Source organism: Apodemus sylvaticus, chromosome 22, assembly GCF_947179515.1.
Source record: "Apodemus sylvaticus chromosome 22, mApoSyl1.1, whole genome shotgun sequence".
In the NCBI taxonomy this organism is placed as follows: Eukaryota; Metazoa; Chordata; class Mammalia; order Rodentia; family Muridae; genus Apodemus; species Apodemus sylvaticus.
This window is the reverse complement of record NC_067493.1, coordinates 46,509,486-46,653,664: the sequence shown is the minus strand read 5'-3', so window position 1 is coordinate 46,653,664 and position 144,179 is coordinate 46,509,486. Positions and strand designations below refer to the sequence as shown.

Sequence of the window (144,179 nt, the reverse complement as noted above, 5' to 3'; positions counted from 1 at the left end):
ATGCTAATTATATTTCTTAAATTTTCTGCTTATGCAGAAAAAAAAATGAAATTGTTTACTTTTGAAAGCCCTATTTTCTTAATTAAGACTGTTATAGATCCCATCAGCACGAGCGGGGAAGAACCTTTACAAAGTACTACAGCACTATCTATAGATTTGTTCCCACTATGGCTTTTGGGGGAGTTTGCTTTTAAAAACACAAATATGAAATAATGTCTTTATAAAACTTTTCAACAGCTTCTTACTAGACAGGACCGTTTTGCTGTCTCACCACACCTGACACCTAGAGGAAGCTAAATAAAGTGTTTATTGATGAATAAAACACACATTTAAGAGACTTCTAGAAACCTAGTGGTACAGGTTGGTAGTAACACCTACTCAGGAGCTGAGGCAGAAGGATTATAAGTTTAAGGCACGCATGGACAACTGAGAGTGAAATCTATTGGGCTGGACGTGTAGCTCAGCAGCTGGAGTTCTTCAGAAAGCCCTGAAAGTCAATGTTGACCTATGAACTTCTTTCGCTTCTGGAGGGCAAAGTAATTCATGGAAGCAGGAATTACCATCTAGTCTCACATCCTGGCCACTTCCAAGTCCAAAGCCTCTAGATGTTCTAGCACTAGCCAAGGCTTAAACACTGTATTTTTAGTATCTTTGCAAAAGTGAACCCTTTCCGTGCCCCCTCCACTCCCCCCAAATCTTACTCTGAATGGCAAGATGGGAAGACTGACACTGACTACTTACTATTGAGTCATGCGGTGGGGAGGAGTGATTACAGGAAATGAGGAAATGCCAGCCCCATGTAATCAGGTCAAACTTCAAGATCAACTGGTCTGTGAGGTCTGAGGGGTGTGGGGATGGGGAACCTCCCATAGTCCTTTACTATTCAGTATCTTATCAACTGTCCTCAGAGTGTTAAAGGGTCTTGACCTCAAAACACTCTGCTTAATATATCTACACTCATTTTTAAAAAGTATTTTGCTCTTTCAAAAGAGAGTCACATTTATTTTATGTATATGGGTGTTTTTTGCCTGTATATATGTGAATCTCATGTGTTTCTATTGTCTGTCTGCAAAGGCCAAGAGGTGTTGGATCCCCTAGGACTGGATGTCAGAGCCCCTCCAACTGGAGTTGTTTTCCTGAGCCACCATGTGGCTGTTGGGAAATGAACCCACGTGGGTCTTCTCCAAGAGCAGCCAGTGCTCCTAACTGGGACTCCCTGCTCTTCTTTTTTCTTTAAGATTTATTTTTATTTTGTGTATGTGTGTGTTGTGTGCAGGCGACTGAAGAGGCCAGAGGTGAGGGATCTTCTTGGAGCTTAAGTTACAGGCAGTTATGAGGTACCTGAGCTGGGTGCTAGGATTTAACTTGGGTCTTTTCGAGGGTAGTACCTACTTGTAACTTCAGTCCTTGCTTTTCTTAACATACAAGTTAACAAAGAATTTAGGACGTGATCTTTAGGAACAACCAACATTATGTCTAGTATTCGCTGAACCTAGGTGCCCAGACCTTTTTTTCTCTCCAGGTGGCTCTGCTCTCTCACGTCCGTCACTGTGAAACAAGTTTACAGAGGGAGGTAAAGGCCAAGGGAGGGAGAACAACCATGCTCAACACTGGCCTTGCTCCTTTCTCTGGTTTTTGTTTCCCTTAATGTAAGTTTAGCTTTTAAAATCTTTACAGGACAGGACAGATACGTGGAGGCCTGAGGTTGACATCAGAGGTTGTCCTCAACCATTCCCCACCTTATTTACTGAGAGCGAGTCCCATGCTGAGCCCAGAGCTCACCTCAACTAGTGCAGCCAGCCAACCTGGTGTAGGGACTCTTGTTTCTAACCTGCTGGCCTAACACGATTAGAGAGGCCACACGAATATTCCCGTTTCATGTGGGTGCCGGTCACTTAATCCTCCTGTCCTTATCCTTGCATAGCAAGTGCTTTATTCACAGCAGCTCTCTGGTCCAGATTGGCAATTATAATCACATAAAAACCTATGTGCTTAGAGATTAAGAACACTAATTTCCTCGTTCAGAAATCCTGAGTTCAAATCCCTGCACCCACATGGTGGATCAGAAAGCCTGCTTGAAGTGTGGAGATGTGTGTGTGTGTGTGTGTGTGTGTGTGTAAATAAAACATAAAGAACTAAATCTCAACTTCTGTGAAGAAAAAACTAATATCTCATTAAATTGCTTAACTGCAAATTGCTTAAGCAGGATAATAATTACTGTTTAAACTATACTTAGAATTTTAATGTGATCTGCATGACAGAACACATATTTACACTCTGGAAGAGGCAGGAAATCTGAGTTCCAGGCCAACGGGGCAAAATAGCAAATCTTATTTTGGAGAACAAATTTTCTTGTATTTTTACTTGTGTTTCTCTGTGTATGCTCACATATATGCCCTGTCTGAATTTATATACACTATGTACATGCAAGGTATCTACCCACAAAGGCCAGAAGACTCTATGGAATTGAAGTTTATCTGGTATTCTGCAAAAGCTGTAGTCATTCTGCCATCTCTCTAGCTCCCCACACTACAATTTTTAAAACCAAATAGCATCCTGGGACAGATTTCTAGGAACTTTTAGAAATGCAGAAACTACCCAGCTCCATTTCAGATTTAAATAATTAACCTGACCATAAAGTTAGGTTTTGCTCTAAACAAAACCAACCAAAGCTTTTGTTTTCATACTTAAAAACAGGACTGGAGAGATGCATAACTGGCTCAGAGGTTAAGAATACTATCTCCTCTTTCACAGGACCCAGGTTCAATCCCTAGTACATAGAGGCTCACGACCATCCGTTATTCAAGTCTCAAGGGATCCAATGTATTCTTCTGGCTTTTGCATGCACCTATACCCAGACAAAGCACCCATAATGCAAAGGCAGAGGCACCTGTGAGTTCACAGGCCAGCCTCATCAACATAGAGTTCCAGGACAGCCAGGCCTATGCAGATATCCCTAGTCTGGAAAAAACAATAAACAACAAAAACATGACAGCCCCCCCCCCCCCAAACTAGTGGTCAACTAATTGCTTAGATTACAGAGATGAGATGTTTAAGTGATTACTTTAAAAAAAGGGAAATAAAAGTTTTGCTGTGAATGACACTAAGCTCAAAATACCATCTGGTTTTATACCTACATTCCCCCTACCTCCCGCAAAATCCAAACACCTGCTAATCTGCCATAGTCACACACATATGCAATTCTAGTATATAGGAGGCGGGGGCAGGCAGAGGATCTTGAGTTCAAACCTGGCCTGGGCTATACAGTAACGACCTATCCCACAACAAAGGCCAAAGCTTAAGATCCCTTGTCCAGCCTCGCTTACTCTCATGGCTCTCATGGCTGGTGAGCTCCTAAGATTAGATGGCTGTTAAATATACAAAGTTAGGCTGCTCAACTTTTACAGCTTCCTAAATTAAAAAAAAAACAAAACCAAGGTGGGGGGGGGGGGTAGAACCTAACCAAGCCTGATGGTCACAACGATCCAATTTAGATGTACTAAGATCTAAACAACGTTCCTTAGAATCTCTGCAAAGACAGGGATGGCGGTATGTGCCTGTATTTCAGCACCTGGAGCTCAAGGTCTGACTTGGATCATGAACTCATGACTAGCCTGCGCTATAGGAAACTATCTCAAAGAAATTCAATTCACTTTAACTGCCTGATTCTGTAGAGGTGAATTTTCTGTCCCACGTGAGGCAAAGAGAGACAATGCTGGTTTTCTTAAACGAATTGGGTTATTGCCTCCCAAGTGCTGGAACAAAGGGTGTATGCCACCTTACACAAGGCTAAATTTTATTATTTAATCTTATTACTATTCTTTAAATAGTCAGGTTAAAGAATTATTCTTCTTAGCTGGGCGGTGGTGGTGCATGCCTGTAATCCCAACACCCTGGGAGGCAGAGGCAGGCAGATTTCTGAGTTCAAGGCCAGCCTGGTCTACAGAGTGAGTTCCAGGACAGCACAGCCAGGGCTACACAGAGAAACCCTGTATCGAAAAACTAAATCCAAAAAAACAAAAAAACAAACAAACAAAAAAAAGAATTATTTTTCTTTATTACTAAATAAATCTTGAAAATGCTGTCCCTATTACTGAGCTATTAGTTTTCATTTTAGGAAACAAAATATTTCTTACAGAGGGTTTAAAGAAATGTTTTGTTAGGATTGTGTCATTTTTATCACTTGCATAATAACCTTAAAGAAGTGTTCATTCTGGGGAATGCTTCAGGACAGGAGCATATTCACACTCTGTGCTATCAGCCCTGTTACTGAAAACAATGATGGAACCAGTGCCCTTGAATAGATTAGCCCCCAGGATAGCTGTTAAAGCCACGGCCAAATTCTAAAGTCAGAGCTTTTTTGCTATTATAGCTAAATTCACATTTATAAAATTAAGAGATTAATACAGAAAATTTAAAGCCACTGATGTTCCTGTACTGTAAGATTAAGTACAGTTTTACTGGCCGGACAGTGGTGGCGCACGCCTGTAATCTCAGCACTCGTGAGGCAAAGGCAGGCGGATTTCTGAGTTCCAGGACAGCCTGGTCTACAGAGTGAGTTCCAGGGCAGCCAGTGCTATACAGAGAAACCCTGTCTCGAAAAACCAAAAAAAGTACAGCTTTACTGCTTTTTGCTTCCATCCATCAGAAATATTTCCTGATATTAAAAGTAATATAGAAATGATGACAGCAGTCATCGTACTTTCTGCCCAGTCAGTTTTACATGGCTCCATGTGCTCTAGAGAATTCAAAGGTTTACTTAAGTCATCTGTAATGTCCACAAACTTTCCTTACAAAAGCTATTAGCTCATAATTAAAATTTAATTTTCTTTTTAAAAAAATTTACTTTTACTTTTATACATATGTGTGTCTGGATACCAAAGCACTATATATTGTGTGTAACATCTTACAATAAGTAAACCCATAAAAATCCAAGTAAGTCATTGTTAGGGAATAGTGGGGAAAAAAAAGATAAGAACAATTGCTAATAAAGAAAACTTTCTCTGAATGGATGAAAGTCTGGAATTAACAATGGTTACAGAACTCTGTGAACAGGCTAAAACTTTGTATGTGGAAGAGAAGGTCGTATGGTATGTCAACCATATGACCTGAGCCACCAACAAATTGAAATGTGACTTATGTATATACCATACATATGTTTATCATGTATATACTTTAGAAACTACAGTGATTAATTTTCCTTAACTAGAGAAGGTGAACAGGACATATGTAGAGTGGCTGGAGGCTATTAACCAAACATTTGTATGGTTGTCAAAATATCCACTCATTTAACTGCCTATTCCTGAACACAGAGCAGAGCAAGATTTTATGATAAGGATGTTTATTAGCTGCATCTACCCCACACTTGAGATTTCATGTTTTGGTCAGCATCACATAGGACAGAAAGAAAGGAGCACAAGAGGCTTAAAACATATCTACATAAAAACTAGGTATCTCTGTTCTACACCTCTTAGAAAGATCAAAATCCAAGAAGCAAGTACGTGAGCACAAGGCCAAAGCACTGGCCACACTGCCACAATGAACGTGCAGACGGGGCCAACTAGCAGGGTTAGCACTGCGCACGGAGGACAGACATCGGACTTAAATGGAGGAAAGGACTATCAACTATATTCAAATTTTAAAGTTCATCTTATTATTGTTTTAATAGTCAACTTAAAATTTGAGTATTTAACTTGCCTTTTAAAAAAAAAATTAAAAATGCCTTTAATTCCCAGCACTCAGGAGGCAGGTGAATCTCTGAGTTCGAGGCCATGTCTATCATGTTCGAGGCCATTTTTGGAGACACCCTGCCTCCAAAAATAAATGAAACAAACCAAAACCACATGGTGGCTCACAACCCTCCATAATGAGATCTGACGCCCTCTTCTGGGGTGTCTGAAGACAGCTACAGTGGACTCACATGTAATAATACATCTTTAAAAGAATGAGAGAGAGAGAGAGAGAGAGAGAGAGAGAGAGAGAGAGAGAGAGAGAGAGAGAGAGAGAGAGAGATGTGGCTAGAGATGGCTCAGTGGTTAAGAGCATTGGTTGCTCTTCTAGAACCAGGGTTCAATTCCCAGCACCTACACGGCAGCACATGCCTGTAACTAAAGTTTCAGTGGTCCAACTTCCTCACACAGACACAAACACGCAGACCAAGCACATGAAAAATGAACAAACAAAATTAAGGGTGGTGGCGGCGGTGAGGGGGGGGGAGGAAAGGGAAGGGATACAGCATGGAAAGGCAGAAGGGAGAAGGCACAAAATTAAGGCACAAAACTAAGAGATCCACATGTTACAAAATTTTAATTTTAAATATATGAAAAAAAGCCGGGGGATGGTGGCGCACGCCTGTAATCCCAGCACTCTGGGAGGCAGAGACAGGCGGATTTCTGAGTTCCAGGCCAGCCTGGTCTACAGAGTGAGTTCCAGGACAGCCAGGGCTATACAGAGAAACCCTGTCTCGGAAAAACCAAAAAAAAAATCCATATATATATAGAAGATCAGATATATATATATATATATATATATATATATATATATATATATATATATATATATATATATATATATATATATATATGGACTGATCTGATCTTCAGGAAGACCAAAGTTCAAATCCCAGCACCCACATGTCAGCTTACTACAGTTCCAAGGACTCCAATGCCCTCTTTTTTGGATTCCGAAGGCACCAGGCACATGCACAGTACAGACAATCCGGAGTAGACCATATTACCCATATGCATAAAATTGAAAAACAAAACAAAATATTTAAACACAGAAAGCTAAATATAATCCTGAACCTTGAGAAAAGAACTTTCAGTATATAACCTAGGAATAAATAAGAATGAACTCAACTCACCAGCGATTTCCACTATATCCCCAGGAACTATGTCTTTAGCTTTAATTCGCTGCACACTCTTTCTGTCCTGTCGATAGACTTTGCCCATTTCAGGCTCATATTCCTTAAGAGCTTCTATTGCATTTTCAGCATTTCTTTCCTGTATAAAGAAAAGCCAAGTATGGTAAACCAGCCTGCCTGGTTTAAATATTTCTAGATTAGAAATTAAAACTTACAATCTTAATATTAAAAAGCATATTAATGCTGGGCAGTGGTGGCACACGCCTGTAATCCCAGCACTTTCTAGGAGGCAGAGGCAGGCCGATTTCTGAGTTTGAGGCCAGCCTGGTCTACAGAGTGAGTTCCAGGACAGCCAGGGCTATACAGAGAAACCCTGTCTTGAAAAAACCAAATCCAAAAAACAAAAAAACAAAACAAACAAACAAAAAAAACCCCAACCAACCAACCAACCAAAAGCATATTAATGACACCTGCACTAAACAATTGGCATTCTGGTGTTTAAAAAAAACCTTTTGTTTGTTTATTTTATATATGAGTGCTCTGTCTTCACAGATACCGTAAGAGGGAATTAGATCCCAGTACAGATGTTTGTGAGCCACCCACATGGGTGCTGGGAATAGAACTCAGGATCTCTGAAGAGCAGCCAGGGCTCTTAACCCCGGAGCTAACTCTAAGCCCCAACAATTGCAATACAAACATCTACAAACTTATTTATACAGTAAAAAGCTACCCTAACAAGGTGATACATACCTTAAATTTAACCCGGTATAGGAGGCAGAGACAATCGGTTCTCTGTGAGTTGTAGGCCCGCCTGCTAGAATTACCTAGTGAGACCCTGTCTCAAAAATATGATGTGGCAATGTATACCAATAATGCTTGTAGTTTGGAAACTCAGGCAGGAGAAGTTTGAGTTGGAGGGCACCCTGGGCTACATTATGAGCTACTTCCTCAAAACAAAACACAATGCATTAGAATTTGAGGCAGTGTGGTCTACAGAGTGAGTTTCAGGACAGCCAAGAATACACAGAGAAACCCTATATTGACGAACCAAAAAAACCAAACAAAACAAAACCCCAAAAACCTTAAAAACGGAGTTTGATTACATAGGTATGCCTGATCACCATCCTGCCCCAAAATTTGGTACACTGGGAGGAAAAGGGATGGGAGTGTTATAACAGAGGCCAGCACGCCGCTCCTTCTGCCTGCCTCCTGAGAGCGGAGCTACAGACAAGTCGTCCACTCCAGGACTGTTTGTCAAGTATGCTCGATGGCAGTCCTAGTGGTCCAGCATCCCCTGTAATCCATACACCGAGAAGGCTGACCGGAATGGTCTTTCTTGAGTTGACAGTTAACCTGGGCTAAAATGCTATTACCAAAAATATATAAATAGTTTTTAAAAATCAACCACACTAAAAACCTGAAGGGTGGGGAACCAACCAATTTGAAAATGAATTTGAAACATTAGTCTAGGTGTCTTGTCAAACTCTAAGCAAAAGGCAAAACATATTGACATTTTTGAGGTAGATCCCTATAGATAATTTTGAAGGATGCAGTTCTACAGTAAATAAGCTTTCAGCCTGTGTGCAGGCCAAGCCTATGAAATGGAAAGAAACTGAAAACAATCTAGGTTCTAATAATTCTTATCGCCTCCACCCTACTCCACAATCTAAAGAAAATAAGACATTGCCATGAGGTTTGTCTTCATCATGAAATAGAAAGGCAGATTATCTTCCTCACAGTCTTTGGTTTTCTGAAGCTTTCCATTATCAACTTTCCTTTTTGAAAATGGGGTCCATTTTGTTGCCCAGCCTCAAAAGATCCTGCCTCAAACTCTTCAGTGCTATACAAGGGAAGCTCTACCACGCCCAGCTTCTCATCCACATTCATTTCTGCTTTCTTTTTTGTTCAACTCCTTACTTCTCCAACCTTCCTAGCACCCCTTTTTTTGAGACAGCATTGCTCAGTGTAGCTCTCTGGCTGTCCTGGAACTTGTTCTGTAGACCAGACTGGCCTTGAACGCACAGAGATCACCAGCTTCCCAAGTACTGGGTAGGAGAGATAGCTTGGAGGTTAAGAGCACTGACCGCTCTTCCAGAGGTCCCGAGTTCAATTCCCAGCAACCAATGGCTCCCAACAATCTATAATGGGACCCAATGCCCTCTTCTGGTGTGTCTGAAAATGGCTACAGTATACTCACATACATGAAATAAAAAAAAAAAAAAAAAAAAAAAGCTAATGTTTATGACCAGATCACTATAGTGTAACACTTAACACTGCTGCAGAACTGTTTGCTTACCTGCCATACGCCCACAATTGCATTGGCTACCAATATAAGCAGAATTACAAAAGGTTCTACAAAGGCTGTAATCGTTTCTTCACCTTCTTCGAACCAAGCCAAAACCTAAAAGAAAAATTGTACATGTAAAGACTTGCTTATATGCTTTCAGACTTACCTACTTTCATAATAAAAGGAGTTCACATTATGGAAGTTATTATAGAAAAAAAAAATCCCTTGTCCTTACATCTTAATAATTACACAAAATGTAGTAACAGAAAACAACTGGTTTATATCCTTTTCTTACCTGAATTAAGATTACTTAACTTCTTTTTTTTTTTTTCTTTATGGCACTCCAGAGCATAAATAGTGGGAGTTTTTGTTTGTTTTGGTAGGAAGAAGAAATCTCATTCACTTCATAGGTAACAATTTCAAATACATAAAACTTAAAAATCCTGATTTTATTACAGTAAAGGGTAACAGGTAAACACCTACACCCACACTGATTTAGCTGATATTCACATTAGGCCTGAAGAGATGGCTCAGGATCAGAACACTGGTTGCTTATCCAGAGGACCAGGTTCCATCCACAGCACAACACGGTGGCTCAAGTAGCAAAGAGTGGCGGGGAGGGGTCTTAAAGCCTCTTCTGGCCTCCAGAGCTCTGACACGTGATATACAAATATACATGTAGGCAAAACACACATACACACCAACTAATAAAAGACTTTCTTAAAAATTTACATCAATTCATAGACATACAAAGCCTGAATTAAAAGACAAAAAATAGTCAGGCGTGATGGCACATGCCTTTAATCCCAGCACTTGAGAGGCAGAGGCCAGAGGCCAGCCTAGTCTATAAGTCTACAAATTGAAAAACCCCATCTCAAAAAGACAAAAAACAATCAAACATTTGGAGAAAAAAAACCTGACTATTCACTCAAATGCAGAACCTAATTCCTAATTTCTCAGTGGCAGTGAAGGTCATATCAGAATAACAAGGTTGTTCTGAGACTAGGAATATATTTTTTAAAGCAATTTACCACAGCACCTAGTACTGCAATATAGCACTTCAGAAATTACAAAAATTCCCCTCCAAATAAAAAAAATAACCTGGACTGGGGAGGTGGCATATTATGTAAAAGTGCCTGCTGTCTAGCCTGATAGTCTAAATTCAAGCACATGGTAACAGGAAAACTATTCCAAAAAGGTATGTGTATGCTACACACATACACACACACCTTTAAAAACCAATCCCCACCTGATCTAATGTACGCTAGGAGGCAAGAACAGGCTGACTGACAGCTGGAGGAAACACCCTTCCTCCCACTCCAACCAACCCTAATAGCCAAGACACTATGACGATGATAAAGAGAACATGCCGAGTTAATTATAATTAAGAACATCTAAGGCAGTGGTTCTCCACCTTCCTAATGCTGTGACCCTTTATCATAAGATTATTTTCACTGCTGTAATTTTGCTTGTTATGAATTGTAATGTGTTTTCTGATGGTCTTAGATGACCCCTGTAAAAGGGTCATTCAACACCCCCAAAGGGGTCATGACACAGGTGGGAATCGCTGATCGGAGTTAAAAGTTAACCAAGAGGGCAAGTGAGAGGAGTGGTAAATGAAGCACTTGCTATGCAAGTCAACAGAAGGATTTGGTGACTGAGTTCTGAAAGTTGTCCTCTGACCTGCATACAACAATGTCCATGTCACATATGCACACAAGCTCCCTACTTTCCAGGGCCAAGCCCTGACAAATGTCAATGGCAAATTTTATCAGAAACCTGCCAACCTGAATCTGGGAGGTGGGCTTTGCTCTGCATGGGGGGGGGGGGTGAGATGAGAGGCTATACTGCTTAAATGAACACATTTCACAATAAAGAACTTTTCTTTAAAAGATTACCTAGGAGCTAGCAAGATGGCTGATCAGGTAAAGACACTCTAGAAGCTTCACAAGCTGAATTCAGTCCTGGAACCCACATAAAAGTGGGAGGACAGAACCAAACTCATACGTTATGTGTGACCTCTGTATACCCCGCCCCCAAACCTATTTAATTCTACATCTCAGGAAACAGTTGCCAGTGGATCCAAGTTCGAAGCCAGCCTGGCTTTATTATGTTCCAGAACATAATAAAGAGACCCTGTCTCCAAACAAACAAATATAATGTTTATGTGTAAACATATTTTATATGAATGTATGTGTGTGTATATATATATATGTATATATCCCCATGTTATTAGTAAAATTAATAAAGTTAAAATAATGAGGCCACATAGCATTTATTCTCAATTAGATTTTTAAAAAACAAAACGAAACAAAAAAAAAACAACCCACAAATAGCAAATTACCAAAAGGTAATTAAAACTCTAAAGAGAAATCACATTGAACCAGCAAAGAATCATAGTAAAGAAAAACCAAAGAAAAAGTATCCAGGCTCTGACACATGTCAATCACCACTGAAGCAGGGCAGGAAGCAACCAGAATGAATGTGAGAAACACTACCGCAAGCTTTCAACAGGGCATTCCCAGTATTAAGGCCAGGATCTTTGCCAAAATGAAAACTTCTCTAGGAAGTTATAAATTCTGATAGATGCAGGATCACAGCTGCTGATACAGCCTTGCAAACATTTGCCAAGGAGAACATATCAGAATAAGAAATTTAATTAGCTCTTAAAGAAGAAAAATTGCTCAACTTCATGAGTGACTACGGCCTTTTCCAAAAGGTCAGTGAGGCATTAGTGACTCTAAGATAAGCCTCGCACCTTGTTAAAGTGGGTATGAATTTTCTTTTTGGCAGTCAATCCTGGGACAACTTAGGGCACCATCCTTTACCAGCTGGAGCGAAGGAAAGGTGAGAAGTGTCAGGATTACTAGAGTAACAAACAGAAGGCTTTAGCAGTCAAGAGATATACACTGTTCTCATGATTAATACAAGAATCCTAATTTAACTGGTACACTAAATTTGCCTTCCATGTGTCCTGTTGAATAGAAAGCACAGACAGGTTACCCATGCTTGAAGGTTCTAGAGATATACTAATTGTTGTTGGGTGAGAAACTAGCGGCCTGATCTGCTAAGAATGGCAAGCCTATTTAAAGTTCAAGGACCATCCATTCAGAGCTGGCAAGACAGTGCAGTGTCTTGAGACCTTGCCTAACATATGCCAAGCCCTGGGGTCAGTCTCCAGTAAAAGAGGAGACAGGGATTTTCACAGCAGTTTCTGGAATACTTTATTAAAACAAAACCAAAACTGAGGTTGAAGAGATGGCTCAGGGCTAAGAGCCCCTCTGCTGTTCTTCCAGGACTCCAGCTCAGCTTATAATCGCCAATAACTCCAGCATCAGGGGATCAGGAATCCTCTTCCTGCCTCCAGAGAGGGCCCACACACGTGACATATAGTCACCTAAACACAGACATATATGCACATAATCTAAAAAGTTTAAGTCTATTGTAAAATAACCCAGAAACTCAAGTCCCATACCCCAAATTAAAGATCAATCACATTTAACTGACAAAAACAAATCTATGCTCAGTGTTTTTTGGGGTCTCATGGTTAGCTCTATTGATAGATGATGAACCCTATCAGGTTATAAAGATGGGAAAGTCCTGACAATGACTAATGGGGAGAAGGTGTGAGGCAAACTGGACAGATACTCCCTGAGGGTTTGGTCAGGTTAGTTATAATTATGGGTTTCCCTAAGTTAAAACAGATTTACACAAAAGGGGAATTATGTCTTAAAAATGTCTTTTAGACTAGGTTGGGCATGAGCGATTCTCTGTAATGCCTTTGTTTACAGCTGCATGCCTAGGGGCTCAGAGGATGCTCTGGTGTGCAGACAATGCTCAGTCAGTAACACTGGACATGTGGGGAGACAAGGGAACAAGAGCTCACAGAGCAAAGTACAAAGCCCAGGTGAGAGACTGTGAGTAAAGGAGGTAACCATCACTCCACCAACTGAAAGAAAAGGAGCAAAGTGTAGTGGGAGGCAAAGGCAGTGTTTCTTCTTCCCTCTAAACGCTGTTACAGTACCAGCGCCTTCTCCGTGGAGTAAGTTCAAAGGCTCAAGCTTGCCAGCCCTAGTGCAGGCACCACTCACTACATTTTAAGCTGAAGCGGTGTAGGGCAGAGATCTTTCTACTGACATTCATTTATAGATCAATCTCTGGATTAGTGTATAACTCAGTGGTAGAGTACATTCCTGAAAGATGTAAGGGTCTTGGCTTCTATCCAAACCCCACAAGAAATGGCACTGATGCACTACTAATGCCCACACATTTTAAAAGGTTGTTTCTGTGTGTATGTGCGTGTGCCTGAGAATATGTATATGCACATCATGTGTGCTGGTATCCACAGAATCCAAAAAGGTTTCACACCACCTCAGAATGGAGTGACAGATGGCTTGAGGCACCTGATGAAGGTTCTGGGAACTAAATCCAAGTCTTCTACAGTGCAGCAAGGCCTCTCTCTTACCCACTAGGCCATCTCTCCAGACCCCTATCTATCCTGTTTTTGCTGGACAGGCTGACCTCCAACTTGAATCAGTCTTCCTACATTAGTTTTCTCAAGATTGATATTACAAGTATATGTCACCACATTTAACCTGATACTACTAACTTCTAATAGGATTAATCAATAAAGCAAATTTTGTTCTAAGACAAAAAAGGCCATGTTCTGCTATATACCTGGGAGAGAGGGTCATCACAGTACGACAGGATTGTGGAGTATATCCCTAAAGTAGGGAAAGTGAGGAAAAACATTAATTCTTCATCTTCAAACCACCCTTTAAATTGTATTTTCAGAAAATTTAAAAAAATTTCAATCACCATAAATGCACTATTGGGCCTGGCGGTGGTGGCGCACGCCTGTAATTAGGCAGGCGGATTTCTGAGTTTGAGGCCAGCCTGGTCTACAGAGTGAGTTCCAGGACAGCCAAGGCTATACAGAGAAACCCTGTCTCGAAAAAGCAAATAAATAAATAAATAAATAAATAAATAAATAAATAAATAAAATAAATAAGGACTATCAAACGCTTCCTGAAGATCATTGAAACCAGAAAAGTAAAACTAGATAGCATATTTTATCAGTATCTCAAAGTCCTGAAAAAAATTCATTCCTATATGTAAGATAATGAAGATACATATGACATAGTAGTGGCTGGCAAGAGGGGCTCTTGAGTTCAAGGCCAGCGCAGTCTATACAGTCCTGTTCTCCAGGATAGCCAGAACTACAAAGACAGACCCTATCTAAAATATAACAAAAAAAGTATTTTAGAATCAATCTAAGTGTAAAATAGGAATTGGGGCAATGATTAAAGAACCCTATGCAGATTTTCAACATTGGTACCACTATAGTCTAGATGGCTCATCTAATGCCAACACTGCCGTACTGATACCTCTCTTTTGGATCGTTACTCAAGGGTATCTATCTGGTGAGGTCACAGGACCAGCATGAAGAGCCTGCACTCCTACCCCACAGCCCACTCCTTATCACAGCCCCTCTGCTTTACTTTCTCAAACGTACCATCAAGGCAGCAGACCCCATGTCCCTGTTGTCCCCAGTGTGTATGCCACCTGTTCAACTGGGGGAGGGAGGAGTGGGCAGGCATTCCAGTTAGGCGACCACATGCAGACTAAAGTTACTAACATGAGGGAATGGAAACCCAAACAAAACAGAAATAGTGAATGGTGTCAAACTAACCCATGTGCAAAGGGAGGTGTGCTTTTTGCAGAGTACTACAGGCTAACCTCAACCTCATTGTATACCCAAGGATGGCCTTGAACTCCTAACCACCTACTTAGCTACCAAATACTAATTACAATTACAGGCATGCACTACCATATTTGAATTGACCCTTTTAAAAGAAACAATTTTTGGTGGACACTAAAAACTAAACTGTCCCCATGGGCCAACAAGGGTAAAACATTAATTCGGTTGGGTTTTTTTTTTTTTTTGGCCAGAGCAAAACATTAACTGTAGTTAACAGTTTACTAATCTGATATTTTAAATAAATCATTAATATCTTTCTAACCTGAGGAGAATCTGATGATTTATGAGAACTGCCTATTCACTTTTACAAAAGAACCTGAGTATTCAACTATAATTTTCCTGTTATGCCAGTTAAGAATATACTAACTACCACAAATAAGTCAGTACTCTTATTTGGAAGCTATAAAAGTAAATAAGCTGAAGTTGGTGGCACAAGGCTGTAATACTGGCGTCTAAGAGGCTAAGGCAAGAGATCAAGTAAGGCTCGGCTGTACATAAGAGAGTTTGAGACTAGCTGAAGGTAGAGTAAAATGCTGGTGGTGTAGGCCTTTAATCCCAGCACTTGGGAAGCAGAGGCTGTCAGTCAGGTCTACATAGTGAGTTCAAGGACAACCAAGACTACACTGGGAAACCTTATCTCAAAAACAAAACAAAAGGGAATGAAAGAGGGCTGGGCAGGTAGCATTTACAATACGTTTAAGGCCCTGGGTTTAGGCCCCAGGTATTGACATAAAGGCCAGCAAGCCACGGCAGCCTGGCCGTAATCTCAGCATGCAGGAGGCAGAGGCGAGCTGGCTACCTAAACCAGCTGAATCAGTGAGCTCTGGGTTTGATCCAGCAATCCTGCCTCAGTATATAAGGTGAGGAGAATTATGAAGCAAGGCACCTGATGTCAACTCTGGCCTCTGCACACACACAGTCACACACATACCAGAACAAGTATACCCACACACTGCACATGCATACAAAGGAACAACAGAAATAAGAAAACACAGAAAGAACAGACGAGTATCCATAGTTCTGTCAACCCTCTGTGAGGAACATCAACAAAATCCATCTTCTAGAGCACAATTTTTCTTTTTTCCATTTTTGTAGCTTTTAAGAACAGTCTTCTTCTAGCCCAGGCTGTATTGATGCCTCAGTTTCCTGAACTTTTTCTTTTAAAATAAAGCAACTTTGGAGTTGAAAGGTTTTAATACAGGCTTAAACATGGACACTAAAGGTCAGAGTTGGTACAGGCTTTAGAGCAGCCTCGGAAGAGTATCTTAATCTATCCACAATTTTGATCAAATAAACCAAAGCAAATGAAGTGAATTCTATAAAAAGCACTTCCTAAACACTTATTCTTTAGTCATTTAACAACTCGTATCATAAAAATGTAACAATTCATTTCCTGAAAAAGAATTCCAAGTAGTTATTGAAAATAAACTTGTATTTCAACTACCAACATAGCATAACAATGTTAGCATCACAAAAAATGTTAAGCACTTGAAATTTGAAAACTACAATAAATTCCTAATTACTCCAAAGTAAAATTTATCTATAATCATTAATTCTGCTTGATTAAAAAAAAAAAAAAACAAAAAACGTCCACTCACAATTTGAAACCCTCTGAAATCCAATAGCAAGTAACTTGGCACATTTCTAAGACTGCTTCAAATAATAATATGAAAGGAACCAATATGAATGCATTTTGCCTACAGCTTGTATATATCATCTAGTTTCTAATTCAGAGTCTTGATGGCCCTAGTGAATGCCAGCATTTAACTACCAAAGCAGAGAGACTTCTAGAGTTATGTAGCCTGCATAATGCAAACCTTAACAATCCCCAAATATATAATTTATGTTAGCACATGGCGACACACTCAAACTATAATCAACTCCATTTATCTTGTTTATGAATGAAACAATCACTTATTGGACAAAATTTTAAAAAATTAATCACAAAAAGATATAGGAAGTGTAGAGTATATAACTCAGTAGTGCGCTGAATGGTTTGCTATGGGAGTCTAAATTTTATTCAGTGAAAACCAGTTAAGATTCTTAAGAACTGAACTAGTAATGGCCACACAACACTTAGATAACACTACAAACTAAAGTTTCAGGACAAAATTCATGTACACAATTGCTCCTAAAGGTCACCTTTGCTGCCAATATTTATTTTAAAAATAGCTAAAAATTAATCTTTCCTTTACCTGAACTCAGTAAGTTCTCTAAACAATCCTCTATGCTAATGTTTTCATACAGGCCATGATCACAGAGCCCCTGGGTCAGACTTATGTGTGAATACATAATTGAAACCACAGTTATCAGTTCTGTGAAACCTACCTAAAACAAGCACTGTATGATTTTCACTTCCTATCACAGTGTAAGAATACAATGTTCTAAAAACAAAAATTGATGATTAAGAACATCTGCATACTACTATCACCATTTTAAAGAAACTACAAGTCCACTGCCCAGGGGAAAAAAAATGCTGTAGTAAAATGTTAATAACCTAGAAATACCCTTGCCACATCTATTAGTTTTTCTTAGGCTGGTCTCTGCACTTCACTAGTTTCTTAGCAACCACACTGGCTCAAGCACAGACAGAACAAGAAAAAAACAAAAAAACAAAAAACCCGCCTCTACCTTCATTCCCCCTTTAATATTTAGAACCAAGAATACTGAACTTTGTCCCCTCAGTCTAGGAATCACTCAAGACAGGGGTCCAGGTTAGATGCCACCCTAAAGGTCAGTGACCAAATTTGGTCAACAGTGGTGCCATCACTGCCGTCATCATTCTTGTCACTGTCAGGAACAACTGTCACCTTGCCACTACCAGGAAGGCAAAGCAACTGGAATATTCCTTTTGTACGCTCTATTTACAAAGTGCCCAACATCATCTTAGTGTGATCTTACAACATGATAACAAATGGAAGAACCCCAACAGAAAGGCCTTGCAACGAGAAACTTTCTGATACTAAAAACTGGTAGGGAACAAGAATTTCAAAGATCCTGCACAGTCAGGGGCCATTTCTCAACTGCACTGTAAAAGCATCTATTACCTAAACAAAATAGCTTCTATCAATTTTTCCTCTAATTCTTGGGTTATTTTGTTTTGTTTTAAGCACGGAAACTCAATGGCCATTATTTATTTTCTGGTGTTCCAACGAAATACTTTCAACTTTTAGGGGTAGACAAAATAACTTTTTAAATACTTACGAAAGATATACATGCTGCCAGCAATAAAATTCTAACTAGTAAGTCTTCAAACTGCTCAATCACAAGTTCCAGCAAGGTTTTTCCTATTACAAAAGAAGAAGAAAAAAAAAAACCATTTGTTTCAATTGTCCACATCAGTCGGCACACACATCTTCTCTCCAAAATAACATGTTAAATATTATTTACCTTCTTCAGCCGGTAATTCTAGAATGCGGAAAATTCGCCAGGCAACGTGTCAGGAGGAAAATAGGAAGAAAAACGAAGACATTTTATTAGCGCTTTTATAAAAACTGCTAAATTCACCACCATCGCTGTCTGAAAGGCAGATAGAGGTATATGAATGTTCAACGATCTCTCTTCACTTTGATACCCCGAGAAAATTATGCAGCCCTGGTAATCGAAGGCCTCGGAACTGCTCGGAAGCTCTCTCGGGCCTCCAGGACCATGCAGTCATTTCAGCTGGGTCATCACTTCTGCCAGATGTGCAACTTTGGGGAGTACAAGAAACGGTCCGAAGGTTTCTCAACAACACCGACGCCTCATAAATCCGCGGGGGACTCAGCCCAGCAGCAGGAGCCTCCTCCCTCCCTCCCTCCTCCCACCCCGGCTTGCTCTGCGCCGGGAAGGTCACCGGCTCGAGACCCCTAGAGGTCGGCGACAGCCCGGACCCGCGCGCGGACCGCCCGACCTCTCGCAGCCGTCGGGCGCCGAGCCGAGCCAAGCCCCACGAGGTGGAGCCGGGTCAGCCATCTTCCTTGGCGCTCGGGCCCGCGCCGCGCTGCGCTGCGCCGCTGCAGCCCCGGCGCCCCGCACCTACCGTTGGAGCCCCATCTCTCCTTGAGCTTCTTGACCTGCTCCAAGCTCAGCCCGGTGCTCTCGTTGACGCCGAAGTGGCCCAGCACCTCCTCCACGGTCTTTGTGTGAGCGTTCTCCATGGCTGCGGGGGCTCCGGCCGGCCTCGCCTCGCGTCCCCGCGGCCTCCTCGCCTCCGCCTCGCACTCGGGCCGCGGGCTCGTGCCACCGCGGGCGCCCGGGCGCGGACAGCTGTCCCCTCCTTTTTCTCCTCCTCCTCCTCCGCGGCGGCGGCGGCCGCTTCCGCCTGACCGGGCGCTGAATCACCCGAGCCCCCTCCCCCAGAAACCGCCGCACGCGGCCGGGCCTCGCAGAGCCCGCCCGAGGGGCTGCGAGCCTCCGGCCCCGCCGCGAGTGTGCGTCGTCTCCGCTGCCAGCCGGCCGCAGGCAGCGCAGGCCCCGGCGCTGCGCCGAGGAGACCCGGCGCGGCGGACGAGGGGCGCCCGGTCGAGCCCTCGGCGCGGAGGACAGCGAGGCAGGCGACGGGAGAGGAGCTGCGCGGCGTGCCTGCCCGAGCCCCTCAGCTCTGCACCCCCGACAGCGGCGGAGGAAACTGCGGCGGAGGAGACGGGAGGTGGCGTCGGGGACGGCTCCGCGGAGGCTGCTCTAATAGCATTTATCCGCCGCTGCCTCCCCTCTCGCCGCCGCCGCGGCATGTGGACGCCGCTCATTGGCCGAGAGAGCCCAGCGCGGCGCGGGCGGCGCGGCCCCGCCCCCTCCCCCCGGCGCCCTCCCGCGCGCGCGCTGCGCGCCCACGCCGCTGGCAGGCCCCGCCTCCTCCCGCGCGCCTCCCCCAGTAACCCGGATCGAGGCCGCGCGCGTGTGTGTGCGCGCGCAGGCCGCCTCCGCGTCCGCGCTGTGCTCGCTGCGGGGTCCGGGCGGGCGGAGGGCGAACCAGATCTTTCGCGGCCACGGCTTTCCTGTTTCGTCCGCGCGCGGGGATAGAGCGCGGAGCTCACGAGTGGGCGCTCTGTGCTGGTTGCCCTGCCACTGAGGGGGCACTGCCTGGGACCCCGGGGTGGCAGGGAGGCGCCGGAACGCGGGGGCCCGAGGCGCGCTCGGACTGGTGTCCTTGGCTCGCCTCCCCGCCCTGGGCAGCGCGAGCCGTGCTCTGCATCCTAATGTCTCCTTCAGAGCCCCCTTCAGCAACCAAGGGGAGGAATTCCGCAGTTCCCTTCCCACACAGCCAAAAGCGCTCATCTGTCGCCTCGGGAACACCGCATCCTACACCCCCAGCAGAAAGCCTCATCTCCATCGCACGCCAACACCAGCCCTTCCTTCCCCTGCGGGTTCTGTGCCCTGACAGGGAATCCCACTCTTGGGGGAGGAAGGAGGAAGTTTTATTTCGTTTTTAGTAGCTCACACAGCCTTTGACACACGTCTGCATAGAAGTCACAGGTTATGCTGTAGCTGCTACGCCTATGCTAGGTAGCTTGGCTTTGGCTTCAAAATGAAGGCTGCTATATAGATTTCCACTCCCCCCAATGGGAGAGAAGGAGCCTTCAATCCCAAATCTATTCTTAAACCACAGATCATCTGTTGTGTCTGCCCAGAGCCTAGCGTGCAATGTAATTTTGCCAATATAAAGAAGCCATACGGAGCCAAGTGTGGTGCCGCCTGTAATCCCAGCACGCAGAGGTGGAAGCAGCAGGATCAAGAGTTCAAGGTCATGTTCAGACACTTCCAGCCTTCGATGTTGGACCTTGTCTAAAACATAAAAAATAAATGTAAAAAGCAGAAGGTGGGAAGCCATACTCAACAGGGAGGAGGACTTTTACATTGAATTCACGAATCTCTTCACAAAAAAAAGTGGCTTCATGGAGGGAATAGATTGCAAAATAAAGCATTTCGTCGACTTGAATGTTTAGCAACGCGCCCCCCCCCCCACATTGAGGCGGAGCCTCAAGACTTAAGATAGATTGATTCCTTCAGCAGATGCAAATCACCGCGCTTTACCCGACTGAAAAAAAAATCGAGTACGTCATTTCATTTAATTATTTCCAAGGAGTGGAGGCTGGCATGCACTTCTGATTGATACTTGGATTAGAACCAACAGAACCCTACACGAAACAAACAAACAAAAATTCTAGTGTATAGCAATGTGGAAACTGGTTAGGTCACAGGCTCTTCAGGAGGATCAGGTGACTGCCTGCGAGGTGGGGGTGTGGGGTGGAGAGCTGGGGGGCCTTCCTCTAGTTGTATTCCAGTTCTGCCTGCCTTCCTACTTTCCACACCAGCAGCAAGGGGTAGGGAGCAGGAAGGTCATGACCCCTCCCAGTCTGTCTGAGATGCTCACTGGGATTTCCGGATTTTTGTTTGCTTTTTTTTTCTATTGTAGCCCCCTCTTCCAGGGGCTGCAGATGCACCATACAACAGGAGTTTTGTTCTTCCCTCAGGCCATCTTCCTCACCAAGAGCAATCCCTCCGAAAGATGCTTTTTTTCCCCCAGAGCTGAGGACCGAACCCAGGGCCTTGCAAGTGCACTGAGCTGAACCCCCAAACCCCTCAAAGATGCTTTTATTATCGAAGTCGCTCCCCTCCCCAGTGTGCCCAGTATGGCATTATTCAAGGTCTCCAGTCCCCTAGCACTGCACATTTTGTCTAGCGGCACCCGCCTGCCTCCTAGCGTCTTGTAGGGTTAGACCTGAGACCCCTGAGAAGAACAAAGCTTGTCTGTCGTGTCCACACTCAGCACAAAGCCCAGTTCTCAGCATGTGCCCATCACCTATTGAGTACCTACAGTTCTCAGTGCATGGGAGAATGAGCGTCCCACCCTCCTCAGCCCATTGGTAACCTGCAACAGGGCCGTGCCAGCACAAAGGCCTCAGCAAAGTCTGCGCAGCTCCAGCGTATTGATTTTTCCATTCATGAATAAACTGGATTTATTTTGGCCTCTGGACCACTCACCTCCGAGAATGGCTGTGACATTTAGGTTTAAACCAAAAAGAAGGCAAAACTGCCTTCAGGGCTCCCAGAAATGACAGCGCCTGTAGCCTGATAGGCACCGCTGCCGTCTCCATTGCCCTTCTAGAATGTTCTCTGCCAATCGTTTGTACTGAAGGCTGGAATGCTCTCTCCTCAGCCTGTTGTTATCTCTGAGACCTCTTCACTTAGACATTGCCAAAACTGATCATGAACCTGGTTACTTTTATTTAGAAATAAAGTTGGGAGAAACAAATTAAAGGGTTTGTCTCACTTTAAAAAAAGAAGAAGAAAAGAAGAAGAAGAAGAAGAAGAAGAAGAAGAAGAAGAAGAAGAAGAAGAAGAAGAAGAAGAAGAAGAAGAAGAAATAAGCATGGTGTAGTCATGCACACCTGTAACCTCAAGGAGACAGAGGCAGGTGAGGGTTAGGTTTAGACTAACCTGGTCTACATAGTGAATTCCAGGCCAGCTTAGTGAGAACCTGCCTTTAAAAAAAAAAAAAGTACAACCCGGGGCCCTGTTTTTTGTGCAGTGCTGCACTCGGCTCCTTGTTTGCAAGGCTTTAATAAGAAAGTTTACTGTCTTCCAGCAAGGCTCACAGCCACACACTTAATCACTTGAGGACAGGAAGAGAAGAGAAAGACACAGCAGCGTGCAGTGCAGAAAGATGAAGTGTGATCAAAGACCTTCAGAGGCTCAGATAGAAGAGGACATCAGCTAGCAGAAAGCAGGTTGGCTTAAAAAGCTATTCGGATAGAAAAGCTAGGAGGTAACTTGCAAAAGAGGCCTTGGCCAGGTCTCAGGCCTCTGCAGGCCTCCTGGGAGGTGGTTGGGCCACAAGACGCAGCCTGCTCCATATTCAGACAGCTCACATGATTAAAGCAGCCCCATTTTGGCAGAGTCCACCTTCTCCTAGCTACATCCGTTCTTACTTAGCTCTCCGAAGCCACCTTGAACAAGCTTAAGTTCCTCTTCATGTGATCCCTTTGAGTATTTCCAGATCTTTATCTCACTAACGCGTCCTTTCCTAACTAAAAGAGTGGCTGGGCACTGAGCTGTTCTCCTATGGCCTGAGTCTCAGGCCCTCACCTCTCTGGACATGCCCAATACTGAGCATACCCTTCTGAGCTTGACCCACCCTGTCCTTCCACTTACACAGTACGAGCAGTGAACTCAAACCAAGTCCTTTGCCTGCAAATCATAGTCCTGTTAAAGCTATTTATGGTATACTTAGCTTGTTGATTTTTCTGTCCCAGGCACTGAGCCCTGCCTATAATTGAATGTTTTTGTGTTTATTATGACCGTTTTAAGTCTTATCTTCAAGCAGTCTTTTAAAAAAGATGTTTTTAAATGAGAATGAATGTTCTGTTCATATCTATGCCTAGGTACCACTGTGAAGGCCAGAAGGCGGCATCAGATCCCTTAGAACTGCAGTTAGAGATGATTGTGAGCAGCCATGTGGGTGCTGAGACTAGAACCTGGGTTCTCTGGGAGAGCAGCCAGTGTTCTTAACCACTGAAGCATCCCTCCAGCCCCCAGATTTATTTAGTTTGAATTCTGTGTTTGCATTGTGTATCTGTGTGGGGGTATGTGCACATGAGTGCAGGTACCTAAGGAGGCCAGGAGAGGGCGCTAGGTCCCCCTGAGCGGAGTTAAGCTTGTGAGCCAATCAACATGGAGGCTGGAAGAACTAAAGTCCTCTGCAAGACATTCTCTCTCTCTCCTCTCTCTCTATATCTCAAAAAAATTTTTTTTAGACTTGTGCTTGCTCTGGCAGCACATATACCAAAACTGAAAGGACACAGAGAAGATTAGCATGGCCCCTGTGCAAGGATGATATGCAAAATTTATGAAGAGTTCCACTTTTAAAATGATAGTTTCACGTTATATTTTACTTTGTTATGTTTGGCTGCTATTTCTTAGAAGCCTGTTCTTTTCCGATAAGAGACAGAAAGAGAGTGGATCCGGAGGGCAGGGGAGATGGAGGAGGCAACTGGAAGAGGCAAAGGGAGAGAAAACTATAATTGAGATATATTGTCTGAAAAAAGAATCATTCTCAATAAAAGAAAAAATGAAAAAAGATGTATTTTATGTGTGTGAGCATCTTGCCTTTTATATGTGTTTTTAGGGTTTTACTGCTATAAAGAGACACCATGACCAAAGCAACTCTTATAAAGGACAACATTTCATTGGTGCTGGCTTACAGGTTCAGTGATTATCATCATGGTGGGGAAATATGGCAGCGTGCAGGTAGACATGTGCTGGAGAAGGAGCTGAGAGCTCTACATCTTGTGTCACAGTGGAGGTGGCTTGAGCTAGAGACCTCAAGGCCCACCCCCTCTTCCTCCAGCAAGGCCACGCCCTAAGGACCAAGCATTCAAATGCGTGAGTCTATGGGGCCATACCTATTCAAACCACCACACCACATACATGCATTGTATGCATGCCTAGTGCCACAGAGGGCAAAACATGCACTCAGTGACGTCTCCAATGCCAACCCCAAACTGTGTTTTAGCGATACATCTCAGATTTGATTTACACACAATTTAACAAGCAGAATGACTATGTCACTATTCAACAGGTCTTTTTGCTACTCATTCCATATTAAAAATAACTAATAAGGGGCTGGAAAGATGGCTCAGTGGTTAAGAATACTAAGTGCTCTTCCAGGGCTCCCACATTCAACCCCCAGTACCCACAGGGCAGCTCACAACTGTCCATAACTCCAGATCCAGGGGATCTAACATCCTCAAACCAATGCTTCTGTCTTAGTTTGGATTTCCACTATTGTGAAGGGACACCATGACCAAGGCAACTCTTCTAAGGACAACATTTAATTGGGGCTGGCTCACAGGTTCAGAGGGTCAGCCCATTATCATCATGACAGGAAGCATGGCGGCATGCAGGTAGACTTGGCGCTGCAGAAGAAGCTGAGAGTTCTCTACATTTTGATCTGAAGACAGCCAGGAAGAAACTAGGAGGAGGAGGAGGCTCTCTAAGCTGTACCCACACAGTGACACACAGACTCCAACCAGGCCACACCTCCTAATAGTGCCACTTCCAATAGTCAAACCACCACAGCATATAACAGTTAATTTTAAAAAAAGCTAATCATCTGAATGAGATTCTTTAGTTGCCATAAATCATCTTGACCAGAGTTTCCAAAGTCAAGGAAGTAAGGACCTTTAGGGGTGTTCCTGCCTACTTACCCCCGACAGTCTGTCACAGTGTTGGAGCATCCACAGTCCTTCCCTTAGTTGATGAAACTTGAAGGTCATGTACTATGAGAAATACCCATTTAAGCACCAGGACCAAACTTGGCATTGTGAAATGCTTATATTGAGAGGCCAGAAGGAGCCAAGACCTCTGACAGGATCCCATCTGCCACCTCTTGCTTGCTCGGGATTGCGTGCTTGTTGGGTGATATGGCGGCCGGGAGGCCACGGTAGTGAAATGCTGGCTGCTGCAAATCCGAGGTCCTTCTGCCCTGGGCTCCCGAGGGCTAGGTTTTACAGTGCGCACCGCCATTCTCGGCTCTCCCTCCATGAGAATTTAATGGGAGAGCTATGCGCAGGAGTCCTGGTCCACACGGGCTCCAAACCGCCGTTCTGTCAGGCTTTGTATGGAGACGTGTTCATTTGAGCATGACACGTGCCACTGAACACACATTGGCCCTTTGTGACCACCATTGTGTCTACATGCCACAAAATTAACATCTGAGACACCTGAATGATTTAACAGAACATCTTTTCTAGAATCCCCCGATTAGTGTCCTTTTCATGGATGTGTTCGAGACTCCAACTCATAGCTGATGCTTATGAATTGAGACTTCCTGGAGTCCAGACTGACAATGGCTGACCCGTTACCCAGGCAAAGTCACCTCCACCTCCCGGCTGCCCCAGGTGATGGCAGATGTGGTTCCTAGGGACTCCAGTCTGTAACTCACTAGTTTAGCCAAGCGATTTATTTATTTAATTATTTGTTTTTGAGACAGGATCTCCCAAGGTAGCCCTAGCTATCCTGGAACTCACTGTGTAGACTGGGCTAGCCTCGGCTCACACCAACACACCAACTCAGCCTCATTTTCAGCACCTCTCTCCCTCTGAGTCTGAACCAAGACCCAGGACCAGTCATCCTTCACTATCTTCAGCCCTTTTGACACCGCTTTAACTCCACCCACATACACATGACACACACATTCCCACGTCTAGACTGACAAGCTCAGCTACCAGCCTGCATCTCCACCCATCCAAGCCACCGGCCCCTGGGTGAGGGTGACAAGGGTGAGTGAGAGGTCATGACCTTGAATAATACAGAATATCCAGGGCCAAGAAGTCCAGCCTCCTCGGGACGGAAGGACTACTAAATGGGCGAACTCACATGTTAGTGATAATACGGCCCCACCATCACCTCTCTCTGACAATAAATTATAAGGCCCAGGGGAGCGGGGGTCTGCAGGTAATGATAACAAGTGACCAGATAAACGTGCGATGACCATTGTCTCTGAGACCCTTCACCCCTCCCCCGTTGCTGTCCTCAACATCCAGCCCAGCGTCCGGTGGGCCTCAGGCTGCCGCTCTGGGGGAAGTGGGGTGGGTGGACCAAAGCACTGCCCATCTTCGGGAAGAAAGGAAAAAAGAAAAGAGAGAGAAAGTCACGGAGCAGGGCAAAGCCAAGTATTATGGGATGGTTTCAAAGCTGTAGCTCCCAACGGGGTAATGCACTTTAAATATAGCAACAATTCCTGCCTCCACTGGCTTGCTCTTTGATTTTTGTGGAAACATTTTCTAAAGTTTCTCTCCTCTGTCCTCCCTGCTTGCCCCACCCCCGCATCCTGCCTGCCCCCCACCCAGTCCAGTGCCCTCCTCATTACCCCAAGGTGTTTAGACCTTAAATGGCTAAATTCTTTAAGTGCAATGAGGACTCAATCTACTAGCCTAACAGAAAATAGGGAACACATTCTCGCTAGTGAATGTCTCTCTGAGGTAGACTGGAGGCTCGGGGGCCCTGCTCATGCCAAGGCCCTGCTCCCCAGAAGGGGTAGCAATAGAGTACAGGTAGAGTTTCAGGCTGGCAGGAACCCAAGGACAGATAGAGCAAGCAACAGATAGGGTTGCCGTGGACAATTTCCTAGAACAGGATCTTTGTTCCCAAGGTTGGCCAGCTGGTTCCCTTGATGTCCCACGATAGCGGAAAGGGTGATTGGTGGACGAGCCCTGAGCACGTTTAGGTGTCTATTGTCATCCCGTTCTAGTCACCCGATAGCTCTCCACAAATCCCAGGGGGCTGGCCACCGGCCCGAGTCACCTTGTGATTCCTCATTTTGGCGAGGGGAACGGGAAGGAGGGGAACACTGTGTATCCTGAGAGAAGTGTGTCTGACAAGCCCGATCCGTTCCATCTGGGTGCCTGCATCAGGAGCTCCATCTGGCTCCAGCAGTCTGAGCTGAAGGACGGCAGATCCCAGCAAACCACCAGCTCCAACCCTCTCTGGCCTCTTGTCTCCCTTGGAGAGGAAGACCCCTGCAGACTCCTCCCCGCCCACCCCAAACCCTGCCCTGCCTTCTTTTCTGCCTAGGTCTGGGTATCTACTTTGGGATCTGGGATTTTCTGGAGACTTTCTGCAGAGCGGCAGGCCTCTAGAGAAAGGGTAGGGTAATTTGTGGTTTTGATTTATGATGTTGCGAATCCAACTCAGAGCGTTGTAGGTACATCGCCAACTGAGCTGCCTCAAAAGCCCACTTCCTGCTCATGACCTTCCTGTAGGACCCAGACCAGGGCCTGATTTGTAGACAGAACCCCCGTGTAGACGTCCTCTCCTGTGCCTCACATGTTGGAGCCCCGAGATAGACAACTGTCCCCTCTCCTCGGCTGCTTTCCACCACAGGTGAAGGTAGACCCTCTCCCCCACTGACCTTCCCCATAAGGGCTTCTCCGGTGGGCCTAGGGAGCCCTGGTGGGGGGCTGCACAGAGCCTCTGGTTGGCCTGGGATGTTTGCAAACACTGGACGTTTCTCTCCCATGACTCATCAGAGGAGAGCAGAGTCCTCCTTCTTCCTGGAAGGCAGCAAATGCAAGGCCAACCCCCACCCCAAAAGTAATCAAGCCCTCACGCGGAGCTTTCTCTTCAGATCTCAGATATACCCCAAAGATCAGCCCTGGCAACTTGTGGGAGGGGATGTTTCCAGGCCAAAGAACATCCTGGAAGAGGCTTCTCTGACCCAATGCAAGCAGGGGCGGGAGGCACAGACCAGCATTCACAAACAGGTCCCCACAGGAGGACTGTCCAGAAAAATGCTTGCCCCCCTTTCTTGTCCCTATTTTATTTATATATTTCTTTATTTTTGGTTTTTGTTGTTGTTGTTGTTGTTGTTGTTTTGGAAATAAGAGCTCATGTACCCCAGGCTAGTGCTAGGTAGCTTAGGATGACCTTTAACCTTCTGCTTCTGTCTGTGGGATTGCAAGCATGCACCACCATTCTCAGCTCCTACGGAGCTGGGAAAGCAGACCAAGGGGCTTGTGAGTGCAGGGGAAGCAATCACCAACTGAACTGCGTCCCCGCCCTGTCTCATCCTTTTAAGGTACTGGCTTCATAATATAAAACCTGTGCTAGAAACTCTTAATACAAAACCTGAGCTAGAAACCTTTGGAACATTCCAGCAAGGATCTCAATGGGACATAACATAATTATAGAAAACAATCGAATACACACACGGAATCAGGCTAATTAAGACCAACGGGGAAAAGAAACTGGGAAGATAGACATCCTTGACAAACTCTCCATGCCTGAAGTGTGCTCAGGGGTCGAGTGTCATGCCCTTCCATCCTTAGGACCAGGTGTCAGGTGTCACCGTCACTTGTAGCCCTCCCTCCCTCCCCCCAGAATCTGATAATCAGTTATCAGGTTGTCATTTGTTGAAGTCACACACTTAAACAAACCAGAGCCAGGTATGGCACACACGTACGGTCACAGCGTTCAAGAAGACGAGGCAGGATGACTTTAGTGTCTGAGGCCAGCCTAAGCTACTCACTGAGTTCTGAGCCATCCTGGGCTACAGAGTAAGACCCTGTTTTGAAACAGAGAGGAGGGCTGGTGCTGGAGAGACGGGTGGCTCAGTGGTTAAGAGCACTTCCGGCTCTTGTAGAGGAACGGGGCTCCACACAGTGACTTACACCCAAGGTTAACTTCGGTTCCAGGAGATCTCATTCCCTCTTCCGGTCTCTGCTGCCACCAAGGGAGTGTGTGGTACACAGATATACATTCAAGCAAATAAATCATACGTATAAAATAAAAATAAGTGGGTTTTTTTAAAGGGGGAAATATTTCTCTATTTTTCTCTATTCGATTCTTCCAAGGCTGTCACATTGTTGGGGACACACGATGACTATTTGTATGGAATTTGTGCAGATCAATTCCTCATATCATAAAATATACTAAATCTCTACTAAATCTCGTGGAGGAAAGAGAGCTAAGCATTAGGGGAAGCAATCAGGAGACACACCAACAGCACGCTCCACGGTGATAAATTCGAAGTACTTTTGATACAAAAACATTTTAAATCTGTCTAAAACTAAGGGAGGGATTCTACCCAGAAGTTCTGGGAAGAAATTAGCGATTCCCGAAAGCCATTTTCTCGACAGAAGCCAATGACTCTGTGGTGTGTGAAAGGGTTCAGACGCGGATCTCCCCTGCAGCAAACAGCAGTTTAATTTCTTAACCCCAGGTCTTGTCCCTCTTCCCAGAGCTAGCCAAGGGAGAGGGGGCCCCTTAGAGTCCTGCAGAAATGCGGCCTCTTCCATGGGTGGGGCAGGGACAGCTGTTGCAGTCACAGCTAGGGGCTGCGGGTGGGGGTGGGGTGGGGGCGAGGAGGGGTGAGTGACACCCCCAGCGATCTGCAGGAGGCCGACAGTCTGCCCTGGACCTGAGCTGGCATTTGGCCAGGGCAATGGGATTAACTTCCCAAGCGCTGGCCAAAAAGGGCCCTGGGATATTTTTATTCGTTTTCCATTACAACTGCACAGCAACGCAAACAAAGCTCCAAACGAGGTGAGCCGCCACGGAGCCCTTGGCCTTTGCGGGGTGGCATCTCAGTGCCACACATCTTACTGACCTTGGCTCACCCGAGGTTTCATGCAGAGAGTTTGATTACCTCCCACTGCAGGGACAATGGGAAGGAGGCACGGTGAATGCCCCGCTAGTTCCCTGTGTGAGTAAAGGGAAGTACTTCAAGGTGTGAGCCAGGAGCCCATTGTGCCCAGGAACAATACCTTAATGAGAAACTGGTAGAAATCCAAGAAAGGAGAGGCCCTACCTCCTCCAGACCCCAGATCAGGGGGCCTAGGTGCTAGGGGTCAGAAGAAAGACAGCTTCGGACAGCCAGATGCCAATCAGAGAGCGATTGGGAAGGAGGGGAAGCGCGGAGAAGCAGAGCACGAGCCTGCTCAGGAGAGCCCCGAGGGCCCCATCCACAGAGGGGGCTGGGTCTGCTGAGCTGCCGTTCTTCAGCTGGGTGATTGAGCACCGACCACTCACTTTTGGAAACCAGAGAGACAAAGTAAGAGAAGTGCGGTCATTGTGTATTGCCGCTTTGGGCAAAGCGGCTAAAACCGTATTCACACTTACTTCCTGGTCTATCAGAGAGGATAGTGAGATAGCTCGGCAGATTAAAATCATAGACAGACAGACAGACAGACAGACAGACAGAAAGACAGCAAAAGCATTAAGCCAGATGAGGCAGCTCGTGTCTGTAATCCCAGCACCCTAACATGAGGTGGGAGATCTGGGAGCTGGAGTGTGCAATCTTCAAGCCGAAATAATAAGAGACCCCAGAAAACAGCGTGGAAAGAGAACAGACTACTGAATCTGCGCGCGCGCGCACGCGAGCGCGCGCGCACACACACACACACATCCCTCACATAATTGAAAATAAGAATGAAATAAAAAACATAATCGATTTTTTAAATGTCTCCTTCTCTCGTACATCCTGACTGCAGCCTCCCCTCTCTCCACTCCTCTCAGTCCCACCCACTCCCTCCTCCCCTCGATTCACTGCTGCTCCATTTCCCTTCAGAAAGGAGACGTCTTCCCAGGGATGTCCTGCATACAGCATGACAAGATGCAGTAAGACTAGGCACAAACCTGATATGGTGGCACATACCTTTTTTATTTTTATTTTTTATTTTTATTTTTTTTGGATTTTTTTTTTCGAGACAGGGTTTCTCTGTATAGCCCTGGCTGTCCTGGAACTCACTCTGTAGACCAGGCTGGCCTTGAACTCAGAGATCCGCCTGCCTCTGCCTCCCAGAGTGCTGGGATTACAGGCGTACGCCGCCACCGCCCAGCTGGCACATACCTTTAACTCCAACTCACAGGAGGCAAAGACAGGCAGATCTCTGACTTTGAGGCTAGCCTGGTCTACACAGTGAGTTTGAGGACAGCCTGAGCTACATAGAAAGACCTGGTCTCAAAAATCCATCCATCCATCCATCCATCCATCATCTATACATACATACATACATACATACATACATACATACATACATACATACATAAAAAAAACAGATGACAGACTTGGGGTATGACTCTGGGTTCTATCCTCAGTACCCTACCCCTAAAACATGGGTAACCTTATCAGCTTCACATTTTCCTGGGGGTCATGGAGGGAATCTCCTGGTGTTTATTATTTAAGCATCCGCTGCTATGGCTGCTCCCTCTGCGCTATAGTGAACGGTGCTGTAACGTACGGACAGTTCTCCGGACAGCTTGCAATGCTCTTGGGCTCTGTGCCCAGGCACACAGTAACAGGACTGTTAGCTCAGATGTTCCGTGTGTGTGTGTGTGTGTGTGTGTGTGTGTGTGTGTGTGTGTGTGTATGTGTGTGTATGTGTGTATGTTCCATGTATGTGTATGTATGTCTAATGTTCATTATTACTGGGTTTGAACTTTGTTTCTCACACATTAGGTGACTGCTCTACCACTCCACTATAGCCCAAGCCTTTTTTAATGTTTTGAGATAGGGGCTCACAAAGTTGCCCAGGCTAACCTTGAACTCGAGATCCTGTCTCAGTCTCCAAGCAGCTGAGATTACAGGCCTGAGCCACCGGGCTGATATTTCTTGATTTCCAATACTGTACTCCACCCTTTGCTACAAGCCTTGCCCCTAACCTTTGCCCCCACCACTTGGGTGAGCCTATCCTTCCTGCAATTCAACTCTTGACTCCTTAGGGTGCCCTGGGCCTGGCGGCCCCACCCAGTCCATCCCTTAGTTAGGACTCCCAGGACGGTTCATGATAGAGCCCCGCTCAGGCTCAGCGTGGAGTGTCTGCCGCTTGAACCCTCTCCAGTCCTGCGCTGGCTCTTGTCAATTCCCTAAAACGGGAGGTGCTGCCACCCTCCCCTTATTTCCCTCCTCTTTCCCCTCAGGAGGGAGATTTGACTGTCAGGAGGAGCTAGCGACCTCATTCTGTCATTCTGTTCTTGGGGCCACTGAAGGGAGGAAGCTGGCTCTGCTGGGAGCAGGTGCTCACAATCTACATCTTTCTTGGGAGCGTCCTCAAGTCTGTCAGTGGCTCAGTCCTCCAGGGTCACACGTGTTCCAAGTCACAGGAAAGGGTATATGAAAGACATCTTCCCTTTTTGCATGTCACATCAGACCAGAAAGCTGGAGACCCTTTGTTTTCTGGTGTCCCTATCAGACAGGCCAGACGGCTCGTTCATTGCTAGTCCTGGGCTGGGGTTTCCAGACTCATCTTCCTGCCAGGGTCAGTCAGGCCAAGGCCTATAGCTTCTCCAGCCCCTACCACGATCGTCGCCTTAATTCAGGGCTATTCTGGGGTCCCCTGGTGCTTACTGGAATGGCAGTAGGCATGGAAGGAGCCACGGGAGACCATCAGCCATTATTCCTCGTCCTGAGGAACTTTACCTGTGGTCCCAGTGACAAGAGAGAAAGACGTAGGAGGAGACAGGGAAGTTTTAGAAACCTCAGTCTTCCTTTCATTCCCCGGTTGGTTGACCCCGCTGGTAGTTGACTCCCTGTCAACATACTGACCTGTCCTGAATCAGCCTTGGGAAAATGAGGTGTCACCACAGAAGAGAGCTAGAACAAACCCATTTTCCTCCCTGGCTCCCAAGCTTAAAAGAAAACATTATTCCGTTGGAGAGTTTGGCGCACTCCATCATCTTAAAGCTGTGTCACATAGCTCAGGATGGCCTGGACCTTCAGGTTGCTGCAGTGTTGGGGCTGGGGGTGGGGAAGGTCAAGCTAAGCTCTGGGCATGCCAGGCAAGCAATCTGGCCTTCTGAGCTGCATCCTCAGGCCTAGTTGGAGACTGTGGGAATAAAGAAAGGTAACAGGATGTGTCCACGGTACAGTTCTCACACACTGACTAGGTTTCCTTTTCTTGGTTTATCCTAGTCACACCCTACCAGCTTCATCTCTGCTTAAAATAGCATCTACTCTAGAAGTCCTCACCACCAATGTGGAAACAAATGCTAAAATGACCCTTGTTCACTATGACATGGCTTGAACATGTGTGCGAGGCAGGGTTTCTCTGTGTAGCCCTGGCTGCCCTAGAATTTGCTCTGTAGTTCAGGCTGGCTTTGAACTCCTGAGATCCACCTGCCTCTGCCTCCTGAGTGCTGGGATTGAAAGTGTGTCACCACTGCCAGGCTCCAAGTTTATGTAAGGTTCTCCTTCCTCCCTCCTCCCTTCCAAGACTTCCACAGCCCATGTGAGTCTCAAACTGATGCTCTGCTGTTGCTTTGTGTGTGTGTGTGTCTGTGTGTCTCTGTGTGTGTGTGTGCTCACATGTCTTTTGTAGATGATTAGTGTCTATAAGCACTTTAAGTAGTTTATAATCTGACATCAAGTCAAGGCTTCCCTGTAGAAGAAATTTCACCCGTGTGATACAGCTTCTGGGAGCTTCCAGGTCAGTGGATGGGATTTTCCCAGCCAGTTCCCAAGATTGCATGAACCAATTGTTTGCCATAACTCTTATCTCTTGTCTGCTGTAGGTCATCGATCTACAAGGTACCTTGCCCATCTTAGGCCTTCTTCAGTACCTTGAAGGATCCACTGAAGGCTCCTGACCCTCATATCCACCTTTGGGACAGTGAGGACATCTGGTCCCACCAAGTCCCCTTCACATCCTACATCCTTGGCTGCAGGCTCCATTCTCTGTAGCTGAAGCTCTGTGAGGCCTCTCAGCCACTTTGGGTCAGCCAGAGTTCACTGGTCTGCATCATGCACTGTGTGCGACCACTCACTTGCCCTTCAACCCAGCATTGTCCAGTGCCGCTGAGGTCAGAATTCGGCGTCTAAGCCTTGGTTTCCCTGATGTGTAACGGCTGCTTTGCCAGAGAACGGACTTGGATGCTTGACACTGTTGGTGCTGTGTGAGCATAATGGCGCCGTCATCGTGAGCTGAGTCATGCTCTAATTCCTGCCCCTCCCCAACTGACATTTTTTTCTTGGCACCTAACACCCTCCAGTCCCTTCGTGTTCTAAAGCTGGGACAGGCGAGGACAACAGAAATGGGCTTTTGAACCGGGACTCCACCTAAGGAACTGAGAGGATATGTCTGGTAGCTCATAGATACTGAGGAGGTCATATTGTCCAATCTTGAGGCTAACAATTCTAGGTGTCACAGGCGAGATTGGGTGACTGCATAGGAGCCACACCCACAGGGACACTGCCAGACATGCAGCTGGAGCCTGGGGGGGGGGGGGGTCCTGCATATTCTTCTGGACCCTGGGGGCGTCAGCACGCGCCTCATACAGCTCTGGGCAGCGTCTTCCATACCCACTGTGCACCAGCCAGAGGAAGGGAGATGATGGTGCATGCCCCTCTATTGCCAAGGATGGCAGGCCTCTCTGAAGATCAGGAGAGCCCATCAGAACCTCTGTAGGGAGGCTGGGCAGCCGAGGCCACAGGCTCATGAGAAACTGAGGTCCTTTCTTTGGCCCCAGTGCTCTTTCTCCTCCCCAGAGAGCAATAGGAATTTAAGTTTCCTGGGAAGAGAAAGCCCAGGGCCTGGCCTGCTGGCTCTAGCCTGGGTACTGCCTGGACACAGAGAGAGCCTGCCTCCCTCTTCAACAGCCTGGGGATGGCAGATTAGGTGGAAGGGAAATCTTGCACTCTGACCCTTTTGTCCCTGAGGTGTGGCACTGTGGCAGGAGCCCCAAAGTGAGTCAGGTGTGGCTGGGGTCGGGGTGAGGGAGGGGAAATAGAAGTCGAAGCCATGGCACGCGTCCATATGACGACCAAAGTTCTGCAGGGCACATGGAATGTGAAAGCGGATTCTTTCTCACAGGGCTCCCTAGAGTGACTGGGTGCAGAGTGAGTGGAGGGAGAGCCAGGCTGCGGTGACAAAGCTGCCCTGTGGCAAGTACTCACGGAGAGGCGACTGACTAAGACACGAAAAGGCAAGTTCAGCTTCACCAGAAATCAAGGAAAATGCAAATCACACAGAGGGGGAGAACTTCCACCTACCACAGGGATTGCTTTTAAAGAGGGCAATCTCCTCCTCGTGTCAGTGGGAGTGTGTCACTGTGGCTTTCTGGGAAGGCACTTGGTAATATGTAAAGAGGCTGTTAAAGGGGCCATTCAGTCACCTCACTTCTAGGAAAAGGTTCTGGAAAAAAAAGGTGGTGGTTTAAAGCTAAGATAATCGTACAAGTAGGGGGTGGGAAAGGCATGGGTGGGGGTTAGATAGCCAACAACAGGAGAATTATTCTTCATGATAAACTCACAGAGAATTTGACTTAGATGTCAAATGAGGCCATGAGAGACACAGACCCACAGTACATACGCTCTTCTCTGCCACCCATGAGGTCCTGGGATCTAGTCCCAACACTGGGGAAAGGAAAAACAAAACAAAAAAGTCACTGGTAGGCTAATTAAAAAAGTTTGTGCCATGTTGCCCAGGACCCTAGGGACTGAGGACAAGTTCTTTCACCTCATGGGCCTCGCCATCCTTGCCTGTAGCTTGAGTCACTGCAAGATTTCATGTCACATGTAACATTCTTAAGAGTCCCCAGCCTCGGAGACTAGATCGTGTGAGCAATATTTATCTCAATATTGATAAGGGACAAATCCAAAGTATGCTTTTTTTTTTTTAGAAATTATTTCCAGGGCCTGCAAAGTGGATTAGCAGGAAGAGGTGCTTGCTGCGGGGTTTGCGTTTGATACGCAGGACCCTCATGGTGGAAGGAGAGGTCTCTGCATCGTAGAGGTCATTGTAGTGCTACATATCCATTGTGGTTCTTGGACCCATCTGCCCCAAGATCAATGTAGAATGAAATCAGAGAGAGGTATTTCTGAAGAAATGTTGATGAACAGAACACTAAAGCATTAAGGTAAATATAAGAGAAATATATAGACAATGTGTGTGTCTGAGTCCACTTTCCAATAAGGATGCATATTCAGAGGCTAGACAGTGATCATGGTGGCAATTCTTCCCCCTTTATAGTTTAGTGTATTTGAAACAGAAAAACAAAAATTCTAAAAGACCTGGTGTGGGGACAGTGTACGCTGTGAACTGTGCCCTCCGGCTGTGAACAGTCTCTGTTGGTGTCACATCCACAGAGAGCCCAGTCACCCCTGCATGGCCAGGGTGTTCTGTGAAATATATAGACCAGGGTCAGCTCAGCTCACAGGGTCCGATGGCCTCAGCAGACCTTTCCCTGGGTGGGCGCACTGCCATGGGACCTTATCTCCAGGAGATAGCGGCTGTACAAGCACTTTTCTGCAGGGAGGTGATCCAAGCCGGCTCGTTCTAGGGAGAGGAGGCTCAGGGCACACTCCATTAAGGAATTTCACACCCCCTCCTCCCCGGCCCCTCGGTCTCTATCCCTGAACAGAAATATATTTAGTAACCCTATCTAAACCCCCTCCTTTCCCTTAATTTGATTAAGGAGCTGAGGGAACAAACCCCGGGATGGGTGGGGGCTGGGGGGTCAGGAGCGGGTGGTTGAGCTGGGGAGAGTGATTAGGGGAGCTGAATGCCCATCTCGGGCAGGTGAGGCTTAAGTGTGGACAGCCCCAGTGCCTCCTGGCACTCCATAGAGAGGCACAGAGGACCAAGGGAGGGAACATTTTATCAGGGAATGCTCTTCTCTAGGAGAATGTGAACCAAACCAGAGAGGGTCAAGCTTCAAGGATTAGCTGGGACACCGGCCTTACTAATAAAGGGCACACTAGCTTCTGCCCCAGTCTCTGCCTTCCAGGAGCCTCAGCGTCTCCAGGGCTTCCCAGAGGCTGCACGTTTTGAACTCTTCCTATGAGTTGTAGAGCTTTAATGGCTATCAATTCATCTATCTATCTATCTATCTATCTATCTATCTATCTATCTATCTATCTATCTATCTACCTACCTGCCTATGTGCGGCACTGGGGGCAGGATTCGGGTCTCGTGCGTTGTAGACCGCAACCCTATTCTAAACGTTACGGCAGTGTCTTCTGTGTCTCAAGCTGGCCTCCACCTTGATGTGTAGCAGAGAGTGGCTTTCAACTCCTGCTCTTCCTGCCTTTATCTTTTGAGTGCTGGGCTTATAGTTACAGGCTACTACATCCAGTTTATGGACTGCTGGGTATCAAACCCAGGCCTTTAACATGTTTTATTACATTTTCTTGTGCATATGTCTATGTACATGAATGCGCCACACTACACATATGGAGGCCCGAAGACTATTTTGGTCCTCTCCTTCTCCTATACAAGCCCTGGGGATTGGCCCCAGGCCATCACACTTGGTGGCAAACGCCATCATCCTCTGAGTCAGAGGTTCTCAATGCTCCTAATGCTGCAACCCTTTAATACAGTTCCTCATGTTCTGGTGACCCCCCAACCGCAAAATTATTTTGTTGCTGCTTCATAACCATAATTTTTCAACTGTTATGAATTGTGACATGTCTGATATGCAGGATATTTGATATGTGACACCCGTGAGAGACTCCTTTGACCCCAAGAGGTTTGAGAACCACTGCTCTGAGCCATCTCATTGGCCCCTCTATTGTAGACCTGCAACTTGTCTACAAGGTCCTAGGGGCGGTGGGGTGGGAGGAGGGGTGTGCGGAGCAGGGGTGGATGGCGGTGTCTGGAGGAGCGGGGTCTCTGTTTTATACTATTTCTCCCAAACGTCTGTCCTCAAGGACAGGGCCTTCACCCTGCTTACCCTGGATTCCCACATCCAGAAACAATGCCTGGACCAGAGGCAAGGTTTCCGAGGGCACCAGCAGTGTCGGACAGATTTGGCTAAGCAACCCCAGGACAAGTCAGGGAGGATTAAGTGAGAAGCATTTGTCAAGAGATCTCTAGTTTAACCTGTCCTGTTGCTGGGCTTCAACAAAACAGTTCTGCTGGCAGTGGGGGATCCCTGCAGGGGGTGACAAAGGTGACCAGGACCTTGAGAATGGGCAAAGTCCTGGGAGGGGCTCCAACTCCCCTGGTGCTGCTGGATTTAGAGCCAGTGGCAACTGGTGGTGGTGGTGGGTGGAGAGTCTGACACACTCCCCAGTGTTCCCTTCTACAGAGACTTCTCAAGGTCATAGCCAAAGGTCCTGGGGTTGGCAGGGCAGGTGGGTGGGTGGCAGGGGGCAGGTGGGAAGAGAGCCACCCAGCAGTTGGGGGCCCTGGAGAGGAGGGGTCGAGGTTGTGCTTGAAGTTCAGGGAGCTCGTTAATCTGGTCTCTCAGGAACGAGAACTAAAGCTCTTCCAGGAAGGACCTCAGGCTTCAGCATGCCTCCCGTGATTAATAACTACCTCACTGCCTCACCTAGCTGTCTGCTGCGGCTTTTGGGTGGGGATCCGCTGTTGCCCACAAGGAAGGCTACAAAGGGTAAAGAACATGAACAGGCCCCGAGATCCTGGGCTGAGTCCAGGCCTTCCTGGCCTGCACTCCGGCAACCACAGGCTTTCTCTGCTTCTCCAAAGAGCCCTCGGTGTCTTTAAGTGAGCCGCTTATTAACCAGAGGCCATCAGGGCACAGGGACAGGAGAGCTGGGGCCCGTGGCCAGTGAGTATAATTCAGAAGCAATGTGGGCAAAGCTGACAGCCCAGCTGGGACATTAAACTGTGGTCTTGTGGGTCCTGGGGACAGCCAGAGGAACCAGGGTTCTCCATCAGCACTACATGCCCAAAGAAGGGGACAGGAGTACCCTCAGTGGCTCTGAGGCAGCTGGTGGCACACTTGTTGGCAGGGATAAGGTACTGGACTAAAATTTCCCTTTCAGAGCTACTCATGAGGGAGGCTGTTCCCCGGCTGTAGAAACGCCTCCGCCCTCCTCCTTAGCTAAGAGACTTTTAGAGAGAAGGCCTGAGCACATGTTCTAAGCCCAGGCATCCTCTTGTCATGCTCGGAGCGAGCTGCGACCACCTGATCTGTACAAGTTCTTCAGCCAGCTGGCTCCTTGGGGGTCATGGTGGGGCTGCAGAGCACCCCCCTCCGCCCCCCTCCCGGGTGGAGTGGCCACCGAAGGGGTTTGGGGCATCAGCCAGGCTTCAGCTGCGTCTGGGGTTTCTGGCTGGTGCTGATTGCGTCAAAGGGAATGGGTGGGAAATGCTCCCGTGTGGCTTCTCTCCACAAGGAGGATAGCTGGAGGAACACACACACACACACACACACACACACACACACACACACACACACACACACACACAGATAGACAGAGAGGGGAGCGAGAGAACTTGAGTGGTTGTGCTTAATACCAGTGCCTTAAAAAACGGTGTAAACACTGGCCGGCATTTGGCCTGTGGAGCCCTTGGGGACAGAGGAGAGAAACTGTCCTGACTTACCCTCCACCCTGGGCTCTGCAAACAGAAGACCCAGCCTTCATCTATCACCTTAGAAGCTAAACAACTTCCTCAGACAGCTTTGAGGAGCATAAATCAGGAGCTGTAGCTTCTAAGAAGGCCGTGCACAGCCTCCATTTTTACCATCCTGTCCTCACGAGGGCGATGGGGGTCTGGGGGGTAAGTCACGGTTACAGCACATGCATGTGCACATACAGCTGTTCAACTCCGAGTCTCTGTCCTCAGTCATTGGTGGGTCGGTGCTATGCCTAACCCACAGGTATCGTGGAAGTTAAATGGTGACACTCTGGGCATGATGGGGCACATCTGTAACCCCAGCACTTGGGAAGGACCAGGTTGTTCAAGGTCAACCTGGGCTATGTAGTAAGTTTGAGGCCAGCCTGGGCTACTGGAGACCATGTCTCAAAAACATAAATTTAAAACAAAACTGTAACAGAACAAAGAGAGAATTCACACGGTGTGCTCTGTGCGGTATGTGGTGAGTGTTGTAGCTACATGCCCATCATCTGAGGGCCTGGAGCCATCCCCGGACAAGGAAAAGCAGCAGCTCTCCTCATACCCACCCAGTGAGAAGGCCGTGGGCCAGGACCTCAGCGGCTCACAATGCCCAAGCCTTCTTTCCCTTGCTGACTAGTGCCAGGCCTGCCTACTCCTGCCAAACTCTGTGGCCTCCATCTTATTTGAATTCTCAAAGAGCAGCCCAGTGGATATTCAGGCTTGCCTGGATGGCGGTACAACACTCTGTCAGCCAGTTTGGAGTCTGAGGGAGCCTGAGTTCCCACAGAGAGCTGCTTCCGCGGGCAGGCCAGGGAGCTGGCGTTTGTTAAAGACATATGCACTCGCTTCGGAACGTCTCATAAGCAAGCATGGCTCCACAACAGGCTCAGACATGGTGGCTTTCCTGTTCTAAGGGACACTGTCGCTTCCACTAGGGATGGCACTGTGTCCCACTTGGGGAATGACATCTGGCTGGGGTGAAGCAGGCACAGAAACGGCAGGTACCTGCATGGTGTGGCAATGCCAGGACGACCTGCGGCATGTGGCCCCGGAGCCAGGCAGGATGGGAGAGGCGGCTCTGAGTACAGTGACCTTTGTCCTGTTTGTTCTTGGAGAGGCTGGCCCTGCGAGCACGGCCCTCCTCCATGTCTTCCCGGGGCTCTTGGCTGCTCAAATGTTCTCTGGGCCCGAGGCAGCAACCTCACTTTGGTGGGCGATAAGGGGGGGACCTTTCAGGCAGTTAGGACACTGTGGAGCCTCTGGGGTGACACAGCAGGCACTGGACTAGGTGTTGTGTGTGTTCCTGCCCCCTCCCCTCCCCTCCTGGCTCTTTGCCAGCTGAAGGCTTATCATTAACTAGGCATCTAGGCAACCCTTGCCAACCTGGACGCTTTGTCACGGGGAGGAAGGCTGAGAGGACCCTGCGCCTGCTCGGCACAGCACTCGTCTTCCTCGTCCTGTCCCCTTTAGCCTTGCCCACTGCCAAGCAAGTGGTGAAGGGTCCTGGCAAGGCTGCCCGGGACTCTGGCTCCTGGAGTCGGACACAAACATGGCGATGATGCCCGACTGACGGAGAGGTGGGGTCCTCTGGCCCTGGCCCTGCCTAGTTTTCTGCCCGAGCTTGGGTTTTCCCCACCTCTTCATTTTTTTATTTTTATTTTTTTAACTTATTCACTTTACATCCACTCGCCGCCCCTCCCCCGCCCACCCCTCCCCCAGTCTCCCAGTGGAACCCCACCCCCTTCTTTCTCCTCTGAGTGGGTGGGGTCCTCTTCTTTCTTAATGAAGCCATCAGGCTGCAGACATACTGAGGCTGGTAAACCATTCCTCTCGGGACAAGTCTGAAGGCTTCTCTTTCCTGTCCAAAGCTGAGCCTGGGTTCCCATCCCTCTGGTATCACAGAGCTGGTAGCTGGCACTGCCTCTGCCAGCTCTGTCCTGGCTGGCAAGAGAGCTCCGGAGGGTCAAAGAGTATCTTTCCCTTTCACAAATAATCAAATCCAGCCCATGTGCTGGAGGACTTGGGTGTATTAATAGCAGATGTTTTGTTTTCCTACTCTGGTGCTTGTCCCTGCGTCCGCACAGACGATAGAGTACACACGGCGTTTTCTGCCAGGCACCCTTCCGCCCTCCCCAGGAGAGGCAAGCTGGGGGTGCGTGTTCCTCGGTTTAAAGCCATTGCTGATGTACAAACTCCAAGAAAATAGACTTAAAAGTTTATGTTCGGTCTCTCTTGGCTACTGTTGCTACTCAGCAAAGAAACTCTATATTGTTTAAAGCCTCCAGGCAAACGGGTTGCAAGGCAACCTTCAAACAATAGAAAATACCCCAAATTAAAAATAAAAGCACAAAGACCTGGGAAGCCTGGTAGTGCTTTGGTGAAGTTGCCCTGCTGGAAATGCGAAGGGGAAAGAAGGCTGTCCCACCAGCACGTGGGCCACTGGTCCCTTGTTCTCTGTTTTTCCTATAGTCCAGGCACACGGGGGCCCCCTTCTACCTATGCCTGGACTCTGTCTTTCCAGCCCCCAAACTCAGATGCTCCTCTGCTCTAGAGAAACTTCCTAAGACACAATCTGTGAACGTGTCCTTTGACTCTTGTCATGAAATAATCTCCCATCTCTAAGAAGTCCCTTGGAGGCCTAGGAAGGAAGCTGATCGCAGGGTCGCCGCACACCCAGGATTTGGGGATTTGGGGATTGTAAGGTTGGCCTGGAATTACACAGTGAGATCGATACAGACTAAAACAAGACAAAATACAAAGTTCAAAAAGGAAAAGACCAAGGAAGAAATGCAGGCAGGATGGAGCACAGGGACTAGGACAGGCTGAGGGGCCAGAGTTCACCATGACTCGTCATGTGGCAGGAGGGAGGCTCCACGCTAGGGAGGAATCCTTGTATTGAGGAAGGGGCCTCAAGCCAAGAATGTGCCAGCCTCCTGAAGCTGAAAAAGCAAGATGGATGCCCATCAGAGGCTCTAGAGGGAACACCTTGACTCCTGGATTTCCGGCCTTAGAAATGTAAGGCTACAGTCCTGTTTTAAGTCATCAAGTTGGATGTTGTATAGCAACATCAGGAGACAAATTCAATGTTAAAAGCAGAACCCGAGGCACTCTGTGAAGACAATGAAACCTGCAGTTCATTCTTCAGCAAGTGATCCAGAAGGCAGACCCATGGTGGGAAGGGGTGGAGGGGAGGGGGTGAACCCGGAAGATCACAGCCCAAGAGTCATAGGGTCTAAAAAGGCTACGCCCTCTCTCTCTTCCTCTCCCTCCCTCCACTCACTACTGTCCTCTCACCTGCTGGCAGGGCAGGCTGGGCAATAGAGTGTCTACCTGTCAGCCTTCAGCAGCTGTTGAATCCTCTCCTGTAACTTGTGACCCATCCAACTAGTGACCCAGAAACAGACCAGACTGGAAAGGGAAACCAGAAGTTAGCAAAACAAGCCACCTCTCAGCCCCACCTCCACTCCAGGCTGCTGGCCAGCAGTTGCTGCAGACTCTCCAAGCAGGGAGACTTGCAGGCCATCTCCTTTGTAAGCAGCCTGGCCTTTCCTCAGCCTGCTTTCTGAGTGAATGCCTGCTAAGGACTTACGTAAGAGAGTCCGTAAACCCCACACCTTAACCAAAGCAAGAGGAAAACACTGGCTTTTTGGAGCCCCCTGGTCTCCCGGATGCACACACACTTGAAGACTGTGATTTGCTTTGTCTTCCCTGCGTTGCCAGGAGATGAGAACCATCAGTCCTGTGGTAGCAGCCGGAGCCCTGAATTACGGAGAGGATGAGTAACATGGCCCAAGTCACATGGCAAGTTAGACCAAACCAAAGCCGAAGGCAGCTCTCCCAGCTCTGCAGGGCCTGGGAGCACTCAGGCTCTGCAGGACCCGGGAGCACTCAGGCTCTGCAGGACCCGGGAGCACTCAGGCTCTGCAGGACCTGGGAGCACTCAGGCTCGGTCTTTGATTGTGCAGGGCAGTGGGGTGTGGCTTCTGGGTAGGTGGTCCCAGCAGAAATATAAACCATTTAAACCTGTCATTACAAGTCGTTACTGATGTCTCAGGAGAAAGATTTTTGCAGGCTAAGGAGGGCTCTCTCTCTCTCTCTCTCTCTCTCTCTCTCTCTCTCTCTCTCTCTCTCTCTCTCTCTGTGTGTGTGTGTGTGTGTGTGTGTGTGTGTTTGGAAGGTAGTCAGGGGAGGAGGGATGTTGCTAATCAACCAGGGGGGTCAAGGCAGGTGTGCTCTATACATGCACATAAGGCCACAGAGAGCTTCCCACCAGTATCCTTGCGTCTCCCTTTCTAGCTCCTCTCTCGGCATCTGCCTTTCCTCCTCCACTATTCTGAGAAATCCTGGAGTCTAACTTCAGGAGCAATGCTAATTGACTCCACAGAGTCAATGCCAAGGATTGGGCTGGCCAAGACTGAATAGCTGCTGAGTCTCGGAGACCAGAACAAGCAGCGCCCGCAGCCTGGCCCAGAGGCCGAGCAGCTCAGCTCGTGGGCATCCGTCTTCTGACCTCTGACAGGGGAGGCTCTGTGAGGAAACCCACATCTCCGACTCTCAGGAAAGGATACCCCTTTGTTTCCTGCAAAAGCAAGTGAATGGAATGATTCGGTTTCAAATGACCTGTTGGTCATAAGCATTTACGGGATTTACGTTTGTACTAGTTAGTCACCCAAGGGGGCTGTTGTGCAAACATGTATGCATAGAGTTCTGTTAGGTGCCTCTCCAAGGGTCAGGGTGGTCAAAGTTGCACTGTGGTCCCTGTGTCTCACGGACAGAGGTGGAGACCAGTAACTGGCAAGGACAACACCTGCATGAAGGAAGGATTGATTCTTGCTCTTTAACATCTGAGGTGCCACCAGGCAGTGGTGGCGCACGCCTTTAATCCCAGCACCTGGGAGGCAGAGACAGGCAGATTTCTGAGTTCAAGGCCAGCCTGGTCTACAGAGTGAGTTCCAGGACAGCCAGGGATACACAGAGAAACCCTGTCTCAAACAAAAGAAAACAAAACAAAACAAAGCAAAAAAAAAAAAATAAATAATCCCCCCAGCCCTCCCCCAAAAAACATCTGAGGTGCCCATGGGTGTGGGCTCAGGTTTAGTGACCCACTGTAGAGTGTTATGGGTCTAGCTAAATAGCTACATCCTTGAATACCCTTGAATGCTATGCACATATCCATATATAAAGGAGTGGATATGGGAGGAAAGATGGGGACTGGGGCAAAGGGGCAGGTGGGAAATGTCCCCAGAATCTCTCTATAAGACACCTACTAAGAGTCCAAAAATAATAGAGTTTGTGGTAGACACATCATGGACAACTTGTAGGTGAGGAGGCTTGAGCCTCCAGTTCCTGGGCTGTCTTTCTCACATCCTTGGGTGGATACTGTGGCAAGACGATTGTTGAGTAGCAATTTCCTCCAAGTTAAAAAGTTCATCCTAGAGGGATCCTCTGATAGGGATGCAAACAACTCACAAGTATCAGGAAGTACCCCAAACTAAGCAGATTCTCAAGGCTCCTCCCTCCCTAAGGTTATATAGGCAGCAAAGAAGATTCTCCCATGTGTCAAACTGACAGCTCCTCCATGGCAGGATTTTGTTTTTGTTTCTTGTTTTGTTTTTGTTTTGTTTTTGGCTGCCACTCATGTTGGGGCAAGCTGTTGGTGATACAGCTGTCTTTGAGTCATCCATGGTCCTATAAGTAACCTCTAACAGACTCCTTGGTTCACCAGGCGGAGCTTTGGTGGTATTTCTACTCTGTCCTTGAATTCCTATGGGGTGAGCAGATGTCAGCTCATGTCTCACCAGGAAGATTGTTATAAGTGCCCTTACTGCCCACCTCTGTGGCCACTGAAGAAAACTATACCTTACTTAATGGCCTCTCCTCAGACTACAGAACTCTACCGACAAGTGAAGGAACTGTGTCTCCGACCCCCTCCAGCCACTTGACAGTGTTCACACACCACTGTCCAGAACGGGACAGCAAGGCAGCCTCTGATCTAGCTACTGCAGATGCTACTCACACACTCAGATGTGAAGTCACCCCTGAGTCCTCCATGACTTTCTGGGCTCCCCACAGGATTTTTGATTGCCAAATGGTTATCTAACATCCACTGATAACCAAAAATCTGTGCCCAGACACAAATATTTCTGGCCCTATAATCCAGTTTTTAGACTGGTTTTTTGCAAAGCTTTTCTTCAAGAAGGAGCTGGACAGATGTCTATGAGAACTTGCTGCTCTTTGAGAAGACCTGGGTTTGGTTCCCAGCACCCACACGATGGCTCACAACCATCCTTAACTCGAGCTGCACAGGATCCAACGCTCTCTGACCTCCAGTAGCACATGGCACGCATGTGATGTATATTCATTATGTATATGAGGCAAAAACATAAACATAGGATAAAGTAAATATAAAAATAAGAAAAAAAATAAACCCAGACCAGAATATGTCCTCCTCCTGCTCAGGAGCATTTAGTATCATATCAGTGTGTTAAAAATAGAATGTAAGACAGGTGTGGGGGCTCATGCTTGTAATCCCAGAAGACAGGCATGTGGGCTGTCATGGGTTTGAGGCAGCCTCGGCTCCACAGCAAGGCACAGCACCCCTCCCCTGTGAATACTATTTCCTTCCTCTAGCTTCATCCTTCATAATCTGGACTCTGCTCTGGCCACAGTGGACATTTGCTGGTCCTTACACACAAAGAACTTCTTCCGACCTCCAAGCCTCTGCACTAGAGAGAATACTCTCATGTGAAAGGCTCAAGCTACTGTCCACAATGGCTTTGTGACTTATGTCTAGATTTAAATGATTCATTTTCAGAGAGACTTTGCTTGTGCGTTTCATCTTAAATGAACAGAAGGTGGACTTACAGGACTGAGAGTCACCGGCTCCAGAGATGCACAGGGCTCCTCCCCTGCTAGACAGGACATCAAGCAAGCCAAACACAGACCATGTGTCCCATAAGAACTGATGTATAAAGAGTAAAAATACAACCATTCCATTCCACGTAGCTAATTAAAGCGACAAATAAGGATCAAAGGTAAAGTAGGAATCCCAGGACCTGGGACAGGAGGTGATTGAAGGACCACAGGTTCAAGACCAGCCAGGACAACAAAGCAAGTCAATAAGAACCTACCCCCCCTACACACACACACACACACACACATTTAGGAGAGACACACTCCAGGAATAGAAGTGAGTCTCCCAGTCTGATGAACTGTCTACTAACCACACACGGCACACATCCTAGATAATGGTGAGGATAAGCGGAAGACACCCAAGCTCACAACTTGTGTTGGATGCTGTCCCACGGATTCTAGCCTGAGCAAGAACAATAAGAAAACTAGCTTTGGGGGAGATGTAAGGCACGATACTGCCACCTCCCAGGTTGTCTTTTAATGAAGAGGGGGCAATAACAAATGCTGGCAGCATGGGTTGGTGGCCCAAGACTGCGATCCCAAGGTAGAGACCGGAAGATCCAACAACCAAGGTCAGTTCAAAGCTAACTGGTACAGGGTACTAAACGAGGCCTTGCCTGGAAAAAAAAAATGAAACAAAACAAAACCAGAAACCCATGCCAAAACAACAAAATCCCCAAACAAACAAACCAACAGGAATAAAACACAACACCCACTCGCAACAATGTGGATGTATGGGAATCTACAGACAGCACTTTGCTCGGCAGAGGGTGGCTTTGAAAACAGCTTGTAATTCTTTGAGAAGTTGAACATGGAGGTATTGTTTGACTCTGACAGAACTGAAAACACGGTCACACAGAAACTGAATACTCATAGCAACGTTCTCCATGGTAGTCAAGAAGCAGGAACAACTCAGATGCCTACGAGCTGGTGAAGACACAAACTGTAGTGAATCCACAGGATGGAATGTTCAGTCCGGGAGGCAGGAGACATCCTGCCATGGCCCAGAGCCTGAGTGACATAGACGGAAAGGGTCTGGAGTAACTTTGACCAGCAGGAGTGACTGCTCCTGGGTGTGGGTGCCTTTGGGGATGGTGAAGTGTTCAGACATACTTGGGTGGGTGGCTTGGCAGGTAAGCGTAGTTCCATTTGAACTCATAACTGCTGGAGACCACGTGGTAGAAGAACCGCAGTTGTCCTCGGCCCCACCAGGAGTGCCATGATACTGACTCCATGAGGGTGGGGAGCTCCATTGGCACACGCTTTAATCCCAGCACTCAGGAGGCAGAGGCAGGCAGATATGAGTTCGAGGCCAGCCTGGTCTATAGAGCTAGTTCCAGGACAGCCCTGGCTACACAGAGAAATCCTCTCAAAAGAGAAAAACAAAATATATAGCCCCATTGAATCATATGCTGAAGTTAAGGTAGGAAGACCACGGAAGTATGAAGTCTGAGTCCTCGGAATAATTGCTACTTTGTTTCTGTTAGGCAAGCTTTTCTCTCTTAATGGCAGATGGAACATGAGGCTGTTGTTGCTGGGACAGGAAGGGAAGGAGTGCTCTCCACCAACAGGAAGACAGCTACCTCAACTGACTCACCTGTGCTCAGGAGACAGAGCTGGGGGAAGGGAGCTCTGGACCAGCTAAACAGGCCACGCACTGTGCAGAAAGCAACTAAAACCTTTACTATAGGGGTCACCAGACACTTCTCAGGCCTGATAGCTGCTTTTGAGATGAGGAAGTTCTATGCTGGTTAGTTGCGTTATAAATCTCTCTTGATTTCTGGGCATTTTAGACAACCTATGTGCCTTTTGATTTGTTTTTCCATAACTTAATTACATGTTGGGACACTACAGTAGATAATGATCTTCACAACATTTACTTTTGGCTCACTGGGGCTTGGTTGTAAAGAAAAGTTTACAGATAGAAAAGACACAGAAAGGGCCAGTGGGAGGCCAGCGTACAGTCTCACTGACGGACGCAGATGAACCTAGAGGACCTTGTGAGAGGGAAGGCGGTCAGGAAAAGACACAGGATGCCACCTGCAAGGTGTCCATGGTCAGCATCAGGAAGATGGAAACCATCAGGGTCGGAGCTGGCGGGGAATGGGTGCAAAATCTCAACGGTTTGTTCTTGCAAGATGGCAGGTTTGGAGGGTGGATGTGCAGCCACATGCCCGCAGTAAACACCAAGGAAGCAGATGCGGGGAGGCAGGGAGATGCTGAGCCAGAGTTCAGGCCTGTCATCTCAGCACTTAGGAGGGTGAGTGAGGGCGAGGCCAGCCCGCGCTATTTCGTTTCTGCCACATTTCAAAAGGACTTAAAGTGCAGCACAGAGCTAAAGCCGGAGAAACAACTCTATCTCATTGTCATTATGACTGCTGTGGAAAGAATTCCTAAATGTGATGAACCTGCTCATGTGTTTGTCTTTTTAAATAATTTTTTAAAACTTGTGATGGAGTTATGGAAACGGGCCACTTGGTTTAATTTTGTGATTGTTTTTACTTCCCAATTCCTACCCGATTATGCAATTCTCAGGGTTGCAAATGGAAAAAAAAAAAAGAAAAAGTTCATGTGCCAATCTGTTATTTTCATGGTATTGCACTAAAGAGGAATGAGAAATCTTTCCACTTACATCAAGATTTAAAAACGACATTTATGTGTGCCAGTGCGTTCATGAGGTTCACATGCACGGCATGTGTGCAGGTGCTTCCAGTGCCCAAAGCCATCGGATGCCTTCAATCTGGAGTCCCAGGCAGCAGTGAGCCCTCAGATGTGGGTTCTGGACACTAGCCTCAGATCCTTTGCAGGAGCCATGTCTCCAGCCCCCACATCAAGATCATTTTTTATGGTGTTTTCCTATGTAGTCTGGCTGGCTTTCCAAGGCCCCAGGCAGGACTAGAAGCTGAGGGAAATCTTTCTGCCTCAGCTTCTCAGATTCTGGGATTATAAATGAGTACCATCATGCACAGGTCTACATGATGTTTCCATAAAAAACATTCTCTTCAAGTAAATTTGGATTGGGGGGTAGGGGGGCTTACTACTAGGTAAGATATCTTCTTTCAGCTCCAAGAGTGGATACCTTCTTAGACTTGAGATGTATTATTTGATCTGTTCTTATATATACTTTCCCTTTTCAACAAATCTAAAAGGTCACAGAATCCATCTTGAGTAAAACACAAAATCTTGCCAAGATTAAAAAAGTTGTCACACTGACTCCAAAATGTAACTATTTCCCCCCAAATACTTGATTCAAGATACATGAAAAGGGACAGATGCTCCTATGACTCGGGACAGAGGGAGAACTCTGAGAACAGCTACTTACCATCTTGTGCACATGCCATATGACTTCTGACTTACCATTTCTTCATTTGAACAATGACCATCTACATATTGCTAAATGTCTTAAAAACGTGGTAATATCCATTTTCTATAAACTTTCTCCTAAGCCTAGTGGGTCTTCTTGTGCTAGATTTATACCTATTTAAGAAATTTTTACTTTTAGCTATGTGTATGTTCATATGTCTGTATGTACTTGTGTGTGCACACATACACCTGTACACACAGGTGCCTGCAGAGGCCACAGGAGAGCACAGGATCTCTCAGAGCTGGAGTCAGAGGGTTGTGGGTCATGTGGCATAAGTGCTGGGAAGCAAACTTGGTTCCTCTAAAAAGCACCATGGGCACTTAACCACTGAGCCACCTCTCCGGCCTTAAATGTATAAACTGTTGGGTATATCACAGTTCACAGACACACGATCACAGCACTTCTCAACCTGTGCTTGTGACTCCTCGTGGGGTTGAGCTCCCTTTCACAGGGTTGCCTAAGACCGACAGAAAGCACAGATCTTCACATTGCGGTGGGTAACAGTAGCAAATTACAGTTATGAAGTGGCAAGGGGCGTGGGGATGGAGAGATGGCTCAGTGGTTAAGAGCACTGACTACTCTTCCAGAGGGTCTGAGTTCAATTCCCAGTACCCACATGGTGGCTCACAACCATCTGTAATGGGATCCAATGCCCTCTTCTGGTGTGTCTTAAGAAAGCTACAGTGTACTCATATACATAAAATAAATAATTTTAAGAAAGAAAAAAATGAAAACATTTTTTATGATCCCCACACCACAAGGCTCTGTATTAAATGGCCTCAGTATTAAGAGGGTTGAGAACTGCTGCTCTGTTTGTTTTCTGGTAAATTTTGCGGTTAAGAGCACTGGCTGCCTCTCTGGAATTTGTGTTTCCATGTAGGGTGTAAAGTCCCTATAAAGACTAGGGGTTGACTGGGATGGGGCGAGGCTCATTTGATGGAGTACTTACCTAGCATGCATGCAGCCCTGGTTGCATGCCCAGCCCGACATAAGCCAGGTGTGGAGTGCATGCCTGCAATCTAAGCACTTGTGGGGTAGAGGCAGGAAGAAGAGACCAAGGTCACAGTGAGTTCAAAGCTACAGAGACTACCCCACCTACCTGAAAATAAAAGACTAGAGAGGATCCTTCTTAATTATAAAGCTACCTTACATTTTTTCCTATTAGGTTGGCCAAGAAACTGCTTGTTAGGGAGTTACAGTAACTCCAGGGGAGTTGGCCAGGGGAGGGGCTGGGGAGAAAATGCATTTAGCTTTGCAAGAATAATGACACCGTTAGCTGCCCAGGGCACCTGGCCTCACCGACCAGCATCATACATTACACAATTTAATCTTTCGGTGACTTTTTGTCCATACAAAGACACAATGAAGAGATTTGCTAGAGAAGGCCTCGTACTTCCATCTTACCAATATTTCTTGACAGAGCGGCCCATCTGCCTGTGCAGACCCAGGAACTCAATTCTACTTTTTTTATGTGCTTACAATTCAAGGGGAGGGTGAGATAAGGAAACACTCGAGCACCAAGTAGGAGGGGACTTGGGATGGTTGACCTTGAGTTCATTCCTTGACTGTTCCCTAGGTTATACTAAACTGTATGACGGGCCCCATTCCCAGCTTGTCTACTGTTCTACATGTGTGTGAGTGTGTGTGTGTACGCGCGTGCGCCATGACTGCTCATGATGATCACATGTGGAAACACTTAACAGGATGTGTGGGATAAGGCACAGATTCCACTACCGTCCACTTGAGTGCCCACGGGTACCACAGCTCCACCCACCTCTAGAAACCGACTGGCTCCTAGGAGATCCCTCTACTTTGAGAACTGGGAGTGACAGGACAGTCCGTTCCATGGCATCTCAATTGAAAAGCTCACCTGGTAGCTCCCTTGTCATCTCTTCTCTCCCTTGGGTGTTGGACAGGGTTAGAGCCCCACACACGCTAAGTGAGTGTTACCACTGACAGCTGCAGCCTCGGACTTTTAGTTCTATCATAAAAAATACATTTGGAAGTATAATACCACTAGCTACTTTCATTATTTATTAAAAATAAATTTCATAGAAAGAACACTGGGAGCAGAGCTTGTAGACTGTGCCGACCTCTTACTGTGTAGCCCTGGCTGGCCTGGAACTACATAGATGAGGCCGGCTTCTAACTCTTGAGAGCTGTGATTAAAGGCAAGAACTACCACCCTTGGCTAATTACAAATTCTGTAACCCTATGGTCCTAACCGAGGTACTGTAGCGTTAGCACACCTTGTCTAGGTAAGCTGACTGCAGTGAGGTGCTGTAATACTAAGCTGGGTGAAATGCACACTGGCACCAGCTTTCTGAGTGGCAATTTGGCTTTCTCTCTATAATATAATATAATATAATATAATATAATATAATATAATATAATATAATATAATATAATATAATATATATGATATAGATATAATTTTTATCTTGAGACAGGATGCTCCTTTTAAATTCTTTTTTAATGTGTTTTGCTTTGTTCTGTTTTAAAGATGTGGTTTCTCTGTGTAGCCCTGGCTGTCCTGGAACTTGCTCTGTAGACTATGCTGGCCTCAAACTCAGAGATCTACCTGCTTCTGCTCTCCAAGTGCTGGGATTTAAGATGTATGCCACCATCACCAAGTCTTAAAATATCTGTATCAGTTCTTTGAGAATTATGTACCTGTTTTGATATTACTCCTCCCCCAACCCTATCCCGATCCACCTCCTCTTCTCTACCCAAACAGGGTGCTCTTAAACCTGGGGTTCACTACCTCACCTCTCCATTCCAGGCATGTGTCACCATGCTCAAGATCTGGTAGAACTTTATTAATTTTAAATTTTAATTGATCACTGGGTGTACGAGGTGTAGTGCTGAGCCACGGGTACGGTGACTAGAGGGTAACTCTGTAGACTCCATTACGCCTTCTTACCTTGTTCTTGGTCCCAGTGATCCAACTCAGTTTGCCAGATTTGCATGGCAAACACTTCTTACACACTCGGCCGTGTTACTGGGCCCAGGTTCTTTTCTTTCTTTTTTTTTTTTTTTGGAGACATGGTCTATGTAGTCCTGGCTGTCCTGGAACTTGCTCTGTAGACCAGGCTGGCCTCGAACTCATGGAGATCCACTTGCTTCTGCCTTCTGAGTGCTGGGACTAAGAGCATGCACCATCACACCTTGGCCTACGGCCCAATTTTTTAAAATCACATATTCTTCGCTATCTGAACTTTGTTACACAGAGCATGTATTTTTAAGTTTTATTCACCTCACAGAACTGACTCACCCTTAAAAGTGGTTGTTAATGTGCACATGTGCTGTGCTCATCCGACTGTCAGAGCCGCACAGGCCTCCTCAGGGATCTCATTCCTTTTGGGGGTTGGTTTATTGTTTTTGAGACATGGTCTTGCCACATAGCCCAATGCTGGTCTCAAACTGCTAATCCTTCTGTCTCGGTCTCCCCCGTGCCGGGCTTACAGGTGTACGCCACCATACATGGCTTCTATGTCCTTAAAAATAGAAAACATTTCTGAGAGATGTTCCAGAGTTACTTAGCTGTAAGAAGTTGTATACAGGGAGAAGATCAGAAAGGTTTGAATTATAAGAATCATCTGACATGAATAGGGAGAAAAAAATACAAGAGTTAAAAAAAAAAACAACAACAGAAAAACATCAAACAAAAGCAACAACCACTAAAGGATGTCCCATCTGGGAGGTCTATCTGTCAGTAGAGGGCTTCCTCCACCAGTGTATGAGGACCTGCGTCTGGCCTGTTGCAGTCATGTGACCTCTGGCTTCAACTTGCATGCGCGTGCCCTCGACACATATGGAACTCCCCCCCCCCCATGACCACCCCCAAGTACCCACCCATAATTGTATGGCACATAAAGAAGAAAGATGGAGAGGGTCAGAAAATTTTAAGATTTTTAAAATGAACACACACTAGGTCTGCTTCCTTAAATAAACAAATATGGACCTTGTATCAAAAGATTGAGATAAGACGTACAGGCAGCCTTTGGGGCTGTGGAGAATAGCCCAGTGGTTAAGAGCACGCGTTGCCCTTCCAGAGGACCAGGATCTGGTTCCCAGCGCCCATCATGGCTCACAACAGTCCATGATCCTTTTCTGACCTCTGGAGGTACCGGATGCATACACATAAAATAAATAAGTCCAAAAACGTTTTAGAAACCACTGATTAGGCAGGCCTTGTATATCTGGGTAAAGCCGACTCTCCAACGATCTGAGGACTGCACGGAAGACGCGCACTAAGCGGGTCTAGAGACACATGCTAATCCCTGGGTTCCGGAGCTCGCCCATCACCAGGTGACCACAGAGGTGGCAGAGAGGGCCTTGTTCTCAAGCAGTAAACTCCTGTTGAACACTGATAATACCTACTTGGCCAAGAAAATCTGAAAACAAGGAGAGCTGGAGAAAGGGGCCCTTGAAACAGACAAACCTCATAAGCTGCCCAGCGATGCTGCAAGTCTTAGCTTAAAGGTTTATGGTTTTTTGTTTATTCCATTCCTGGGGATTAAACCCAGAACCTTGGGTGCAAAGACTGTACACTTCGCCCGTAACCCCTGTCAGCCTCAGCCCTGTATATTTTTGGAGAAAGGATGAGAAGGACTGAGGGTGTGACTCAGACTATAAGGCACCTGCCCAGCAGGTGCGAAGCTCCGGGTTTGGTGAGAAAAGCTGTATTTTTGAAAAACAACATTTTCTGAAAACATTTGGCGAATTCACATTTTTCTGACTTCATATAAAATTCTACCCTCCCACTGGGGGCATTCTCATGAAAATTTTCCTTTAAGCACTCCAGATCTCAGGAACATTTTGTAGAACATCTTTATTTTTCTTTTCCGTATCGCTCAAATCACAGTTCAAAAGTTATGCAATAGGAGGAGTCTCTCGAACCAGGAAAAGGAAACTTTACTGCTTATCCTGCACAAATCAACTAGCCTGGGCAGCCACAAGCTCTTATTTGCTTAATTGGGTCAGCGGAGTGACTTTAGCCGCTGCCCGGGTTCAACATCAATACAATAATGGAAATGTACACAGGGCCGTCGCCACACAAGCTTGTTTTTGTAGAGGAGGAAAGGATTGAATGAGAAACGTTTTTAGCGTTCAAGTTAGGAAATGACAAAGTAAGGCTGACGTAACCATCTGTAATAATTAAACACTGCAGAGAGCCCGTCTTCAGATGGGAAGGGTCATCTTTAAAAAGTATCGTAGGTATGAAGTTTGCGTTGACTTTTGATCCAGTCAAGATCATTTACCCTGTGGCTAACGACTGACATCAAGCTTGATTCCAAAGCAAACAACAGGGAATTCTTGAAAACAAGCTATCCTTAAAATATTATAACATGCGTCTTTGTTTCCACATACGGTTTGAGTGTGCACAACATCTTAGTGGGAATTAATGTAGTGTGTGTGCTGGAGACTGATGCTTACAACATCACCACCTCTGTAACACACTAGGAAACCATGCAAAAATAGATACCATCCCCTGATGATATGCTAAGTGCGATAAAAAATAATCAGACTGTAATTCTTATTTGCTTAAAAGTAAATCCACCTTATCAGGGAGGCCATCCATATCACGAATTAGAACCATGATAAGGAGCTGCAGAGATGGCCCAGAGGTTAAGAGCACTGACTGCTCTTGCAGAGGACCTGGGTTTAGTTCCCAGCAACCACATGGTGGCTTACAATTCCCAGTACTAGGAACTCCAACAATCTCATCTGACCACTGTGGGCACCAGACACCCATGTGGGAAACAGACATGCATGCAGGTCAAACACTGAAACATGTAAAATAAAACAGGCAAATCTAAACAAAACTTTTAAAGGCCATGACAATTAAAAATGGAATCGCCTTCAGAATATGCAAGTTAGCATCTGAAAGGCTGTCACTGTGAAGAGAGGAGCAGCCATCTGCCTCCATGGGCTACCTGCAGAGACAGCTGGGAGTTAACTCTGGCATTAGGCTGGTAGTTGGGCCAGTAGGACTTCTAATGCCATCCTGGCCAGGTGATTATAACCTTGGAAGGGGCCATCAAAGCCTCCAAAATCTTCCTTTAGACCTTCTATTGAGCTGCAGTGAACTCTGGCTTCACTGAAACCGGATTTCGAATGCCACAGAGCAAATGCAAAAGGCTTAAGGTTGGCTGTTTTTTATTTCTTAGAAGCTAAAATATTCTAAAATCCAAGTTCAGCTCAATTTAGATTATAAAAAGGTGTTCTGATGAAGAACAAATGTGCTTCCTGACTATATTTTGAAGTCCATGGTTAGAAAGCTAATATAGAGATGGTGGATAAATATAGCCAGTCTTTAAAGGCAGAACATATTGCTAGGGGGAAATGTCCCCCATCCCCGGTCTTACGGCACAGAGTAACAAGAATGTTTTTCCATTCGGTGAATTTGCAGTGTTGGGAAGTATCGCTCAGTAGACCCATGGAGAAGTCCTAAATTGGAAAAGCAGCTGAGCCCAAGGTCATCTCTCTTGTTTCCAAATATATCTTGAAACAAATGTAAGAAGGCCACTTTGCTGAGTGTTATCTGGACATATATAGTTTCAATCAAATTCTTCGAGAAGTGTCAGAATAGAAGCTGAACATTTGTTTGACACGGCTAAGTCTCTGGCAAGTGGTCTTCTTGATGGCTAAGGCTCTCCCTGGCAGGACTGAGATTGTTCCGATGAAAACGCTCCTGACTCTCAAGGGAAAGATATCAAGCACTGTGAGACACCAGCTCCGAGTTCTTTTTTAAACACAGGAAATCATATAAACTTATAAAATATCTTTCCCAACAAAAATATCCCTTTGAGATATTCTGTTCCTCAGCTAAATTCTTTAGAATGATCAAATCTTTTTTCGCACACACAAAAAAAACCCCAACTGTTATATATAATTTTTTAAAAAAAGATTGGATGATACCTCCTTAAAGGCTGGGTCTTCGTACTGGGGTGAAAATACCCTCCTCCCCTAATATAATAAACAGATTAACTGGCTGACTGTCTACACTGCTCCTCCCCACCTCCGCCGTTAACCCCCAGACAATCACATGTTCTTTTCCACATAGAAAACCTCCATTTCATCAACAGCCCGTAGGAGGCTGGGACAGTTGGAGAACCAAGCTCACAGAGACTGGGGTCTGCTCCTGACAGGAGCAGCGGCACGGAGCTTTCGCCATCTGTTTTCCAGCAGCCCCTTCCGCTTCCCCGGTCGGCTCTGACTTTACCACAGGCTAATTCTCTTCTGGGGGTTCCAAACGCCCCGTGGAGCCCCTGCTCCTCTCCAAGTTAGATTCGACACGTGCTTCCAGAGGTGTCACTCTTCACCAGGCAGGCCCAAGATCGCTCAGCCAAAGGCCTTTTCTTCCTTTTGATTTCCGAATTGGTCCCTTAGAGCTCTTAAACCCCAAAACGATTTGCAGTGCCCTTCACACAACATAAAGGAGATAAACTAAATCATAAAATGAGTGTCTGGAAGTCCAGTGAATCTATGCTCTTTGTAATAAATGTTGATATCTTGAAATAGTGTAGTTTTCAGGAAATCTGGGGTAGTTCTGCTCACTAGCTAAACAAGCACTGTAAACGGCTTCTGTTGTGGGCTCCACTGCTCATACCGATACCCAGACAGCATGCTTTCCTCCCGCGGCATGTCACCTCCAGCTGTCCCCACTGTCATTACTGTGACCATCCTTCAGGCCCAGGCAGTCCCCAGCCCTGACTTTTTCATCTTCGGGTCTGCCCTAGATCCCTGGGTTTGGATTTCTCTTTTCCCTTCTTCCCTTCGCCGCCTCACCTCTCCACCCACTCTGATCTCATTACTACCCAGGCTGGTACTGAACTCCTGAACTGGGGTCTCCTTGTCTTGCTTCAGCGCTCAAGCAGGGCAGTAGGACAAACCACTGTCCCACAGCCAGACGCTGGGTTGGTTTGTTTTTGTTGTTGTTGTTGTTGTTTAAGCAGAATGAGCACAGATCTATTTAGTATAAAACTGAGAGTGAGCTCCCCAGAGTGGGAGGGGCTCAGGGCGGAATATTCCAGATCTCTGTTTGGCTGACTTTCCACAACACCAGCATATTTAACACCTGGTGATTAGGTTTGGATGTTTACTGTTGCTTAATGTATTTTAGGTCTGTTCGATCCTGCAGCCTCACTTTTTATTCTCCTGTGCCTTGTCATAGTCTAGCTGAGGGGCCCCTTGAGTCCTTGAGGCCAAAGGCAGTGCCCAAATCATCCTTCTTATTGTATACTGTTTTCTCTATACATTCATACATATGATAAATTTTAACTTAATAGCAGTAACAATAAAATATTAAAAATCAGATACTATGGTAAAAGCTATTTGAAGTTTATGAATCATTATGACAGTTTTCATTTGTAAGCTTTGGAGCACAGCTGACCAAATGCAACTTGAAGCATCAAAACTCCTATCTGTGGGTCAGGAGGGACTGGTGTACAGAACACAGGGGCTGAGCACACACTGGGGTCCTCCCTCTCCCAAGGCCACCCAGCCATGCACTGAGATCGAATACCGTTTCCTGACCATGCCATGCATATCCTTAAGTCAATTTTAAACTTATTTATCATATGTGTGCTCTTATGTGTGTATGTGTTGCTGCATGTTTATATGTGGACTGTGTGTGTGTAGTGCTCCAGGAGAACAGAAAAGGGAAATGGGTTCCTATGATGCTGGAGGCAGTTGTGAGCCTCCATGTGGGTGCTGGGACCCAAGCCAGGTCCTCTGCAAGAACAGCCAGTGCTCCTAACTGCCAAGCATCTCTCCAGGCCCTTAAGTGGTTTTATATCTTCCATTTTTTTCCATAAAATTTTCATCAGATTTCCATAAAATCTTAGCACATCCTTGCAAATATAGATACATCTCACCTCTTTTTAAATCATGCCTCAAACCATTAAAAATATGTAACATTACTTTCCTATGTAGTATTTGAGTCTGAGTGTTTGGAAAATTCCATTTATTGTGTCTGTAACTTTCATTTCCATGAGGGTTTGAAGGGCCGGCTCAGATCACCTGCTCAGCCACCTTGCCTGTCTGCCTATAAGGTTTTTAGAGCAAAAATGAGGTCGTGTAGATTTTATATGTTGGAACTCAGTAAAAAGTCACACACAGAATATTTATATGTAAGTAAATATTCTCCAGTTCAGAAAGAAGCTATCTATGTCTCAGCACTGTTATAAAAAAAAAAAGGCAGGAGATGTTTATATAGTGGTCAAAATAATTTTGATTGAATAAATGTAATAAGCATATCTTACAGTCACGCATATTATGGGTTTTTTGAATTTAAAAAATTATTGGAGTTGCATATGGTTGTGAACCACCAGATGGGCATTGGGAATTGAACCCAGGTCTTTTGCAAGAAAAGCCAATAACCACTGAGTCATCTCTCCAGGCCCCAAATCTAGTCTTTAAAAAGGTGCTCTAAGTTTATAAATGTTACTAAACATATAAACTGAATGCACGCAATAGTTCAGAAACAGACACCAACTTGTTTACAAATAAATACTGTTTACAGTGGACTCCACACCAAGACAGCAATTAAGAGCACAAGTCTTGGATGCAGGCTCTGCCACAGTCATTACCTGGGTCATAGTGTGAAGTCTAAGTGCCCTGCCTCACAGTGACAATCACCTTGCTTCCCCACAGAAGCTTCTGGGACTATGCCTGGCACACAACCGCACCCAGGAACGGTTCAAGCCCTTTTCCTCTTTATCCTCTTTAGCTATTATCTGCTAATTTGTGCTTTGTTTAATGAATGTTTTTAGCTAAGGACATCCTTTGATACCACAGTGCTGTGCCCGAGCCTCTAAAGGGAGGGAGCTGCTGTGCAGCAAGGGCAGCAGCAGGCCGGCTTTGAGCTGGCTGGCAGGGCTCCCTCCGAGGTCTCTCCAACAAAGGACGATGCAGGTGAGTCATTCCCGCACCAGGCCTGCAGTTCTCTGCTGGTTTCTAGACTGCCCATCAAGTGCTACACGAAGCGGCTCCTCAGCTGCTACAGGGTCCGACTGTCACATCCCAACTCGGGTGGAAACTTAAAACCTCACTGGAAGACAAAAGTCTTTCATTTGTCCCCATATTCTGAATCATGAATTTCCATAACAGTAAACCAGCTTAGTGGTGCAAGATTCTCTGGTTCTAGAAAGGAAATTGTGAAATTACCAGTGACCAGGGAAGTACTTCCAGTTTGCCAAAAGAGGGAGCTTGGGAGCAGAAAGCACGTGTTTGTCCAGGCCTCTCAAAAAACTACTTATTTGGACTCTGTGTTTTATTTTTTTATTTCTTTTGCAAGGACTGGGTAAGAATAAACCATATTCTTGCCCAGTGAACCTGCTATGTTTTTTAAAAAGACTGTCTTAAGACAGAAGAGTCAAACATCAAAACACACAGATCACCTGTAATGACCCTTCTCTACCCTCCCAGACAAAACAGTCACCACACGCCTAGCTGCCCGCCAAGGGCTCTAATTAGACTGCCCTCGTTTAGGGGAGAGGGTGGAAGGATTCGGCCCACAGAAGGACGGAGAGGTGATTACACCGGTGACAAAGGTGCAGACCTGTCTCTTTCTGGCTGCTGTAGACTGTCTGAAAGAGTGTGGTACACATGCTCCAGACCAACCGCACCACAACATGGCCCAACTGTGGGCAAGCAAGTTATGGGGAAGGCTAATCATCAGGGTGGGCACCCATTACCTGCTCCCAGAGGCAAACTCCTTCCTGCCAAGCAAGAGTCATGACGCAAGCACCTAGAACTCTTTGTGGAAACAAACCTGTTATTCACCCTCATTAGGCACCATTGCTGGGCGACGACCTGTGTAAGATGAGGTTTCTCTGAGAAACACAGGGATTTTTTAATATAAACTTCGCCTTTGTGAAGACAGCTTTGTCTGTGTTACTCATGATGCATTTTTTTCCAAATTCAAATCCAAAGAATCCTGCCAATTTACATTTTTAGTTTGAGTGCCTCTTATTTTACTCAAATTATTTTAAAAAATGCTTGGTATCATCTTAGCATTAAAAACTTAAGAAACACACTTGGAAAGTGCATAGACCTTAAAATTTTCCAAAAAAATGTATAAATGTCAGGCATGCTAAGAATTCAGCAGAATGACAACCATCGAATAAAAGCAAATGTGACTCAATGGCTTGTTTTAGAATTGCTGCCTGCTGAATTAAAGCCACCCAGCAGCCAGCAGCAGCCTGAGGGAAAGCCAATGGTCTCCAGTCTCCGGGCCCCTTCCCTTCACTCTCTAGTGTTCTGAGGTCTTCCAGCCTGCTCCGCAGCTCTGGAAAACGTGACCTTGAATTCAGCTGATCGTACCAGGAAGTACATCCACGTCTAGATTCTTCTTAAAGGGCATATTTACAGGGTTATTTCCTGAACCAATAGTGAGCGAGAGGGAGTTGCCGCTGACAGTCAAAGTCCTCACAAGAGCTGGCAGAGAAGGAAAGCTGACTGCAGGGCAGACTCGCTCGCAGGCGACATTCTTCTCCTTTATTTGGGCCATCACGTGAAAGACACGATTATTTTCTAAAACGATTAAGTGAGCTCATCAATTAGCCAGTTAGCATATTAACCTTGAAGGAAAATAATGGAGCAAGCTCTTCTTTATAAAGTACAAGCTGTCAAAAACTGTCAGCGTTAGTCAAAGCTTCTTAATGTTCCAATCAAGTCATGGGCGAGTGGAAGGGAAGTCTGCATGAGGCCCATTAAGCCGCGTTACTAAGTGTCCAATGTTACGTAAAAGCTATAAATAACTTGTTCTTTTAGAGGTTTTTTCCAATTTGCTTTTCTCGAAGCGATAACGATGTTCTGCTTCAATTAATGAAGCGATTGTGGAGCTGCCTTTGTGTGTAATCCACACACTCGCTCTGTGCAGAGCAAAGATGGCATGTGATAATCAATCAGAACCGGCAGCGGGCCTGGGGCTGCCCTTCACAATTCCAGAACGTAAGAGGAGAAGGACCAAGTGTGAGTCTGAAGAACAGATTAGCCTCCAGGTATAACTGTCCTCTGGGGAGTCAAGTGCCGTTTCTGGAAAGCCATCTAGTCTTCCAAGTATTTGTTACAGAATTCCCATGCTGGTTAACGGAGCATTATACACTACTAAAAACACACCAAGACTACGGCTGATCTGACACGAGCATAATCTACCTCGGTGTCCAAAAATGATTACTGCATTAACAAGGGTTTCTTTCCATACACGAACACAAGCTTTCTTCTTTTAGCTTTTGATCTATCAAAGAGAGGAAGAACAATGCTGGGAGCTGACACTTGCCCAGATAAGAGGGCAAATAAACCGGGGACCAGACTCAGTTACAGATGCTGGGATACTGCCTTCTCCTTCCTCCCATTCTCTTCTCTCTTCTTTGTGTGTGTGGCTCCATTTGTGTGTGTGAACACGTGCGCATGTGTGTGGCTCTGTGTGTGTGTGTGTGCCTGTGTATGTGGCTCTGTGTGTGTGTGTGTGTATGCACCTGTGTATGTACTTCTGTGTATGTGTGTGTTTTTATGTGTGTGTACACAGTAGTGCGGAGAGCAGAGGTGGACACTGAGATTCTGATTACCAACAAAGAAGCTTTCAAATAAATATTAAGAGTAGATTAAACTTGTGACAAAGAGATCCTGTATATTTTAAACAACACAAATTTTCATTACTTTTTTTAAGGGTAGTTAAAAAGAACTAGGCTACAAAGGGCATGCTAACAATTTAAAACCTGGGTTTTCAACTCTAAAGACATTTTGAAACACAAATTGAAGCTAGAATGAAGTAAAAGGGAACATACAAGTTCAATCCCTTTCTTTAATGAAAACCGAAGAAACCTTTAAGTATGTAGCACACATGAAGCAGAGGCTGGAGCACATTGGATTCTTAATTTCACAAGGAATCCTTCCCAGCCTATGTTGCACCTGTATTTTATGACAGTTTTTATATTTATAATAACAGTCCTCAGGACAATGCAAGCATTGTATTATGAAGTCCACACTTGGTGAAAATGAGTGAGAATCCTGAGATGGACATGAATGTTATAAAATACTTTTTAAAAAAATGGACACAACTATGTTATGTAAGATCAACGGCCTCGACAGGTCGCAGGCTTTATTTGATTTGCAATCCTATGAACATCACAAATGCTTTTCACAACATTAACTGGTTTGTATTTTATAGAAGAGAAAGAAACTGAAGTGAAACTACAGCGACTGCTGACTTCAGACAAACGCTTCTTCAAACAAGAGATCCTAGGTCCTAAAAGAGTCCTCTAGGTCAGAAAGAGACTGAGAAGAACATTACTCCATCGGTTCTTACAGCTTGGGAAGCTACGCGGTTCTTAATGGACACATGCTTACATTACACAGAGCAAGCTTAGCCCTTTCCCATAAAACTCAGGAGACACCACTCGACAGCTAAGCTAAACAAACAACGAAAGCCTCTTCTGCAGTTACAAAGCCCTTTAAAACCTGATCTGCCCTCACTTCATTTCCAAGACAACTTTAGAAGAGACGGCTAGTCTGAAAGCAGAGGATGAATAAGTCACTTCCGAGAAGGAAGCACTTTATGCAGATGCGACTTAAGCCCAGCGGACACAGGGCTCAGAGAACCAGCCGGTCCTCTCCGCCCTCCTGAATTACCTGGCCGATGGAGGCTGGGCTCTGCTGCTTTAGAAAGCACTGTTTTTTGCATTCCATCAGCTGTTCAAGATCACGCCACATCTTTGCTTGCTTCATGTTTGGACCATGACTTTCTCGTACAGCTTTTTGTTTTTCCCGGAGTTTCTATCATTAAACAAAACAAAAGAAAACACAACGCCAAGAATAATAAATTATTGGTTAAAGGGATTTATTTCTGTCATCATGTTGCAGAGGAGTATGGTACATCTTGTACATTTCATGAGTGTTAATAAGGCAAATATGCTCTCTTCTAAAACACACTAAGAATATTTAAAAAGTCAACTAAATTTAAGGTACATGTAGAATAACCTGACATTACAAAGGCCAGAAAAGCTGGGCAGTGGTGGTGCACGCCTTTAATCCTAGCACTTGGTAAGCAGAGGCAGGCGGATTTTTGAGTTCGATGCCAGCCTGGTCTACAGAGTGAGTTCCAGGACAGAGAAACCCTGTCTCGAAAAACAAAAACAAAAACAAAAACAAAACAAGGCCAGAAAAAGAGGCTGAAGGAGAGATGGCTAAGGCTAGAAACATTCGCTGCTCTTGCAGAGGACTCGGGGTTGATTGCCAGCAACCAGACGGTGGCTCAGAGCAAACGTCTGTGACTCCAGTGCAGGGGCTCTGATGCACACTCGGGGTACACCTGCTTCAATGTAGGCCACCATTCACCCACAAAGAACAAACACTGCTTCTCGGCCTTTTGGCTAAGATCAAGTGTAAGAAACAAACACAAATGTCATGAGGAAAACGGGAAGGGAGGGAAAAGGGAGAGGGAAGGAAAGGAAAGGGAGGGGAAGAGAAGGGGAGAGGAAGGGAGGGAGGAAGGGAGAGAAACCCACAGGAAGCGCAGCAGCAGGCTGGCCTCAGGCCATCACTAGTTACAAGCAGGAGCTTGGTTTTCTTAACTGCCAACTGTAGCTAATAATTGGGAACACTAAAAGTATGTGCTTTATCCTATTTTTTCTTTATGTGAAAACAGAATTCGAAATATTTGATAAGCTAAATTGTGTGCTATTATCATTACATATATATGTGTATAGATTTATTTATTATATGTAAGTACACTGTAGCTGTCTTCAGACACCCCAGAAGAGGGCATCAGATCGCATTACAGATGGTTGTGAGCCACCATGTGGTTGTGGGAATCAAACTCAGGAACTCTGGAAGAGCAGTCAGTGCTCTCAACTGCTGAGCCATCTCTCCAGCCCCAAGATTTTTTTAAAAAGGTATTTACCATTTAATAGGTCAAAATATTTATGAGAAAAATTTTTAAAAAAATAAGACTTCTTGCCAGCCTGAGTACAGAGCAAGTACCAGGAAAGCCAGGGATATACAGAGGAACCCTGTCTCCAAAACCAGAAAGCAAAGAGAAGGAAAGAGAAGGAAAGAACAGAGCCACTTATTTTTACTTTGCTTACATGGACGTTCGCCTGCAGGTCTGTCTGTGCACTGCAGACACGTCTGATGCCCGTGGAGGTCAGATGGTCAGAGTCCCCCCCACCCCCAGTCTAGAGTTACAGACAGATGTGGGCAGCCATGTGGGTGCTAGGAGCTGAATCTGGATCCTCTCACCCACTGAGAGCCATCTCTCCAGCCCCCAGAATTATTTTTGTTACTGTCTAGATGAGATGAGTCCACCTGTTAAAACTCATTTACTTATTGACTATAATTATAAATGGGAGTGAAAAATGTTTTTAATGAACTGCAAAAATATATTTTGGTTCTGTAAATGAAGGAAGGCTGACAGAAAAGAGGGGTCAGAACAAAGACAGCAAGAAAGAAGGGCGGGGCGGGGCACGCACATGGAACCACTGTGACAGGAACACCAACAGATGCGGTGTGAGGAGATCTCCAGGAGGGGAGATCAAGCAGGCGCACAGCGGCGCCACACAGCACACACTCATCATCCCTCTTGTAGGACACAGCTCATCTACCGGTCGGCAGGACAAATGAGAATGCCGGCTGGTGCTTGCCCAAATAAGAGAAAGCGCTAGGATGAAGGCGAGATGTGAACCACTGATTAAACGCTGCCCACCCCAGCTATGGGTACTGAGAGCAAAGAGAGCAGGAAGCAGTGAGAGAACACTCGGGGAACTCAGAAATAATGGTAATGTGACCAACCATTTACACAAGGGTTCCAGAAGCACAGGCTTAGTATATGTCAGTTTATGCTGTGAGAAATGTATCTCACCACAAACATTTTTGTGCTCACAAATTAAAAGTATTTGAAAAGACTAAAATGTACTAAGAATTTTAAGAGTTCTGAGCCTGACTTTTTCAGATATGGTAAACCTAAATTATAATTTTTCTTGTATTACTAAAATAATTTCTCTTCCCCAAATGCTAACAATCTACAAGTATTTCTTAAAGAACCAACTGGAGGTGGAGGGGACGGCTCGGTGGGTAAGTACACTTGTTGCCCAAGCCTGGGGGCCTCAGTGGGGATCCCCAATATCCACGTCTGTAACCTCAGTACGGGGAGGGGACAGTTGCAGGAGGCCCCGGGCGCTCACAGGTCAGTGTGAGCCTCTCTCAGGGGACCAGTGGAGAACAGTGGCAGAGGACACTTAGGCCCGGGGCCTCTGCCTGTGCCAGCGCGCACTTGGACACGCAAGCTTACCCAGGGCTGCCTTGGAAATCACACTAGAAGTTCTGCTTAAAAATACTTTATATCTGCCTGCTCCTACAGCGTTCCCTGAGCTCTTGCTTACGAAGGAAGAACATTACAGTGGAGGAGCAGGCGTTCCTTGGTGCTGCAGACGGAAGCCAGGGTTTTGCAGGCTCTTTGAGCGTGTGCACTGTCACTGAGCCTCACCCAGCCCAACAAACAGCTGTAATTGGATTTAGAAATTAAGCTTGTAAAGATGTTTAAGGTTTTTTTTTTCCCCCCCCGAGACAGAATTTCTCTGTGTAGCCCAGGCTGTCCTGGAACTCAGACCAGGCTGGCCTTGGCTGATATTTAAGGTTTTGTAAGTGTTCCTAGATACATCAACATCCATCCAGATATTTTTAATTAAAAGATTATATACATATATGACATAACCCATAATGAATTCAGATAAATATACATTCATATCTTTATTATAGCAAATATTTATATATTGATTATATTAATTACTATATCAATATAGTAATATAACGTGATATTTATGTATAAATTATTTTATATATTATGTAAATATATTTATAGTATATATTATAGTGCAGTGTGAGCTGTTAAATATACATATATTTATATACTATATAACATTATATGTATAAATATATAATAAATATATTTATATAAAATATAATAATATATTTAGAAAATATATAATGAATAAATATATTACTATATATCTATCTATATGTGTTATAGGTGATTTGCCCATGTATGTCTGTACCACAGACATGTATGCCTGGTTTACACAGACAACAGAAGGGGACATGGAATTCCTTAGAACTGGACTTATAGACAATTGTGAGCTACCATGTGGGTGCTGGGAATTGAACACAGGTCCTTTGGAAGAGCAGCTAGTGCTATATTTCTCCAGCCCCATTTCTAAACAAGAGAAAAGGGGGGAATAGATTCTTATTATTAATATAATGTGGAATCTTTAGATGAAAGCCTACTGGCAAACATTCTAAAAATCTAAACAATCTATTGTTAATGTATTCTACAAATGAAGGTTTATATTAACTAATTCAAATACATTTATTTCTAACATGAAAATTCCATTTGTCCCTTTTTGAATGCAACTGTGTCACCCTATAAAGTAGCAGTTCTCAAACTGTGGATTGTGACCCCTCTGGGGGGGGGGTCACCTAAAAACCACCAGAAAACACAGATATTTGTATTACAATTCATAATAGTAGCAAAATTACAGTTGTGAAGTAGCAACAAAAAATAATTTCATGGCTGGGGGTTACTACAACATGAGGGGCTGTATTAAAGGGTCATGACATTAGAAAAGTTGAGAACCACTGCTATAAAGAAATCAGGTATAGAATTTACAAGTTCTCTCTCTCTCTCTCTCTCTCTCTCTCTCTCTCTCTCTCTCCCTCTCTCTCTCCCTCTCTCTCCCTCCCTCCCTCCCTCTCCCTCCCTTCCTCTCTCTCTCCATCCCTCCTTTCCTACCCCTTCTCATTCTCTCTCTGTGTGTGTGTGTGTGTGTGTGTGTATACACTTAATACATGTCTGGAGGTCAGAGGACCTGTGACAGGACTTGGCTCTCTCTGGCGTCTATGTCCCAGAGACTGACCTCATCACATAGTAACATTCAGCACCATCTCAAGAAGTCTCAATTAGAAACATTAAAGAAGTAATTCTTACCTTACCAAGGTTTTCTTGTTCAGTAATATTTTTGGTATACTGTTCCCTAGGGAGACAACAGAATATTCAATCTTAACTTGAATGATTTCATCACACAACAAAATTATAAATCAGCACATTTATATACATTTATAGTCTAGGGCAGGATCAGAATGGAATTCTTCAGAATACTTCAGTTTTCTTCATGTTTAAATTACTGTTCCAGTAAACAGTAATTTAAAAGGGGGAAAGGGGCAAAGCCTTATATAGAAATTAGGTTAAGAAAGTTAAGAGATAATACTAGCTATGGTTATCTACCCTTAAGACTGGCAACCTTTTGCTTAAATTACACATTGCCTTTTAGAGTCTATTAAATAGACAAGCGTCTGACTCTACACCTCTGCTTCCAGGAAGTCAGTCTGCAGACTGAAGAACTCCCACAACTTAAGAAACATAAAAGCAAATACTATTGTATTTCACCAATGTATAGGATACTGAAAGCTGGAAGGCTAAATGCATATAGATGAGGAAGTGTTTATGCAGGCTATAGTAATCTGTTGAAAGGGATAACAGAGTTGTGAAAAATGAGTAAACCTATATATACTGAAGAGGAAAAAATTCTAAATGGATATCAAGATAATTTAATATTGGGGTTGGAGAGATGGCTCAAAAGTTAGGAACACTAATTGCTCTTTTAGGGTCCTAAGTTCAATTCCCAGTAATCACATGGTGGCTCACAACCATCTGTAATGGGATCTGATGCCCTCTTCTGGTATGTCTAAAGACAACTATGTTGTACCTATATGCATAAAAGAAAGAACTCTAAAAAAAGTTTAAAAAACAATAATTTAATATTTTTTGTATATACACATGTATGTATACATATCTTACATTTCCCATGTATTTGCTAACATGCACATGTGCAGATATATTAGCATTTTCATGTTGAGTTTGGTACAATGTACACTGAAGCATTAATAGTAGATGGTTAAAGCATGAGCCATGACAATGTGGTCTGCATCTATAAAACATTTTTATTTTATTTCATGTGTTTGGGTATTTTGTCTGCATGTATGTTTGTACACTACATGTGTGCCAAATTAGTCTGAGGCCGTAAGTGGGTGCTGAATGCCCTGGAACTGAAGTTATACATGGCTGTCACCACCATGCCAGTGCTGGGAATCCAACCCAGATCCTCTGGAAGAGCAGCAGGGCTCTGAACCTCTAAGTCAATGTTCTTCCCCTGTGGGCCTCGACTGCTTTGGGGGATGAACAACTCACTCACGGGGTCACACAAGATGAGGAGCCACACTAGGGCTGCAGCTTTAGAAGGGTGGAGGACCACTGCTCTGCCATCTCTCCAGTCATCCTCCACCCACCGTCTCTTACCCTCTGCCCTTTTCAAAAGATCTCAGAGCCCAGTATAGCCTCACACTTAGCTGGCTTTGAATTACTGATCCACCTGCCTTTTCCTCTCAAGTGCTGTAGTGTGCAGTGGTGTGCCACCACACAGCAGGTCCGCTCTGCTCTCCTTCTCTCTTGTTACCTCTCATTTCCCCTTTCCCTTTCCCTCCCCTCCTTTCCTCATCCCCTCCCCCTTCTTTCGTTCTTTCTTCCTTTCTTTCAACAGGGTCTTACTAGGTATCTGACTAGTTTTGAATTCACCTAGGTAGACCAGACTGGCCTTGAGCCCACAGCGATCTGCTGTCTGCTCTGCCTCCCAAGTGCTGGAAACACACACACACACACACACACACACACACACACACACACACACACACACACCTTTGACAGGGTCCCACCATTTTTCTCAGGCTAACCTCAAACTCATGTAGCCCAGGCCGGCCCTAAACCCTCCACCCTCTAATTTCAGCACCCCCAGTGCTGAGGTTACAGGGATGTGCCACTAGGCTCACCACCTTCGGTCTAGAAAGCATTGAATTTCTACTTATAATGGTTACTTTTGGTTTTACAAATAATTTTATAAGCTAAAAACTCATTTAAAGTGAAAAATCAAAAGTATTTAAAAATTAAAGTACAATTATATTTTAATGCTGTGTAAGGAAAAAACTGCAATTTAGAGTAGGTGGCACGTTAAGGTCAGAGAACTAAGGAACAGATGGACGTGTCCAGAACAGTTTATGCCAATCTGACACAGGAGAGCCATTCAGGAAAGCGGACTCTCAGATGAGAAAATGCCTCCCTAAGATCCAGCCGTAGGCTAGCTGGCTATGAATGCTGCTCCAGCTGTCAGTCCCAGGTGCTCTACACACTCAGGCTGAGCAAGCCCCGGGGAGCAAGGCAGGGAGCAGCACCCCGCCAGGGCTCTGCATCAGCTCCTGCTCCAGGCTCCCCCCAACTGTTCCTGCCCTGACTTCCCAACATTTATAAGCTGGAATCAACTGATTTTGGTCAATAGTATTTTATCACAGCAATAGAAACCCTAACTAAACAAGGAACATGGGAAGAGTCTTTATACTCCGTACATTTGTTTATTTATTTATTTAGGGTTCAGTGAGACAGGGTTTTTCTGTGTAACAGCTCTGGCCTCAAACTTATAGAGATCTACCTGCCTCTGCTTCACAAGAGCTGTGATTAAAAACATGTGCCACCATGTTTGGCTAACTCTTATATTTAAATCAAATATTGTTTTAATTTTCTGTGCAAATTTAGATTGTACTATTAGAAGAATTAAGCAAGATGAGATGGAAAACCTAGCAGCACGGATGACAAGGCCACGGCCCTGCAGTGGGAAGCCTGAGAGGCCAGGATGGGGAGGCACAGAAGGAAGCCAGGGGCCAGGGGCCTTGCATCCGAGCACAGCCTGCAGGACCTTATTCAGGTTGTCAGGCTTGTTGGCAAGCTCCTGTCCCCTCTGAGCCATTTTGCTGGCCCCTTTTATAACATGTATATGCATTGCTGTAGTCACTGCACAGTACTTTTCTACAAGAAAGCCTGGGGAATGTGAAAGTTTTTAATGATTGTGTGTGTGTGTCATACAGGGTATGCACCTGCACGTGCGCTGCGTAGGGGCAGAGGCTGGTTTCAGGGATCGCCTCCCTCACATTTCTTCCTTATGTCTAAAGCAGTCTCTCCCTGAACCCAGAGCTCACTCTTTTGGCTAGACTAGCTGGATCGTGAGGAGCCCGGGAAATGTCTGTCTCTGACCCCACTGCAGGGGTCACAGGCACATGCCATCATGGCTGCCACTCAGGTCCTCACACATGTGCACTGAGCCACCTCCCAGCTGCACCGATTTTGTCTTACGTTTATTTCTATGTGTATGTACATTCAAATGCCTGAGCCACATGCAGCACACGTGTGGAAGTCAGAGAATAACTTGTGGGACTCAGTTCTCTTCTTCCTGTGAGGGTTCAGGGGATTAAATCCATGTTGGCAGGAAATGCCCTCATCCAGTGAGCCATTCTGAGGGCCCATGCTGACTCTCTTAGTGATGAAGTACATCCTGTCAGAAAATCATCACATGGAACAGTTCAGGAGCAACTATAGCCTTCTTCATTTTTATACTGATATACTTGAAGAAGTAAAAGAAAATTCTAAAATGTCTGCTTTTAAGAACAAATCAACTATTCTTATTTCTCACCACTGACAATATAGACTAGAAGAACAACACTTAGGCTGAGCAGCAGTAGCGCACACCTTGCTACTTGGAGGCTGAGGCAGGCAGATCTCTGAGTTTGAGGCCAGCCTGGTCTACAGAGTGAGTGCCAGGACAGCCAGGGCAACATAGTGAGACCCTGTCTTGAGAAAAAGAAAAAGAAGAAGAAAACCCTAAAGTTTACATTGTTTGAAAGAATCCGAATGAGGCCTTTACAGTTAGTACGCTAGAGCATGTCCTAAAATCACTCTATTCACAGGAGGTCTCCAGGCCCCGCCTTCAGCACACTACACAGACTGCAACAGACAAGCTCCCAGGCTCCTCCTGGTCATGCCAATGCACACATGGTCGCTCAAAATCTCAAGCACAGGCTCAGACAAATGTGACTCCTCCCTTAGTGTTCCGAGAGAGTAAGAAGAAAGCACATAACTGTGACAAGGGGTGACAAAGCCACTGTGACAAGGGGTGACAAAGCCTAGCTTCCATGACTGCATCTTATTACAACTTGCAAGTATTTTACAAATAAATTATTGTAAGGCAAGATTGATTTAAGGTGAGACTATGCCACAGTTAAGACTACAAAAACTCTCCATTCAAGGACTGAGCAGTATTAACATACAGTTCTCATTTCAGAGGCTGGCATACTGCAGTCACATGCTTCTAGCTAAAAGGCAGATGCCACACTACACTATTAGTAGGCAGATGACCAGAGCTCCAGTCATGTCTGTTTATCGAGAAGACATCAAATGCTAATGCTTACAGAGAGCAAATATAAAAGCACACATATTCCTGGGGCTTGGAGTGGGGGTTAATGATTAGTATAATGTGAAAGGCTTTGGAACCAGACAGTAGTGATGGCTCAGCATGGTGAATGTAATCGGGGCCACTAATCACATGCTTGGAAGTGGCTGAAGTGACACATTTTATATTTTATGCACTACACAAAAAAAGCAAGCCAGAAGCCCAATGCTATGTGCTCCTACCCTAAGGAGGGTTAGGTATCCTAAGAGTCAGTCTTCAACCGCAGCTTAGCATCTGGTAGCTAAAATTCTATGTTCCTATCTTACTTATAAATTCTGTATAGTTAAAGACAAGGAATCAATCATATAAAAATCACTTGCCTAATTGCTTTCCTCTTTTCTTGTTGATCAGAAGAGACATACGCCTTCATCTCATCAGTAGCTCGACGAAGCTGAACTTCCAGGTTCTAAATGTAGAAACAAGTTTCAGGAAGTCGTTAATATTGGGGAGGTCTCAGATGGGGCCTACAAAATTGTTCAGCAGGCAAATGCCCTTGGCAGAAAGTCTGACAACCTAAGTTCCCAGTACCCACAGGGTAGAAAAAGAACACTGAGTCCTGTAAGTTGTTCTCTGACCTCCACACATGCACCAGGGTACATGGTGTATATGATCATATACATACACAATCAATAGATCAATAAAATAATTTTTAGTGAGGTATGGTAGTACACATCTTTGGTCCCAGCCCCCAGGAAGTACAGGCAGGATTCCTTTGAGTTTGAGGCCAGCCTAATCTATGTATCGAGTTTTAGAACAACCAGGGCTATACAGAGACCCTGTCTCAAAACACAAACACAAACAAAGAAAGAAAGAAATGGACAAATTTTAAACTTTTCCAAGAAAGCTTCTGACCCCTCTTTGGCTTACCTTAACCATGCAGTTTGTATAATGGTATTTACTTTCTTCTTGAAGACATTCTTCACGAAGTCCTCGCACTTCCTACAGTATATAATGTTACATGGGCAACAAATTATTGAAAGAAAAAAAGACACTTTGCTTTAAATGCACAACAGAAGAGCAACCATCAGCACCATCTCCTCAGCACCAGCTCACTGATGATAACTGTGCAGGCAGACACCTCTAGTCCTGAGACTATCCTAGCACTTTCTAACCAAAGGGGCAGCTATTCATTTATTAAGTTCTACTGTGTGTCTAACACTCTTGTAAAAGCCAGGGAGACAGCAGTGAGGAAGAATGGGGTCCTTCCTCTCACAGACAAGGAAATAGGGATGGGGCTGGTCCCAAGGGGCGCAGGTTCAAGTGGACAGCTCAGCACTGGGGAGATGGTATGGTAAGATGTGCCAGCCTGCGGTGGGGAGTGGGAAACTCTAGGCAGAGTGATCAGGGATGTGTCTGAGTAGGAGCTGACTCTCAGGCTGAGATCATAGGCTGAAATAAGGGGGAAGAAGACACTGAATGTTCCAGGCAGACAGGGGCATACACAGTAACCTGGAAGTAGAACCAAGCTTGGCCAGTTTGGAGTTCAGACAGTTTTGGAGTTGTCCACTGTGCTGGACTAGGAGGAGGACTACAGGATGCAGATACGACCTTGACCAGGCAGCTAGAGCCCCATACAACAGAGCCTAAAGGTTAGGGTTACTTCAAGTGTGCTGGAAAGCCAATGGAGGGGTGGCGTATATATGACACCACATCTGCTGTAGGAGATTAAATATTAATGGTGTAGGGCACCAGCGGATGCCCTACTACATTACTACAATGTAGTACAATGGTTACTACAGAGGTCTGCCCAAGAGAAAATGGACCTTAGGTGTTGGTCATACATATAGAAAAATTCAGAGTATACATATCAAGTTTAAAGGAATAAGGATTTCTGCTACCTTGGAGGCATGCTAGGAGGCGGTGGTAAAGATGTCATGACTCTGAGGGGGTGACAATATACACACACGGGCAGCTTTGGCTGAACTGTTAAAACAAAAGCCCTCTTACCTGCTCTAATTTGGACCGGTTACTTTCAAGGCCTGCTGCACAGCTATCATACTGGGCTTTCTTCTCATCACACTCCTGTGTTAGTTCCTAGTTTGAAAAGGGCAGATGATTAAGTGGAAAACAAAGGCAGAGAACGTGCCTCGGAAACAATGCGCGCCCTTGTCAGTCCTGTAACTTAACTCTAAGCTTCCTGGCATGCTGACGAGTTATTTATACAACAACTGGACATTCAAGAATTATGACGGACGGAGGTGCTGATAAGAACAAGGGCTGCCACATACTGATGTGTGTGCCAGGCTCTGGCTTACAAGCTGGGACACAACAGTGAACAAACAGCCCCTAAGAGACGCTCAGAGCCACGGCTGCTGGAGCCTCAGGAGATGGGCACGTGACCTGCACAGGAGCACACAGGACTCTTAGACCTAATCCAGGCTTGGGGATCAGTGGAGACAACTTCCTGGAGAAACCAATATCTAAACTAATGAGGGATCAGTAAGAATGGTTAAGGGAAGGTGAGCAAGGGAAAGTAGATGCTTAAAAAAAAAAAAAAGGAGCACTGTGTGTAAAGGATTGGAAGCAAAGGAGAACAAAAATTCAGGGACGTGTGAGGAGTCCATGTTTGGACTGAGTCTTGGAACAGGGAGAGAGGAGGCGGAAGACATTCATGGGGCTGTGATAAGAACTCTGAATCCTATTAAAACCCTGGACAGTAATTAAATCTTCAATACTGAGGGAGGTGCTGACTGTCACCTCCACATAAGGCTTAGAGGACATCCAGAAAGGTCAGTGCCTTGCCGAGATTATACTGCTATAAAAAAGGGTGAATTCAAGTTCTTTTAGTAGTTTCAATGTCTATTTAGATATTTTGGAGGAGATAATCTGAAAATCTCCTGCAAATACACAGGGATGAAAAGTATTTGCAGGCACAGCAAATGCCTGCTAAGGAGCAGCAAATGTCTCTTAAAATCCAAGGCTGAACTGAATTGCCAAGGAAGTAGAATCATCAGTACGTGAAACCAGACTGGTAGTGCTATCTTGGGGAAAGGAGTCTGTGGAGCAGAGGGACAGTAGCATCCACAGGGTAGGAGAAAGCACTGGACACAAGGGTGAGGCCTGGGTCTGAGGACCCTATAGTAGACCCAAGCTGCTCTCAATGTGGAAACTTCTAAAGCGTTAAGGGTTAAGGAGTAAGGGTTAAACTGAGCCTGAAAACAACCTTGGTTACCCAGTAGCATCCTTGGACACAGGGCAGATGCTGAGACCTTGCAGGCATGCGTCCTGTTGCATGCGCTGTCTCTGTGGATTGGGACTACATAGGGCTTGGCAGAACTAGAACTGTGAAAGTTGTAGAGAGGAGCTGCGGCCCCATGGGTTACAGTGAGCTAAGCGGTGGCTCAGTGGGAAACAGACTTGTGGGACCAAGGTGTGAGACAGTCCGTAGCTTGGTTGGGCAAGGTCACTCCGGAGACTCAACTCCATAATCCTGTGGCCATCAGTCATGTGTGGCCACGCCCCAGGCCCCTAGTGTTGTGGCTGGACTCCACCTCTGCAGTCACCTGGCTTTCCCTCAGCCAGGCTTTCCCTGCCCCTTGGTTACCTCTGGCTGTTGCCAGGTGACCCGGCTGACTATAAAAGGAGGCTTCTTTCCCTCCTTTTCTCTCGTGTCTCCCAGCTCTCTGTCTGTTTCCCCTCCTTCTCTTTCCACGTGGTCATGGTCTTCTCTCATCTCTCCATCTTCTCCTTTTCTCTTTACTTCCCTATCTCCTTTTCTCATTCTACTCTTTTAATAATAAAGCATGAAAACTAAGAACTGTCTCTTATTAAACCCGCTGAGTAAGAGCATGGAACAGGCCTCAGCCTTAGCAGCCACCAGGGAAGGCCCCAAGCCTCCTTACAGCTAAGCTGCGTCTCAGCCAGTCAAGCAACTCATAATAGGTATCGGGTGTGTAAACAGCCCTGCCCTTTGGGCAAATGCTCTCCGCTAGCTGGGCAGTCCCCTGCCCTATATAGGGCCTTCGGGCGCCTGCTCTCCCTATTGTAGCGCAGCGTGTGGTCCTGCCAGCATTTCCCTATCCCCCTTCATGGGCTCTGCTGCATAACAGAGTTCTCTCATATGCGGGACTCACAGTGTGCAACCCCCCCTTCTGCCCCCCACTCCTTTTTCCCACAGCTGGCACCCAATATGGGGCTCGAACCCACGACTCTGAGATTAAGAATCTCATGCTCTACCAACTGAGCTAGCCAGGCTGATATCCAAGTTCAAATCCTCGGAGCCACACAGGAGGAAAAAACTGACTCTCACAAGTTGACCTCTGACATCAGTGCATGTACACACACACACATACCACAAAATAAACAAATGAATGTAACAGTCATATGCCTCTTAAGTGGGAGAAAGGGCAGCGGCTGTGTGTACTTATAAAGCTTACAGGACCTGAGCGCAGATCTCAGCACTTACACTCGGCAGCCCCCAGCCATCTATAATCCAGATCCAGAGGATTCAAGGACTTCTTCTAGCTCTCACAGTTGTCCCACTCCTGCCACATGGTGTACACATGCACACAACTAAATACAAATAATGATGATGATGATGATGATGTCTTTATTGCATGTTTTTAAGCTCAGCTCTCGGGGGGCAGAAGCAGAGGCTGATGAATTTCTTTAAATTCAAAGCTAGCCTGGTCTACACAGTGAGTTCTAGGGTTACACAGTTAGACTCTGCCAATACATAAATAAGTAAATAAATAGACAAATAAACAAATGAAATCTATTTACTAACTCCCATAAAATTTTTGGAAAATATTTAAGGCCCTATTAAGTTATATTCTTTCTCTGCTAACATCTCTGAGACAGGATCTCAGGTAGCCGTAGCTGGCCTTGAACCTTTTTTTTTTGAGACAAAAAATAATATAATTTTTGTTATATAACAAAATATAATTGTTAATTATAATTGTTTTGGCTGTGCTAGAACTTACTATGTAGACCAGGCTAGTTTTGAACTCACAGAGATCCTCTTGCTCTGTCTCCTGAGTGCTAGGATAAGGGTGTGTCTCCATGCTCTTGAACTTGCTTTCTATACTGAAGATTCCTTTGGGTTTGGTGGAGAAGCACCTGGACAGTGCCTTAGGAACACTGCTGTTCTGCTCACAAGTGGGGCAGGAGGACCACAGAACAAAGGGAACGGCTTACTTTTATTTATATGTACATGAATGTGATGATTTGTATAAGCTTGGCCCAGAGAGTGGCACTATTAGAGGTGTGGCTCTGCTGGAGTAGGTGTGGCCTTGTTGGAGTAGGTATGTCACTGTGGGTGTGGGCTTAAGACCTTCACCCTAGCTGCCTGGATGTCAGTCTCCTCATAGCAGCCTTCAGATGAATATGTAGAACTCTCAGCTCCTCCAGTACCATACCTGCAGTACCATGCCTGCCTGGATGCTGCCATGTTCCCACCTTGATGATAATGGACTGAACCTCTGAACCTGTAAGCCAGCCCCAATTAAATGTTGTTTTTTATGAGTTGCCTTGGTCTCGGTGTTTATTCACAGCAGTAAAACCCTAAGACAATGTATGTATATCTCTGTGGGCATCTGTCACATATATGCAGGGGTCCATGGTGGCCAGAAGGTATCATATCCCTGAGCTAAAGTTACAGGACGCTGTGAGGCAACCTGTGTGGGTGCTCTGACCTAGACTGATTTCTGGAGGAACAGCAAGTGCTCTCAGCCACTTTGAGACTTTAAAGGGGAGAAGGCTCTGCCTAGAAACAAGGCCTACAAGGTAGTCTGGGGCTCCTGTGTACTAGGAATTAGCAGCTTGGTGAAGGTACTAGCTGGGATATATGGCCATGCCTTAGGCCTAGGATGGAGAGAGAGCTGCAGGGGTGTAGCTGTACCCCTCTATAGATAGCAGCAGCATCTATAGTCAAGTCCAGCATCCACCCCTTCCGAGCCCAAGTGCTGGACTGCAGGAGGCTGCCACAGGCCAGCCCTGCTTGGTGCAGGGGTTAAACCTGGGCTCAGGCATGTACGCTACCCACTGAGCTCCATACCCCAGTCCTTCAGACTTTCCCTTAAACAAGGCTGTACAGCATGTGTCATGTATAATTTTGGGGTTTGACAGCTTGAATCATGTATTATATGGGGGTTTGGAGGATTTTTGGAGACAGGATATCATGGACCCTACGATGGCTTCAAGTTTAACATGCAGATGTAACCAGAGATAACCCTGAACCTCTGATCCAGCTTATACATCCACCTTAGTTTTTCTTTTATAAGAAAAATAGCAATCAATCAATAAAAAGTATTTCAAGAAAACTAAGCTATTAGATTGCATACTCTAAACTGAGTATACAATTACAATGGCATGTAATTAACTATAGAATTGCCTCTAAGAAAATAAACTTTTCAAGGCATCATTCTAGTTACAGATGATTATAAAATTTTAGATACATGTTAAGGTGTAAATCTCGAGTTGGTGATATGCTTGATTTTAAATAGTTATAAACTTTAATTTTAGAATGCATTCTAAGTACAAGAGAAATACCTGAGGATAGACAGCCCATTAAAGTGAAGAGTATACAATATTTTAAAATATTCTTGGTCTTTAAACATATGATAGCGTCACTGGGCATGGTGGCACACACCTATAATCCCAACACGTTGGGAGTGGGGCTGGCTGATCTCTATGAGTTTGAGACCAGCCTGGGCTACATAGTGACTTCCTGGGCAGCCAGGTCTACATAGTAAGATCTGCACTTAAAACAAATTGAAACAGAACAAAATAAAAAGGCAAGGCCTAACAGGATGTGAGATTCCCTTAGCTCATGAGTTCTAGGCAACAGTCAGACCCTCTCCCAAACACAGATAATGATCGGAATGTGAACAACGGCTGTTAGGACCTGGGGATGGATGGAGCTTACTGGCACAATGCTTTGCCTAGCAAGTGTCAAATGTGAGACTCCATCTGCAATGTCATAAAAGTAAAAGCAAAAATAAACCAACCAACTAAGCAAGCAAACAAACAAACAAACAAAAAAAAACCCCCACCAAAATCTTAGGAAGGCTGGGGAACAGATTAGTGGCTAATCAAAGCATGCTATTCTAGCACACGAAAGGCCCTGGATTCCATCTCTGGTGACACAAAACACACAAATCAAATCAAGGACAAGAGAGAAGCTGGTAGTGAGCATTTGGTATAACAGGACTAGAAAGGCCGTGGCGTGAGATACTGAACAAGAAGGCAGTGGGAGCTGAGGTTCAAGGCATAACACAAGGCTCCCCCAAGAGGAGAGGACCATGATACAGAAAAAAGAAATTGTGGTAAAAAGACTGGCAGGTGGCAGAAATAGAGGAAGATCCCCCAAAGATTCAGGGGTCTCATTACATTACTAGTGTGGTGTTATAGATACTTGCTCTGCCATTTGTCACAACACAATCTTAGCCAGGTCCCTATTCTCTCTGCTTCCCACCCTCCCTCCCTCCCTTCACTCCCTTCCTTCCTCCTCCCCCCGTTGTTCCTTTCTTTCTTTCCATAAAGGAAGTTCCTGTCTCTTTGGATTGTTGTAAGGTCCAATAAAGACTCAGTGAAGCAGTATTCGGCAAAACCAGAACGGGGAAGTGGGAAGGGGTGGGTGGGAGGACAGGGGAAGAGAAGGGGGCTTACGGGACTTTCAGGGAGTGGGGGGGCTAGAAAAGGGGAAATCATTTGAAATGTAAATAAATTATATCGAATAAAAAAAAAAAAAGAAATGCCAGAGTACAAGGTACACAGCTAGTGCTCAACAAATATTGTTAATATCAAATTTACCATCACTACCTGGAAGTCCCCATTGCTAACACTCCTACAGCTCTTCAGGTCCAAAATGTCTTAGTGTCCCTCTGGCCTGGTTCATAATATACTAAGTAATATATACATTCTTTTCTCTTTAGATATGATTTCCTTTATCTTGCTTGAATTTCCTTATGTGCTGCTACCATATCACTTAGAGAATACACCCGAGAGAGCATGGCTGTCTCTTCCACCTCCTCTGTGACAACAGTGTGTAATGAGACAGACTGAGGTAAGGCATCTTAGGCCGGACATGGTGGCATTCACCTTTAATCCTAGCACTTGGAAGAGGCACTGGATCTCTTTAAATCCAAGACCAACATAGTGTAAACATATAGTTCCAGGGCAGCCAGGGCTATGTAATATAGGAGACAGACCCTGGAGAGTCAGAGAGAGAGAGAGAGAGAGAGAGAGACAGACAGAGTCAGAGAGAGTCAGAGAGACAGAGAGAATTTGCAGGCTAGAGTAAGACCCCTACTTTCGTTTCCCATTTGTCTATCTGGATAAGCTTCTAACCCTATCTCAGACTGGGTGGCATGTTCTATAGAAAGGAAACGATGTCTATAACTGACTTCAGAGTCTATGTGGTTTTCCACTCTGGAGCTAACACTGACAGGTCCTCACATAGACTGGTTTTCTACTTCCGTCCTCAGGCACAGCAAGATGGTTCACACTCACACTCCCAATTGCTCCAGAGATGGTGAAGCAGCCAGGACACTGCTGCCAATCGCTAGCGGCCTCTGGAACGTGTGCAGGGCCCTCCCCTCTGACGGCTCTCCTTTAAGGCCGGGGTTACAAGCTTCCAAGGATGGCACTTGGGCTTAGCCTACTGCACCTCCAAACAGAACTCATCATCCAAGGCTGCCTTGCTATCCCGGGACACTCTGCCTCACTCGGCCACAGAAGAATGATATTTAACATTTACAGTTCTCAAATGCAAATGATTTTTACCTGGCTGCATTTTGTATTTCAGTTTGAATTCCTTCTCCCCAGCCTTCACTGATTTATGACAAAGTAAGTGACAAAAACCAAACAAGATCTTTGCGGGGTCGCCATCACTGCCTTATGTCATGTCAGCTCAGTAACTAATTTCCCTTTCATTATCACCCAAGTAAAACACTTAAGAGTCCACCTAAGAAAGACAGCAGAGCTGGGCGGTGGTGGCGCACGCCTGAAATCCCAGCACTTGGGAGGCAGAGGCAGGCGGATTTCTGAGTTCAAGGCCAGCCTGGTCTACAGAGTGAGTTCCAGGATAGCCAGGGCTACACAGAGAAACCCTGTCTCAAAAAAAAAAAAAAAAAAAAAAAAAAAAAAAAAAAAAAAAAAAAAAAAAAGAAAGAAAGAAAGAAAGAAAGACAGCAGAAACATCAAACTTACTTGACATTTCTGACGCAACTGCCGTAGTTCTTTTATAACTGGAGCTAAAGCTGACTTCTTTTCCGATACCAGGGAATTCAGTTTTTTCACCTGTCATTTAAAACAAAAGACATGACATTTAAAAAAAATGAAAAAAATGCTGCATATTTAAAAATACTACTGCCATTAAATAAAGACTTAAATAAAACCTTTAATTACTTTAGTGCCAAATAATAGGAAAGAGATTGAGTAGATGTTAGTTTCTTTTTTTCTTATTTTTTGAGGGGGGGATAAGGGTCTCATTATGTACTTCTGGCTGTCCTCAAACTCACAGAGATCTGCCTGTCTCTGCTTCCCAAGTGCTAAGATTATAGATGTATGCACTAGACCTGGTTAGTAGAAGTTAATTCCTTAGCAAGGTACAGTACCACTTATTGGTTCTAAATGTCAGTTATCATGATTACACACCATTCTGAGAAGATGTCTGTAATCTAACATGAAGGCACAAAGCAACTGCAAGTTACCTGTGTACCATTATAATGTCATTGTCTCTGAGATATACGCAACTCAGAAGGCCACATAAAATGAGCACGAATACACGCCGTGTGAATAACTGACAGAACAGAGGTGCTGGAGGCCTCCATACTAAACACTAATCATTTTTAGAAACTAGATTTGCGCAAAATCCAAAGAGTCCTAGGATACATTCAGGGAAGTCTTTGAGTTTGGGGATGCAACTACTAACCAATAAATAAAAGATTTTAATATCACGCTTGATGAAAATGTCCCAGTGCAAATCCTACATGTCCGCCATAGCTTTCCCTGGTACATGTTTACAGCCTGAAGCCTGTTCCCCTACAGAGACTGCTGCTAAAAGACTAGCTAAGCTCCCTCCTTGTTCCTCTGAGCATAATAAACAGTGGGTGTGCAGTGGCAGCTTCTTAGAGCCTGGGCCACTGATCCCGGCTTTTCTATGTATTTGCCTGTGTGTCTGTCCTGCCTTCCATGCCTTGCTGCAGCAAGAGGTCAACCCCTGGTACCATACAAGCATGTGGCAAAAGAATAGAAAGTAAACATAGTATAGAGATGGACATTTGAATGTTTAACTGAAAATTAACACACACACACACATGCACACACGCAGATGCACGCACATGCACACGCACATGCACATGCACACGCACATGCACATGCACACACTGTGAGAGCACAGTGAGTCAACAAGGACAGAGGCGCCATTACCATCTCTGACATGTCGTCCAGGGTCCGGCCTTTCATCTCGTCGACCTCACTCTTCAGGGCCGACACTCTCTCAAGCTCCTCTTGGGTATAACTGTATCCAGATATACCCTTCTTTTCTTCAATAGTTCGCTATAAGACATAAATGATGAGGATATAAGTATTGGCATCTTCTTCCCATAAGAAATACTTCCTATTTCTGTTGAAAAGCTGTAACATAAAGTCATTCAGAATCGTAACTACAATCTGCACTTACTTCAATTATTATTTCATCCAGGAACACATCTTTATACACTATAATCCTGTACTCAAAGTTGCCATGCTGTCTTGAGATGCAGAGGAAGCGTATCTAACTTCAGATTTTCAAATAATGCCACATACTTAGTGTAGAACATGAAACACACGATGCAGCAATGCACCTGATAGATATGTGGACAAAGTGTGTCTTCCTAAGCGACTGTGTTCCTCCACTTCTCTGCTGCTTCTTATCTACCTGCTTTTTTGAGCACAGTTCATGTCACTAGTACACAGCAGTGAGCACAAAGGAGGGTTCTTTCTAGTAGAACTATCTTATTTCTAGTAGAAAAAATACACAATAAAAAACCAGTAAGTAGAATACATTCAAGGTAGAATGGATTTGCTACAGTAAGTATGTGACATCATCTGAGCACAGCTCTGCTGTAAGGATGGAAGTGGAACCCCAGCAATGGAGCAGCAACCTTAGTCTACAAGAAAAACGCAACATCCCGGACAGGAAGTGGAGCAATGTGGATGTGTGTGAGGTTGCGCGTGTGTGGAGCTGACCCCCAGTGTCCTCCTCCATTGCTCCCCATCATGTTTTCTGAGACAGTGCTCCTCACGGAGCCTGGACTCACTGACTGGAGCGCAGCCTTGCTGGAAGTGCCTGTAGCCGTCTGGTCTCTGCCTCCCTGCGCCAGGCTTGCACTGGGGTGCATCACTTAGATAGGGTGTTAGGACTGAACTCAGGGCATCCTGCTTACATGGCAAGCCTGGACTGAGGCAGCTCCCTGTAAAAAAAACTTTCAGGGAACAGAGAATAGTTGATCCCAGCACTCAGAGGCAGAGGCCAGCCTGGTCTACAGAGCAAGTCCTAGGATGGCCAAGGCAACACAGAAAAATCCTGTCTCAAAAACCGAGAGGGGAGTGAGGAGAGAGAGAAGGACTCAAAATTGAAGGTACTTGTGATCTAATGAGAAGTTTCTGTGGTATGGCAAGTTTTAAAACCTTATTGGAAGCCAGGCATAGTGGTACACGACTGCAATTCCAGCACTCAGAAGACTAAAGCAGGAGATCATGACTTCAAAGCCAGCTCGGACTACACAGTGAGTTTCAGGGCAGCCAAGCCTACACAGTAAGATCCTAGCTCGAAGAACAATAAAAAGTATCATTGAGCCAGGCGGTGGTGGCGCATGCCTTTAATCCCAGCACTTGGGAAGCAGAGGCAGGAGGATTTCTTAGTTCAAGGCCAGCCTGGTCTACAGGGTGAGTTCCAGAACAGCCAGAGCTATACAGAGAAACCCTGTCTTGAAAAACCAAAAAAAAAAAAAAAAAAAAAAAAAAAAAAAAGTATCATTGAAGAATATTCCAAAGATTTCTGGGCTGCCAATATGACTAGCATAAAAGAGAAAAAGGAATCATGGAGAATTAGCACACAATTCTGCAAGCAACTTCACCTGTGGGATAATCAAACTCCTTAGTTGTATGTTGCGGAGGAAGACACTCAGAGAAGAGAAATGGGTGTCTGGACAGGCCTGGAAAGATGTCTCAGTTAAGAGCATTTGTTGCTCTTACAGAGGATGCAGGTTTGGTCCCAGCACCCACGTGGCAGCTCACAATTACCTGTAACTCTAGTTCTAAGAGATCTGAGTCCCTTTCCTGACCTTCATGAGTACCAGGGAATATGGGGCGCACACACACATGCAGGCTAAATATTTATACATATAAAAATAAATCAATCTAAGAACAAAAGGAGATACAAAGCACAAGACAATAAAATAATCTGAAGAAAATCACTGTGAGAAACAATACTGTGGGATGAAAAACACAAAAAGGGATGCACATGATTAGTAAAAGAAGACTCAGGACCAGTGAGGTGGCTCAGGTAAGGACACTTGCTGCCACGTCTGATGACCCGAGTCCCATCCCTGTGGAGCAAGGAGAAAGCAGGCTCCCAGAAGTTGTCCTCGGATATCCACACATGGCACTGGACACACACAATACACAAACAACGGTAACACAATAAGAAAGGAACTGGGGAGTGGCAGCTCGGACCAAGCAGGAGGGAGGAGAGGACAGTCTGAGAACCTACGCAGCCCACAGCACAGGAGGGAACTGGAAAGCCCCACATGTTTGATGTGCAGTCAAGGCTAAAGGAATCAGGTGGAGGTAGGAGATCGTCTGAGCGATAATGCAGGACTACTGTTGATCTTTAGTGTTCTCAGGATCCATGCTCAGTTCACAGGAAATTTTAGTCTTAAATCTCTACAGACTGTTCATTATCACAGCAATGGAAGTTCATATTGTCGACGTGCGACATATGAGATGCCCTTCACCTCAACCAGGATCGCCGTTTACAGCAGCGTCCTGACGAAATAGCTTCCCCCACATGGGAAAGGAGGGAAAATGTCACACCAAGAGAGTTGCAGGGTCCTGGCACTCAGGGCGGCCCCACAGTAACGCTTCACCTATCACGAGCCAGCCAAAGCACAGACACAAGGAACAGGCCTGCAGACTAACTCCACGCGGCACCTTCCCTGGAAGTTTCTTCCCAAAGCGTCTCAGAAAGTGCATGTATAAGCCATGATAAATAGATGCTTTACAGTCACTCGCTTGGAATGATAATTTTGCTCATATTAACTAGCTAACCAAAAGAAAAACCCTCTTGGACTTCCAACTTCTATTAATAACCCCAAAGTAGGCACAGATATTTTTTTTAAAAGGCAGTGCTTACTGCTGTATTAAAAAAAAATGAATCAGCTTATATGACATCTCTGTGATTAATCAAAGAAAATTAATAATTGGATGATTTTCCAGTGAAAACAATGACCTCAGCATAAAGCTACAAGCCGTAAAATAAGCCTCCTGACATCTGTATTTTTAGCAGCCGTGATAAAGCTGTATTACCAGCTGATGCTGAATGGTCTCCTGACGCTGCTTCAGAAGTTCTTCTGTCCTCTGCAGGAGGCCGAACTCAGCCTTAAATTCAGCAATTATCTGATGCTTCTTTTTGAACACTGTGCTTTTGCTTCGAAGTTTACTGACGTATCGCTTGAACTGCAAAAGAAGAACCCAAACATTATAAATAAACTCATTGTATTAAAAAGCCTTTCTTCTCTTCTTCAGCAGTCCATGAAGATAAAAGCCCAGCTGTCTTAGAAACTAGCAGAGACTAATTGCTTAATATTTATGCCCTTAACATGTGGATACCATATGCAGTGCAGAGAGTCAGGGAGGGTGTCGGACCCCTAGGAACTGGAGTTACAGATGGTTGGCGTGAGCTACCACATTGGAGCTGCGAGCTGAATCTGGCTCTTCTTTGTTTTTTCAGATGAGGTGCAGCTCTGGCTGTCCTAGAACTTGCTATGTAGACCAGGCTGGCCAGGCAATGTATCTCCATACCCAGCTGTGATCCAGGCCCCTCTGTAGGAGCAACTAGTGCTCTTAATCCCTGAGCCATCTCTCCAGCCTTAAGACCAACTGCTTAATTAAACTATATATACATCTTCATTTTTTAACTCATCTAAATATTCTGAATCCTCATATAAAAGCTCTTCACTTTAAACTTTACAAATAAGAAATTAAAAACAAAACAAAACAAAACACCCAGCAACTGAACCCAAAACAGTCAGAAGGCCTAAGGCAGAGGAAGTTGGAAGGAAGTGGCCGTGAGTGGTGGTGGCCCTGGTCTTGCCATGGAGTCTTGTGAGTGACCGTGTGCTGCTAGAAGTGCACTGGCCTCACTGGGCTCCACACTGAGAGCCAGAGTCAGCCACAGCGACTACTAGTCACCTGAGAAATGCCTGGGCCTGTTTCCTTAGGAAGCATTTCAGGCCAGGATAGGACTCATCCTGAACTGAAGAACTTAAGAATACTGCATGGGGCTGGAGAGTTGGTTCAGAGGTTAAGAGCAGTGACTGCTCTTCTGAAGGTCCTGAGTTCAAATCCCAGCAACCACATAGTGGCTCACAACCATCTGTAATGAGATCTGATGCCCTCTTCTGGTGCATCTGAAGGCAGCAACAGTGTACTTATATATAATAATAAATAAATATTTTTTAAAAAAAATACTGCATGTTAGCAGGAACTTGGTCACTTAATTCAGCCACTGCCCTCTATGTGATGGTCAAGCTGTGACTATGCTGCACTAATTAAAGACTTATCATGATGACATGCCAACTGGAGTTTGGAAAGCCAAGTGAAATCAACTATTTTAAGAAAGTCACAGAATAAACATTACTCATTACATATTACAGCACTGTGGCAGAGACTACGACTCCAGACAAGGCTCTCTACTCACCAAGCTGAAAGAAACCACCCAGGTTTACACTGCCGGTGAGCATGGAAAAGACTGAAGGGGCCCTAGCGCACAGAGTGGCTAAACCTGTGCTGGGGCACAGGTCGGAAAGAAGGGCGCGGGTTAGAGGAGCTCACGGGAAGCCTCCCGGAAGAAGTTACATCACCAAAGTGAAGGCCTGGGAGTTTGGCTCAGGGAGGAGGGAGAAGCCGTGACCAGCACTCTGGCAGCTGGGGCAGCCTGTGCACACACAGGTCCTGACACACTGGCGAAGGCCGGAGGCAAGTGAGAAACTGCTGGTGAGGAACACCAACGCCCACGCCACCACACCCAGGCCTTCTCCCACAAGGGTAGTGCCTCTAACACAAGGAGCATTTCATTAACTACAGACTGAAAAGTCTACTGTGGAGACCAGGGCTGCCGTAAGTGTATTCCACCTCCATAAAACAAAAAGCGCCTCCTGTTCCACCCACCCAAAGACAACTACCAACCGTAGAGAATACGTTGGTTTGTTTTGTTTCTGGATTTTTTGGAAACAGGGTCTTATTACATAACAGCCTTTGCTGTCCTGAGCTTGTGATGTAGACCAGGCTGACCCTGAACTTACAGAGATCCTCCTGTCTCTGCCCCCCTAGTGTTGGAATTAAGGGCATGTGCCATGGCAGCCAGTGTACAGTGCTTCTTAAAACTAAGTTTTAAGACTGTGAGTTTAATAAATAACATACTTACTAAAGTAATGAACATACTATTGAATAAAACCTTAGAATTGAGAGAAAGATAATGTCCAAAGACACTATACCAATGAGGATTTTTCTTCTAAGCTGGTCTTTTATTGTTGCTGATGAGAAAGATAAGCTATTTTTACCCAAAGAATTAGATCTCAGCAGGGCATTGGTGGCCCACGCCTTTAACCTGAGCACTTGGGAGGCAAAGGCAAGTGAATCTCTGAGTTCAAGGCCAAGCTGGCCTAGAGAGTGAGTTCTAGTATGGCCAGAGCTACATAGGAAAAAACCCATCTCGGAAAAATAAATAAATAAATAAATAAAATTAGGTCTCAATTGACTATTTGACACTACAGGACACAGAGTATCCTCAGTCTTCAGAGCTGATATTTGGGATTCTTTAACTATTCTATTTATATATTTAATATTTTTGGATTCTCGAGACAGGGTTTCTCCGTGCAGCCCTGCTAGCCTTGTAGACAGGTTGATACTGAACTAGGATCTGCCTCTGCCTCCTGACTGCTGAGATTACAGGTGTGCAGGGTGACACCATGCTCTGTAGGGTTGAGGGTCCCTTGTCTGCTCCGCCTTAGGGCATAGCTGCTCCTGCTGGGACCCTGTGGTTAAGACACAGGGAAGGATGCTGGGGAGGGGGGCGAGGGTGGGGGGGAAGTGCAGTCTGAGGCCTGAGACAGCGGGCTGGCTGGGGGAGGGGGGATCCCCAGGCCTGCGATGAGGCCAGGCCATCTGCTTCTCAGGCTCTCAGACACGCAGGTGCCCCTGGGCTGGCCAAGGAAGAGCAGAGAACAGAGTGAGGGCCCACAGGCTGGATCTAGCCTGGGACCAGGGGAAGAAGGGGGAAGCTACAGCGGGTCTGTCTGAGCTAGGTGGTTGTGGTGTCTGGGAACACAGAGCGGCCTTCTACCTTCTCCATCCCAATGCGGAGCCCCGTGAAAAGAGGCAGTCCACGGTTTTAAGGCATTTATTGTCATGATGTAAAGTGGATGAGTGAAACCTTACCTCACTTCTCAGGGTGGGCCTGAGGGTAAATACCTTTTTAAAATTTATTTTGTAAATACCGAGTGTCTGGGAAGGAAAGCTTATTGGCTAAGCCTCCAGGCCTTAGGTGCCTCATTGAAATGAAGATCTGTCTTGAGCTATGGGACCACAGGTCACATCCTCTACCTGTGGAGGGGCTTGGGGCGTTGCCCTTATAGGATGGCCACAAATCTATATATCCACTGGCTGCAGCCAGTGACAGGGGCCTGGGAACAGGTCCTACTGTCCCTCTGGAGTCTCCAGGGATTTTACCCTTAGCTCATCCGGGAACCAAGCTACCTTTCACAGTCCCACAATGCTCCACTTAAATACTTGATTTTTTTAAAATTTTTATTTTATGTGTATGGGAGGGTTGGCTGCATGTATGTAGGTGCGTATGTCAGCTGCTGAAGGCTAGAAAAGAAATTTGATTGCCTGGAAGTAGAGTAACAGATGGCTGTGACTACCATGTAGGTGCTAGGAATTGAACCTCTGTAAGAACAGCTAGTGTTCCTAACCACTGAACCATCTCTCCAGCCCCACAATTTTTGATTTTATTACCATCAACCGTGTTGAAAATGCTGCTTCACATAAACACACAGGACAAAATAGCCATCTCAGGATTGTTGAAATTTTTGTCTTAATCCTAGGCTAAAGTTAATTTAACATTTTTTAATGAGATTTAAGATAGCAACTCAGACAGTCATTTTTAAGATCAAATCAGGTAATGCAATACAACCCAAAGATAAACTAATTTGATATTTGCACACCGAGGCATGATGGTGGGGAATATGAAGTCTTTGTTTCCTATAATCAGACCACTGTGTTCCTATAACAGCATTTTTTTTTTTTGAGACAGGGTTTCTCTGTGTAGCCCTAGCTGTCCTGGAACTCACTCTATAGACCAGGCTGGCCTCGAACTCAGAGATCCACCTGCCTCTGTCTCCCAAGTGCTGGGATTAAAGGTGTCCACCACCACTGCCCAGCTACACAGCAGAAAATTTTGTATGGACAGTAGAAACATTACAATTCTTAATAAGCCAATGATATTGAATGTGGGCTATGGGAATGATGGCGTGTGTGTGTGTGTGTGTGTGTGTGTGTGTGTGTGTGTGTGTGTGTATGCGCATGCGTGTGTGGATGTATGTGTGTTTCCAAACGAGGTTGCAGAGAGGTCCTATGACACAACATGGGTTAGCACTGCCAGAAATACTACAGATTCATTACATGTTTGTATATATTTGATTCCAAATTAATTTTTGGTTACTGCATGTTCAAAACCTTTTATTGCTGTCCCTTCAATGTGTGTGTGTGTTTGTGTGTGTGTGTGTGTCCAAAATTCTGTTACATCATCCCATGAACTTGCCATCCACAGTTTTAGAAAATGAGCCTTAAGCCTGGTGGTGGTGGTGGTGGTGGTGGTGGTGGTGGTGGTGGTGGTGGTGGCGCACACCTTTAATCCAAGCACTTGGGAGGCAGAGGCAGGTAGATCTCTGAGTTCAAGGCCAGCCTGGTCTACAGAGTGAGTTCCAGGACAGCCAGGGCTACACAGAGAAACCCTGTCTCGAAAATACAACAACAACAACAAAAAGAAAGTGTTGGTATTCTGTCTAAGGTCCACCCCACACCTACCTGGCAATAGCCAGGTATGCCCCACCCCATAGACCTGGCCCACTATAAAAGGGGCTACCTGCCCATTCTCTCTCCCCCCCCCTCTCTCTCTACCTCTCTCTACCGCTAACTCCCATCCCCTACTCTGAATAAACTCTATTCTATACCGTGCCTATGTGTGTGTGGTCCCTCAGGGGGCAGAGGTGCCCAGACAAGGGCCTGCCTGGGCACCGCCTTCCCCGACACTGCCATGCCACACTCCCTTAACCCTCAATCCTCTCTTTTTAAGCCCTTTCAGAAAGAAAATGAGCCTTAGAGCAAAGAAGTTCAAAAATACTTTTTCTTTGTTTTCTTTGTGGATTTTTGAGATAGGGTCTCCTTATGTGGTTCAGGTTAGACTGAACCTGAACATGATGACACTTGGCCTTGACCTCCTTAGTGCTGGCATTACAGGCATGTGATGTGATGACACACTGAGTTTGATCATATATGGGGGGAAGGGGAGACAGAGAGACAGATAGACACAGAAAGAAAAAGACAGACAGACAGGCAGGCAGACAGACAGGCAGGCAGACACACACACACACACACACACACACACACACACACAGGACCCTTACAGCCAGGCTGGCCTTGAACTGATCCTCTTGCTTCCACTTTCCAAGGCCAGGATTATGAGCATGCACCACCATGACTGGCTCCCCAGATATTTCTCTATAATTAAGTTAGTCTTGCTACTCAGGAATCCAGCCTCCACACAGCAACGTTTCAATGGCTGGGTTACAATAGCTGCTGAAAAAAAATTTGAGCAATAGCAAAGAACCCAGAGTCTAATAACTTGCTAATTTTCCCTTTAAAGCATAAATGTGTACACCAGAATATCAGCCCAGCCTCAGAATCCCTAGAGTAACTATACGTTCTATTAAAAGTGTCCTGGGCAAAGAGCCCAGATGAAATCAGCCCTGCTCATCTGGTACCCGTGTAACATCTAGGCCAGCTTCCCTTCTCTAGCTTGGGCTCCACAACTATTTTTAAAAGCTAAAAGCTAGAAATGCTGTTGGTGGAAGAACAATCCCACGTATTACTCACTGTGCTCTATGAGAACCGGTTATTATTTGGCCTTCATTGTACATTGTACCTAGGGGAGGGCACAGTCAGGGTACATGAATCACAGTCCCATACAAAGAAGCAATAGATGGCCTTCTAAGGACTCTACTGCTCCTGGCTAATTAAGGAGAAAGAAACACATCACCAATGTTTTCATTCCTGGATATTCCTTCTAATTACCACTTGAACTTTAGGCTATTTCTGGGCTTTTAAATATTATACAAAACAATACAAAGATATTGACTCTTCACTCTATTTTTTGAGGCAAGGATCTTGCTCTGTAACAGAGGCCGGCCTCAATCCCAAATCTTCCGAGTGCTGGGATTACAATATACACTTCATAACTTCTATGAGATATTTTTCCAGACATAGTCAAAAGGAACATGCATTTCTGATATTCTGCCAAAATGATCTTGAGAAGGCTATTTATAATATTTTTATAATCGATCTAAACAGTAACCAACCGTCCTCTTTAGCCCAGACTCGTCATTAGGACGCTCAGCACTCTGTCACCTCTGGAGCACCTGCAGGGATCTGTGGAACAACCCGCTTGCCTCTGACTCATCTCGTCACCATCACTGGCCTGCTGGGTTTTGCTTCTGCGTCTGTAACAGTCATTCTCAAACTCTTGGGTCTCAAGAACCCTTTATGTAATCTTTTCTGATTGGCCCAGGCTGGTCTTGAACTCATCGTCCTCCGGTCTCATTCTTCCAAGAGCTGAGATTACAGAAATGTAGCACCACGCCTAGCGACCTCTTAAAATCATCAAAGATTTCAAGATTTTATGTTGATCCCATCTACTGATGTTTTCCACACTAGAAATGAAAGATAGCAATGTAGTAGACCACAAATTCTAACACAAGAAAAAGCAAGCACATGCTCCGCTAGCTCACACACGATGCTTGCCTCTGTAAGCTCAGCTGTGTACTCATGAGAAGGTCAGAGTAAGCTCTTCCCTCAGAGCGGTGTCACTGGTCTCAGAGCCATGACAATCCCCTGGAGGGATGGCCAATGACAAAGCCTCAGTAGCAAAGTGGCATGGCCAGAGTGTTCAGATACCAAAGACATAGGGAATCGAACAGACGGGGGAAGCGTGCAGAAGTCAGGCTGGACCCAAGGATGGACAGTGATGGACAGAACTGAGGGAGGAAATGACACAGACTGGTCAGTGGTAGGCACGGGAAAGGCTCAGTGAGAGCACGGGAAATAAAGATGCTAACGAGATAATGTGAGCTGTGGGCACGGGGTTGATATGTGGATGACACATTCGGAAGACGAAGTTGGAGGAATCAGTATGTTGACTAAATTAAGCGCTGTGTGAGGGGCCTCATTAATACAGGCATAGTGGCACATATCTGTAATCCTGACATTCAGGAGTCTGAGAAAAAAAACCCAGACAAACCTGAATTTGAGGCCAGCACAAGCTAGAACACCATTGCAAGACAAAGCACAGAAAAGCAAAACAAAAACAGACAGCAGGGATGCAGCTCAGTGGGTAGGGCACTTGCCTAGCATGCATGGAAAACAGGCTCACAGATTGAGATCCAAAACTACATCATAACAACAACAATAACAAAAGCTCCCTAGGTTCCTATCTTTGAGTGCTTAGTCTCTAGGGAGTGGTACTATTTGAAAGGATTATAAGGATTAGCAGATGTGGCCTTGTTGGAAGAAGTCTATCACTGGGGATGGGCTTTGATGTTTTATAAACCCATGTCAGGCCCTAGTGTCTCTCTCTCATTATCTCTCTCTCCCCTCCCCCTTCACCCTCTCCTTTCCCTCTCCCCCCGTCCCCACTCCCTCTCTCTGCCTGCCTGCCTGCCTGCAGATCAGGATGTAGCTCTCAGCTACTTTCCCAGCACCATGCCTGCTGTGCCTGTCTCCATGTTTCCTGCCATGATAACAATGGGCTAAGCCTCTGAAACTGTAGCAAGTCCTAGTTAATGTTTTCTTTCTTTCTTTCCTTCTTTCTTTCTTTTCTTTTCTTTTCTTTTCTTTTCTTTTCTTTTCTTTTTTTTTTGAGACAGGGTTTCTCTGTGTAGCCCTGGCTGTCCTGGAACTCACTCTGTAAACCAGGCTGGCCTTGAACTCAGAGATCCGCCTGCCTCTGCCTCCCAGAATGCTGGGATTACAGGCGTGCGCCGCCACTGCCTGGCAATGTTTTCCTTTATAGGAGTTGCTGTGGTCATTTCACAGCAATAGAAGAACATGACTAAGACAGATGTATATGTATGTGTGTGTGTGTGTGTGTTATACACACATACATGTAGGAAAACACATACTTTAAAATAAGCAAATGTTTAAATTTTAAAAAGATATTTAAAATACTTTTAAGGGAAAATAATTTCAAAGTAGATGTTTACAAGAATCATTTTAAGCAGCTGGAAAGGCAGTGTAGCAGGAAGAAGTCCCTGCCGGGCAGCCTGATGACCCGAGTTCAGTCCCTGGAGCCCTCGGGACGCCAAGTGTCTGCGCGCACACCTGTGACCCTGGCATGCCTGAGGAGTGACGGGAAGCAGAGCGGAGAATCAGCAGCAAGTGCCCGTGCCTGCTGTGGTGCAGCTCAGAAACAGCAGACGCTCCAATGCCAGCGGGAGGCAGGAGGCGAACCGGCTCCCAAGTCTCCTCTTATGTCCACGTGTGCTGGGGCATGTGCATACTTACACTCAGACACATAATTAATACATGAGTCTTTTATTAAAAGAAATTGATTTCATGCCCATGAGGCACTTCAGTGGGTAAGACACTTGCAGCCATGCCAGACAAGCTAAGCTCTGTCATCCCAGACACACAGAGCGAATGGAGGTACTGGGCTCCCTCATGCCAGCCCAACCTCCACGGGGCTCTGTGAGCACAGATGCATTCACATGTAAACAAATGAAACCGTGAACTCAAAAATCAAAGGAATGACTTCAAAAGGAACAGTTTAAACATTATATCTTTAAGGACCCAGTGTTTCACTGTGTGCTCACTCGTGTGTGAACTTGCACACTGAGTGGCTAATATCATACACACATGTGAGTGTTTGTGGTGGTCGACACTGACTGCCTGAGCCTCCTTCCCAGCCACAGGCATGCTTATCAAGGTGCCTGGTGCCTGCAGGGGTCAGACGAAGGCAGCAGGTCCCCATGGACTGGAGTTATGCATAGTCCTGAACCACTGTGTGGATGATGGGAACTTGAAACTGGGTCTTTTACAAAAGCACCAAGTGTGCTTAACTGTAGAGCCATCTCCAGGCTTTAAAAAAATTTATTATTATTAATATCATAATCATTTGGGGTGTGTGTGTGTGTGTGTGTGGGTGTGTGGGGGTGTGCATGCAGGTTCCCAGATGCCAGAAAACAGCATCGAATTCCCAGAGGCTGAAGTTACAGGTGGCTGTGGACTGCCTGATGAGGATTCCCATCCTTGGAAAGAGCACTAGGTGCTTTTAACCAATGAGCCATTTCACCAGTCAACAGACTTGTTTGAAAAACCAAGTCATCATTTTAAGGGGGAAAAGACAGGCATAGGATATAAGCAACACATCTGTGCAAGGCTAAGATAAAAGCTTCCCATGATGCACTGTAATGGGTCACTCAAAAAAACATGCTCTCATTACAGTGAAATTCGAAGCCTGCCACTGCGCAGAAAGGTGCAATTCAGCACTGTCCCCAACCGTGTGCACCACTGTACACATGGAATCCAAGGTTGTCACTTGGAAAGCGTAGCCCCTGAATGCTTCTGTCTGCAGGATCCATGCTTTTCAGTGTGGCCCACAGGAGCTAAGGGACACTCTCTTCTGTGGACACTAATCATCTGTAGGCACTGTGTGGGTAATGGATTAATGATTTACAGCACTAGCTCTGCCTTTAGGAACAATACTACAGACTCAGCCCCTTCGTGATCAAAATGGAATTTGACAAATGTTCAAACTCCTTTTATCTGCTTACTGTGTCCCTAACCTTTTACAGTAATGAGCAGAATCTGGGCTAGCTTATTCCTGACACCTTTCAAGCCTATCAGGAGCTAGGAAAGAATGATTGGATTTTCAACCTCATTCTGAACACTTACATGAAAACAAGAATCTGCCCCTACTCCAAACTTTTTTTGCTTCAATATCCAGCATGAAAATTATATTCTGAGCAATTAGCTGGAAAGGTTTCACAAGACAACTACACAATACGCATGTTCTGCTGCTCAAGACTATAAAGAGCATGCATATTTTAAAAGAGAAATTAGAAATTCCACCAAGCTCTCAAGTTTCTTCTTCTTACAACAACTGGACCAGAATGAGTACCGTTTGTTCTCAAATCCCATTAGTCCAACCTCCACACTATTTTCCATGTCTCGATTAAATTACATCTTTGTCAATTGTCTGGTCAAATGATACTTAAATAAAAAGCCCACAGACACAGGCTTGTGGGAGCTGGGGTTCAGGGACAGATGCCACCATGCACAGTGGCAGGCTGCTTACAAAGGCAGGGTCCCCGTTGGTCAGGCTATTTTTCGCTCACAGGCTTAAAGTTTGCTCTCAGAGCTGCTACCTGTTCTAAGCAAAAAGAAAATGTTTCAAAGCAACCTTTGTTTTCTGCTAAAATGGCCGTCTGTTCACAACACCCAGCATAACTAGTGTAACATAAACACGTACACAAATACTATCCCAACCTTTCCCAATCTGTTAGTATTACATTTTAAACTTTAAATTAGAAAGTCTCAGCATGCAAGCATGAACGATGTAATTATGTGCATATGGTAGTAGCTAGTTAGCTGTGCCCTCTTTCCAGTCTATAATGAACAAGGTTATATGTACTGGTAGCAATCAGCAGTAAGCAGAGGCTGGCCCAGGAATGTCTGTCTGTAAGAGACAAGTCTCTGTGCCTCTCCTAAGACCCAGACCACCAGCTCACAGCTGTTCTACTCTAATAACTGCTTCAGCTGCTGCTGTCAGTAGTTCTAATGTTCCAAGAAAAAAGATGAAAAGTTTTAAATATAATATTGCAGGGGCTGGAGAGATGGCTCAGTGGTTAAGAGTACTGATTGCTCTTCCGAAGGTCCTGAGTTCAAATCCCAGCAACCACATGGTGGCTCACAACCATCCATACTGAGATCTGATGCCCTCTTCTGGGGTGTCTGAAGACAGCTACAGCGTACTTACATATAATAATAAACAAATCTTTGGGCCTGGGTGAGTAGGGACTGAGTGAGCAAGGTTAACCGGAGCAAGCAGGGCCGACTGGAGCGAGCAGAGGTTCTAAATTCAACTTCCAACAACCACATGAAGGCTTACAACCATCTGTACAACTACAGTGTACTCATATACATAAAATAAATAAATAAACCTTAAAAATCTAATAGTGCAAGCATCACATACTACTACTAGTATAGTAAGCTGAGCCCAACTTATTTGGTCCAATTTTGTTCTATCTCTTAGGACATTTTAGGACCTGCAGGTCCTGCTATGATAAAGAGAACAATGTGATTTTAAAGATTCTAAAAATACCTCAGGCTTGCCTAGGCTCACTTGGAAGGGTGGATGATTCAACCACAAGTGCCAAAATTCAGTTCCCAATTTTTCGGGAGCTGACAGCTGCAGCAGCTCTTGCCAGGATTCCCTTATCTCCACGCTGCTTCTCTTTGAAGTCCTTAAAGAAGATTTCATAATCTTCCCTATTTAGCTCTAGGATTTCTGGTGGTGGCTGCAGAATGAGATGCTTGGCCGTTTTGAAAGCTGCTTATAATAGTATTTGACTAAGCACATTTTCCGAGCTGCCGGGCCTCTTGTGATGGGGAGGGAGAAGGTGCAATGGATTGCACCCAGCGGTGACCTCTCAACCATGGACCAGGGGAACACAACTAGAGGTTAATTTGGTGCTATAAACAAATTTAGACCCAACAGGCATACTTCAATCTGAATGAAAACCCTGAGAGCATACATACAAGCTTAGATTGTTGACAAAAATGGCAAGAAGAATTGGCTACAGATTAAATAGCAAATTTAACTTTGTGATCAGGAATATAAAACCTCTTGAGGATGTAAACAGTCATAGCCAAAGTGAAGAATGATTCATTTTTCTTATCAACTGAAGCTTGCAAAATAGTGCCAAGACATTCGTTAATATTAACATCCTGATTTAAGAAAAATCAACCTTCTAGTGGGCAGGCAGATCTGTGGGTTTGAGATCACCCTGGTCTACATAGTGGCTTCCAGGCTACCTAGGCTGAACAATGAGACCGTGTAGATAGAAATGGAAGTGAGGGGCAATGGGGAACAGCAAGGAGGAAGGAAGCAAGGAAGCCAGGTAACGTTCATGCCAAGAGTCTGGTACCCAAGATGCATCTGTGGCCTTTACTGTTTCTTAGGACAGCAGAAACTGGACTTGTGAGCTCAGAGCGCTCGCTACAGACTGTAGCCACCCACAAAGACTGCCGTCAGTACATGCACTGGAAGGCCATCGTGTAAGGGGCTCCGCTCCAGCTAACACCTTCCTGCTACTTGTAGACAAGCACACTGACAGTAGCACCTGCCACCAAGGACAATGTCACCGTCCTGCCTTCTCATTGCTGCTGCTGGCACAGCTGCTCTTGCTCCATCCCAATGAGATACTTCTGTGTAAATACTTCATAACACACAACGGCAAGGCCACTTAATCTTAATATCGTGTTCCAATACCTGAAGTTGTCTTAACTTGGAATAATAGCAGTGACTTACACTTTAAACCATATACAGATTTATATATTGTTGTTTAGATATAAATTTTATTTTTATTTTACGTGTAGCATGTCTATGCATCACATAAGTATGGTGTCCACAAGAGGCCAGAAGAGGGTGTTGGGTCTCCTGGAATGACAGACTCCATATGGGTGCTGGGAATTGAACCTGGAACTCTCCAGAAGAGCAGCCAGTGTTCTTAAACATTGAGCTATTTCTCCAGTCCTCTATAGGAAGATTTTTAACTAGAATCTAATATCAAACTAACTTACAAATTCTCAAAATGTGTTTTCTCTTATAAGTGATAAAATATAGAACAGTTACACTGAGAAATTCCTATATGTTCCTTGGAGAGTGATTCCCACTTATTTTATTCATTGACTTTCAAATCCTAATTAATTTATTTAGGTTTTCAAAGACAGGATCTCTTTGTGTAGCCCAGGCTGGCCTTAAACTCAGAGATTACACACCTTTGCCTCCCAAGTGCTGGGATAACAGGCATGCGCCCCGCCCGGCTCTTTCAAATCTTTTTAACATGGAATTTTATTCTCAAACTCTTATTTTCAGCCTAACTATGTTGTTCAGATAAAAGAAGAACTGAGGTGGCTGCTCCCAGAGGAGGATGAGAGCCCCCACCCCACCCCACCCCCACCCCGCCTACTGAGACACTTCTTCAGACCCTAGATGCTGCCCTGCTATATTGTGAAAAGACAATTTTTAGCTTGAGGAAAGGCTGTACAGAAACCCCAGAAATCCTGAGCCATTCAAAACCCATAAAAGTTACAGGAAAAAACCATGTTAATATAATCTAAATTACAAAACAGGAATTTGTTAACTCAAATAAGAACCAAGTTAATAGTTAAAACTGTTTCCATTGTTAGAACGAACAAAACCACATTAGAATGTGTCAAAAATATATGCAGTTATTAGTTTTAGAATCCACACAGGTGTTCTGGGAGACTCCTTGGCTGCTACTCAAACCCACAGAACAACATCATTTCTGCTTCTGTCTCCAGAGACAGGCCTGCCAGGAGTTAAAGATGTATTACCACTTGTTTCTCTCTGGAAGGGTTGGATTGGCGATAGGAAACAGTCTAATTTTCATACTATAAGAATCTATTCAGGGGCTGGAGAGATGGCTCAGCAGTTAAGAGCACTGGCTGTTCTTCCAGAGGTCCTGAGTTCAAATCCCAGCAACCACATGGTGGCTCACAACCATCTGTAATGAGATCTGATGCCCTCTTCTAGTGTGTCTGAAGACGAATATACTCATATGAATAAAATAAAATCTTTTAAAAAAAACACAAAAAAGAATCTATTCAGCTGGGAGGTGGTGGAGGTGGTGGCGCACGCCTGTAATCCCAGCACTTGGGAGGCAGAGGCAGGCAGATTTCTGAGTTTGAGGCCAGCCTGGTCTCTACAGAGTGAGTTCCAGGACAGCCAGGGCTACACAGAGAAACCCTGTCTTGAAAAACCCAAAAAAGAAAGAGAGAGAGAGAGAGAGAAAGAAAGAAAGAAAGAAAGAAAGAAAGAAAGAAAGAAAGAAAGAAAGAAAGAAAGAATCTATTCAGGGAGCTGGACAGATTAATCAGCTCCACAGTTAAGAGCACTGTCGCGCTTCCAGAGGACTGGGATTCAACACACACATGTGGCTAACAAGTCTCTGTAACTCCAGGGGCTCCACCTCCTTCCTCTTGTCTCCACAGACACCAGGTATGCACACGGCACATGGATACACATACAGACAAAACACCCACACACATAGAAAAGTTCTACCTGGGCGTGGTCTTCACTGGTGGCTACATGTCTCTTTCTCTAATTATATCAACAAGATCACCATCACCAGTACATTCCTATTGTTGGGCATCCATTACCAAAGATATGGGCATTTGGGTTCTTGTTTATTTGTTTGCCATTCATCTTATGTATTTATTTCTGCCGAATCCCTGTTGTTAAAGCCTGAGCACATGGTAAAGCTCAGTGGACAGCCGCAACAGTAATGCTTACCGCACATCTTGCTCCATCTTGAATCTAGGTTATGTATCAAGTAGAAAATATTTCCTAGTTTTCTAATAGCTCCAGTTTGAACATTGGTTTTAAGGTGTAGGCTAGAGTTCTAGCTTTCACACTCTCAATGCAGTGATAATGAGAACCGAAGTCTCAAGAGCCAGGGCAGGGAGCGTTTGGTGTTCGAAGGACCCTGCAGGCACTAATGCAGTCAGTCCTCAGAGTGAGCGGGAAGACGCCCCTAGTATAGGCATTAACCATTCTACACACTCTGAACATTCACACTTGCAGACGTGTGCCAGTGTGTGAGTGGCACTCAGAGGACTGACTCCCAGAGCCTTGGTTCTCACTCTCTCCCGTGTTCCTCGTACGTGCATTAACACCCCCACAGAATGACGGCTCCACGTGCAAAGCGGTGACTCAGCCCATTTTGTAAGAAGCTTTGATATCAAATAGTTGATGTGTGTTTCCTAGAGACCATCATCCCCATTCTACAGACAGACAGTCCTCAGAAATGTCAAGGACCTTTCTAGGTCAGTAGAGCCATAGATTCTTCTGTGGACAAGTCTCAGCTGTGCAATGCTATTTCCCTGAATGTTTCCCTTAAACGGCAAAGGATGAAAATAATGTTCTCAGAAGAGCAAACAAGTGCACACGCACCACCCAGCACAGCGTTCTGCACGGAAGCTCTCACAGCTGGCAGCTGTTTCTTCTTCCTCGCTCTGCACCAGGTTCAGTCACCGCATCCTCTATAAACACTACACAGCCAACCCATCCTCCCTGCCCCTTCTCTCAGTCTGTACAGTCCATCCACACTTACTGTGGAGCCCAGGCTGCCCTCGAACTTCTGGTAATCTTCCTCCCTCAAGGCACTGCCCAGTGCTGTGTTTACAGGCAGGAGCCGCTACCACCCAGCTGTGTGCCACTGTCTCGCAACACCTTTTCATCAAGAGCTTTGACAGATAAAATTTTAAATCAGAGGGGTTTGGGTGACTACCATGTGATGCAAAATAAGAAACTTCAGAGAAGGCCATCTATCTTACATAATTTTAAGTAGAATGAGCTTCCTCCTTTTTGCCCATATGGCCTATCACTCTATCAAAGTTGAAAATAAAATTGTCTACCAAGAAAAAAATTGTCTACCAAGATTTGTTCTTTAGAAATTATGCATAATGTTCCCCAATACCTTCTGTTCTTTTAGGTAAATGCCAAATAATTTACTTGATTTGTTCTAGTTTTGATCACAGACTACTCAAAAATTAAGTTGACCACAGCAATTCCAAAGCTATATTTTTCCACTTAAAAAGTATTCTTGGTTTGCTGTCAGATACCTCTACACAACATTATGTCTCCAAAATCAGGGCGTACAGCTTGCCACTGGGTTCTTTTCCCCCACATTTGCAGAGAGAGAATGTCTAGTGAGCCGGAAGCCGGAGCAACAGCGCTGTCCTCACAGCACTGGTCCTGTGACTGGGCCTTCATGTTGATCAAAACTAGGAAGCAGCATAGGCCCCTGAGACAAAACTGCTGGGAAAGTAACCTTTTTCTTTCTTGGACATCAAAGATGCCAAGAAGTCCACGTTCAGCTTCTAAGTGCCATTTAAAATATGCTGTGTCTGATAGCCAACTGGAAGTAGATGCTAAAAGCCAAAGAAATTTTGTTTTGGTTTCTTGAGACACCGTAGCCAAGACTGGCCTCAAAGTCCTATCAGTCCCTGCTTCCCAGGTCCCCGGTGCTGTGGTAACAGGCAGGAGTCTCATATCAAAGGACTGTTTTCAACCAAATGTTGCTTTACTAAAGTTGCTAGTTCCCCTTCAGACTAAAACCCACATTGGAAGGCTACAATCAGAAGCACAGGAGAAAAAATCTGCAGCAGAGGAAGAATTCATTTGTGTTGGGCACAGTGAAGGAACACTGCCAATTTTTCACAGTATGAACTCAACTTCTCAAAGTCCAAAATGAGGTTTGGATATGAGCAGCTTTTCAAAGTAGCCTTTGCTGAGGCCTAGAAGCTACAGAATACAGGCAAGGTGTCGGAGTCCAGCTGCGGCCTGTCACTTGAATTGCTAAGCAAGAAGCAGTGGGCGGAGACAAGGCTCTTGGCTTTATTCAAGTTGTCTGACTTTACCCTCAGTTGCTCTTGGGCTCATTTTATGGAAAACAATGAGGAATGGAGTTTTTGCTGCTTGAGCTCAGCCATCAGCAATCAGGATTAACTGCCCCACTAACTTACAAGTCTGACACAATAAATACAACTATTAAAACATTGCTCAAAATGAAAAGAACATAGAACTGCAGTATTGAAAGCTTATAAGCATGCAGGTTGTGGCCATTTTGATGGCTGTTATACATACGATTGACAGTAATTTAGTGGTAATGCTTTCTTATTCTTTATTCACAAACAAAGAATTTTTTTATTATCTAGTTGATTCTAGTGGGTTTGCTTTGCTTTTATAATACTTAAATAAATCCAATATAAAGTCATTAAAGTGTGAAAGTACTGGGGCTGGAGAGATGGCTCAGAACACACCCTGCTTTCCAGAGGACTGAGTCTGAGTCCCAGCACCCACATCAGGTGGCTCACAACCACTGTGACTTCAGTTCCATGGGACACAACCCCTCTGGCCTCTGCAGGCATGCACACTCACAAGCACACATACACACATCCCCCTCGCACACACACACAATTTAAATCAAAAGACAAGTGTAACTCTAGATTACTGTTTTTCAAAACATCAGTATTTCATATCTCATATCAAGAAATTTCAATATTACCTCAAAAAGACATAATATGTAATACTTCAGCTTTTGCAACTTTTACTAAATGAGATTAACTTCACACCAACATACACCTAAGAAAGTTAAGCATGAAGTGTTTCGGAACAAAACCTCACTATCATAACCTTGATCCATGAAAGGCTTCAACTTACCTCATCGCCCTTCAAAACCTCAGTGCCGTCGAATTCCCGGGTCTGGTTTGTCTTCACCGACACCTCTCTCTCGAGGCTAGCCAGCTTCTCCTTGGTCTCCTGAAGCTCCTCAGCTTTGGCTTCTTTCTTACGAGAAATGATGGATGCCTAGTTGGATATTTAATATGAGATCATTTAATTAAATGATAAATACATTCGATTTTCTGTTATCTTGTGAAATTACCTTTTTTGGGGGGGGGGGATTTCAGCTATATAAATTTTCAAGATCAGCTTTACTGTCCTTGAAAACACTGCCTGTTCAACTGGTCTTTCTCATCAGTTAGTGTTTACCATGAACAGATGTGTACTGGCAAACTCAAGACATTCTGAAAGGCAAAGGCCCTGGGGGGGAACACTAAAACCCTGCAACGTGCAGCAGTGAAACCGTTCAAGCCCTCCTGAGTAGCACCGAAAGGCAATGACCACACCGTCCAGGGCAGTGCACAGAGTGAGGCCCAGTCTACAGTTTGCACATTTCCACTCACTGGAAGGAAATAAGAACATCTTACTTTCAGAAATACAGTGAACTGCATCTCACCAAAGTTAATGCTAATATTTTTTAAAAAATGAAAGGCCAAAATATCTACTATGGTTGGTGCATTTAAAAAGAGATTTGTCTTATGAGATACTTGCTATGTGCGTGCACGTACGCCTCAGTGATTGCATGGCACCGTGTGCGTGGGCTCATGCAGGGCAGACGAGAGCACTGGAGCTGGGGTTACAGGAGGCCGTCGGGGCCACGAGGGTGCTGGGAACCGCACTGTGTCCTCTGGGAGAGCAGCATACGCTCTTAACTGCAGAGGCATCTCTCCAGCGTTTTAATAAATAAGATCTAGGTTAAAAGTCAACACCAGAATCATCAGAATTGTACATGTTAATTACAGAATCCAAATGGATGCTCTTGAAGGTGAATGAACATTATATGAGCTAGAACTCTAGAAAATGTCTTTTCTTTCTTTTATTTATGTATTTGTTTATTTATTTATTTAAAGACAGGGTTTGTGTTTGTTTGTTTATATTTTTGGAGAAAGGTTTCCTGTATGTGGTCCTGACTCTCCTGGAGCTTCCTCACAGAATCCTCCTGCCTCTGCCTCCTGAGTACTGGGATTAAAAGGCATGTACCACTATACCCAGCCTGGGGGAACTTTCTTAGATTCTTAGAATGGTATCAGCCAAATAGGTTTACTCTACTGCAAATGCTATAGAGTAAACCAAACGTGACAGGAGAGGGGCACAATGTACACAAACCCCTCAAAAATTCTATTTTTCTTTTTATTAAAAAATAAATAAGAGGTAAGCAATAAAGGAATGTACTCCCTTATGCAAGGACTCCATGTGGGAACCGAGATCTCATGTAACAGAGAAACATGAGAATCCCTCCCAAGATCAGAGTGCCTAGGGCTTCCCTACATCCAACACTGTGTTGAAGCTGTGAGTTAACTCCAACAGACAAGAAACAGAAGGATGTGAGAGCTGGAACCTGTGGATCGTGATTCTCTACTTGAAAAATGAATGGCAACACTAGAGTTAAAACATCAGAGCCTTAACCTGTGAATGTGCACACATCCTGACTTACACAATCATAATGTGCATACATCCTACTTACACCCCAACATGATCAGAGTGCATATATTCTGACTTAATACCCCCTAACATGATCAGAGTACATACATCCTACTTATACCCCCTAACATGATCAGAGTGCATATATTCTGACCTAACACCCCCTAACATGATCAGAGTGCATACATCCTACTCACACCCCCTAACATGATCAGAGTGCATATATTCTGACCTAACACCCCCTAACATGATCAGAGTGCATACATCCTACTTACACCCCCTAACATGATCAGAGTGCATACATCCTACTTACACCCCCTAACATGATCAGAGTGCATATATTCTGACTTAACACCCCCTAACATGATCAGAGTACATACATCCTACTTATACCCCCTAACATGATCAGAGTGCATATATTCTGACCTAACACCCCCTAACATGATCAGAGTGCATACATCCTACTCACACCCCCTAACATGATCAGAGTGCATATATTCTGACTTAACACCCCCTAACATGATCAGAGTACATACATCCTACTTATACCCCCTAACATGATCAGAGTGCATATATTCTGACCTAACACCCCCTAACATGATCAGAGTGCATACATCCTACTCACACCCCCTAACATGATCAGAGTGCATATATTCTGACCTAACACCCCCTAACATGATCAGAGTGCATACATCCTACTTACACCCCCTAACATGATCAGAGTGCATATATTCTGACTTAACACCCCCTAACATGATCAGAGTGCATATATTCTGACTTAACACCCCCTAACATGATCAGAGTACATACATACATCCTACTTACACTCCCTAACATGAACCTGCCATTTAGAAACCGGAAGTCCACACTCACAGAAACTGGCACACTGCATTTCAAACGTAAACTGCTGCCTTCCCAGGGTCTCTGCTCTGTCTGTTGTAACGTGGAGACTAGCAGGGATGGAGAAGCCTGGATTCTTTTCCTCGCCGTGAGACTGTAGACAAGGCAGCCTTCCCCAGCAGTCAGGTTGCCTTACCTGTTGCCTGTACAGGGAGAGCTTGCCTTCAATTGGCTCGTTTCTCATCATTTTCTTTTCAATCAACTGATTGATCTCCGTGTTTACTTCATTGACCTAAAACAGTATAAAAGTGAAAGATGTTAAAACTCTTGCTGTGACAGCTGGGAGTGGTAATGCACACTTGAAACTCTAAGCACTAGAGAAGCTGAGGCAGGAGGATAGATACTTAAGGCCAGCTTCAGCTACTCAGTGGAACTCCCTTACAAAAACCAAGCAACCAATCAAATAGCCAGAGAACTCTACCACTGTCCCCGTGACTATGTGCACTGAGCGAGCTTGGTGTGGCAGCAGGCCATGCTCAACTTGAGATTCTGTAACAGTGAGCCATTACGGAAGCCACCAAGAGCAAAGTTCCACCTACGGTGTGAGTGGACTGGTGTGAGCACTTCTAGAAACAACTTAGATTTAATAATAAATATTATACAAATTGATTCCTTCTATACCTTGAATCTGAAGGTGTCTATGGTCCTGAAGCATTTATAGGAATTATTCTTACATTATTATATGAACGGAGCTCTCTATAAATCTGAAGTTATCCATACACCTCTGCTCTGACTTACAAGTCACCAGGTAACAATGTCCCCCAGAGGCAGAATACAGGGAGCCCACGGATGCCACTGAGAGCTGTCACGGGACATGTAAGACTCACTGATAGATACCATTTGTACTGATCATTAACCCTTTCTAAAGTAACAAAACTGGGCAAGATTTGTCTTTCAACAAAGAAAAACAAACTAACAAACCATGGCTTGGTATATCCATCCTTCAGAAGTCTGAACCCCTAACCTGTGACCTCCAATTTAAGCACATCTGACTTGGACATCTGTGTTGTCTAAGCGAGTTAAAAAGGCAATATGGTCAGAATTAGACATTTAAATGGAGAGCTTATTAAATAAATTAAAGAATCAGCAAGTTAAAACCTTTCAATTAATTTTCATGAGAACTTTTAAAATATACAAATGATCAGTGTTTTATTTATAGGGAACAAGATGTTATAATACATCAACATTCAGTGAATCCAGAGGCCAAGTCAAAGCACACATGGGAAGCTGCCCTATTACACTTACAAATAAAAAATGATATTATATTATGATTATTCTGAAGAATACAACATTCTAGAATATCCACAAGGACAATCCATGAGCAGAGCTTTCAATCCTTAGCCCAGGCTAGCTCTAGAGTCACAAGTAGGACCCCACAGGAAGAGTGCAGGTCCTTGTCACAGGACAGATATGGCTGAACTAGAAGACGACCATCACTTACTTTAGACTCAAGTTCGAGAAGGTCAGAGTGGCCCATAGCCGGCTCAGAAACCACTTTTTGTAAAAAATGTAATTCCTTTTTCTTGCTTTCTAATTCTTTTGGAAATTTTTCAGTGACCATATATGAATTAAATTTTATCTCCTCCTCTAGCCTCTTCATTAAACCTTTAAAAGACAAAGTAAATGTAAGATTAGTTCAAAAGGGTATGCACTATGATATTCCTCCCCTGCTTTGTGAGTCAGGCAGGAGCAGTGGGGTTCCGTGTCAGAGCTCTCTGTATGCTTCTATACGGCACCATAGAGATCACTGACATCTTACCAGGGTCATAGGATAAGTATAAATCACAATTTACATACAAAGAGTTATAACAAAAGTGACATTAGGATCTTTCTAAGTTTATAAGATAGTTCCTTAAGTTACAAACTCTGCACAAATAATAGTTACAGAAGCAGATCTATCAGTGTCCTATTTCACTTCTGGTATTTAAGCCAGTGAGCCAAAGGGAACACAAATAAATCTACCCTGGGGCTCTCCTAACATGGGTGCTTTATTCCTTTCCTTCCCTTTCCTTCCCTTTCCTTTCCTTTTTCCTTTTCCTTTTCCTTTTCCTTTCCTTTTTCCTTTCCTTTTTCCTTTCCTTTTTCCTTTCCTTTTTCCTTTCCTTTTTCCTTTCCTTTCCTTTCCTTTCCTTTCCTTTCCTTTCCTTTCCTTTCCCGTCTTTGTGTGTATTTGTGTGTGCATGTATGTGTTATTTTTCAAGGCAAGGTTTCTCCGTGTAGCCCTGGCTGTCCTGGAACTCACTCTGTAGACCAGGCTGGCCTTGAACTCACAAAGATCCACCTGCCTCTGCCTCTGCAGTGCTAGCATTAAAGGCGTGCCTGGCTTCTTTTTCTTCAATGGCATCTTACTTCTAATAGTTCATAAACAGTAATGCATGGCGATGTGCCAGCCTCAGACAGAGCTAGAGGTCAACAAGTTCAAATCCGGAAAAGAGAAATAAAAGTGCCCACTTCCATAAATGTTTTAGATTTAGTTGCTTTTAATTTTTTTAAGTATTAATTTATAGTAAATATTTTTAAGATTTAATAGTTTTCTTACTTTGGCAGATGTACAACTGTATACAGATTTTCAGTGAATAATGGTTTTATTGTAAATTCCCAGCCTGGAGAGATTTACATAGTTTATTTTTGATCTTTCCGTTACACATTTACAAATTCTGGCTTGACTTTTAAAAATGATGAGTTTCTAGCTTAAGTAATCTATGTATGAAGATTGCATAACAAACCTGGCCCAAAGCCTTAAAATTATTTTTAGTTCTGTTGTACAAATAGGACATGCAAAATTTTATTAATGCAAATTCACAAGTTTTCCATTCATTCTTTCTATGCTTTCCCATCTCTTTTCAGGACTGGACAAAGGTATAGAAGGGAAGGGTGCACTGTGGCCTCTCGGGTGCCCATCCCCACGCACTTTCTCACTGACTCTACATTCGGTCTTCTTTGTCATCTGCAGGTAATTACACACGTCCTATAAGCACAGTGCATGGAATTAAAGTCTAAAATGTTTTTTAATATAAGGGTCTTAAATATTTATATTTTTAATAATTCATTTTTATTTTATGCGCATTTGTGTTTTGCCTGCATGTATGTCTCTGTGATTGTGTCAGAACCCTGGAACTAGAGTTACAGACAGTTATGAACTGAATGTGGGTGCTGGGGATTGAACCTGGGTCCTCTGGAAGAACAGCTAGTACTCTTAACCACTGAGCCATCTCTCCAGCCTTAATTACTTTTCTATTTTAAAGAGTTTTAAAGGGCTGAAGAGATGGCTCAGTGGATAAACGCACTGACTGTTCTTCTGAAGGTCCTGAGTTCAAATCTCAGCAACCACATGGTGGCTCACAACCATCCATAATGAGATCTGATGCCCTCTACTAGAGTGTCTGAAGAGAGCAACAGTGTACTCACTAAATAAATAAATCTTGTTTTTTTGTTTTTTTTTTTTAAAAAGAGCGTTAAAAACACAAACTAACCCTACAGTAACAAGAAGTAGATCAATACCTGCTTGAAGAAGGAAACAGGGTCCAAGGAAGGCATTGCAAAGGCCACAGAGAACGTTCTGGTGAGAAGCATGTCAGCTATCTTGATTAAAGGCTGATGGCAGTCTGGGATAGAGCTCAGAAGTATGCAGAGTGCCTGCCCTGCATGCATGAGTTATGAGCAGGGGATCCTGGGCCTCAGTTCCTATCTACTTACAAAGTACATGCATAACATATAATATCTTATTTTTATCTATATTTTCAGCCAGTTTTTCTCATTTGATTTTTCCCTTCTGTCAGTGGAAAACATGATGTTCTTTTTATCCAAAGTTCCTACCTTCTATTGTATAACTGTTTCCTTGAAACTATATACTGAAACACTATATCCTGCAGGGAAGCCCCCTTATAAGGAAGCTAAACTCAAAATAGCTTCAGGAAGTTCCTGAAATTGACCAGATTCATGAGGTCCCTCCCTCCTGAAGTAAGCAATAAAGCTGCTGAGTTACTATCAGACTAGTTGTTATTCTTGGTTGTCAACTTGACTGTATCTGAAATTACCTAAAACCCATAATTGGAGAGCACACTTGTGAGGGGATTTTAGCTTAATTTGAAATAGGAAGATCTACTTCTAATCTGTATTTTTGAGGTAGGAAGACAGGCCTTTAATCCCTATCTTTTGAGGTGAGAAAACCCACATCTAATATGGGCTGCACCTTCTTCTGGATGCCTATGTAAGGAAGGTCATGCAAGAAGGAAGTTTTTATTCTTTGACAGTCATCTCGGCTTGCTATCCAGTCCACTACTTCACTGGCATTAAAGTCCACTTCTTTGGGATTCCAGTGAAGACCAGTTGGAACCTCCAGATTCAGGAACTGAGCAACTACTGGGTTCTTGGATTTTTGGTTCATAGCCAGCCAGCCATTGTTGAATTAGCTGGACCATAGGCTGTATATAACAGTATACACACAGATACACACACATTCATATTCATTATATAAGGTAAATTACTCTAGAGAACCCTGACTAATACACTAGTCAAAATTCATAGAAGACTCTGAGACAGGCAAGCTGTCTGAAAGGAGGCATTGTCCTGGCTTCCTGGGAGAGGTGTAGACCTTGGAAAGGACACTCTCTAACCCATTGAGCTGCCTGCACACATTCCACTGTGCTCCAGGTTCCCAGGTTCTGTGAGCTGTCACCCATTCTGGGGTGGGCTTTGGTGATACAGATGTCTTTGAATCACCTCTGCTCCTGTAAGTAACCCCTCACCTATATTCCTCTAAGTAGCCATAAAAAAAAAAAAAAAAAAAAAAAAAAACATGGATCACTAAGCAGGACTTTGGTATCTTCACACTGGCCTGTGAGGAGACATGTGCTGCATCTCCCCGGGAAAAGTTTTATGTCACATAACACACCCCAACTACTAACAGAATATTTACTAAATTTCTGACACAGAAATTATTTTTTGATACTGTAATGTGGCCGTAATATAATGAAATCTTTAGGATATTCATCTTCCTTTTATAAGAGAAACATGAAGAACATATCCTACACATGTAGGGAAAATCTGTTGAGACTTTACCTCCTAAGAAAAATTAGTAAACAAAGAATTAAATAAAGGACACCCACAACCAAATGTATGCTTACTACTTAAACTGGAACTTAGGGTGAGGTGAACCGAGAGATTATACAAAAAGCCAGACAAGTATTAGCTACTCATCTTGTAAATCTTTATTTTCATTTCATTTCTTTCTTTCCTTTTTTTTTTCAGGGTTTATTTTATTTTATGTCTGGGTATTTTGCCTACATTGTATATCTGTGCACCACATGTGTGCAGTACCCACAGATGTCAGAGAAGGACATCAGATCCCCTAGAGCTGAAGTTACAGATGGTTGTAAACTGTCATCTGGGTGCTGGGAACTGAACCTGGGTCCTCTGTAAGAGCCACAAGTGCTAAGCCATTTTACCATTTTAACTACTGAGCCATTACTCCAGCCCCCGCACTGTCTCTTTTACTAGCTTTATTGGGCTAATACGTAACTGCCCCAAAGTTCACCCATTCAGAGGTATAATTTAATGATTTCAATATATAAACAGTTACCCAACCACCAGAACAATTTATTAGGTCATTATTAGCAAAGAAATCTCTGAACTCATTTGCAGGCACTTACTTCTACCTGTTTCTTCCCAGCACTAGACAGCTAGGGACTTCTATCTCTCTGGCTTTTCTTCTTCTTCCTCATCATCATCATCATCATCATCATTATTTTATGTATATGTGTGTTCTATCTGCATGAACACCTATGCACCAGAAGAGGGCATTGGACCCCATTACAGATGGTTGTGAGCCACCATGTGGTTGCTAGGGACTGAACTCAGGACCTCTGGAAGAGCAGCCAGTGCTTTTAACCACTGAGCCATCTCTCCAGCCCTCTATGGATTTTCTTATAAACAGTATCATACAATACATAGTCTTTTGTGATTGGCTTCTTACAGTTATGTTTTCATCTACGCCATAAGCATGTATTAGAACTTTATCCACTTTGGCAGCACAGTAACATTCCATTGTATAAATATGCATGTTAGGAATATGTGGGTAAGCTGGGCAGTGGTGGCACACACTTTTAATCCCAGCACTTGGGAGGCAGAGGCAGGCAGATTTCTGAGTTCGAGGCCAGCCTGTTCTAGAGAGTGAGTTCCAGGACAGCCAGGGCTAAACCCTGTCTTGAAAAACAAACAAACAAACAAACAAACAAACAACCAAAAAAGAATATGTGGGTTGCTTCAACTCTTTTGTTTACTACAAATAATGCTACTGTGGACATGTATGTTCAAGTCTTTGTGTGAATAGATGTTTTACATCTCTTAAGTATATGCCTAAGATTAGAAAGAGAGGCTCCAGAGCTAACGAGAGGGCTCAGCAAGCCAAGGTGCTTGCCACCAACCAGATCAGATCTGATGCGCTAAGTCTGATCTCTGGAGCCCACAGGATAGAAGAAAACCAGCTCCCACAAGTAAGCTGTCTTCTGACCTCAGTACTTTTACGGTGGTACATCTGCCTCCTCACAAATAAACGTTAAAAACAGAAAGACGTTCATATGGTAATAACTTAGCATTTTGAAGAATATCTAGGCTGTTTTTCAAAGAAGCTACATCCTTACATTTCCACAAACAAACACGAGGATCCCGATTTCTGTCCATCTTTGCCAACACCTGTGACTGTCTGTTCCTTTAGTACTGGCATCCTGTGTATCATGTATGATTTATAGGTCAGTACCGCTCCCTCGGCTAGATATTCACATTGTAATTTTTCTCCAACACGAAACAGGAATGAGAGCTTTGCGCCACCCTTAGCTTGTGTGACCTCCTTTCTAATGAGCAAGGCCACCTCAGTGCCTGTGTTGGGATTAAGTGGGTCATGAGAACAGCTCGTCACCTGCAGAGAGCGAGCTATGAAGAGCCCAGCCGGGGCATCCACATTATCACCGGCTACTCTACAAACCCCGCCAGAGAAAACACTAGCTTCAAGGTCTACTATTTCAGTTTTGTTTTTTTTTTCTGAGACAGGGTTTCTGTAATCTGTAATCCCTGGCTGTCCTGGAACTCACTCTGTAGACCAGGCTGGCACTCCCAAGTGCTAGGATTACAGGTATGTGCCATAATTGCCAACCTTGATTCTTTTTCTTTTCAGCCTTGACATTCATCACCACACTTATCCTAAGCACACAGGGAAGAGCCTACTTCCATAGTTAACATTACTTTTACCATTTGGCTGAAAATAGGAGACAGAAAAGTAGTTTTGAAAACCCATGGATATTTTTTTTTTTAATCAGGATTCCTTTTGACCAGGTAGGAACGGAAATGATGCTCTAAAGTGTTGAGACAGTTAATGCCCACCAACCATTTGAAGGGATCTCCTGGTGTAAATTAACTATCTCTAGTCATCTGCACCACAGAGGGACTTCACTTACTCTCTGGCTTGGCATCTGCCGCCGCGTGCCGCATGCTTTTCAGCTGGTTTTGCACTCTCTGCAATCTCTGCACCGCATGAAACAGCTTTAAATGACAAGTCAGCTTATTACTCAGTCAGTCAGGTGGGACAATGTTTAGACAAGCAATGGGAAACACATGGGATTCCTACACTACTGAAGAAACAGGGAAATACTAAGAAAATAGCTGCACTAAACTAAAAATGTAACTGGTTTTCTCAATATATTTTCATGTTAATTTAAATTTTTATTTATTTATTTGTGGTGTGTGTGTGTGTGTGTGTGTGTATGTGTGTGTGTGTGTGTGTGTGCCTGAGTGCATGTGTGCCAGAAAGGAGTGTCAGATCCCATGGAGTCATGGAATCAGTTACAGGAAGTTGCAAGTCATCCTCTGTGTGCGGGGAGCCACACGGGGATCTCCCGAGAGCAGTGCTCGCTGTTAACTACTAAACAAACCATCATCCAGTCCCTCATGCAAACTTTAAAAAATGCTTCCAGAACAGTTTTCTTTAGTTAGTTTAAGTTAGTGATTGAAGAAAAATCTTCGGCTTGGATGTGGTGGCATGCACCTTTAATCCAAGCACTCAGGAGACAGAGGCAGGAGGATGTCTGTGAGTTCAAGGCCAGGTTACATAGTCAGCTCCAGGACAGCAAGGACTACATAGGAAAATCCTGTCCCAAGATAAATAAACAATAACTATTCCTTAGAGAGATGCTTGCCTTCCCTGTGTAACATGGTTTTCTTGACCCTAGGGAATGTAAACATTCGCAGTAATGCCTCAGCAGCAGAGCTGACCTTAAATCACCACGTGAGGCTCAGGGGATGGAACCCAGCACTGCAGTGGGCACTGAGCTGCCAAGTCAGCTCCCACAGAGCCTAGTGTCTCGGCTGCCAGCTTAAACTGGCAATGTAGGAATTACACTGATTTGAAATATATGTTTAAAGTTTAAGGTAGATTTTTTTTAATAAATTAGAATAATACTTTAAAGCCAAATATTTTCTTCTTTAAGGTAAAGTATGGCTGTGTGGGTGACTGAGCCACTGCTCTTCCTTACAAGTTTCTGTGGCACTGTCAGCAGCAGCCTCCATGGGGCTCCATGTGACAGGAAGCTCATGTTCTGGACTGCACGAGGCTCAGGCTGTCCTACAGACCCCTCTGTTGTGGGGCAGGGGATGAGCTGCTGACCACGCAGTGTTGACCAGGCGCCCTGCATCTGAGGCGGTGAGAATAGTCTTTTGCTTTCACTGATTGCACCACCCTGTACGTTTTATTCCAGTGACAAATAAGCAAACTGTGTGGTAAAATAAAAAGTAAAAAGAAATCTGGTGATACAGTTCCATTGTAGAGTGTTTGTCTAATGTGTGTCTGAGGGTCAACCCTCAAATACTGAAAAAAAGAAAAAAAAGAAACGAAAGAAAAACAGTAGTCTTGACTGGGGAGATAGCTCAATCATACAGTACTCGTGTAGCATGAGAAAGGCTCCTGGCTTGATTCCCAGCAACACACACACACACACACACACATGCACTCACACACACACTCACACTCACACATACACAAAAGCTGTCCTAAAGAAAAAGAGTAGGTCTATCATGCTACCAAAAGGAAATAAGAAACTGTAAAATTCTTCTTTTGCTTCTGTTGTCCTGGGTATAAACTTCCGGTGGATACCTGATTCTTTTGTTCCTGTTTCTGTTGTGCAAGAAACTCTTCTCTCTCCTTCTCGACTCGAAGCTGCCTTGCTATTTTAAGCATCCGCTGATGATTCTGAACAGTCTCCACCTACAGTAAGACAAGAAGTAGTCCATGGTGCTGTCACGCTGGAGAAAGGCATTAGCAGGCCACGTGACCCAAGCTCCGCTTATCATTCCCTCTTGGTAAACAGTACTCCCCAGAGAAGACAGCCAAGCTTTCAACTCAGGTCCTTCTAGGCTGCTGCCGGGGAGATCCCTTCCTTCTGTGTCACTTGAGTCCATCCTCCACTGGACGCCCAGGCCTGGCTTAATCTTTATGTGCATTCCTAAGTCTCTGCCAGTCCTCAGGACTAGGGCTGAGGTATACAGGGTAATTCATGACTTACCCTCTTCTTCAACCGTTCAACTCTCTTCATGAGCTGGTCTTTTTCCTCCTCCATTGCACTGATATCCTAAAAAGCAGCAAAGAAGTTATTAACACACTCAGTCGGCAGGATGAGGTGAGGCTTGCCCAAGCCCTGCATCTTCCATAACCAGAGCAGGAAGGAACAAAGGCCCTCTTTTGATTTAAGGGCATTCTCATTTTCCTCCAGGCTTCTTTATGCAAGAAAAAAAAATGTTTTTGGCAGCATGGCATTCATCTAGAAAAGCAACTAAAGCAGGTTATAGCACAGCAAGGTAAAGCTGCCAGCCGGCACATTTGTGTTCTGATTCCAAATATGCCTACATGATTCTTCCAAGCTCTTCCATAATGAAATGTGTGCGGGTCTAAATGCATGAACAGCTGCTGACAGCCCATCTGCTCTGCTAAATACCAACCACATAGCCTGCCAATTTCCCATCAGAACTATTTTTAAGGTTATGATTGGGGGGGAGGTTATTTGGTTGTTTGGTTTTGTTTTGTTTTTGAGACAGGGTCTCCCTAGATAATCCTGACTGTCTTAGAACTCACTATGTAGACCAGACTGGCCTCAATTTCAAAAGATCGACCTGCCTCTGCCCCCAAGTGCTAGAATTAAAGGCATGTGCCACCATGCCCTACCCATATGGTATTCTTAAAATGTAAAACTGAAGTTTGTCGTGGTGCGGGGCACACACCTTTAATCCCAGTGCTCAGGAGACAAAGGCAAGTAGATCTCTGTGAGTCTGAAGCCAACCTGATCTACAGAACAAGTTCTAGGTCAGTCAAAGCTACACAAGAGAAACCCTGTCTCAAAAAACTAAAATGAAAAAAAAAATGGCCAGGCACGATGGCTCGCACCTTTAAAATTGTTTCTGAAAAGAAAAAAAATTAAAAATAAACTGCTTCTTTTAAATCAGCTCTACAAAAGTTTGTAAGGAAAACAGAGAAGCAAACAAATTTCTGTCTTAAACAAACAAGCAAAGGCAAAACAAAACAAACAAAACCCAAAGGCTCATGCAGAAATACTATAAGTTACAAGTATAATGGTAGCTATTACTAGTAGGATTTCAGGAAATATTGATAGTGCTGTGCTAAAGAATAATGTAAGAAGTCATAAAATAAACGTGCATCCTTTCAGGCCATAAACTCTGCACATGGGATGTTCTAGTAAAATAGTCACAATGGCAAACAAGATGGTTCATTAGGTAAGGACACTTGGTGCTAAGCCTGACAACCTGAGATCAATTCCTGGGACTTACATGGTGTGTGTGTGTGTGAATGTTTGTTAAGACAGGGTTTCTCTGTATAGCCCTGGCTATCTTGGAACTCACTCTGGAGACCAGGCTGTCCTTGAACTCAGAGATATCTACCTGTCTCTGCTTCCCAAATGCTAGGATCAAAGGTATGAGCTACCACATTGCCCAGAAAAGTTGGCTTTTTTCTTTTTTAAAAGATTTGTTTTGTGTGAGCTGTCTTCAGACACACCAGAAGAGGACAGCAAATCCCATCACAGATGGTTGTGAGCCACCATGTGGTTGCTGGGATTTGAACTCAGGACCTCTGAAAGAGCAGTCAGTGCTCCTAACCTCTGAGCCATCTCTCCAGCCCCCAGACTTTTTCTATAAGGATTCTTACCGATGCCAATGAAGCTAAAAGAATTGTAAAGAATCTAAATGTCTGACAATGATTAAGTACAACGTAACAAAATGAAAGTAGTGAAGAAGATGACACAGAAGACTATTTAATGACATGAGAAAAAGTCATAAACTGACATTGCCTGAAAGAAGCAAATGACAATCATTATGTATAGTTCAATTCCAAGGAAAATGTCAACAGCAGGTATCCTGAGAGCGTGTGATTGTGACTGAACTCTTTTTATTTCTTCTGTCACCATGTGTTCTAAATCTGTTACAGAGAACAGGTTCAAGGATATTTAGCTATAATGAATGAAATTAAAGTCAGACTCGGGATTCTTTCATCTCTGTGACTCACTCGCAGGATGCAGGAGATGGACCCCGTCCTCTGACTGGTCCTTCTTATCAGAAAGAACTATGCTCCCCTCCATCTCCAACACTGAACAGACTCCTCCTGAGGGCCTGGCACATGCCAAGCAGCAAGCAGGCCCTGGGCACACAGCGGTGAGGACGCAAACCTCGGTTCTTGCCTTCTTGGGGCCTTCGTGCAGTTAGAAAGACAGACAGTAAGGCACTTATAAGGGCAATGAATGCCATCACAGGAAAAGAACTAGGGAAAGTGATCTATTTAGGGAGTCAGGGACGGCTTCCCTGAGGAAGAAACTTTGATGTCCCCGATTTAATGAGAATATAAAGATAGCACTCATAACTCAGGAATTCTAAAAATACAAGATTCATGCACGTCAGAATAGCAAGTCTTTAAGGAAAGTACTTAAAGGCCTGGGCATAATGTAAAAATATTTTCTGGAGAACATGCATTAAAAGCCCTAAAGTAATTTATGCATGTCAATAAGAAATTTTACATCTAAAAAGTATTGCAAAGAAACAAACCCAGCCATGCAAAAGTTATATTGATAATCATGGCATTATTTACAATCGCAAAAATACTGAAGCCAAAGTATAAACAGAAAATAGATTTGGCCATTGTAGTAACAATGGATATGCACACACAGTGGAACGATTACAAAGCGGCAGGGGCAGGAGAGATGGCTCAGTGGCTAAGCCATATAGGCACAGGTTCAGTTCCCAGCACCCACAGTAGACAGCCTATGACTCCAGCTCTTGGGACGTCAACATCGTCCTCTGGCCTCCCACACAGATGCACGCGTAAAGAAACAGTGAGACTCACTGGTGAGAAAGCTCAACAAGCAACCTGGAGCCAGGACCGACCCGAGTGCAGCCCTCCAGGACCGACCCGAGTGCAGCCCTGTTCTCCAGGACCGACCCGAGTGCAGCCCTGTTCTCCAGGACCGACCCGAGTGCAGCCCTGTTCTCCAGGACCGACCCGAGTGCAGCCCTGTTCTCCAGGACCGACCCGAGTGCAGCCCTGTTCTCCAGGACCGACCCGAGTGCAGCCCTGTTCTCCAGGACCGACCCGAGTGCAGCCCTGTTCTCCAGGACCGACCCGAGTGCAGCCCTGTTCTCCAGGACCGACCCGAGTGCAGCCCTGTTCTCCAGGACCGACCCGAGTGCAGCCCTGTTCTCCAGGACCGACCCGAGTGCAGCCCTGTTCTCCAGGACCGACCCGAGTGCAGCCCTGTTCTCCAGGACCGACCCGAGTGCAGCCCTGTTCTCCAGGACCGACCTACGTAATGGGCAGGCGTGGGAGCAACACCTGTAATCCCAGCACGAGGAGCTGAAACAGGAGGATCTCAGAGCTTTGCTGGCTAGACAGTATAACCTAAATAGAGCTTCGGGCCAATGAGAAACCCTGTCTCTAAGGAGTATGGGATCCTAAGGGAGTCCTCTGACCCTCATTTAAAAAAGCAAAATGGAGTAATTACATGTTCTATGTTCTCAAATAAACACACTGCAACTTTTCCTTTTTCATTCTTTTCTGCATTTTCTATATCATATGAGGAATGCCTATCAAATAAAGATTCAAAATGAAGTACTTCTAAATCCCTGCTAGTTATCAACATCAAACATGCGCCCAGTGCCCTCACTGATTCCTTTAGCAGAGAACAGGAGAGGGAAGACTGGGCCGACTGAGCGGAGGAGGGTGTCAGCGCTGGGGTGGAGATGGCTGGGGGTGGAGCTCGCTGCCCAGTCAGACTAGCCTAAGCTTCAGGCCCAGTCAGGGATTCTGCCTCAAAAAATAACACACAGAGAAGAGAAAGACTCCAGATGACCCCTAGCTTCTACATGCACACATATGGATACATATGTCTACACACAAACACATATACACAACATATTAAAGGTCCTACAAAAGCAGTCATTTACCTAGTTTCCAAAAAGTAAAAACGCATGCTGAATTTACTAAAATCAAAAAAAAAAAAAATCAGAGGTAGGTGGATTTCTGAGTTCGAGGCCAGCCTGGTCTACAGAGTGAGTTCCAGGATAAGCCCAGTATAATGCCAGTGCAAGTGGAGCCGTCTTTACCCTTCTTATTTCTGCTGTGGAGAATCCAGACGTTCGCAGCTGCTCACACTCTTTATGCAGAGTTTTAAAGGCTTCCATCAGCTCTTCATACTGGAAAGGAAGCCAGCAGGTTAGCAGGCGCGTGTCCTCTTCACCGAGCCACCCACTCCCCTGCAGCAATCACTTCAGTCCTGAGAGGAACAGCACTAAAAACATTATGGCACAAGAATATAATTCTCGGCCCTGGAAAGCTGAGGCAGGATTGTGAGTGCGAACTCAGAATGGGCTACATATCAAAGTCTTGTCTCAAAAACAAAACAAAGCCCCCTCACATCCTTCTCAGTTTCCTCACTAAATACTGTCTCAGTCTACCCTCTAGCTATGTCGACCTAGAACAGTCCATGCTCCCACCTGCAGGTTACCTGTTCTATGTCCTCTGAGAATACTCACGACACACTCCCTCTTAATCCGAGTCACAGATTCATTCCAATAAATAGTGGCATAGATACGACTAGCCTATGCTAAGCCAGCTCTGGCTGCCTATCAGAGAGATATCATGTTATAACAGAGGAGTTGCCCATCTGGCTTCTTCCAAGAAACAGCAGGGGCCAGGAGGGTAAGACCTGTACTTGTCATACAGAACTTCACAGCCCTAGGGAGCAGGGCGTGGTCCCTGCAGGTGTGTAATAGAGTAGTCGAGTTAATGAAACTCGACAGCTACAGCTCTTACCCTGATTTTTCCATCAAGGGCACTGATGGGAAAAGGTCTGAAAGTGTAGCTCAGTGGTAGAACCCGTGCCTCGCAGACCTAAGATCTGGTCAACTGCTAGCACCACACACACCACTGTTTTTCTTTAAAATGACAATATCAGAAAATCAATACTTGTGACTGATAATATGCTATAAATCTACAAAGTATTCATTCTAAAGCTTTTCATTGAGAAAGACAAAATATATGAAACTCGACAGCTACAGCTCTTACCCTGATTTTTCCATCAAGGGCACTGATGGAAAAAGGTCTGAAAGTGTAGCTCAGTGGTAGAACCCGTGCCTCGCAGACCTAAGATCTGGTCAACTGCTAGCACCACACACACCACTGTTTTTCTTTAAAATGACAATATCAGAAAATCAATACTTGTGACTGATAATATGCTATAAATCTACAAAGTATTCATTCTAAAGCTTTTCATTGAGAAAGACAAAATATAATTTTTATTACAGTATTTGCTAAATGTGTCTCTTGGACCTGCTTCAAGAACATCATCTTCACTACTTTTTATCCTCTTAATTAGCTGAGCATATTAAAAGATATTATTAATAAACTTCCTTTAGAAGGTTTATTTACATTACCAAATACATATCAAACATATATTCAAAATGCAATCTTTTAAAATCTCTGCTATGGTTTATGTAATATATAAGAACCATTTATGAAGGGTGTTGGGAGGAGCAGCCACACCCACACACATATCCCTGTCTCCTTTATCATATAAACGCCTACTGTATCTTCTCATATAAATGCCTCCTATGGCATCTGACCTATGTACTTGTATAGCTGCAGCTTTAAGACATCAATTGACACCTGTCTCCATGAACCTCATAGTCAACTGGAAAAGACAGAATGACAAACTTTGTAACAAACTGACCCAAATCAACCTAACTACTATGAAGTGAAAGTATAAAAACTAAAATACTTTGAACCCCACGCTGGTTATTGTTTCTACGGTCTTTGGTCAGCCGAGTACGTTGTGACACGAGGACCAGGACCCAGAGCAGCTGAATCCTCAGTAACCATGCACTTAACGACCTAAGGTCAGAATCCAGTGCTGATGAGAAAAACATATCGCAACTCCAAACATCCCATGCTACCCTGCCCTGAGAGACTGCGGGCCTTGCTCTGCTTCAGGGATCGCTCAGCTGCAGGCCTCGCATGTTCCAACAGGGCTCACATGCTCCAACTGGGCAGCGGCAACATGAATGTCTACCATTTGTCCAGGTGGAATTATGATGGTGGCTGGATTCTCTCTCAGTTGGATGACAAACTACATGGTTGCCTTACTGATCAGCACAGCGCCCTGAGATCACAAACTTGGGAGAATTTACTAAGCACAGAAGTACTTGGACATCTTCCTTTCCCATTCCTAGGTCCTAGCACTAAACAGTATTTGTGGGTCAAAACCCACAGTGTTCGCCATGACTACGGCTGACCCTGAGCTGACACTCTTTTCCCTGCTGGAATCACCTGAGTAAGAATTAACGAGCAACTGACATGGTGCTCCGATAGCTCTCACCATTGCCGTGTACCTGCTTATTGGTGTCAGCCACGGTCTCATCTTGAAGAAACTCACTCGGCACTTCTAGTTTTATTAAGAAACGAGCTAAATATGCTCTTTTCTTGAGTTCATTGCTCCGCTGAAGAAGCCAGTGGAGCACCGGGTAAATCACAGGCTTACTTCCAATCACCAAACCCTGGCGGAAGGTGCTCCTAAAGCGGAAACGACAGAGATGGTCTCAGCCCGGCTAGAAAAGACAGCTGTTATTCAAAGGGTGGTAGACAGAGTCACAACTGCCTTATATAACTACTTTTAAAATATGGATACAAAGCTAATGCAGCCTTACATTAGTCAGAAAGTTAGATCCTCAGTATAGCACTAAAGTATCCAAGAAGTTGTGTTGAAACCATTAACGGCAGAGTTAACCTTAAAACTTTATTTGCTGGGCAGCATTTAAGTTGGTTTGGTTTCTTAAGATTTATTATTTCTATTTGTGTGCATGTGTATATTTGTATAAATATATGCTGTGTGTGTGTGTGTGTGTATAGGTGTCTGAGTGTGTATAAATGTCTGTGTCTGTGTGTCTCTCTGTGTATGTCTGTGTCTCATTGTGTGTGTCTGTGTGTGTGTTTGTGTCTGTGTGTGTCTGTGTATGTCTGTGTCTCTCTGTGTGTGTCTGTGTCTCACTGTGTGGTCTGTGTCTGTGTGTGTCTGTGTATGTCTGTCTCACTGTGTCTGTGTGTATCTGCGTGTGTGTGTGTGTGTGTGTGTGTGTGTGTGTGTGTATATGTTTGTGTGTGTGTCTATGTGTTTATGCCCTGAGAGGCCAGAAGAGGGCCTATGATCCCTGGACCTGGAGTTGTAGGTGGGTGTGAGCCACCAAACTCAGGTCCTCTGGGGGAGCAGCAAACATCCCTCCAGCCCCAGTGCTGTTTTCATGTAATGACACGATCATAAAATGGATTTGCCTGACTGCTAGTGACAGGGAAGAACTGACCCACCTAAGACTTCAATGTAACACAACAGCATTACAAGGATTAGAACTTGTTGCTTTTCAAACTCTGTGAGGCCATCAGATGAGGGAAGACCAGGTGTTACCCATGAAGACCAACTGTATTATCTGGAGGTTTGGCTTCAAGAAAGCATGACTCTCGGCCACCCAGATGCCCCAAGACTCCCAGGGACTGAACCATCAACCAAGGAGCACACATGGTTCCAGCCAAAAATGTGGCAGAGGAAGGCCTTGTTGGGCATCAGTGGGAGGAATGGTCTTTGGTCAGCTAAAGGCTCAACAGAGGCCTGAACAAAGGGAAACCGAAGAGGGGGGAGTGTGCTGGGTGGAGACATATATGTGGAGGCAGGGGGAAGGAGGAAGGGGAGGGGTTGGGGTCTCAGGGGAGGGGGGATATCAGGAAAGGTTTTACCATTGGCAATGTAAATGAAGACGATATTCAATAAAAATAAATAAATTTAAAAAGAAAGGAAGGAAGGAAGGAAGGAAGGAAGGAAGAAAGAAAGAAAGAAAGAAAGAAAAGAAAAGAAAAGAAAAGAAAAGAAAAGAAAAGAAAAGAAAAGAAAAGAAAAGAAAAGAAAAAAGAAGAAAGAAGGAAAGCAAGCAAGCATAGTTTTAAGACAGCACGGCCCCGGAGCAGATCCTCACATGTCTGTGGCATTTCCCGGAGGTTTGTACTTAAGGATACCAAGAAGGTTCAACATTCGTTTGGCTGTCTGCTCTGGCATCTCCTCTCTGATATCAACTTCTTGCTAACAAATAAAGAAGTTGAAAAATATGTTATCCTTGTATGTTTAACAAAGAAAGATATTTAAACTCATCAACAAGTTTGTTCTGCTAGAGCACAGCACAAACAATGCTCTCTTCATCAGACAGATTAAGGACAGGCTCCCTAATTCCAAGTCAGAGCAGGATTCACATTTTTAATGTCAAGCTTCAAAAGTCTCCAATGGGAAAGTGAATAAAAGACATGCACTAACTTGCAATATAATAAAACCTTTTATAAAATGCATATTTATTCCAGGACCAAATCTATTTGTGTCTACAAGTAGAGAAATAATGTCTCAATAAGTAGATAATTGAGGGACGGTAGGAAATGGCTCACTGGGTAAAATGGCTCTGCAACCAAGACTGGCAAGCCCAGTTCAACCACAGGGATTCATGTGGTAGAGGAAACCGATGCCTGCAAGTTGTCCTCTGACCTCCACATAGGTTTGATAGCATGTACATGCTCCCCAAATGCACACAACATGTACATGCCCCCACATGCACACAGCATGTACATGCCCCCACATGCACACAGCATGTACATACCCACCACACATTCATACAGCAAGAATATGCTCCACACATGCACACATCCACACTACACATGCACATAGCATGTACATTCCCCTCCATACACACAGCATGTACATGCCCCCACATGCACACAGCATGTATACGCACCATACATGTACACAAAATGTACATGCCCCACATGCACACAAAATAAATGAAATGCAAACAAATAAAAACTTTACGTAGGCAACTGAAATGTGAGTTAGTAGAGAGGGTGAAAGTTCATTTACTACTCCTTTCCGCACAGGTAAGGAAAGGACTTTCTGACACACCCACGGCAGTTAATTAAGAGGCAAAGGTGGGCTATCCTGCTACACTTTTCATTACAAAGGAGAAAACTTACCTTGGGGTCAATCTCAGCCAGGACGTCATTGAGAACTTGTAATAGTTGCATTGGTCCCAAAGAATCAAATGTGATTAAATTATAGTTCTTCTTAAAAGGTTCCTTATTGAGGCTGTCCACGATGAATTTGATTTGGTCACTCATGATTAATCTTATAGCTTAAAACTACAGAGGGAAAAGAAAAAAGAGGAGAGAGGAATCCTCAATCTTGGTAGCTAATGTGGTGATGGGAGAAAATCAGAATTAAATTTATAGGAAGTAGATAGAGATGCTTCTGCACTGCATACGAAATGCTATGACAAACCAGTTTTGTTGGAAGAAATCAGAATATGAAGATTTTAATATGAAGCCTGTATATGCTGCTAATATTCAATATCAACTGCATTTGTAACAACTCTGGGGCACCTAAACACAGACAAATGAACGATAGTGTCCACCCACATTAGAACTGCCCCCGCATACAGTTTTTACCCTGGTTTAAAGACAGAATTACAGGCAAGCTTTTTATTTTTTTTAAATTGGTAACTCATATTTAAAAATTCAGATTTTCATGATAAAATCCAGATCTTATTCTTTTTGAAAATCAGATCTGGCAGCCCTGAGCTCATATCTGTGCTTTGCCCCAACCACAGAATGCAATGGGGCCCACACACTTCAGGCCTGGCCTGTTCTTCAGGGTTGTTTAGGCCTCTCTCCCTCCCCTGCCCAGCCCCATTACTATTACTGGATTAGCGCGGCAGACCTGGACTCTGCTACCCTGGGTATTCCGGGCCTTGGTTTCCTTTGACCTTCAATGAGGAAAGAGTTTGTAGCGTTCTGGCCTCCACCTCTCCTCAATTCATTTGTAAGCTTCTCATTTCTTGTGAAATAAAGCCCAAACCTTTGCTCTCAAGACCTTTATGAACCAACTTAACCTTTCCCTCTGAAACTTGAGCTCCACCGAGGCTCCGGCCTGCATTCAATCCACTCTGTTCCCTCTCTGATCCTCCTTTTCCTCCACAGAGTGGGTCTCCCCACTCTCCAGGCCTCGCTCACTTGCTGGGGAAATCCTCAGGGAACACACCTGACCTCCATGCCCACCACACCACCTACAAGGCTCTCCTGAGGAAACTTTTATGTTGTTCTAGTTTCTTAGGTGCCTTCCTTTCTTTCTTCCTTCCTTCCTTCCTTCCTTCCTTCCTTCCTTCCTTTTTCTTTCTTTCTCTTTCTTTCTTTCTTTCTTTCTTTCTTTCTTTCTTTCTTTCTCTTTCTTTCTTTCTTTTTTTCTTTGCTAAACTGTACATTCCATGAGGAATCTGTCCGTATTGAACCCGAAACAGTGACTTTTTCTATAGGACTAAAGGAACTTATTCTTTGGCCTCAAGCTGAGAAGCAAAACCAACGGTCCAGAAGCCTAAACATAAAAGAAATCGGCTGTTACAGAGGATCATAACCTTAACTCATTGGAGGTTTGGGCTCCCAGAACCACGTGATGACTCACAAGTACCCCTAACTTCATTTCCAGGGGATCTAACACCCTCTTCTGAACATCAACAGCATCAGGCATCCCTGTGGTACACATACATGACACAAGCAAAACAGTTTCTTATATATATATATATATATATATATATATATATATATATATTGAATAACTAATTTATTTTATTTTATTTTTATTTATTATTATTATTATTATTGTTTTTTTTTGGTTTTTCGAGACAGAGTTTCTCTATGTAGCCCTGTCCTGGAACTCACTCTATAGACCAGGCTGGCTTCGAACTCAAAAATCCACCCACCTCTGCCTCCTGAGTGCTGGGATTAAAGGCATGGGCATGTGCCACCACTGCCCTGCGAGTAACTGATTTTTTAACAGCTGAAATGGCTTTACCAAGGGAAATTGCTTTACTAAAATGAACTGCTGGACTGGGGATTTATGGCTTGCCTAAAATGTAGGAAACTCTGGGTTTGATTCCCAGCACTGAATAAACTGGAGGTGGCTGTACACGCCTATAACATCAGCACTCATGAGGTAGAAGCGGGAAGATCACAAGTGCAAGGTGACCCTTGGCTACTTAGTGAGTTCAGAGCAGCCTGGGCCACCTGAGACCTTGTCACAATCACAGCAACAAAAGTGAACTGCTGTTCCTGAGTAACTGTGCCACACTGTAAGTCCAGAAGTGGGGCGGCTGAGACAGAAGGAGCCAACCTTTAAGGCCAGCCTGGGCTGCACAGTAAAGACCCTCTTAAACTAGAAAAGATATGTTAGACAAGAAGACAAAATTATCTCAATACTTTCTTAGTTAAAATTATGAAATAGATACTGTTTCAGTCAAGACATAAAGCAAGCCATGAGCATCTTACTACACACACACACACACACAAACACACACACACACTCCTTTTAAAACAGGTCTTGCTGTGTAGCCGTGGTTGGCCTGGAACTCACTGTGTAGACCAAGCTTCTGTCTCCTGAGTGCTGGGATTAAAATCAAGAGCCACCAAGTTTGGCATGAAATAGGTTCTTTAATTGGGTAGATGAAGCTTATATTTAGAAGATATTTTGAAAAGAAAGAAGAAAGGAAGAAGAGTAAATAAAGTTGTTTAAAAAGATAAGAAAGGATGGTACAACCAGTATACTTGCTAAATCTAAGGTTTCTTTTAAGTTTATATAAAAGGATTATCTCAGGGATTAGTGGTATGCAATTTTCATCTCAGTGCTAGGAGGCAGAGGCAGGAGGATCTCTGAGTTTGAGGACAGACTGGTCTACGGAGTGAGTTTCAGGACAGCCAGGGCTATACAGAGAAGTATTATCTCAAAAAACAAACGGGAAATAAATAAATTAAAAAGAATATCTTTACTTTTTAAAACTTGGGAGGGTTCAAGTTTTCAACTGTAAAAATCCAATACACATCCTTATATCCACACATATTTAAAACGATTTAGAAGTTATCAATACGGCTTTTTCTTCTTTGAGAAACACAAAATCAAACCAAAGATCTGGATAAACAAGTAAATGCTGCTAAGAGAAGAAAAGAGAGGTCCTCGGGGCTCACGAGTATTACAGGCAGATAATGGTTGCTAGGGGAGGGAAACACATTTTCTTCAGTGCTTTGCCACTGGGAAGGAACCCATGTTCCTGAAAGAAACCATAATTAAACTCGCTGGACCGCCAAAAAAAGAAAAGGGTGGGGGTTGGGCGGCAAAAAAGTCGAAGGGAGACTGAGTCAGGAAATGGAGTGTCAGTGGGCGCTGAAAGGTGAAGAAGGGAATGGGATGATCGAAATACACTGTAGGTATGCATATGTGAATATAATGGTACCCATTTATGCGTAACTAATATATACGGCAATTTTCAAAACTTTTTTGAAAGAAAGAAATGAGTCGGGGTTCCCGCACCCCGCGTCCCCCACCAGCTTTCAGAGGACAGAGACGTTCTTGAACAGGTAGGGCTGTCGGTGCCCGCCGGGCGCTGCGCGCTAAAATTAGCAAAAGCAATTATACTGTCCCTCTTGAGCGCGACCGGCCGAGCTAATTCTCCAGCACTCACCCACAGCAGCACCCAGGGGCCGGGGCAAGAATTAAAACCAGGACGCGCGAGTCATCTGGCCCAGCCGGGGCAGCGCGCGCAGGCCACGGCCTCCTGCGAGGCCCGGGGCCGAGGGGGACCCGCGCGGCCGACCCCCGACAGGCCCTGCCGCCGCCACCGGTCGGGAGCGGGCGCAGCTTGAGGGGACTCGGGGTTCGCGGAGTTCCCGACCGCGAGTTGGCGGGGTTACCTCAAATCCTCCTCACGAAACCGCCTCCCCACCCTCGGGAGGCACCGGGGCGCTAGCGGGTTCCTAGAGACCGCTCCTTGGCAACGGTTGCCATGCGGTGATGTCACTTCCTATGGCTCGGGGCGCGCACTGGGGGCGGGGCCTCTGGCTGGGAAGCTGGGCCCTGGGGTTCGGAGCCACTGCACGAAGCTTAGGGTGACACGGGCTCTTGTGCCCATTCAGACTCCTGCTGATATTAACCTTTGCGAACCGTCTACCGTTCGCACTTGACAAGGGACTTGTGCTGTTTCATTCATTTATTTACCAAACTTGGGGGCGACGACTTGTTTGCAGCAGGACTAGATAGGGGTTGGGGTCAGAAAGCATTGGGCGTGGTTTCCAAATTTAGGTTTTTGACGAAAGAATCTCCAGATTAAACTACACATGGAACAATTATAAACTATGGATTAAGAGACCCAGACATGAGGAGGACAGACAGAAGGACAGACAAATGGGTTAGGTGCTCAGACACCCTTGGAAAGACGGTGCCTTGGACAGACTTGCCACAACCTAAAACTAACAACTGATAAATGAGGCATTTCTTATGTGCCCCATACTGCTGGCTGCTGGGAATACAATAGAGTGCAAGACCCGATAGGGTTGGTTCTATCTTCATAGACATGATGGGGTAAGAAAGACAGTATAGTTCAACAGCCCAGGACCAGGAGAAATGTAACAAGATGCCCCAGTGATGGCAGAGCACGTATGATGTTTTACTATGGGACAGGGATGGCTGAAGGAATCATACTGTCCAGTCTCCATTAGACAGAGCCGTGTTTCAAGACCAGTAAAAAGACTCCTAATGAACTGATGAGGCAGCTCAGCTTGTAAAAGCACTTGGCACACAAACCTAGCAGCAGGTTCCACAAAGACAGATTGTGTCCCTGCCTGCTGACAGACCAAAGAGGAGTTGACTTCTCCCTGTGATTCCTTGGTGGGATTCATTGAGCAGTCGAAGGAGACGTTCCTAGCAACAGTCTTACAACATAGAGATGTTGCTTATTCTGTTTGAAACAAACTATCTGTGGGTAGCTTTTCTTTTCTCCCCAGAGATGCCAGGTCAAGTCTTGTATGTAAGCTCCCAATAATACCCTTTAACGGAATGGTGTTTGAGATTTTTCAGTTCTGAAAGTTTGTCACTTCTACTTCACCCCTCTGTTCCTCACCTCCCACTCCACCCCCTCTTCCTCCACCTCCTCATCCTGTTCTCCTAGTAGCCTGTGCTAGGAAAGAACTCTACCATTGAGTTACATCTCCGACCTTACTTTTTATTTTTATTACGTCCGTCATGTAGTGTGTGTAGGAGGGCCAGGCCTGCTGTGAGCAAGGCCACCCCTGGCCATGTGGACCTGGTCTAGATAAGAAGGGTAGCAGAGCATACCAGGAGGGGCAAGGCAGGATGTACTCCATCATGGGTCCTGCTTCAAGCTCCTGCCTTTTCTTCCCCGCTGATGGACTGCGATCTGTAACCTGAGTAGACCTTTTCCTCCCAAAGTGGCTTTTAGTCATTGCAATGGCTTATATGTGCTTGTCCCAGGGAGTGGCACTATTAGAAGATGTGGCCTTGTTGGAGGAAGTGTGTCACTGTGGAGGATGGACTTGGACATCTTCCTCCTAGATGCCTGAGGGTGCTCAGTCTGTTCCTGGCTTCCTTTGGTTGAAGATGTAGACCCCTCAGCTCCTCCAGCACCATGCCTGCCTGGGTGCTGCCATGCTTCTGCCTTGATGACAATGAACTGAACCTCTGAACCAGTAAGCCAGCCCTGATTAAATCTTGTCCTTTTAAGAGTTGCCGTGATCATAGTGTCTGTTCACAGCAGTAAAACCTTACAACAGTCATGGTAGTTTATTGCTGAAACAAAAAGCAAACTAAAGTGGGTGGTTCAACGCTGTGTACTTGGGAAGTTGAGGCCATCGCATCTGTGTGACTTAATCTACGAGCTCACTCTCATCTTGACTGGCTTTCTCCCTCCTCCATCTCTCCATGTCTCCTCCCACTTTGCTCTGAAGGGGCTGCTGGTACTGGTAGGCTCACTCCTGCCCTGGCAGCCTACTGTTTCAGAAAATTCTTGGAGCAGACTCTCATTGTCCCAAAGTATGTTAGACTATTGCCCCCATATGTCCATTTTTATTTTATGTGTACAGAGGGTTTTTTGCCTGCTTGTGTGTCCACCCCTTACATGCAGTGCCCATGGAGGCCAGAAGGGAGCATCAGACCCTTGGAAATGGAGTTAGAGACTGCTACCAGCCACCACGGGGGCTGATGAGAATCAAACTTGGGTTCTCTGGAAGATGACTTTAACGCCCGAGCCATCTCCCCAGCCCTCAGATGATTCCATTTTTTAAAAAAAAATTCTTTTGGTCATATTTGATTTTGAAACAGTCTTGCCAAGTCACCCTTGATGATCTTGGATCTTTGACCCTCCTGTCTCAAGTGAGATAATCCTGAGTAGCTCAGGTTGAAGGTATACACACCACTGTGCCACACTCCATTCTGTTTGCTTGGGTTTCCGAAATAGGGTCTTTAACATATAGCCCAGACCTGTTTGGAACTCACTGTGTGGCCCAAGCTGGACTCAAACTCTGCCCTGCCTCCACCTTACACAGGCATGTATACTGCAATCACTTCAAATCATTCTTGAATCAACCAGTTCTTTTCTTATGTACTGTAACAGCGACTGTAACAGTGGGTGAGGTTGGTTCTGCAAAAGGAAAGGCTGGGCTTGTTAGCGGAGGAAGAGATGCTGTGCCATCCAGAGCATCCTAGGGCAGTTGTATCAGGAGAGACCATTAATGGTCTCAAAAGCTGGGCATGCGACTCAGTTGGTAGAGCGTTTGCCTCGGATACACAAAGCCCTGGGGTTGGTTCCCAGAACTACTCAAAATTGAGAAAGGTAGTACATGCTTGTTAAGCACTGGGGAGTTAAAGGCCAGCGTATCAGCCATTCTAGGTCATAGAACTTAACTACATAGTAAGTTTGAGGCCAGCCTGTGCTAGGTGGAACACTATTTCAAAAAGGGGCTGGCAGGATGAGTCAGTAGTAAAGGCGCTTGCTGCCCAGCCTCATGACCTGAGTTTGATCCCTGGAACCCACCGAGTGGAAGAAGAGAACAGGCTCCTGAAACTAGTCCTCTAGCTCCACATGAGGGCCCAGGAGATAATTTAATACAAAAAGAAATGCACATGTATTCATGGTGTGCAGAGTCTTTACCAGTGGCATACAATGTTTCTTCTTTATTTCCCCATAAGAAAAATTACCTGTCTTGTGCAGGGTCCCACTGTGGGATAAGAGTCCACAGGGATAATAGTAGAGACCCTAGATCTTCATAGACATGGGGGGGCACACGTGCACCCTCTCTTGCCCCTTTTCAGTTCAGAACATCTAAACAAAGGCTTCCCTGTTCAGAATCCAAGGAATCCGAGCCATTTTTCTGTTTGAGGCCTTAAATGTAGACTTATCATCCCGACCAGGAGATATTTCTGGACCCTGAACAAGCATTCAGTGAATGCCAGTTTCCAAGATGCCATCCCATCTGGGGTGGCGGCTCTGCACACTACCCGAGTTATCTGATCCTTTGCAAACAGGAGAAAAGGACCCAGACACTGGAACACACTGGGAAGTGGGTCATTTCGTTACCCATGAATTGTCATTTAACACCTTTGTCCTCTAGGTTACATGGAGATGAAAGTCATTAAATCTAAATGGAACCCTGAATTGAGGTCTGAAGATACCCCAAGCTCTCCCTGCTCTGCTCTGGCAGTTGGAGCTTACGGGCCCATTTGGTAGCAGGATGTGCTTTCTTAAAAGGCCAGAAGATAAATTATTCTCTGAAACAATTCAGCTAAACGGACGAGAATCCAGGGGCCTAATTAAGTGCACGCCTGCCGCTAGGCTGTGTCAGACTTTCCCGGTAATGGATTTTGTGTTTGCAAATGGACTACTCTTTGCAAAGCCTGAAAATCACTGGTGAGATGAATGGGATAAATAAAGAGCCAAAATTCTATTACAGTTTCTATAGACTCCTTGGTTATCCACTCGGATTGAAGTAGAGTGATCACCCGGCATTCTCCCACGGGCTCAAACCATCATCAGGGCTGAGAGTTTACTATTTACCAGCAGCTTTGAGAAATGCTTCACAAATGTGTCAGATCTGACTCCAGTATTAACGTGTGTGGCCCTGTTTCTCCTCCTCTGGAAGCAATTCCCATTGCCGTTACCGGGTTGTGCTTCCTATAGCAATTCTGCACTTGCTACAGAAGCTGTGAAATCTTTTGGGGGAGAAGAGGGGACCCCCCCCTTTTCAAGTGGGTCAGCAGAGACAAGAGGTATCCCAGGTTAGAGACAGAGCCCTAGAAAAGATGGAAACACTCCACAGAGGTCGCGCCACAAGTCCTGTGGCTTCCGGTCTGAATGACCGGGTCCTTGTCCCCTGGAGGCAGAAGAGCCACTGTTTGTGAATGGAGCTGCAGGCTGGGATGATGAGTGATTGTGCTTGAAGCTTCACTCCTGCAGAAAACCCCAAGATCTGGCTCCCCTCAGCATGTGTGCCCATGAGGGGACACCCTATCATGACATTCCATTCGATCTACCAGAAGAGGGACTCAAGGTCAGACTTCAGCAGTTATGAAGTAATAAAGTCATCCCGCAGATCAGCGATGCCCTCTGCCAGTTGGCAATCCCATTAAGGTAGAGGCAGCCTATGCCCAGGGTAATGGGGGAGTGTAAGACAGGACAGTATGTAAAGGCTTGGGCGGGATTTCAGTGACCCAATGACAAAGGTGTCATAGAGTCTCTGAACCAGAAGCAGGAAGTCTGAGGAAGGGTCAGGACCCTACGAAGCTGAAAGGAGCTGCTGATCCGGGGGAGTCTATACGCAGGCAGTCCTGACCCCATGTTCTCCCCCTCATCTCCTGCCTGCCATCAGGCTGAGCCCAATAGACGAAGCAGGATTGTGTACAATCCCACATCCACGAGGCTCCGTGTGGATTGTAGAGGTAAACCTGGACAAGCAGACCGATTCCCTGCAGGTTGAATTCTGCAAGTCAATGAGGGGCAAAGAGGCTTTTTAAGGCTAGTCATTCACTCTTCTGACATTTTATGATGAAGGAAACGGAGGCCTACTGGTCGGTTAATAGGGGTGGGGCTGGGGGGACCCAGAATCACATACCTGATGACTTGGGGAGTGAAAATTCAGACACCAGTCTACCTGACTCCAAAGTCATACTCGCCAGGCCACTAAACTGCCTCGTGCTGGCATAGATGAGTCTGGAGGAAGAGCCACTGTCAGGCTACCAAGGTAGGTGGCTAAAGGACTCTGCAAGGGTTGGCATCAACATATTTTGGGCCTTTCTTTGTCTCTGGGGGGCTCTTGAAACAGCCAGTTCTTCCTACATTCTAACTTTTATTGGTATTATTTTATGTGTATATATGCACGAAGATCGTGTGGAGGTCAGAGACTAACTCTGAGGATTCAGTTCTTCTCTTCTGACTCATTAAGTAGTACTTCTCTTGTTTCTTCATACTCTAAGCTACCCGACCTAGGGGTAACTTTGGGGCAACTCTCCTGTCTCCACCTTCTATCTCAAGGTAGGAGTCCTAGGATTACAGATAGGAGTTGCCAGATTCAACATTTTGTGGGTTCTGGGGGTTGGATCCAGGTCACCAGGTTTGTGTGGCAAACACATTTACCTGCCTCCCCTCCTTTTCTGAGCTGGAACCCCAGCTCAGAACCTAGAACTCATAATTTTCTTAAGTCTCAGGCACGGGATTACAGGCATATGTTGCTACATCCAGCCCAAGCAGCCTTGTCTCCACCCACCTGGGGCTAATGGTTGAAAAAAAAAAATCCGAGCACATATACTTCAGAGTCAAAGCAGAGGAAGACAGATCAAAACCCGTTGGCCACTGATGGAAAAAGCAAAAGTGTATTTTCGTTCTGGATGCTTCTCCTATGCTTTCTTTTTTTTTCTCTCTTCTTCTTTTCCTGAGCTAAATGTTTGGTGTATTTATAGACTTCAGGGGGAGTATTTAAGGGTAGCCAGCGATAGAGCTGCCTTTGGGGCCATCAGAAAATTCAGAACCATTCGAGAAAAGGTTGCTGGGAGGGTGGGAGGGGGTGAGAAGGGACCAGGAACAGAAAGACACAGATGGCTTCATCCTTCACGTGACCAAGACGTTCTCAGTCTCCCGAACAGATGATGTCAAGGCAAGGCCTTTGATAGGACCGCAGATGGAATGACAGAGCCCAAGGCCGATGAACAAACGAACAAGGGAACTATGGTTGGTGCGTGTGTACAGTAAAACAAGAGTCTGCCTTACAAAAGAAAGAGAGAACTTAAGGGCTGGGGGGCTGACTCAATTGGTAAGGTGCTTGCTGTGCAGACATGAGGACTTGATTTAAAGCCTCAGAATCCACGGGGAAATGCCAGGCACGGAGAGGGAGAATCAGGAGGATGCTTGGAGATCATTGGTTAGTCAGTCTAGGCCAAAATGATGGGCACTGGGTCCTGTGAGAGGCCACATTGAAAAAAATAAGGTAGCACTGGGCAGTGGTGGCACACACCTTTGATCCCAGCACTTGGGAGGCAGAACCAGGAGGAACTCTGTGAGTCTGAGGCCAGTCTGGTTTGCAGAGTGAGTTCCAGGACAGCCAAGGCTACAAAAAAACCCTGTCTCAACAAACAGGAAGGAAGGAAGGAAGGAAGGGGAAGGGAAGGGAAGGGAAAGGAAAAGAAAAAGGAAAAAGAAAAGAAAAAAAGCAGTGATTGAGAAAGAACTGATTTCTGGCTTCCATTAGCATGGGCACACATATGCATCTGCATGCATCTGTGTATACAAACATACACACATGACGTACTGGTACACGCAGCATCATGGATGAACCAGGAGGACAGTGTGCTAAGAGAAGGAACCCATCCCAAAGGACACATATTGAACAGGCGAGCATTCTGTCGACCGAGCCACCTTCCAGCCCTCTCTCCATTGGTCACTGTCATATTGTTCCGTATCTAAAATAACCTGGCACTTAACTGGTGTGTGTCAGATGGCCATGGCACAAAATGGGCTATGGTCAAATCAGCTAGTATTTCTTGGGTACCCCTAAACAAGAACATTTCATGGTGTTGCTTTGTACACGTTTGCCCACCTACTGTGTGCCAGGCACTGAGTACAAGTGCCACTGCCACAGTACAGAACATGACAGACCAACAATCCTGCCCGGTGGAGTCTGTTTTCATTAAGACAACGGAATAGTGTCGAACAGATGTACTGTTGCTATTTTGACAGAGAAGAAAATAGTGCGAGGTCTCAAAGGGTTGCAGGGCTACTCAGTTCACTCGGATGCCCTAGCTTCACCCCGTGTCCTAGCAGGTGTTGAGTTTTGCCCAGAGATGGGCCTCAATGGTTACAGATCTCAGGCCCTGACATTGCTTCCCAGAAGGGCCAAACTTGCTCTTCTGGGAACCAGACCCAGAGCAATGGAAAGAGGCGAATCCCATGACCTCAGTGTCCCTGCCTGTTCCCTCCCCTCCACACACACCCCCAACTCCATGACGATGGCTCACACCTGGGGTGTTGCAGACTTGAGTCACAGATCTCAGTCACCCCACTAGCTTATCGGCATGTGACATCCCGGAGTGGCCGAGGCCTGCGGGCCAGGCAAAGAATTCGGCTTGAGTAAAAATAAACCTGCCGCATTCCTTGGCAGCCCCCTGCCCCTTCCCACTCTCAGCAGTCCATCCAGGCAGCAAAGGCTGCCAGGGAAGGCAGCGAGGGGGGGACGAGGTGGGGGTGGGTGGGAAGGAAGCTAGCAGTGTTGCTGTCCAACCCTGAGAAAGAGAGAGAGAGGGAGAGGACAAGAGGGAGGGAGAGAGAGAGATGGCCTTATATGGGAACATAGGCAGACAATATGTGGCAATGGCTTAGAGGCCAGCAGAGGTCAGATACCAGACAGATGGAAGAAATTAAACATGGGACAGAGCAGGTTCTGGGCCCAGAAAACGGCTCTTGTTTTCCCAGAGAGGCCGCACAAAGCCTGGCCTGGTTTCCTTTTTTTGCCTAAACAGAGCAAGACTTTTATCCAAAACTCTCCATGACTTTGTTTCTGGCTCCCTGCTCCACGGTTGGCTGACAGAGGTCTTGGCCTTTTGAAGTCATTTCCTTGACAAACCATATACCCTGTCGCAGAACACAAGGAGAAGGAAGGCCAGGCCTGTCTCTTACAAGTTCCCCAAAGCACATACGTTAGAGGGTAATGAAATTAAAACCAAAAAACCAAAACCCAGCCATTCAACCAATACTTAAACGCATTTATTTTTGGACATTGATCTAGGGGCTGGAAAGACTTGACACACATTTTAACAAATAAAAATATTTGCTTAACTCTGCCCACGTTTGTTACTGATGATGCAGAACACTGGTCGAGAGTCATCTGGCCTCTGCCATTGTGGTCGCAGGAAGCTGAAAAGAGACGGAAGTGACAGATACTGTTGAGCTCTTGGTTCTGAAGACAGCTCTTCCAGTATCGCCCACGAACATCTCCATGGAACACTGGACATTTCAACCTGGCCATGGCAGACATTGAGGCAGGTGGTCTGTTGCAGAGGGCGCTTTCTTTACGGTTGGCTATCCAGCAGTTATCTCGGACCTCTCCTCGATACTTCTTTTTGCCTCCATCGTGACCAAGAGTTATCTCCATCTGATGGCAAATGTCTAGGGGATGGGAGGTGCCTAGGTCTGTCCCGGCTGAGAATCACTGATTTGAGGAGCTGGGGAAGAGGAGGTGCAGAGTGAACGAAGAGGTGGCCTAGGGATCACATGACCGCGAGTAGATGTCACACCCTGGCTTGCCTGATCCTACTAAACCTGCAGTCCTAACCGCGGCAGAGTAGAACTCTCTCTTTGGGGGCAGACGGTCATGAGTTTGAATGGCTGAACCCCCCATGCGCTCACTCCTCGAAGAGAAAAGCTCTAGCCATCTGGATCCTCTAAGAAGCAAACACCAAGGAAGAAGCGAGCCCGGAAGGAAGACGGGAAGGGATGGAAGTTCATCCTTTTCTTGTCGTCATGACCAAAATACCCGATGAAAAGTAACTTACGGGAGGAAGGGTTTATTTTGGTGAGGCAGCAGGTCACACTACACCTGCAACCAGGAAGGGAGAGGATAGGAAGAAGGGTCTTCCCATCAAACCTCAAGGCCCCGCCTCCAGTGACGCACTTCCTCAAGCCACGCGCCACCTCCTAGATATTACTCAGTCTTCCAAAAACAAACAAACAAACAAAAAACCAAACAAACAAAAAACGTGGCAGTTCCAGTTTAGGGAACAAGATTGTTCAAATGTTTGAAACCAAGAAAAAAAGTAGAGTGGGCAGGGCAAGGGGAGGTGGGCGGAGCCTCGGCCAGCCCTCAGTTTACCAAAGGCATTTGGCCTCCTGTTAGGGGTGCACAGGTAAAATCACAGATCTGGCAGCAGAAGGGCTGCACAGGTTGGTCCCCAGGAGAGTGAAAGGGTGGCTTTAGCGTGAACTTGGAAGCGACCGTGCCCTCAGACTCAGAATCCCCGGAGGAAACCTGAATGGCCCAGTGGTTACATTCACTGTAAGGGAAGAGCTCAGAAAGTAGCCAATAGGAAATAGGGGAGCTTTCTTATCCCTAAGGTCACCTGACTCCTTCCCATGGCCAGTAGCTCCGGCTGCGCACGTGTTTACTTTCCGATTTGCCGCCCTTCTGAGACCTTCTGAGATCTCTAAAATTATCCCTGACCTTTCAGAATAATTTTTTTAAAATGTCATTTTTTTAAAGACTTATTTATTATTATATGTGTAAGTACACTGTAGCTGTCTTCAGACACCAGAAGGGGGCGTCAGATCTCATTACAGAGGATTGTGAGCCACCATGTGGTTGCTGGGATTTGAACTCCGGACCTCTGGAAGAGCAGTCAGTGCTCTTAACCACTGAACCATCTCTCTAGCCCCCGAATTTTTTTTTACATTTTTATTTCTCATCACATTCATGAAGAACTGTCAGCTACAAAGAGTCAATCACGCTTCCCACCCCTTCCCCACAAAGGTATGGGTTATTTCCCCCAGGTCCCAGCATAGAGTCTGGAGAGAGGAGCTGAACCGGTCCACCGCACAGCTGGTGGGGGGGCAGGGGGGGGAGGACAGCAAGCCCCGCACCCAACCTCCCTTGCTCACTTAATCCTGATACTTTTTCCCTTTACTTTTAGCAACAAAATGGGTTCAAGTTTTGTTGCACAAAACAGAAATGTTTAGTTCACTTTATCATTATTGCGTGTCTGATACGTTTCCGTCCAGGAACACGCACGTCTGAACATGTGTGTGTGTGGCCAGGGGCTATCCTTTGGGAGCCGGCTCTGTCTTTCCACTGTGGGTTTTAGGAGATGGAACTCGGGCCATACAGGCTTGTACAGCAAGCACTGAGCTACCCTGTCGACCCACATGACAGACATGTCATAATAAAACTTGTGTATGCAAAGAGAGCCAACCGAGTAGCCATGGAGTATGTGCTTGAAATTCAGGTATTCACCAGGCTGAAGCAAAAGGATCGTGAGTTCAATGCCATATGCGCTACATAGACAGGCCCTATCTCAGAATACAGCCGTCCATAGAATAAATGACCATTGGACTTCCTGCACAGTTGAGGACAACTGTGACCTTCTGATACTGGTGTCTGTACTTCTCAAGTCGAGCCATTACAAGCAGTGCCACCTCACTGGGATGATTCTGTGCAGGGGAACAAACCCAGGGCCTTGTGTAAGTTGGGCAAGCACTCTGAACTGAACGTCACCCCCATGCCCTTGGCTCTGTAAGTAAGCAACCAATAAATTCATAATGGCAAGATAACTGCCGGCTCTCAGAAGCTGAGGCTTCAAATCCAGCAGGGCTGCCCTTACAGACTCGCCTAACAGGAAATTGAACCTCGTTGGTCCTGATTGGCCTGATGTGGTCATGTGCCCACCTTCCGGGAACCAATCACTGGAAACCGGGAACAAGCCGGAACTAGAGAAATGGACAAAGGATTAATAAGAAGTCCTCTCAAGGAGGGTTGGCTGATGTTATCAGAAAAGGGACTGAATGCCGAATGAGCCTTCCTCTCAAAAAAAAAAAAAAAAAAAAAAGATGTTTACAACTTACAGTGCTCCTGCGACATGCCCTCTCTTTTGGGCAAGGCCGTCCTTAAACGCTCTTCCTCTGTTCAAATGGACTTTTGGGTCCATGGTGAGCCTCCTGGATTCAGCCTTCCTGGGTCTCATTGAAACTGAGAGTTCCAGGTACACAGAGCCGCATCCTGCAGCGCGGGGGCTGAACAGACCAGGAGACACTGCGCTTGATCCTCAAATCTCTAGAAAAGGGGGGGGGGAGGACTGTCAGTAGCAAAGGGGCCACCTCTGAATGGTGGGGTCGCGAGCAATCATGTCTGTGCTTTTTCTTTTATTTGTCAATTTTTCCACCATGAGAAAGAGACAAGCGGCCACAGTGTGAAGGAAGCAAGCCTGGTAGCAACAGCCCGGGGCCCGGTAATGGGAGACAGGACCAGGGCTTGGTTCTCTCGTAGTCCCCTCCCCCCCCTCACTCCTGAAGGCAGGGACCACAGTATCAGAATGGGTTATTGCTCCCTGTAAGCTACAGTAACGGCCCCGAGGGGTCACCAAGGCACTACTAATAGCCTTCCCACAAAACCAAGTCTCTAGTTGATAACCTGGTCTAAGTCTATAAGGCAGCCTCATGGTCCCGGCTTGAGATTGGTTTAGGCAGGGTCATGTGACACACTTCTGACCAATGAAATGAGGGCGCAAATGGGTTCCAGCCCCTTGGAAGTTGGTGAATGGCTGCCCGCACCACCTTGCAATCTGCTTGTTAAATCCAAGTTACATGTTCCTTATGTTGAAGCTAATTTAAGTCGAGCTTTCCTATTACATCATCCTCCCCAACCCAGGCGTCTGCTGAAGACATTGCACATGCCAACTGGCCAAACAGCCATCAGCAACAGGGAGTGGGCAGCAGAGGGTGGTGGGAAGCAGCTCCTAGCTCTGAGTTTCACTGATCGTCCTCTAAGGACTGTGGTTGATCAAAAGTCATTCCTGTTCAAGAAGGAATCGTTAACCGCTGGTGCAGGCGCTGAGACAGAGAAGCAGCCTGCCTATCTGAAGGCAGGACTGAGACCTGGACTAGAAATTACCTTGTATTATCGCAACAAAACACCTACACGGGGCGGAGAGGACAACTCGGAAGATATGAGCGCTCGCTACCCTTAGGACCTGAGCACAGTTGCCAGTACCCACACTGTGTGTGTGTGTGTGTGTGTGTGTGTGTGTGTCACAACCACCTGTAACAGCAGATCTAGGGCATCCACACACACCTTCTTTCTTCTGGCCTCTGAGGGGAACTTACACAACCGGACATAAAGTAACACATATGCACAAAACTAAAAACAGACAGGCTGGAGAGTGGTTAAAAGTATCTGCTGCTCCCAGAGAGGACTAGAGTTCAGTTTCCAGCATCCACATCCACATCAGTTCACAATCATCTACAATTTCAGTTCCAGGGAATCTTAACACTCTCTGGACTTCCTGGGGCCCTTGCCTAGACATGGTACACACAGACGATGCACATGAACACGCACAGGCACACACACCTATTACATTTAAAAACCAACATGCCGCAGAACATCCAGAGTACATTGCCATTCCACTTCTATTCCTGAGAATCCACTCTTAGCCTCTAAGATCCAGCCAAGTGCCAAAGCAGATGAGTTTTAGGGGCTTCAGTTTCCTGACCCATAAACTGGTGGGTTAAGGTGCGAATTCTCTCATATCGAGGCTCAGAGAGATCTTTATGAGACGTAAAACAGGCAAAAGGTCATCCATGCTCTGCAGCCCAGACACACAGCAGTCATGCCTCTCCAAAGGTCTAAATGTAGGATGTTTGCAACCCTACGTATGAGTGTACGATTTAGACAGTGCCTTGTTACATTCCTTAGACTTTTGGAGACCCAACCTTTTTCATCTGTATCCAGTGGGAAGATCTCGTTCCAGTGTTCCCTGAGGGTAACATAACCTTATCTAGAAAAGGTGACATATTGCTTATTATTTCACCAGGTTTTCTGTCCAGGATCAGACAAAAGCAGTGCAGACACCATACTGAATGTTGGTGCATTGCTGCCCTCTGCTGGTCACATGCATGGCCCCTGGAACAACGAGCAAGCCAAAGACTCTATCTATGGACTGAGCAGACAGTTGAATAGGGGATTAATCTCTAATCTGCGTAACAAGGAGAAAATAAACCTATGTGTTGTAGTCTGCTCAGACTCTCAGGGCTTCCCAAACAGTCTGGGATATTCTTTGTCTCTCTGTCTCTGTCTCTCTCTCTCTCTGTCTCTCTCTGTCTCTCTCTCTCTCTCCTTTGCTACCTGTGATGGTTAGTGTTAACTGTCAAGTTGGCATACTCTAGAATTACCTGCAATAGATATATGTTCATGCACATACACAAGGGTGGGGTGGGATGGGGTTATCCTAACTTGGCCCACCACTGTGGAAACTCTCTCCCGCTGTGGGGGACACCTAGTCCCAGGGCAGGGCTTGCTGAGAAAGAGCACATTCCTCCTTCTCTTCTTCTTCCTCCTCCTCCTCCTTTTTAAATATTATTTATTTAATGCATGTGAGTCCACTGTGGCTGTCTTCAGACACTCCAGAAGAGAGAGCATCAGATCCCATCAAAGATGGCTGTGAGCCACCATGTGGTTGCTGGGATTTGAACTCAGGACCTTCAGAAGAGCAGTCAGTGCTCCTCCTAACCACTGAGCCATCTCTCCAGCCACTCCAGCCACTCCAGCCATCCGGCCCCTGGGCCCCCTGCACATCCATTCTTATCTCTCTGCTTTCAGAGTGTGGATGTGATGTGACTCAGTGTCACAAGCTCCCCTTGCCTTGACTATCTCTGCCATCAAGGATTCACATTCAAATTGTGATCCAGAACAGACCCATTCTCTCTTGGGTTTTTGGGAGGCAGAGGCAGGCGGATTTCTGAGTTCGAGGCCAGCCTGGTCTCCAGAGTGAGTTCCAGGACAGCCAGGGCTATACAGAGAAACCCTGTCTTGAAAAAATAAAAAAACAAAGCAAACCAAATCAAAGAGTTCCACTCTTCAGCGACTAAGCATTCAAATATGAGCCTACAGGGGCCATTCTTATTCAAACCACCACGGGCATGCATGGCAGAAAAAATAGATTAGTCTTCACGACAATTAAACATTTAAATACTGGGGTTCTGAGCCTGGATATGGACTGACCACTGTCCTTTTTTTCCTTTTCCAAGAACTTATAGCTCATCACCATCGCCATGTTAATAGTTGCAGTTCATTGGACTTCAGGCATGATGCTTATTTTTAGAAATCTCACACACTTCCCTTAATGAGAATTAGGCAGTCAGAGCTCTTTCTTTGTTGAATGGCAGCCCCAGGGACATTTGAGATTTAAAATGTGCATTTCAGGGGAACAAGTACTTGCTCTTAATCAGAGGCGCTGCGAGTGGTAAGTGGAGCCTTAAGGGAAGGCAAAGGGCGGGGCATGCAGATGTTAAGGGCGGGGCATGCAGATGCTAAGTGGGAGAGTGGTTCTAAGAGTGGGTAGCAAAAAAGCAAGAGAGAAGAGTGGAAGCGCCAGGGGACCGGCTTGAGTCGGTAAGATGGGCAGTGAGAAGAAAGGTTTCAATGGGAGCTGCCTTAGTCAAGGTTTTACTGCTGTGCACAGACGCCATGACCAAGGCAAGTCTTATAAGGACAGCATTTAACTGGGGCTAGCTTACAGGTTCAGAGGTTAAGTCCATTATCATCAAGGCCAGAGCATGGCAGCATCCAGGCAGGCATGGTGCAGGAGGAGCTGAGAGTTCTACATCCTCATCTGAAGGCTGCTAGTGGAAGACTAGCTTCCAAACAGCTAGGATGAGGGTCTTAAAGCCCATGCCCACAGTGACACACCTACTCCAACAAGGCCACACCCACTTCAACAAGGCCATGCCCACTCCAACAAGGCCACACCCACTCCAACAAGGCCACACCTCCTCACAGTGCCACTCCCTGGGCCAAGCATATTCAAACCACCACAGGAGCAATGAGTTGGGTGGGAAAGCATGAAGCCCTGGGCTCTGCAGCCACGCCTTCTTCTCTTCAGCAGGGTTCTTTCCACTTCTTATTCTTGAGCCCCCCACAAATCCTGAACTTATCCTCTGACCTGTTCCTTGCCTCTCATTTCTCTTCCTGTTCACCACTCCTGCCTTTTCCTACAGTACCATGGCCTGGCAACTTACCCCTAGCTCTAGCCTATTCCACTGGCTTCTCCCTTTGGTCCTCTAGAGACCTCTCTGATGGAGACCCACAACTCGGGCCCATGAGAGTCAAGGTCATTGGCATGAAGGTGCTGTCTGTCTGTCTATGCAGAACGAGTTTGCATTGTTAAGTTGTTTGAGTGTATGTAATTGGTGGTAATCCTATGTCACACTGTGGGGATTTATTATGCAAAGGCGGAGTGGTGGGGGATGGAACTTCACAGGGAAGAGGAGAGAAGCTGCACTTCGGTCAGGCTTGCTGGGGAGCAAGTCTCTGTTGGGGATCTCACATCGCAGCCTCTCCCTCCTTCCCCTTCCTCTTTCTCCTCTCCCTCCTTGACATTTCATCCATCCAGGATAACTTCAATCTGCCTTCCCCTCTGGAATGCCCTGCTGGAGAGAGAGAGAGAGAGAGAGAGAGAGAGAGAGAGAGAGAGAGAGAGAGAGAGAGAGAGAGAAGCTTAGGGATTGAAAAGGAGTCACTGTCAGGCATATGTGGGTATTCTGGGTATTCTGGTAGATTAAACAAAAGATGACTACCGATCCACAAAGCTTAAATTTAGAATTACCATGCGATC

At 45.3% G+C, this 144,179-nt stretch overlaps 2 protein-coding genes and 2 non-coding genes across 6 annotated transcripts in view; 1 reads left to right on the top strand and 3 right to left on the bottom strand.

The window, feature by feature from the left end:
- Positions 1-19,558, bottom strand: part of Atp2a2 (ATPase sarcoplasmic/endoplasmic reticulum Ca2+ transporting 2) — a 48,865-nt gene extending 29,307 nt beyond the window's left edge. Inside the window, 5 exon segments of the mRNA XM_052169044.1 lie at positions 6,863-7,001; positions 9,159-9,263; positions 18,115-18,197; positions 18,301-18,318; positions 18,932-19,558. Coding sequence (XP_052025004.1) covers positions 6,863-7,001; positions 9,159-9,263; positions 18,115-18,197; positions 18,301-18,318; positions 18,932-19,049 — 463 coding nt within the window. The 5' untranslated portion in view covers positions 19,050-19,558.
- Positions 19,559-23,649: 4,091 nt separating this feature from the next.
- Positions 23,650-23,757, top strand: LOC127673442 (U6 spliceosomal RNA). Its single transcript, XR_007975172.1, has one exon. It is a non-coding gene; the product is annotated as a U6 spliceosomal RNA (small nuclear RNA).
- A 29,475-nt stretch (positions 23,758-53,232) lies between these two features.
- Positions 53,233-128,293, bottom strand: Ift81 (intraflagellar transport 81). Of its 3 annotated transcripts, XM_052168499.1 has the most exons (20): positions 128,222-128,293; positions 124,463-124,627; positions 123,427-123,530; positions 121,798-121,978; positions 119,515-119,604; positions 115,419-115,484; positions 115,010-115,120; positions 113,319-113,403; positions 107,309-107,472; positions 106,004-106,099; positions 103,366-103,512; positions 85,869-86,018; positions 82,728-82,856; positions 81,507-81,596; positions 74,304-74,390; positions 73,224-73,295; positions 72,677-72,762; positions 67,958-68,003; positions 63,610-63,753; positions 53,233-53,465 (listed from the first exon to the last, which is right to left on the bottom strand). In XM_052168499.1, the coding sequence occupies exons 2-20, from the start codon at positions 124,604-124,606 to the stop codon at positions 53,430-53,432; spliced, it is 2,028 nt and encodes a 675-aa protein (XP_052024459.1). In that variant the 5' UTR covers positions 124,607-124,627; positions 128,222-128,293; the 3' UTR covers positions 53,233-53,429. The 3 variants fall into 3 exon arrangements, with proteins under 3 accessions (XP_052024459.1, XP_052024457.1, XP_052024458.1); XM_052168497.1 differs by lacking the exon at positions 53,233-53,465 and having other exon boundaries at positions 63,062-63,753; XM_052168498.1 differs by lacking the exons at positions 53,233-53,465; positions 128,222-128,293 and adding an exon at positions 127,993-128,211 and having other exon boundaries at positions 63,062-63,753.
- Trnak-cuu (transfer RNA lysine (anticodon CUU)) lies at positions 76,478-76,550 on the bottom strand. Its single transcript has one exon. It is a non-coding gene; the product is annotated as a tRNA-Lys (tRNA).
- Positions 128,294-144,179: the final 15,886 nt, after the last annotated feature.

Coding starts and splice junctions, on each gene's coding strand:
- Ift81 (XM_052168497.1), bottom strand. CDS start 124,606: ATGAGTGACCAAATCAAATTCATCGTGGACAGCCTCAATAAGGAACCT. Junction 86,019..103,365: donor AGGTTTTGAAGGGCGATGAG/GTAAGTTGAAGC, acceptor CTTCTTTTGCAG/TTCAAGCGATACGTCAGTAA. Junction 74,391..81,506: donor AGTTGCGTCAGAAATGTCAA/GTAAGTTTGATG, acceptor TTTTCAAACTAG/GAACTAACACAGGAGTGTGA.